The 144,179-nt window shown below is 44.7% G+C and overlaps 3 protein-coding genes, 1 long non-coding RNA gene and 1 pseudogene across 7 annotated transcripts; 2 read left to right on the forward strand and 3 right to left on the reverse strand.

Moving 5' to 3' along the window:
- The first annotated feature begins 28,951 nt into the window (after positions 1 to 28,951).
- On the forward strand, positions 28,952 to 67,426 carry LOC146394155 (uncharacterized). Of its 3 annotated transcripts, XR_014797542.1 has the most exons (4): positions 28,952 to 30,685; positions 30,828 to 30,887; positions 31,074 to 60,566; positions 60,724 to 62,453. It is a non-coding gene; the product is annotated as an uncharacterized LOC146394155 (long non-coding RNA). The 3 variants fall into 3 exon arrangements; XR_014797547.1 differs by lacking the exons at positions 28,952 to 30,685; positions 30,828 to 30,887 and adding an exon at positions 62,466 to 67,426 and having other exon boundaries at positions 59,615 to 60,566; positions 60,724 to 60,868; XR_014797544.1 differs by lacking the exons at positions 28,952 to 30,685; positions 30,828 to 30,887 and having other exon boundaries at positions 59,615 to 60,338; positions 60,441 to 60,566.
- A 6,529-nt stretch (positions 67,427 to 73,955) lies between these two features.
- Positions 73,956 to 77,113, reverse strand: foxr1 (forkhead box R1). Its single transcript, XM_084911662.1, has 7 exons — positions 76,899 to 77,113; positions 76,637 to 76,729; positions 75,771 to 76,000; positions 75,300 to 75,368; positions 74,656 to 74,783; positions 74,245 to 74,477; positions 73,956 to 74,046 (listed from the first exon to the last, which is right to left on the reverse strand). Exons 1-7 carry the CDS (start codon positions 77,053 to 77,055, stop codon positions 74,018 to 74,020), a joined length of 939 nt encoding a protein of 312 aa, XP_084767788.1. The 5' UTR covers positions 77,056 to 77,113; the 3' UTR covers positions 73,956 to 74,017.
- A 10,806-nt stretch (positions 77,114 to 87,919) lies between these two features.
- On the reverse strand, positions 87,920 to 95,553 carry atp6v0d1 (ATPase H+ transporting V0 subunit d1). Its single transcript, XM_084911949.1, has 8 exons — positions 95,345 to 95,553; positions 94,139 to 94,310; positions 93,722 to 93,900; positions 93,124 to 93,203; positions 91,673 to 91,750; positions 91,346 to 91,522; positions 91,091 to 91,168; positions 87,920 to 88,999 (listed from the first exon to the last, which is right to left on the reverse strand). Exons 1-8 carry the CDS (start codon positions 95,469 to 95,471, stop codon positions 88,838 to 88,840), a joined length of 1,053 nt encoding a protein of 350 aa, XP_084768075.1. The 5' UTR covers positions 95,472 to 95,553; the 3' UTR covers positions 87,920 to 88,837.
- A 5,777-nt stretch (positions 95,554 to 101,330) lies between these two features.
- Positions 101,331 to 111,104, reverse strand: LOC146394158 (NACHT, LRR and PYD domains-containing protein 3-like; annotated as a pseudogene). Its single transcript, XR_014799917.1, has 8 exons — positions 110,992 to 111,104; positions 110,796 to 110,909; positions 110,584 to 110,694; positions 107,807 to 107,837; positions 105,469 to 105,700; positions 103,452 to 105,223; positions 103,191 to 103,364; positions 101,331 to 101,541 (listed from the first exon to the last, which is right to left on the reverse strand). The product of XR_014799917.1 is annotated as an NACHT, LRR and PYD domains-containing protein 3-like (transcript).
- A 14,969-nt stretch (positions 111,105 to 126,073) lies between these two features.
- On the forward strand, positions 126,074 to 127,176 carry LOC146394159 (lithostathine-1-alpha-like; the record flags this gene model as incomplete). Its single annotated transcript, XM_084924193.1, has 2 exons — positions 126,074 to 126,293; positions 126,733 to 127,176. Coding segments are annotated over 2 exons (615 nt in total), but the record flags the coding sequence as incomplete, so codon positions are not given.
- Positions 127,177 to 144,179: the final 17,003 nt, after the last annotated feature.

The raw sequence follows: 144,179 nt of genomic DNA on the forward strand, positions 1-144,179 counted from the left end.
GGCTCCGAAAGCCTTGCCAGCCCTTGTGATCGGGTGGCACCGCCCACCAGGCGTGTGAAAGAAGGAAGAAAAAACCCAGACCGGGCCGCCTGGCCACCCTTTGTGCGGGTGTCCGCTCCCCAGGCTCCGAAAGCCTTGCCAGCCCTTGTGATCGGGTGGCACCGCCCACCAGGCGTGTGAAAGAAGGAAGAAAAGAAGAAAAAACCCGGACCGGGCCGCCTGGCCACCCTTTGTGCGGGTGTCCGCTCCCCAGGCTCCGAAAGCCTTGCCAGCCCTTGTGATCGGGTGGCACCGCCCACCAGGCGTGTGAAAGAAGGAAGAAAAGAAAAAAAAACCCGGACCGGGCCGCCTGGCCACCCTTTGTGCGGGTGTCCGCTCCCCAGGCTCCGAAAGCCTTGCCAGCCCTTGTGATCGGGTGGCACCGCCCACCAGGCGTGTGAAAGAAGGAAGAAAAAACCCAGACTGGGCCGCCTGGCCACCCTTTGTGCGGGTGTCCGCTCCCCAGGCTCCGAAAGCCTTGCCAGCCCTTGTGATCGGGTGGCACCGCCCACCAGGCATGTGAAAGAAGGAAGAAAAAACCCAGACCGGGCCGCCTGGCCACCCTTTGTGCGGGTGTCCGCTCCCCAGGCTCCGAAAGCCTTGCCAGCCCTTGTGATCGGGTGGCACCGCCCACCAGGCGTCTGAAAGAAGGAAGAAAAGAAGAAAAAACCCGGACCGGGCCGCCTGGCCACCCTTTGTGCGGGTGTCCGCTCCCCAGGCTCCGAAAGCCTTGCCAGCCCTTGTGATTGGGTGGCACCGCCCACCAGGCGTGTGAAAGAAGGAAGAAAAAACCCAGACCGGGCCGCCTGGCCACCCTTTGTGCGGGTGTCCGCTCCCCAGGCTCCGAAAGCCTTGCCAGCCCTTGTGATCGGGTGGCACCGCCCACCAGGCGTGTGAAAGAAGGAAGAAAAGAAGAAAAAACCCGGACCGGGCCGCCTGGCCACCCTTTGTGCGGGTGTCCGCTCCCCAGGCTCCGAAAGCCTTGCCAGCCCTTGTGATCGGGTGGCACCGCCCACCAGGCGTGTGAAAGAAGGAAGAAAAGAAGAAAAAACCCGGACCGGGCCGCCTGGCCACCCTTTGTGCGGGTGTCCGCTCCCCAGGCTCCGAAAGCCTTGCCAGCCCTTGTGATCGGGTGGCACCGCCCACCAGGCGTGTGAAAGAAGGAAGAAAAAACCCAGACCGGGCCGCCTAGCCACCCTTTGTGCGGGTGTCCGCTCCCCAGGCTCCGAAAGCCTTGCCAGCCCTTGTGATCGGGTGGCACCGCCCAACAGGCGTGTGAAAGAAGGAAGAAAAGAAGAAAAAACCCGGACCGGGCCGCCTGGCCACCCTTTGTGCGGGTGTCCGCTCCCCAGGCTCCGAAAGCCTTACCAGCCCTTGTGATCGGGTGGCACCGCCCACCAGGCATTTGAAAGAAAGAAGAAAAAACCCGGACCGGGCCGCCTGGCCACCCTTTGTGCGGGTGTCCGCTCCCCAGGCTCCGAAAGCCTTGCCAGCCCTTGTGATCGGGTGGCACCGCCCACCAGGCATGTGAAAGAAGGAAGAAAAAACCCAGACCGGGCCGCCTGGCCACCCTTTGTGCGGGTGTCCGCTCCCCAGGCTCTGAAAGCCTTGCCAGCCCTTGTGATCGGGTGGCACCGCCCACCAGGCGTCTGAAAGAAGGAAGAAAAGAAGAAAAAACCCGGACCGGGCCGCCTGGCCACCCTTTGTGCGGGTGTCCGCTCCCCAGGCTCCGAAAGCCTTGCCAGCCCTTGTGATCGGGTGGCACCGCCCACCAGGCGTGTGAAAGAAGGAAGAAAAAACCCAGACCGGGCCGCCTGGCCACCCTTTGTGCGGGTGTCCGCTCCCCAGGCTCCGAAAGCCTTGCCAGCCCTTGTGATCGGGTGGCACCGCCCACCAGGCGTGTGAAAGAAGGAAGAAAAGAAGAAAAAACCTGGACCGGGCCGCCTGGCCACCCTTTGTGCGGGTGTCCGCTCCCCAGGCTCCGAAAGCCTTGCCAGCCCTTGTGATCGGGTGGCACCGCCCACCAGGCGTGTGAAAGAAGGAAGAAAAGAAAAAAAAACCCGGACCGGGCCGCCTGGCCACCCTTTGTGCGGGTGTCCGCTCCCCAGGCTCCGAAAGCCTTGCCAGCCCTTGTGATCGGGTGGCACCGCCCACCAGGCGTGTGAAAGAAGGAAGAAAAAACCCAGACTGGGCCGCCTGGCCACCCTTTGTGCGGGTGTCCGCTCCCCAGGCTCCGAAAGCCTTGCCAGCCCTTGTGATCGGGTGGCACCGCCCACCAGGCATGTGAAAGAAGGAAGAAAAAACCCAGACCGGGCCGCCTGGCCACCCTTTGTGCGGGTGTCCGCTCCCCAGGCTCCGAAAGCCTTGCCAGCCCTTGTGATCGGGTGGCACCGCCCACCAGGCGTCTGAAAGAAGGAAGAAAAGAAGAAAAAACCCGGACCGGGCCGCCTGGCCACCCTTTGTGCGGGTGTCCGCTCCCCAGGCTCCGAAAGCCTTGCCAGCCCTTGTGATCGGGTGGCACCGCCCACCAGGCGTGTGAAAGAAGGAAGAAAAAACCCAGACCGGGCCGCCTGGCCACCCTTTGTGCGGGTGTCCGCTCCCCAGGCTCCGAAAGCCTTGCCAGCCCTTGTGATCGGGTGGCACCGCCCACCAGGCGTGTGAAAGAAGGAAGAAAAAACCCAGACCGGGCCGCCTGGCCACCCTTTGTGCGGGTGTCCGCTCCCCAGGCTCCGAAAGCCTTGCCAGCCCTTGTGATCGGGTGGCACCGCCCACCAGGCGTGTGAAAGAAGGAAGAAAAAACCCAGACCGGGCCGCCTGGCCACCCTTTGTGCGGGTGTCCGCTCCCCAGGCTCCGAAAGCCTTGCCAGCCCTTGTGATCGGGTGGCACCGCCCACCAGGCGTGTGAAAGAAGGAAGAAAAGAAGAAAAAACCCGGACCGGGCCGCCTGGCCACCCTTTGTGCGGGTGTCCGCTCCCCAGGCTCCGAAAGCCTTGCCAGCCCTTGTGATCGGGTGGCACCGCCCACCAGGCGTGTGAAAGAAGGAAGAAAAGAAAAAAAAACCCGGACCGGGCCGCCTGGCCACCCTTTGTGCGGGTGTCCGCTCCCCAGGCTCCGAAAGCCTTGCCAGCCCTTGTGATCGGGTGGCACCGCCCACCAGGCGTGTGAAAGAAGGAAGAAAAAACCCAGACTGGGCCGCCTGGCCACCCTTTGTGCGGGTGTCCGCTCCCCAGGCTCCGAAAGCCTTGCCAGCCCTTGTGATCGGGTGGCACCGCCCACCAGGCATGTGAAAGAAGGAAGAAAAAACCCAGACCGGGCCGCCTGGCCACCCTTTGTGCGGGTGTCCACTCCCCAGGCTCCGAAAGCCTTGCCAGCCCTTGTGATCGGGTGGCACCGCCCACCAGGCGTCTGAAAGAAGGAAGAAAAGAAGAAAAAACCCGGACCGGGCCGCCTGGCCACCCTTTGTGCGGGTGTCCGCTCCCCAGGCTCCGAAAGCCTTGCCAGCCCTTGTGATCGGGTGGCACCGCCCACCAGGCATGTGAAAGAAGGAAGAAAAAACCCAGACCGGGCCGCCTGGCCACCCTTTGTGCGGGTGTCCGCTCCCCAGGCTCCGAAAGCCTTGCCAGCCCTTGTGATCGGGTGGCACCGCCCACCAGGCGCGTGAAAGAAGGAAGAAAAGAAGAAAAAACCCGGACCGGGCCGCCTGGCCACCCTTTGTGCGGGTGTCCGCTCCCCAGGCTCCGAAAGCCTTGCCAGCCCTTGTGATCGGGTGGCACCGCCCACCAGGCGTGTGAAAGAAGGAAGAAAAAACCCAGACCGGGCCGCCTGGCCACCCTTTGTGCGGGTGTCCGCTCCCCAGGCTCCGAAAGCCTTGCCAGCCCTTGTGATCGGGTGGCACCGCCCACCAGGCGTGTGAAAGAAGGAAGAAAAAACCCAGACCGGGCCGCCTGGCCACCCTTTGTGCGGGTGTCCGCTCCCCAGGCTCCGAAAGCCTTGCCAGCCCTTGTGATCGGGTGGCACCGCCCACCAGGCGTGTGAAAGAAGGAAGAAAAAACCCAGACCGGGCCGCCTGGCCACCCTTTGTGCGGGTGTCCGCTCCCCAGGCTCCGAAAGCCTTGCCAGCCCTTGTGATCGGGTGGCACCGCCCACCAGGCGTCTGAAAGAAGGAAGAAAAGAAGAAAAAACCCGGACCGGGCCGCCTGGCCACCCTTTGTGCGGGTGTCCGCTCCCCAGGCTCCGAAAGCCTTGCCAGCCCTTGTGATCGGGTGGCACCGCCCACCAGGCGTGTGAAAGAAGGAAGAAAAAACCCAGACCGGGCCGCCTGGCCACCCTTTGTGCGGGTGTCCGCTCCCCAGGCTCCGAAAGCCTTGCCAGCCCTTGTGATCGGGTGGCACCGCCCACCAGGCGTGTGAAAGAAGGAAGAAAAGAAGAAAAAACCCGGACCGGGCCGCCTGGCCACCCTTTGTGCGGGTGTCCGCTCCCCAGGCTCCGAAAGCCTTGCCAGCCCTTGTGATCGGGTGGCACCGCCCACCAGGCGTGTGAAAGAAGGAAGAAAAGAAGAAAAAACCCGGACCGGGCCGCCTGGCCACCCTTTGTGCGGGTGTCCGCTCCCCAGGCTCCGAAAGCCTTGCCAGCCCTTGTGATCGGGTGGCACCGCCCACCAGGCGTGTGAAAGAAGGAAGAAAAAACCCAGACCGGGCCGCCTAGCCACCCTTTGTGCGGGTGTCCGCTCCCCAGGCTCCGAAAGCCTTGCCAGCCCTTGTGATCGGGTGGCACCGCCCAACAGGCGTGTGAAAGAAGGAAGAAAAGAAGAAAAAACCCGGACCGGGCCGCCTGGCCACCCTTTGTGCGGGTGTCCGCTCCCCAGGCTCCGAAAGCCTTACCAGCCCTTGTGATCGGGTGGCACCGCCCACCAGGCATTTGAAAGAAAGAAGAAAAAACCCGGACCGGGCCGCCTGGCCACCCTTTGTGCGGGTGTCCGCTCCCCAGGCTCCGAAAGCCTTGCCAGCCCTTGTGATCGGGTGGCACCGCCCACCAGGCGTGTGAAAGAAGGAAGAAAAGAAGAAAAAACCCGGACCGGGCCGCCTGGCCACCCTTTGTGCGGGTGTCCGCTCCCCAGGCTCCGAAAGCCTTGCCAGCCCTTGTGATCGGGTGGCACCGCCCACCAGGCGTGTGAAAGAAGGAAGAAAAGAAGAAAAAACCCGGACCGGGCCGCCTGGCCACCCTTTGTGCGGGTGTCCGCTCCCCAGGCTCCGAAAGCCTTGCCAGCCCTTGTGATCGGGTGGCACCGCCCACCAGGCGTGTGAAAGAAAGAAGAAAAAACCCGGACCGGGCCGCCTGGCCACCCTTTGTGCGGGTGTCCGCTCCCCAGGCTCCGAAAGCCTTGCCAGCCCTTGTGATCGGGTGGCACCGCCCACCAGGCGTGTGAAAGAAGGAAGAAAAAACCCAGACCGGGCCGCCTGGCCACCCTTTGTGCGGGTGTCCGCTCCCCAGGCTCCGAAAGCCTTGCCAGCCCTTGTGATCGGGTGGCACCGCCCACCAGGCGTGTGAAAGAAGGAAGAAAAGAAGAAAAAACCCGGACCGGGCCGCCTGGCCACCCTTTGTGCGGGTGTCCGCTCCCCAGGCTCCGAAAGCCTTGCCAGCCCTTGTGATCGGGTGGCACCGCCCACCAGGCGTGTGAAAGAAGGAAGAAAAGAAAAAAAACCCGGACCGGGCCGCCTGGCCACCCTTTGTGCGGGTGTCCGCTCCCCAGGCTCCGAAAGCCTTGCCAGCCCTTGTGATCGGGTGGCACCGCCCACCAGGCGTGTGAAAGAAGGAAGAAAAAACCCAGACTGGGCCGCCTGGCCACCCTTTGTGCGGGTGTCCGCTCCCCAGGCTCCGAAAGCCTTGCCAGCCCTTGTGATCGGGTGGCACCGCCCACCAGGCATGTGAAAGAAGGAAGAAAAAACCCAGACCGGGCCGCCTGGCCACCCTTTGTGCGGGTGTCCGCTCCCCAGGCTCCGAAAGCCTTGCCAGCCCTTGTGATCGGGTGGCACCGCCCACCAGGCGTCTGAAAGAAGGAAGAAAAGAAGAAAAAACCCGGACCGGGCCGCCTGGCCACCCTTTGTGCGGGTGTCCGCTCCCCAGGCTCCGAAAGCCTTGCCAGCCCTTGTGATCGGGTGGCACCGCCCACCAGGCGTGTGAAAGAAGGAAGAAAAAACCCAGACCGGGCCGCCTGGCCACCCTTTGTGCGGGTGTCCGCTCCCCAGGCTCCGAAAGCCTTGCCAGCCCTTGTGATCGGGTGGCACCGCCCACCAGGCGTGTGAAAGAAGGAAGAAAAAACCCAGACCGGGCCGCCTGGCCACCCTTTGTGCGGGTGTCCGCTCCCCAGGCTCCGAAAGCCTTGCCAGCCCTTGTGATCGGGTGGCACCGCCCACCAGGCGTGTGAAAGAAGGAAGAAAAAACCCAGACCGGGCCGCCTGGCCACCCTTTGTGCGGGTGTCCGCTCCCCAGGCTCCGAAAGCCTTGCCAGCCCTTGTGATCGGGTGGCACCGCCCACCAGGCGTGTGAAAGAAGGAAGAAAAGAAGAAAAAACCCGGACCGGGCCGCCTGGCCACCCTTTGTGCGGGTGTCCGCTCCCCAGGCTCCGAAAGCCTTGCCAGCCCTTGTGATCGGGTGGCACCGCCCACCAGGCGTGTGAAAGAAGGAAGAAAAGAAAAAAAAACCCGGACCGGGCCGCCTGGCCACCCTTTGTGCGGGTGTCCGCTCCCCAGGCTCCGAAAGCCTTGCCAGCCCTTGTGATCGGGTGGCACCGCCCACCAGGCGTGTGAAAGAAGGAAGAAAAAACCCAGACTGGGCCGCCTGGCCACCCTTTGTGCGGGTGTCCGCTCCCCAGGCTCCGAAAGCCTTGCCAGCCCTTGTGATCGGGTGGCACCGCCCACCAGGCATGTGAAAGAAGGAAGAAAAAACCCAGACCGGGCCGCCTGGCCACCCTTTGTGCGGGTGTCCACTCCCCAGGCTCCGAAAGCCTTGCCAGCCCTTGTGATCGGGTGGCACCGCCCACCAGGCGTCTGAAAGAAGGAAGAAAAGAAGAAAAAACCCGGACCGGGCCGCCTGGCCACCCTTTGTGCGGGTGTCCGCTCCCCAGGCTCCGAAAGCCTTGCCAGCCCTTGTGATCGGGTGGCACCGCCCACCAGGCATGTGAAAGAAGGAAGAAAAAACCCAGACCGGGCCGCCTGGCCACCCTTTGTGCGGGTGTCCGCTCCCCAGGCTCCGAAAGCCTTGCCAGCCCTTGTGATCGGGTGGCACCGCCCACCAGGCGCGTGAAAGAAGGAAGAAAAGAAGAAAAAACCCGGACCGGGCCGCCTGGCCACCCTTTGTGCGGGTGTCCGCTCCCCAGGCTCCGAAAGCCTTGCCAGCCCTTGTGATCGGGTGGCACCGCCCACCAGGCGTGTGAAAGAAGGAAGAAAAAACCCAGACCGGGCCGCCTGGCCACCCTTTGTGCGGGTGTCCGCTCCCCAGGCTCCGAAAGCCTTGCCAGCCCTTGTGATCGGGTGGCACCGCCCACCAGGCGTGTGAAAGAAGGAAGAAAAAACCCAGACCGGGCCGCCTGGCCACCCTTTGTGCGGGTGTCCGCTCCCCAGGCTCCGAAAGCCTTGCCAGCCCTTGTGATCGGGTGGCACCGCCCACCAGGCGTGTGAAAGAAGGAAGAAAAAACCCAGACCGGGCCGCCTGGCCACCCTTTGTGCGGGTGTCCGCTCCCCAGGCTCCGAAAGCCTTGCCAGCCCTTGTGATCGGGTGGCACCGCCCACCAGGCGTCTGAAAGAAGGAAGAAAAGAAGAAAAAACCCGGACCGGGCCGCCTGGCCACCCTTTGTGCGGGTGTCCGCTCCCCAGGCTCCGAAAGCCTTGCCAGCCCTTGTGATCGGGTGGCACCGCCCACCAGGCGTGTGAAAGAAGGAAGAAAAAACCCAGACCGGGCCGCCTGGCCACCCTTTGTGCGGGTGTCCGCTCCCCAGGCTCCGAAAGCCTTGCCAGCCCTTGTGATCGGGTGGCACCGCCCACCAGGCGTGTGAAAGAAGGAAGAAAAGAAGAAAAAACCCGGACCGGGCCGCCTGGCCACCCTTTGTGCGGGTGTCCGCTCCCCAGGCTCCGAAAGCCTTGCCAGCCCTTGTGATCGGGTGGCACCGCCCACCAGGCGTGTGAAAGAAGGAAGAAAAGAAGAAAAAACCCGGACCGGGCCGCCTGGCCACCCTTTGTGCGGGTGTCCGCTCCCCAGGCTCCGAAAGCCTTGCCAGCCCTTGTGATCGGGTGGCACCGCCCACCAGGCGTGTGAAAGAAGGAAGAAAAAACCCAGACCGGGCCGCCTAGCCACCCTTTGTGCGGGTGTCCGCTCCCCAGGCTCCGAAAGCCTTGCCAGCCCTTGTGATCGGGTGGCACCGCCCAACAGGCGTGTGAAAGAAGGAAGAAAAGAAGAAAAAACCCGGACCGGGCCGCCTGGCCACCCTTTGTGCGGGTGTCCGCTCCCCAGGCTCCGAAAGCCTTACCAGCCCTTGTGATCGGGTGGCACCGCCCACCAGGCATTTGAAAGAAAGAAGAAAAAACCCGGACCGGGCCGCCTGGCCACCCTTTGTGCGGGTGTCCGCTCCCCAGGCTCCGAAAGCCTTGCCAGCCCTTGTGATCGGGTGGCACCGCCCACCAGGCGTGTGAAAGAAGGAAGAAAAGAAGAAAAAACCCGGACCGGGCCGCCTGGCCACCCTTTGTGCGGGTGTCCGCTCCCCAGGCTCCGAAAGCCTTGCCAGCCCTTGTGATCGGGTGGCACCGCCCACCAGGCGTGTGAAAGAAGGAAGAAAAGAAGAAAAAACCCGGACCGGGCCGCCTGGCCACCCTTTGTGCGGGTGTCCGCTCCCCAGGCTCCGAAAGCCTTGCCAGCCCTTGTGATCGGGTGGCACCGCCCACCAGGCGTGTGAAAGAAAGAAGAAAAAACCCGGACCGGGCCGCCTGGCCACCCTTTGTGCGGGTGTCCGCTCCCCAGGCTCCGAAAGCCTTGCCAGCCCTTGTGATCGGGTGGCACCGCCCACCAGGCGTGTGAAAGAAGGAAGAAAAAACCCAGACCGGGCCGCCTGGCCACCCTTTGTGCGGGTGTCCGCTCCCCAGGCTCCGAAAGCCTTGCCAGCCCTTGTGATCGGGTGGCACCGCCCACCAGGCGTGTGAAAGAAAGAAGAAAAAACCCGGACCGGGCCGCCTGGCCACCCTTTGTGCGGGTGTCCGCTCCCCAGGCTCCGAAAGCCTTGCCAGCCCTTGTGATCGGGTGGCACCGCCCACCAGGCGTGTGAAAGAAAGAAGAAAAAACCCGGACCGGGCCGCCTGGCCACCCTTTGTGCGGGTGTCCGCTCCCCAGGCTCCGAAAGCCTTGCCAGCCCTTGTGATCGGGTGGCACCGCCCACCAGGCGTGTGAAAGAAGGAAGAAAAGAAGAAAAAACCCGGACCGGGCCGCCTGGCCACCCTTTGTGCGGGTGTCCGCTCCCCAGGCTCCGAAAGCCTTGCCAGCCCTTGTGATCGGGTGGCACCGCCCACCAGGCGTGTGAAAGAAGGAAGAAAAGAAGAAAAAACCCGGACCGGGCCGCCTGGCCACCCTTTGTGCGGGTGTCCGCTCCCCAGGCTCCGAAAGCCTTGCCAGCCCTTGTGATCGGGTGGCACCGCCCACCAGGCGTGTGAAACAAGGAAGAAAAAACCCAGACTGGGCCGCCTGGCCACCCTTTGTGCGGGTGTCCGCTCCCCAGGCTCCGAAAGCCTTGCCAGCCCTTGTGATCGGGTGGCACCGCCCACCAGGCATGTGAAAGAAGGAAGAAAAAACCCAGACCGGGCCGCCTGGCCACCCTTTGTGCGGGTGTCCGCTCCCCAGGCTCCGAAAGCCTTGCCAGCCCTTGTGATCGGGTGGCACCGCCCACCAGGCGTCTGAAAGAAGGAAGAAAAGAAGAAAAAACCCGGACCGGGCCGCCTGGCCACCCTTTGTGCGGGTGTCCGCTCCCCAGGCTCCGAAAGCCTTGCCAGCCCTTGTGATCGGGTGGCACCGCCCACCAGGCGTGTGAAAGAAGGAAGAAAAAACCCAGACCGGGCCGCCTGGCCACCCTTTGTGCGGGTGTCCGCTCCCCAGGCTCCGAAAGCCTTGCCAGCCCTTGTGATCGGGTGGCACCGCCCACCAGGCGTGTGAAAGAAGGAAGAAAAGAAGAAAAAACCCGGACCGGGCCGCCTGGCCACCCTTTGTGCGGGTGTCCGCTCCCCAGGCTCCGAAAGCCTTGCCAGCCCTTGTGATCGGATGGCACCGCCCACCAGGCGTGTGAAACAAGGAAGAAAAGAAGAAAAAACCCGGACCGGGCCGCCTGGCCACCCTTTGTGCGGGTGTCCGCTCCCCAGGCTCCGAAAGCCTTGCCAGCCCTTGTGATCGGGTGGCACCGCCCACCAGGCGTGTGAAAGAAAGAAGAAAAAACCCGGACCGGGCCGCCTGGCCACCCTTTGTGCGGGTGTCCGCTCCCCAGGCTCCGAAAGCCTTGCCAGCCCTTGTGATCGGGTGGCACCGCCCACCAGGCGTGTGAAAGAAGGAAGAAAAAACCCAGACCGGGCCGCCTGGCCACCCTTTGTGCGGGTGTCCGCTCCCCAGGCTCCGAAAGCCTTGCCAGCCCTTGTGATCGGGTGGCACCGCCCACCAGGCGTGTGAAAGAAAGAAGAAAAAACCCGGACCGGGCCGCCTGGCCACCCTTTGTGCGGGTGTCCGCTCCCCAGGCTCCGAAAGCCTTGCCAGCCCTTGTGATCGGGTGGCACCGCCCACCAGGCGTGTGAAAGAAAGAAGAAAAAACCCGGACCGGGCCGCCTGGCCACCCTTTGTGCGGGTGTCCGCTCCCCAGGCTCCGAAAGCCTTGCCAGCCCTTGTGATCGGGTGGCACCGCCCACCAGGCATGTGAAAGAAGGAAGAAAAAACCCAGACCGGGCCGCCTAGCCACCCTTTGTGCGGGTGTCCGCTCCCCAGGCTCCGAAAGCCTTGCCAGCCCTTGTGATCGGGTGGCACCGCCCACCAGGCGTGTGAAAGAAGGAAGAAAAGAAGAAAAAACCCGGACCGGGCCGCCTGGCCACCCTTTGTGCGGGTGTCCGCTCCCCAGGCTCCGAAAGCCTTGCCAGCCCTTGTGATCGGGTGGCACCGCCCACCAGGCGTGTGAAACAAGGAAGAAAAAACCCAGACTGGGCCGCCTGGCCACCCTTTGTGCGGGTGTCCGCTCCCCAGGCTCCGAAAGCCTTGCCAGCCCTTGTGATCGGGTGGCACCGCCCACCAGGCATGTGAAAGAAGGAAGAAAAAACCCAGACCGGGCCGCCTGGCCACCCTTTGTGCGGGTGTCCGCTCCCCAGGCTCCGAAAGCCTTGCCAGCCCTTGTGATCGGGTGGCACCGCCCACCAGGCGTCTGAAAGAAGGAAGAAAAGAAGAAAAAACCCGGACCGGGCCGCCTGGCCACCCTTTGTGCGGGTGTCAACTCCCCAGGCTCCGAAAGCCTTGCCAGCCCTTGTGATCGGGTGGCACCGCCCACCAGGCGTGTGAAAGAAGGAAGAAAAAACCCAGACCGGGCCGCCTGGCCACCCTTTGTGCGGGTGTCCGCTCCCCAGGCTCCGAAAGCCTTGCCAGCCCTGGTGATCGGGTGGCACCGCCCACCAGGCGTGTGAAACAAGGAAGAAAAGAAGAAAAAACCCGGACCGGGCCGCCTGGCCACCCTTTGTGCGGGTGTCCGCTCCCCAGGCTCCGAAAGCCTTGCCAGCCCTTGTGATCGGGTGGCACCGCCCACCAGGCGTGTGAAAGAAGGAAGAAAAGAAGAAAAAACCCGGACCGGGCCGCCTGGCCACCCTTTGTGCGGGTGTCCGCTCCCCAGGCTCCGAAAGCCTTGCCAGCCCTTGTGATCGGGTGGCACCGCCCACCAGGCGTGTGAAAGAAGGAAGAAAAAACCCAGACCGGGCCGCCTAGCCACCCTTTGTGCGGGTGTCCGCTCCCCAGGCTCCGAAAGCCTTGCCAGCCCTTGTGATCGGGTGGCACCGCCCAACAGGCGTGTGAAAGAAGGAAGAAAAGAAGAAAAAACCCGGACCGGGCCGCCTGGCCACCCTTTGTGCGGGTGTCCGCTCCCCAGGCTCCGAAAGCCTTGCCAGCCCTTGTGATCGGGTGGCACCGCCCACCAGGCGTGTGAAACAAGGAAGAAAAGAAGAAAAAACCCGGACCGGGCCGCCTGGCCACCCTTTGTGCGGGTGTCCGCTCCCCAGGCTCCGAAAGCCTTGCCAGCCCTTGTGATCGGGTGGCACCGCCCACCAGGCGTGTGAAAGAAAGAAGAAAAAACCCGGACCGGGCCGCCTGGCCACCCTTTGTGCGGGTGTCCGCTCCCCAGGCTCCGAAAGCCTTGCCAGCCCTTGTGATCGGGTGGCACCGCCCACCAGGCGTGTGAAAGAAGGAAGAAAAAACCCGGACCGGGCCGCCTGGCCACCCTTTGTGCGGGTGTCCGCTCCCCAGGCTCCGAAAGCCTTGCCAGCCCTTGTGATCGGGTGGCACCGCCCACCAGGCGTGTGAAAGAAGGAAGAAAAAACCCGGACCGTGCCGCCTGGCCACCCTTTGTGCGGGTGTCCGCTCCCCAGGCTCCGAAAGCCTTGCCAGCCCTTGTGATCGGGTGGCACCGCCCACCAGGCGCGTGAAAGAAGGAAGAAAAGAAGAAAAAACCCGGACCGGGCCGCCTGGCCACCCTTTGTGCGGGTGTCCGCTCCCCAGGCTCCGAAAGCCTTGCCAGCCCTTGTGATCGGGTGGCACCGCCCACCAGGCGTGTGAAAGAAGGAAGAAAAGAAGAAAAAACCCGGACCGGGCCGCCTGGCCACCCTTTGTGCGGGTGTCCGCTCCCCAGGCTCCGAAAGCCTTACCAGCCCTTGTGATCGGGTGGCACCGCCCACCAGGCATTTGAAAGAAAGAAGAATAAACACGGACCGGGCCGCCTGGCCACCCTTTGTGCGGGTGTCCGCTCCCCAGGCTCCGAAAGCCTTGCCAGCCCTTGTGATCGGGTGGCACCGCCCACCAGGCGTGTGAAAGAAGGAAGAAAAGAAGAAAAAACCCGGACCGGGCCGCCTGGCCACCCTTTGTGCGGGTGTCCGCTCCCCAGGCTCCGAAAGCCTTGCCAGCCCTTGTGATCGGGTGGCACCGCCCACCAGGCGTGTGAAACAAGGAAGAAAAGAAGAAAAAACCCGGACCGGGCCGCCTGGCCACCCTTTGTGCGGGTGTCCGCTCCCCAGGCTCCGAAAGCCTTGCCAGCCCTTGTGATCGGGTGGCACCGCCCACCAGGCGTGTGAAAGAAAGAAGAAAAAACCCGGACCGGGCCGCCTGGCCACCCTTTGTGCGGGTGTCCGCTCCCCAGGCTCCGAAAGCCTTGCCAGCCCTTGTGATCGGGTGGCACCGCCCACCAGGCGTGTGAAAGAAGGAAGAAAAAACCCAGACCGGGCCGCCTGGCCACCCTTTGTGCGGGTGTCCGCTCCCCAGGCTCCGAAAGCCTTGCCAGCCCTTGTGATCGGGTGGCACCGCCCACCAGGCGTCTGAAAGAAGGAAGAAAAGAAGAAAAAACCCGGACCGGGCCGCCTGGCCACCCTTTGTGCGGGTGTCCGCTCCCCAGGCTCCGAAAGCCTTGCCAGCCCTTGTGATCGGGTGGCACCGCCCACCAGGCGTGTGAAAGAAGGAAGAAAAAACCCAGACCGGGCCGCCTGGCCACCCTTTGTGCGGGTGTCCGCTCCCCAGGCTCCGAAAGCCTTGCCAGCCCTTGTGATCGGGTGGCACCGCCCACCAGGCGTGTGAAAGAAGGAAGAAAAGAAGAAAAAACCCGGACCGGGCCGCCTGGCCACCCTTTGTGCGGGTGTCCGCTCCCCAGGCTCCGAAAGCCTTGCCAGCCCTTGTGATCGGGTGGCACCGCCCACCAGGCGTGTGAAAGAAGGAAGAAAAGAAGAAAAAACCCGGACCGGGCCGCCTGGCCACCCTTTGTGCGGGTGTCCGCTCCCCAGGCTCCGAAAGCCTTGCCAGCCCTTGTGATCGGGTGGCACCGCCCACCAGGCGTGTGAAAGAAGGAAGAAAAAACCCAGACCGGGCCGCCTGGCCACCCTTTGTGCGGGTGTCCGCTCCCCAGGCTCCGAAAGCCTTGCCAGCCCTTGTGATCGGGTGGCACCGCCCAACAGGCGTGTGAAAGAAGGAAGAAAAGAAGAAAAAACCCGGACCGGGCCGCCTGGCCACCCTTTGTGCGGGTGTCCGCTCCCCAGGCTCCGAAAGCCTTACCAGCCCTTGTGATCGGGTGGCACCGCCCACCAGGCATTTGAAAGAAAGAAGAAAAAACCCGGACCGGGCCGCCTGGCCACCCTTTGTGCGGGTGTCCGCTCCCCAGGCTCCGAAAGCCTTGCCAGCCCTTGTGATCGGGTGGCACCGCCCACCAGGCGTGTGAAAGAAGGAAGAAAAGAAGAAAAAACCCGGACCGGGCCGCCTGGCCACCCTTTGTGCGGGTGTCCGCTCCCCAGGCTCCGAAAGCCTTGCCAGCCCTTGTGATCGGGTGGCACCGCCCACCAGGCGTGTGAAAGAAGGAAGAAAAGAAGAAAAAACCCGGACCGGGCCGCCTGGCCACCCTTTGTGCGGGTGTCCGCTCCCCAGGCTCCGAAAGCCTTGCCAGCCCTTGTGATCGGGTGGCACCGCCCACCAGGCGTGTGAAAGAAAGAAGAAAAAACCCGGACCGGGCCGCCTGGCCACCCTTTGTGCGGGTGTCCGCTCCCCAGGCTCCGAAAGCCTTGCCAGCCCTTGTGATCGGGTGGCACCGCCCACCAGGCGTGTGAAAGAAGGAAGAAAAAACCCAGACCGGGCCGCCTGGCCACCCTTTGTGCGGGTGTCCGCTCCCCAGGCTCCGAAAGCCTTGCCAGCCCTTGTGATCGGGTGGCACCGCCCACCAGGCGTGTGAAAGAAAGAAGAAAAAACCCGGACCGGGCCGCCTGGCCACCCTTTGTGCGGGTGTCCGCTCCCCAGGCTCCGAAAGCCTTGCCAGCCCTTGTGATCGGGTGGCACCGCCCACCAGGCGTGTGAAAGAAAGAAGAAAAAACCCGGACCGGGCCGCCTGGCCACCCTTTGTGCGGGTGTCCGCTCCCCAGGCTCCGAAAGCCTTGCCAGCCCTTGTGATCGGGTGGCACCGCCCACCAGGCGTGTGAAAGAAGGAAGAAAAGAAGAAAAAACCCGGACCGGGCCGCCTGGCCACCCTTTGTGCGGGTGTCCGCTCCCCAGGCTCCGAAAGCCTTGCCAGCCCTTGTGATCGGGTGGCACCGCCCACCAGGCGTGTGAAAGAAGGAAGAAAAGAAGAAAAAACCCGGACCGGGCCGCCTGGCCACCCTTTGTGCGGGTGTCCGCTCCCCAGGCTCCGAAAGCCTTGCCAGCCCTTGTGATCGGGTGGCACCGCCCACCAGGCGTGTGAAACAAGGAAGAAAAAACCCAGACTGGGCCGCCTGGCCACCCTTTGTGCGGGTGTCCGCTCCCCAGGCTCCGAAAGCCTTGCCAGCCCTTGTGATCGGGTGGCACCGCCCACCAGGCATGTGAAAGAAGGAAGAAAAAACCCAGACCGGGCCGCCTGGCCACCCTTTGTGCGGGTGTCCGCTCCCCAGGCTCCGAAAGCCTTGCCAGCCCTTGTGATCGGGTGGCACCGCCCACCAGGCGTCTGAAAGAAGGAAGAAAAGAAGAAAAAACCCGGACCGGGCCGCCTGGCCACCCTTTGTGCGGGTGTCCGCTCCCCAGGCTCCGAAAGCCTTGCCAGCCCTTGTGATCGGGTGGCACCGCCCACCAGGCGTGTGAAAGAAAGAAGAAAAAACCCGGACCGGGCCGCCTGGCCACCCTTTGTGCGGGTGTCCGCTCCCCAGGCTCCGAAAGCCTTGCCAGCCCTTGTGATCGGGTGGCACCGCCCACCAGGCGTGTGAAAGAAAGAAGAAAAAACCCGGACCGGGCCGCCTGGCCACCCTTTGTGCGGGTGTCCGCTCCCCAGGCTCCGAAAGCCTTGCCAGCCCTTGTGATCGGGTGGCACCGCCCACCAGGCATGTGAAAGAAGGAAGAAAAAACCCAGACCGGGCCGCCTAGCCACCCTTTGTGCGGGTGTCCGCTCCCCAGGCTCCGAAAGCCTTGCCAGCCCTTGTGATCGGGTGGCACCGCCCACCAGGCGTGTGAAAGAAGGAAGAAAAGAAGAAAAAACCCGGACCGGGCCGCCTGGCCACCCTTTGTGCGGGTGTCCGCTCCCCAGGCTCCGAAAGCCTTGCCAGCCCTTGTGATCGGGTGGCACCGCCCACCAGGCGTGTGAAACAAGGAAGAAAAAACCCAGACTGGGCCGCCTGGCCACCCTTTGTGCGGGTGTCCGCTCCCCAGGCTCCGAAAGCCTTGCCAGCCCTTGTGATCGGGTGGCACCGCCCACCAGGCATGTGAAAGAAGGAAGAAAAAACCCAGACCGGGCCGCCTGGCCACCCTTTGTGCGGGTGTCCGCTCCCCAGGCTCCGAAAGCCTTGCCAGCCCTTGTGATCGGGTGGCACCGCCCACCAGGCGTCTGAAAGAAGGAAGAAAAGAAGAAAAAACCCGGACCGGGCCGCCTGGCCACCCTTTGTGCGGGTGTCCGCTCCCCAGGCTCCGAAAGCCTTGCCAGCCCTTGTGATCGGGTGGCACCGCCCACCAGGCGTGTGAAAGAAGGAAGAAAAAACCCAGACCGGGCCGCCTGGCCACCCTTTGTGCGGGTGTCCGCTCCCCAGGCTCCGAAAGCCTTGCCAGCCCTGGTGATCGGGTGGCACCGCCCACCAGGCGTGTGAAACAAGGAAGAAAAGAAGAAAAAACCCGGACCGGGCCGCCTGGCCACCCTTTGTGCGGGTGTCCGCTCCCCAGGCTCCGAAAGCCTTGCCAGCCCTTGTGATCGGGTGGCACCGCCCACCAGGCGTGTGAAAGAAGGAAGAAAAGAAGAAAAAACCCGGACCGGGCCGCCTGGCCACCCTTTGTGCGGGTGTCCGCTCCCCAGGCTCCGAAAGCCTTGCCAGCCCTTGTGATCGGGTGGCACCGCCCACCAGGCGTGTGAAAGAAGGAAGAAAAAACCCAGACCGGGCCGCCTAGCCACCCTTTGTGCGGGTGTCCGCTCCCCAGGCTCCGAAAGCCTTGCCAGCCCTTGTGATCGGGTGGCACCGCCCAACAGGCGTGTGAAAGAAGGAAGAAAAGAAGAAAAAACCCGGACCGGGCCGCCTGGCCACCCTTTGTGCGGGTGTCCGCTCCCCAGGCTCCGAAAGCCTTGCCAGCCCTTGTGATCGGGTGGCACCGCCCACCAGGCGTGTGAAACAAGGAAGAAAAGAAGAAAAAACCCGGACCGGGCCGCCTGGCCACCCTTTGTGCGGGTGTCCGCTCCCCAGGCTCCGAAAGCCTTGCCAGCCCTTGTGATCGGGTGGCACCGCCCACCAGGCGTGTGAAAGAAAGAAGAAAAAACCCGGACCGGGCCGCCTGGCCACCCTTTGTGCGGGTGTCCGCTCCCCAGGCTCCGAAAGCCTTGCCAGCCCTTGTGATCGGGTGGCACCGCCCACCAGGCGTGTGAAAGAAGGAAGAAAAAACCCAGACCGGGCCGCCTGGCCACCCTTTGTGCGGGTGTCCGCTCCCCAGGCTCCGAAAGCCTTGCCAGCCCTTGTGATCGGGTGGCACCGCCCACCAGGCGTGTGAAAGAAGGAAGAAAAAACCCGGACCGGGCCGCCTGGCCACCCTTTGTGCGGGTGTCCGCTCCCCAGGCTCCGAAAGCCTTGCCAGCCCTTGTGATCGGGTGGCACCGCCCACCAGGCGCGTGAAAGAAGGAAGAAAAGAAGAAAAAACCCGGACCGGGCCGCCTGGCCACCCTTTGTGCGGGTGTCCGCTCCCCAGGCTCCGAAAGCCTTGCCAGCCCTTGTGATCGGGTGGCACCGCCCACCAGGCGTGTGAAAGAAGGAAGAAAAGAAGAAAAAACCCGGACCGGGCCGCCTGGCCACCCTTTGTGCGGGTGTCCGCTCCCCAGGCTCCGAAAGCCTTACCAGCCCTTGTGATCGGGTGGCACCGCCCACCAGGCATTTGAAAGAAAGAAGAATAAACACGGACCGGGCCGCCTGGCCACCCTTTGTGCGGGTGTCCGCTCCCCAGGCTCCGAAAGCCTTGCCAGCCCTTGTGATCGGGTGGCACCGCCCACCAGGCGTGTGAAAGAAGGAAGAAAAGAAGAAAAAACCCGGACCGGGCCGCCTGGCCACCCTTTGTGCGGGTGTCCGCTCCCCAGGCTCCGAAAGCCTTGCCAGCCCTTGTGATCGGGTGGCACCGCCCACCAGGCGTGTGAAACAAGGAAGAAAAGAAGAAAAAACCCGGACCGGGCCGCCTGGCCACCCTTTGTGCGGGTGTCCGCTCCCCAGGCTCCGAAAGCCTTGCCAGCCCTTGTGATCGGGTGGCACCGCCCACCAGGCGTGTGAAAGAAAGAAGAAAAAACCCGGACCGGGCCGCCTGGCCACCCTTTGTGCGGGTGTCCGCTCCCCAGGCTCCGAAAGCCTTGCCAGCCCTTGTGATCGGGTGGCACCGCCCACCAGGCGTGTGAAAGAAAGAAGAAAAAACCCGGACCGGGCCGCCTGGCCACCCTTTGTGCGGGTGTCCGCTCCCCAGGCTCCGAAAGCCTTGCCAGCCCTTGTGATCGGGTGGCACCGCCCACCAGGCGTGTGAAAGAAGGAAGAAAAAACCCAGACCGGGCCGCCTGGCCACCCTTTGTGCGGGTGTCCGCTCCCCAGGCTCCGAAAGCCTTGCCAGCCCTTGTGATCGGGTGGCACCGCCCACCAGGCGTGTGAAAGAAGGAAGAAAAGAAGAAAAAACCCGGACCGGGCCGCCTGGCCACCCTTTGTGCGGGTGTCCGCTCCCCAGGCTCCGAAAGCCTTGCCAGCCCTTGTGATCGGGTGGCACCGCCCACCAGGCGTGTGAAAGAAGGAAGAAAAAACCCAGACCGGGCCGCCTGGCCACCCTTTGTGCGGGTGTCCGCTCCCCAGGCTCCGAAAGCCTTGCCAGCCCTTGTGATCGGGTGGCACCGCCCACCAGGCGTGTGAAAGAAAGAAGAAAAAACCCGGACCGGGCCGCCTGGCCACCCTTTGTGCGGGTGTCCGCTCCCCAGGCTCCGAAAGCCTTGCCAGCCCTTGTGATCGGGTGGCACCGCCCACCAGGCGTGTGAAAGAAAGAAGAAAAAACCCGGACCAGGCCGCCTGGCCACCCTTTGTGCGGGTGTCCGCTCCCCAGGCTCCGAAAGCCTTGCCAGCCCTTGTGATCGGGTGGCACCGCCCACCAGGCGTGTGAAAGAAGGAAGAAAAAACCCAGACCGGGCCGCCTGGCCACCCTTTGTGCGGGTGTCCGCTCCCCAGGCTCCGAAAGCCTTGCCAGCCCTTGTGATCGGGTGGCACCGCCCAACAGGCGTGTGAAAGAAGGAAGAAAAGAAGAAAAAACCCGGACCGGGCCGCCTGGCCACCCTTTGTGCGGGTGTCCGCTCCCCAGGCTCCGAAAGCCTTACCAGCCCTTGTGATCGGGTGGCACCGCCCACCAGGCATTTGAAAGAAAGAAGAAAAAACCCGGACCGGGCCGCCTGGCCACCCTTTGTGCGGGTGTCCGCTCCCCAGGCTCCGAAAGCCTTGCCAGCCCTTGTGATCGGGTGACACCGCCCACCAGGCGTGTGAAACAAGGAAGAAAAGAAGAAAAAACCCGGACCGGGCCGCCTGGCCACCCTTTGTGCGGGTGTCCGCTCCCCAGGCTCCGAAAGCCTTGCCAGCCCTTGTGATCGGGTGGCACCGCCCACCAGGCGTGTGAAAGAAAGAAGAAAAAACCCGGACCGGGCCGCCTGGCCACCCTTTGTGCGGGTGTCCGCTCCCCAGGCTCCGAAAGCCTTGCCAGCCCTTGTGATCGGGTGGCACCGCCCACCAGGCGTGTGAAAGAAGGAAGAAAAAACCCAGACCGGGCCGCCTGGCCACCCTTTGTGCGGGTGTCCGCTCCCCAGGCTCCGAAAGCCTTGCCAGCCCTTGTGATCGGGTGGCACCGCCCACCAGGCGTGTGAAAGAAGGAAGAAAAAACCCAGACCGGGCCGCCTGGCCACCCTTTGTGCGGGTGTCCGCTCCCCAGGCTCCGAAAGCCTTGCCAGCCCTTGTGATCGGGTGGCACCGCCCACCAGGCGTGTGAAAGAAAGAAGAAAGAACCCGGACCGGGCCGCCTGGCCACCCTTTGTGCGGGTGTCCGCTCCCCAGGCTCCGAAAGCCTTGCCAGCCCTTGTGATCGGGTGGCACCGCCCACCAGGCGTGTGAAAGAAAGAAGAAAAAACCCGGACCGGGCCGCCTGGCCACCCTTTGTGCGGGTGTCCGCTCCCCAGGCTCCGAAAGCCTTGCCAGCCCTTGTGATCGGGTGGCACCGCCCACCAGGCATGTGAAAGAAGGAAGAAAAAACCCAGACCGGGCCGCCTAGCCACCCTTTGTGCGGGTGTCCGCTCCCCAGGCTCCGAAAGCCTTGCCAGCCCTTGTGATCGGGTGGCACCGCCCACCAGGCGTGTGAAAGAAGGAAGAAAAGAAGAAAAAACCCGGACCGGGCCGCCTGGCCACCCTTTGTGCGGGTGTCCGCTCCCCAGGCTCCGAAAGCCTTACCAGCCCTTGTGATCGGGTGGCACCGCCCACCAGGCATTTGAAAGAAAGAAGAAAAAACCCGGACCGGGCCGCCTGGCCACCCTTTGTGCGGGTGTCCGCTCCCCAGGCTCCGAAAGCCTTGCCAGCCCTTGTGATCGGGTGGCACCGCCCACCAGGCGTGTGAAAGAAGGAAGAAAAGAAGAAAAAACCCGGACCGGGCCGCCTGGCCACCCTTTGTGCGGGTGTCCGCTCCCCAGGCTCCGAAAGCCTTGCCAGCCCTTGTGATCGGGTGGCACCGCCCACCAGGCGCGTGAAAGAAGGAAGAAAAGAAGAAAAAACCCGGACCGGGCCGCCTGGCCACCCTTTGTGCGGGTGTCCGCTCCCCAGGCTCCGAAAGCCTTGCCAGCCCTTGTGATCGGGTGGCACCGCCCACCAGGCGTGTGAAAGAAGGAAGAAAAGAAGAAAAAACCCGGACCGGGCCGCCTGGCCACCCTTTGTGCGGGTGTCCGCTCCCCAGGCTCCGAAAGCCTTACCAGCCCTTGTGATCGGGTGGCACCGCCCACCAGGCATTTGAAAGAAAGAAGAATAAACACGGACCGGGCCGCCTGGCCACCCTTTGTGCGGGTGTCCGCTCCCCAGGCTCCGAAAGCCTTGCCAGCCCTTGTGATCGGGTGGCACCGCCCACCAGGCGTGTGAAAGAAGGAAGAAAAGAAGAAAAAACCCGGACCGGGCCGCCTGGCCACCCTTTGTGCGGGTGTCCGCTCCCCAGGCTCCGAAAGCCTTGCCAGCCCTTGTGATCGGGTGGCACCGCCCACCAGGCGTGTGAAAGAAGGAAGAAAAGAAGAAAAAACCCGTACCGGGCCGCCTGGCCACCCTTTGTGCGGGTGTCCGCTCCCCAGGCTCCGAAAGCCTTGCCAGCCCTTGTGATCGGGTGGCACCGCCCACCAGGCGTGTGAAAGAAAGAAGAAAAAACCCGGACCGGGCCGCCTGGCCACCCTTTGTGCGGGTGTCCGCTCCCCAGGCTCCGAAAGCCTTGCCAGCCCTTGTGATCGGGTGGCACCGCCCACCAGGCGTGTGAAAGAAGGAAGAAAAAACCCAGACCGGGCCGCCTGGCCACCCTTTGTGCGGGTGTCCGCTCCCCAGGCTCCGAAAGCCTTGCCAGCCCTTGTGATCGGGTGGCACCGCCCACCAGGCGTGTGAAAGAAGGAAGAAAAGAAGAAAAAACCCGGACCGGGCCGCCTGGCCACCCTTTGTGCGGGTGTCCGCTCCCCAGGCTCCGAAAGCCTTGCCAGCCCTTGTGATCGGGTGGCACCGCCCACCAGGCGTGTGAAACAAGGAAGAAAAGAAGAAAAAACCCGGACCGGGCCGCCTGGCCACCCTTTGTGCGGGTGTCCGCTCCCCAGGCTCCGAAAGCCTTGCCAGCCCTTGTGATCGGGTGGCACCGCCCACCAGGCGTGTGAAAGAAGGAAGAAAAAACCCAGACCGGGCCGCCTAGCCACCCTTTGTGCGGGTGTCCGCTCCCCAGGCTCCGAAAGCCTTGCCAGCCCTTGTGATCGGGTGGCACCGCCCACCAGGCGTGTGAAAGAAGGAAGAAAAGAAGAAAAAACCCGGACCGGGCCGCCTGGCCACCCTTTGTGCGGGTGTCCGCTCCCCAGGCTCCGAAAGCCTTACCAGCCCTTGTGATCGGGTGGCACCGCCCACCAGGCATTTGAAAGAAAGAAGAAAAAACCCGGACCGGGCCGCCTGGCCACCCTTTGTGCGGGTGTCCGCTCCCCAGGCTCCGAAAGCCTTGCCAGCCCTTGTGATCGGGTGGCACCGCCCACCAGGCGTGTGAAAGAAGGAAGAAAAGAAGAAAAAACCCGGACCGGGCCGCCTGGCCACCCTTTGTGCGGGTGTCCGCTCCCCAGGCTCCGAAAGCCTTGCCAGCCCTTGTGATCGGGTGGCACCGCCCACCAGGCGTGTGAAAGAAGGAAGAAAAAACCCAGACCGGGCCGCCTGGCCACCCTTTGTGCGGGTGTCCGCTCCCCAGGCTCCGAAAGCCTTGCCAGCCCTTGTGATCGGGTGGCACCGCCCACCAGGCGTGTGAAAGAAGGAAGAAAAAACCCAGACCGGGCCGCCTGGCCACCCTTTGTGCGGGTGTCCGCTCCCCAGGCTCCGAAAGCCTTGCCAGCCCTTGTGATCGGGTGGCACCGCCCACCAGGCGTGTGAAAGAAGGAAGAAAAGAAGAAAAAACCCGGACCGGGCCGCCTGGCCACCCTTTGTGCGGGTGTCCGCTCCCCAGGCTCCGAAAGCCTTGCCAGCCCTTGTGATCGGGTGGCACCGCCCACCAGGCGTGTGAAACAAGGAAGAAAAGAAGAAAAAACCCGGACCGGGCCGCCTGGCCACCCTTTGTGTGGGTGTCCGCTCCCCAGGCTCCGAAAGCCTTGCCAGCCCTTGTGATCGGGTGGCACCGCCCACCAGGCGTGTGAAAGAAAGAAGAAAAAACCCGGACCGGGCCGCCTGGCCACCCTTTGTGCGGGTGTCCGCTCCCCAGGCTCCGAAAGCCTTGCCAGCCCTTGTGATCGGGTGGCACCGCCCACCAGGCGTGTGAAAGAAAGAAGAAAAAACCCGGACCGGGCCGCCTGGCCACCCTTTGTGCGGGTGTCCGCTCCCCAGGCTCCGAAAGCCTTGCCAGCCCTTGTGATCGGGTGGCACCGCCCACCAGGCGTGTGAAAGAAGGAAGAAAAGAAGAAAAAACCCGGACCGGGCCGCCTGGCCACCCTTTGTGCGGGTGTCCGCTCCCCAGGCTCCGAAAGCCTTGCCAGCCCTTGTGATCGGGTGGCACCGCCCACCAGGCGTGTGAAACAAGGAAGAAAAGAAGAAAAAACCCGGACCGGGCAGCCTGGCCACCCTTTGTGCGGGTGTCCGCTCCCCAGGCTCCAAAAGCCTTGCCAGCCCTTGTGATCGGGTGGCACCGCCCACCAGGCGTGTGAAAGAAGGAAGAAAAGAAGAAAAAACCCGGACCGGGCCGCCGGGCCACCCTTTGTGCGGGTGTCCGCTCCCCAGGCTCCGAAAGCCTTGCCAGCCCTTGTGATCGGGTGGCACCGCCCACCAGGCGTGTGAAAGAAAGAAGAAAAAACCCGGACCGGGCCGCCTGGCCACCCTTTGTGCGGGTGTCCGCTCCCCAGGCTCCGAAAGCCTTGCCAGCCCTTGTGATCGGGTGGCACCGCCCACCAGGCGTGTGAAAGAAAGAAGAAAAAACCCGGACCGGGCCGCCTGGCCACCCTTTGTGCGGGTGTCCGCTCCCCAGGCTCCGAAAGCCTTGCCAGCCCTTGTGATCGGGTGGCACCGCCCACCAGGCGTGTGAAAGAAGGAAGAAAAGAAGAAAAAACCCGGACCGGGCCGCCTGGCCACCCTTTGTGCGGGTGTCCGCTCCCCAGGCTCCGAAAGCCTTGCCAGCCCTTGTGATCGGGTGGCACCGCCCACCAGGCGTGTGAAACAAGGAAGAAAAGAAGAAAAAACCCGGACCGGGCCGCCTGGCCACCCTTTGTGCGGGTGTCCGCTCCCCAGGCTCCGAAAGCCTTGCCAGCCCTCGTGATTGGGTGGCACCGCCCACCAGGCGTGTGAAAGAAAGAAGAAAAAACCCGGACCGGGCCGCCTGGCCACCCTTTGTGCGGGTGTCCGCTCCCCAGGCTCCGAAAGCCTTGCCAGCCCTTGTGATCGGGTGGCACCGCCCACCAGGCGTGTGAAAGAAGGAAGAAAAGAAGAAAAAACCCGTACCGGGCCGCCTGGCCACCCTTTGTGCGGGTGTCCGCTCCCCAGGCTCCGAAAACCTTGCCAGCCCTTGTGATCGGGTGGCACCGCCCACCAGGCGTGTGAAAGAAGGAAGAAAAGAAGAAAAAACCCGGACCGGGCCGCCTGGCCACCCTTTGTGCGGGTGTCCGCTTCCCAGGCTCCGAAAGCCTTGCCAGCCCTTGTGATCGGGTGGCACCGCCCACCAGGCGTGTGAAAGAAGGAAGAAAAAACCCGGACCGGGCCGCCTGGCCACCCTTTGTGCGGGTGTCCGCTCCCCAGGCTCTGAAAGCCTTGCCAGCCCTTGTGATCGGGTGGCACCGCCCACCAGGCGTGGAAAAGAATGGTAAAAATATGGTAAATGGCACTTTACTAGTCCCTAAGGACCCCAAAGTGCTTTACACATTCAGCCATCCACCCATTCACACACTGGTGATGACAAGCTACATTGTAGCCACAGACACCCTGGGGCGCACTGACAGAGGCGAGGTTGCCCAACAGTGGCGCCACCGGGCCCTCTGACCACCACCATTAGGCAACGGGTGAAGTGTCTTTCCCAAGGACACAACAACCGGGACTGTCCGAGCCAGGGTTCGAACCGGCAATCTTCCGATTACAAGGCGAACTCCCAACTCTTGAGCCACAATCACCACAAAAGAAAGCAGAAAAAACCTGGACCAGGCCTCCTGGCCACGCTTTATATTGGTGGACCTCCCCCAGGTCTCACTGCCTTCCCCTTGCTTCTCCGAGAAACCCTCTACAGAAGAGTGTAGAAAGACAAAACTTGTGAGTTCTGAATGTCCTGGTGAGTCTCCACCTGTTACAGGTGGGTGCAGCCTGCACTGTCTCGAGACAGACCAGACCAGCTGCACCACAGACACTTCAAACCTTATCTCAAGACAAACACTGAAAGAACAACATAAAAAAAGAAGAAAACAAACCCTAGAAACATGCTGGGTTACAGGAGACGGCAGCCGTGTAGAGGTTGAGTCTGTGTGAGTCTTTTTTCTGTTTATGAACAACAGAAAAAAGAAAGAAAACTTACCTTAGAAATCTGTAGGGTTGTTTTCTCTGAGACATGTTGGAATCTGTAAACAGTTACTCCGAAAAGGATCCAGATGTTTCAAAATACTTCTCTGGCGAATGTTTCAATTCTGCAAGCATAATTGCTGCAATTAATGGACTACAAGTCGTCACTTTTCACCCCTATTTATGGATTTAAGGATCAAAGGATCAAACTGGTGGTAAGATTCTAAATATATCTGATGTCATTATCCCGTAATGACATCACATATATAGGTTGTCACATTTATCAGTAAAGTTTCAATCTCTGCCCCCCCCCCCCAAAAAAATGTGCTTTTGCAATAACCAATGTTTTCTACAGTCATTTGTGCTAACAGATGGCAGCATTTTAAAGCTGGGTCTTACTCTGCCCAGGCTGCTCTACCATAGAAGAAGAAGAATGTTGACCTACAGTACCTTGAAAAACGTTCACACATTTTGTCACTTTACAACAACAAACGTAAATGGAATTTTTCTTAGATCTTCTGTGACAGACCAACACAAGTTACCACATAACTGTAAAGTGGTATGAAAATGATACATGTCAAAGGAGCTTGCAAAGAAAAGCATCTGGACTTCTTTAAGTTACTTGAAGACATTTCACCTCTCATCCGAGAAGCTTCTTCAGTTCTAAGGTCAAATGGTGGGGAGTCCCAGATTTAAACCTAGTGGGAGTATCCCCCCACAGAGGGACAAAAGGACCCCCTGATGATCCTCTAATCGCCTGAGCCAAGTCTGGGAAATCTGGGACTCCCCACCATTTGACCTTAGAACTGAAGAAGCTTCTCAGATGAGAGGTGAAATGTCTTCAAGTAACTTAAAGAAGTCCAGACGCTTTTCTTTGCAAGCTCCTTTGACTACGATGACCTGGATGACTGAGAACCTTCACAGACAAAATGATACATGGTTTTCAGAATATCAAGCAAATAAAATCTGAAAAGTGTCATGTTGATTAGCATTCAGTTCCCTGTACTCTGATACCCCTAAACAAAATCCAGTGATATCAATTGCCTTTAGAAGTCAACCAAATTAGACAAGTTTACCTGTGTGTAATTTAGTCTCATTATAAATACAACTGCTCTGTGACGGCCTCAGTAGTTTGTTAAAGAACATTAATGAACAAACAGCTTCATGAAAACAAAGGAACTCACCAGGCAGGTCAGTGATAAAGTTGTAGATAAGTTTAAAGCAGGGATAGGTTATAAAAAAATATCCTGAGCTTTGAACATCTCAAGGAGCACTGTTCAATCCATCATCCAAAAATAGAAAAGGTTTCCTACAACTGCAAACCTACCAAGATATGACCGTCCACCTAAACTGACAGACTGAGCAAGAAGAGCACTGGTCAGAGAAGCTTCTAAGAGGCACATGGTCACTCTGGAGGAGCTGCAGAATTCCACAGCTCAGGTGGGAGAATCTGTCCACAGGACAACTGTAAGTTGTGTACTCCACAAATCTGGCTTACATGGAAGAGTGGCAAGAAGAAAGCCAATGTTGACCGAAAGTCATAAAAATTTCCATCTGCAGTTTGCCAGGAACCATGTAGGGGACACAGCAAACATGTGGAAGAAGGTACTCTGATCAGACGAGACCAAAGTTAAACTTTTTGGCCTATATGAAAAGCAGATAGGCAGAAAAATAACACTGCTCATCACCCTGAACGTACCATCCCCACTGTGAAACATGGTGGTGGCAACATCATGCTGTGGGGATGTTTTCCTTCTACAGGGACAGAGAAACTGGTCAGAGATGATGGGAAGATGGATGGAGCTAAATAGATGGGAATTCTGGAAGAAAACCTGTTGGAGGCTGCAAAGGACTTGAGCTTGGGATGTAGATTTACCTTCCAGGAAGACAATGACCCTAAATATACAGTTAGAGCTTCAATGGAATGCTTTAGATCAAAGAATATCCATGTGTTAGAAGGGTCAGTCAAAGACCTAAATCCCATTGAGCATCTGTGGCAAGAGTTGAACATTGCTGTTCAGACACGCTTTCTGTCCAATCTGTCTGAGCTTGAGCTGTTTTACAATGAAGAATGGGCAAATATTTCAGTCTCTAGATGTGCAAAGCTGGTAGAGACATACTCCAAAAGACTTGCAGGTGTAACTGTAGCAAAAGGTGGCTCTATGAAGTGCAGGGGTTTGAATAGAAATGCATGCCACACTTTTCCAAATTTATTTGCTTAGAATTTTGACAACCATGTATTATTTTCATACCACTTCACAATTATGTGCTACTTTGTGTTAATCTATCATAGAAAAGGTCAATAAAAAACACATTTTGTTTGTGGTTGAAAGGTGACAAAATGTGTAAAAGTTCAAGAACTAGGAATAATTTTTCAAGGCACCTAACTTCAAATCACCACACAAGCACACATCAGTTCACATGCATGTACACATATGCAGTTAAAGCATATGTGTACATGCAACTTCAAAAGTTAAAGTAGAAAAAGACTGCAAACCTTAGGAACAATATGGAATGAGTGATAATGTCAGCACCATTCCATGATTTGGAAATATTTGTTTCACTTTAAATCTGTTTTTTTCTTCTTAATTGCAAAAACTGTAAAATTTGAATTATCTTTTGTGTCACTTCAGTGTTCTGTCACTTCAATGACTCCCTCTTGTATCTTTGCTACACATTGGATATAATTTTTCTTACCACGATGATGCATGATCTTTACTCTCAATGGCTTCTGAGGAAGTTGCCCCTCTGCTCCAAATTACTGTTTAACAGGCAATTTGTTCTTTACTCTAGTTTGTTCCTTGATTGTAAAATCTGGTATTTTTGCAAATTTGGCTCAGGGGGACCTGAAAGCCAGGAGACAATTTATTGTATTGGCCACAAACAATCTAATAGAGGCCCATTTCCCATAAATATTAATAAAGATTTCTATCAGAGTAAAAATATCGCTCTCTCTCTCTTAAGTATTTGCTCCTAACCACGTCCTAACCTAGCAGTCATATATAGCCTTTAATTAATCCTGCATTTTTTGTCAAAGATATTTGTCACCATGAAATTAATAGCTTAAAACGGCAACATATGAACAGATTCACTGAGTAATCAGAAAAGTTTAGCATGAATCTGGACATTAGATTTAAGCTTGAAGTTTTAACCTTATCAAATATCACTTGGTAGAAGCTCCTTACCGTTTGAAGAAATCTCTTCTCAATCTGCTGTCCTCTTTTGCTTGCATCTTTTTTTTTTCCATCTGAGACTGACGTTATTCCATGTTCATTATTTTTTCTCCGTGAAAAACACAGCAACTCATCTTATCCCGGGGTGCCAGGGCGTCGAGCTCCGGATCTCAGCAGAAAAGTGCCAATAAAAGTTGCAGGCTGATCCAGGTATCAGTTTGAAATAGGTTCTCCTCCGTGACGGTTGGAACACTGTTCTGCGTAACCATGGTTACAGGGGACGCTTTGGAGCTCTGCTGCTCAGCAGCAAAAGATTTCAGGTTAAACTCTAAAACCAAATAAAATCAATATACTGTATATGTGTATAGTGTACCGCGTAAGCGTTCGTTTTCTGGAAGAGGCTGCAAAACGGACAGTTAAAGTGTGACCGATGGCATCCATACTGAGGTGAGTTGTTGAGGATATGTCGAGCTGTCGATAAGCACGGCTGTTTTTGTGCTGTTATTTACTGTTATCCTGTTTTGGCTGGCGTTACTGAAGTTGTTTTCAACTGGATGTCACATTGTTGAACTCTGATGATTAATGAATAAACTCTCGATGTGACGATGGTAGAATGTAATTGTAACCCCTGTGTTAATTTAGTCGTTTGATACCGTTTAATATCCAGTCCATCTGTTTGGTGTTTTGTTTTTAACATGCCCTGGAATAATTTAAAGTTTTACAATGCCGGTGATTTACGACTCTTTCGCGACAGTCAGCTGGGGAGTAAACTCCTGCTAGGTAAGAATTTGTGTTTTATACACGTACATTGTTTCTTTCTATATGTTATCGTTTGGTTATGTTATGATGTGTGGTTAATGATGATTATTAGTGTGCTAATCGTGAATAAGCTAGTAAACTTGAAAATTAGCAGCCATGGGATTTCGGTGATCAAGTTGGAATATAAACCCATATGGCTTGCACTACCTTCAAGATGTAAGCTAAAGGGGTGTGTTTTAAAAAAGGTGCAAGAAAGACCTAACTCAGTGAGCGATGTGTGTTCATTGTACAGTAAGTTGTAATTTATGTTGTGCATTTGAACTAGCAGACTGCACTGTTGTTTAGGGGCTATGAGCACACATGGGCTGTGTCCCAATCCAGCGACCGCATGCTTCGGAGTACGCGCAGTTCGCGTACTACGTACGGCGCGTACTAGGAAGTACGAGAAGTGCGGAAATGAGAGGCTTGTGAAATGGGACGGTCTGGCCGTCGTCGCGCTGCTCAGGTTGCCTAGCAACCATGATACTAACCGCGAGAAACGTTTCATACAGCATTGTTTGACAGAAATGAAGGAGAAAAATGTTTTGTTGTTCATTCATTATTTTTTTTTTATGATATCACTTTGATTAGCTGAGGCTGAGACCACGGGACTGTAAAAACATAATTGTTGGGCTTCATTTCTGCACTGAACAGTCATTTCAAGATTAGTTAGTAAATAACAATTAGCTAATGTTGTTCATGAGACTTAAGTCATCTCACTTTGGTAATGTAAATATAATATGGCCAATATTATATTTATTGTCAGATTATTATGATATATTACAGCAGTGAGCTTGAACTCTGTGTCAAAAGATTCAAGTTGAAGTTATTTATATTTCCTATCACCTTAAATCTTCACTCAAAGAAAAGTATCTTTGACAGTGTATATATAGATCAGGGGTCGGCAACCCTAGGCGAAGGGTTAACTGATGGCACGACCATAGCTGGACTGGCCATTGGGCATACCGGGCATTTGCGCAGTGGGCCGATGATTTTTTATTTTTTTTGTAACGTTATAAACATTGAAAGGTGGTGGATTGGCCAGATTCTGGTCGGTGTGTAAAAATAACTCAGTTGTTTGTTGGTGGCTATGGTGGAGCTTCCACAGACTCAGTAACATTAGCAAGTGGTGGAGGCCAGCAGGTGGATGAGAGAAAGGGGAGGCAAGAGGAGAGATCCGAGGCGGCCGCCGGTCTGAGTGTCAGGTGAACTGAACTTCAGGTAAGAAGTTATGACTGTAATGTTCTTATTCCTCTATGAATAAAACATCAAGAATTGCTCCTGATGCTAGCTTCAGCTAGCTGTTTTATTGTTTTTCTGCAATCACTTTCTTCTTCTATTCTGTATATCTTATTGACTCCAGAGCGCCCCCTGTGGGTGGCTTCAACAATAGCAGCTATCATTACATCCCCTTTCCAAACAGGTTGGTGTTATAATAACCACAATTCCGAAGAGTACTGTTAGTCTGTAACCTCTGAACACTCTTGTCTAACATTCAACATGTTATAAATTGTGCAACAAACTACATTCAGTAGTGGTTTTTTTATAACCAAAAGTTGTAGCACAAGTCAAACAAAATAAATCCAAATGTATACCTTACATTTTCCAGAATGAACCAAATGAGTCCCATACAGCCCTCAAGCACATAAGAACTCTTCACCTTTGACAACTTGAACAGTCAATAACACATTATAACTCAGCAGGTCTCAAGTAAGTGTGAACAATTATTATTCTAAATTAATTATTATCATTTTTTTACTTGTGATTTATTTTTTTTAACAATTCTTTACCACAACAGTTCACACTTGTTCTATGAGCCTCTCTGTAGGTTTCTTAGGTCTGGTAGACCTTCTCAGTATCTCAGACATTGGGGAAGGTGAAGGAGGCTCACTGTGGTGCTCAACAGGGTTGCTCAACCTCGTTGTTCAGTTCCAGTCTCTGTGTCCTCATGTTTAACATCCTGTGTCTTTAACAGACTTCTCCGGTTTCTTCTTAACACTTGTCCATTCTCTGTCTGAACAGCAAACAATCTGGGCCCTACTTCTCTGAGAACTGTTGCTTTTTTGTCCCTGAAATCTGGACCTGCAATCCTCACAACATCTCTTTCCTGAAGCGGTTCCAGACGCCTTGCAGTTTTGTCATAGTTCCTTTTCTGTCTGTGCTTGAGTTTCATCCTTTTGTCAGTCAGCTTGTTGTCATGTGCATTGTCTTTTTCCTTAGAAATGTGTGGAAGTGTGGTGCGTAGCTTGCGATGCATGAGTAGCTCAGCAGGTGATGCCCCACACTCCAGAGATGAAGCTCTGTAGCTTAGCAGAGCCAGGTAAGGGTCAGTCTTACTGTCTCTTGCTTTTTTGAACAATCTCTTTACTATTTGGACTCCTTTTTCTGCCTGTCCATTCGATTGGGGATACAAGGGACCTGAGGTAATATGTTGAAATCCATATTGCTTTGCAAAGTCACTAAATTCTCTACAGTCATATTGTGGACCATTGTCACTGATGACACACTGTGGAATTCCATGTCTGGCAAAAAAGCCCTTCATGTGTGTGATGACTGACTGTGCTGATGTACTGGAAAGCTGTGCCACTTCTAGATAATTAGAGTAGTAGTCAATCACCAAAACATAGTCCTTGCCATCCAGATGAAATAAATCCGTGCCTACCTTTTGCTATGGTGCAGTGGGTAGATCTGCTGCCAGCATTGGCTCTTTTGTTTGTTTGTAGTGATGTTTGAGATATGTTTCACATTTCTGTATCATCTCTTCAATATCCCTGTTGATGCCTGGCCAGTAAACTGCTTCTCTCGCTCTCCTTTTACATTTCTCCACTCCAAGATGTCCTTCGTGGATACGCTGAAGCATGTCCTTCCGCATGGATTGAGGGATGACAATCCGGTTTTGTCTCAGCACCAGCCCATTAGCCATGCATAAATCTGCTCGCACAGAGTAGAACCCTGGACAGACTCCCTTTGACCACCCATTCTGTATATGGTGAGATACTTTCTGCAGCATTGGATCTTTTGTCGTCTCCTGTACAATTTGCTGCAACATGACATCTGATGCTGGGAGTGAAGCAGTTACCATGTTTACATGTGTTTCAGCCTCCTCGGCTGTAGTGCTGACTAACCTGTCACCACTTGGTGCTGGCACTCGGGATAATGCATCCGCGAGTACGATATATTTCCCAGGCGTGTAGATCAGCTCAAAATCATAGCGCTGCAACACCATCATCATGCGCTGAATTCTGGGTGACATGTCGTTGAGGTTCTTTTTTCTGATTGATATGAGAGGTTTGTGATCAGTCTCTGCTGTAAAGGTTGGTAATCCATATACATAGCTGTGAAATTTTCCACACCCAAACACTAAGCCCAAAGTCTCTTTTTCAATTTGAGCATAGCGTTGTTCAGTTTCTGTCATTGATCTGGACGCATATGCTACAGGCTGCCACTTGTCTTTGTTCCTTTGGAGCAGAAATGCTCCCAAGCCATCTTTTGAGGCATCTGTTGAAATTTTTGTTGGCTTTGATGGATCAAAGAATGTCAGGACCGGCTCTGTAGTTACAGTTTCCTTCAATTTTTTCCACTCTTTCTCATGCCGGGCCGTCCACTCGAACACTGTGTTGTGCTGTAGCAGCTCCCTTAGGCATGCTGTCTTGGAGGTAAGATTAGGAAGGAACTTACCCAGAAAGTTGATCATCCCCATTGCTCGCAAGACACCTTTTTTGTCAGTGGGTGCTGGCATATCCAATATGGCTTTTACCTTTGACTGATCAGGTTCCACCCCTTCACTTGTAACCTTATCTCCCAAGAAGGTCATCTCTGAAACACCAAAGAGGCACTTGTCTCTATTCAGTTTAAGTCAATTCTTGTTAACTCTCCACAAAAGTTTCTCCAGCCTTTTATCATGTTGTTGCCTTGTATTTCCCCAGACTACGACGTCATCTATGTAGACTCTGGTGCCTTCCAGCCCTTCTATCAGGGACTCCATTGCCCTGTGGAAGATCTCTGGTGCTGATTTAATTCCAAATGGGAGCCTCAAGAAACAGTAACGCCCAAATGGTGTGTTAAAGGTAGTGTACCTGCTGCTTTCTGAGTCTAGCCTCAGCTGCCAAAATCCATGTGATGCATCCAGTTTGCTAAAAACGTTAGCTCCTGCCATTTCACTCATTATTTCCTCTCTCTTAGGGATCTGATAATGCTCTCCTTTAATGTTTTCATTTAGATCTTTGGGATCAAGGCAGACTCTTAAGGCACCTGTATTCTTTTTCAGTTCACCCAGTCTGTGGGCTCTTCCACTCGTTCAATGACACCCATTTGAGTCATTCTTTCAAGCTCTTTTTTCAAACTTGTCCGTAACGGAGCAGGCACTCTCCTTGGGGCATGCACCACAGGCACTGCATCATCCTTGAGCTGGATTTTGTAGGTGTAAGGCAATGTTCCATGTCCTTTGAAGACTGAAGGAAATTTACTGATAATGTCTGAACTTCCTTCATGCCCTTGGTGTTCCAGTCTTTTGCCTTGTTTGGCTTCTTTCATGGCATCAGTATTAATCTGATAGATCCTCTTTACATCTGAGGACTAAAGAGTCCTCAGATGTTTTATCTCCTAAAAGTGACTCGTGTCCATCAGGCACAATGGCCTTTTGCTGTCACTTTAAGTCTGCATCCACCTTTTGTTTGTATTGGCTGGTTATTGTAGGCCTTCAGCGGCGTAACTTTCTCTGTAAATCTTCTAGGCTTCTCAGTCAGTGCCTTGAAATCCTTTCGTTGATCAAGTTAGCTTTGGCCCCTGTGTCAATTTTAAATGTTACCAATGTCCCATTGACTAACAGTGGAGCAGTCCATTTATCATCTGTGACTGAACTAACACTTTGGCCAGTGTTAATTCTTGAAGACTGTGCATTGACATCTTCTTCATTTGACACCATCTTAATGAAAAATGTTTCACTTAGATCATCACTGTCATCTGTGTCTTCCTGCACAGTGTGTACTTTTTGTCCCTTATTTTTGGAGAGACACATTTTTGCATAATGGTTTTGTCCTTTACATTTTGCACATTTTTTTCCATATGCGGGACATTGTTTTGGTCTGTGTTTCTCTCCACATCTCTTGCAAGTGAACATTTCATTGTCACACGTTTTGTTTTTGTTGTCGTTGTTTTTGAATTTACTCCATGGCTTTCTTTTAATCGACACTGCGTTCACTGCCTCATTTTCTTGTTGCACTGCTCCTTGAACAGGCTCTCTAAAAGTCAGTACATGTTGTCGTGCTAGCTCACTGGCTTGACTTATCTTTATAGCACTTTCCAGCGTTAGTTCTGTTTCTCTCAACAGTTTCTCTCGGAGCTTCTTCTCATTAGTTCCAAACACTATTTGATCTCGTATCATAGAGTCTCTGAGATCGACAAAATTACAGGACTGAGCTTTGATCTTGAGGTCTGTGAGAAAAGTATCAAATGACTCACCCTGATGCTGTAAGCGTGAGCGAAAGACGTATCTCTCGTATGTTTCATTTTTCTTTGACAGACAGTGCTTGTCAAATTTCTTCATGACTTCATCAAAGTTATCTTTGTCCTTGGGCTGAGCAAACACAAAAGTGTTGAAGACCTCTATTGCTTCTGTGCCGGCGATGGTGAGCAGCATGGCTATTTTTCTTTCATCTGCCCGTCGATCCACTCCGACAGCTGCAATATACAGTTTGAACTGCTGTTTGAAAGTCCTCCAACTAGCATCCATGTTCCCAGTCAGTTTCAATGGACTTGGCGGTTTTATTGCATCCATCTTGTTGCGTTGCTTCTTATTCTTGACCCGTCTCCTGGTACCATGTAATGTTCTTATTCCTCTATGAATAAAACATCAAGAATTGCTCCTGGTGCTAGCTTCAGCTAGCTGTTTTATTGGTCGTGTCCAAATTCATGGGCTGCATCCTCCTGAGGCCGCATTTGTAGACTGATTATGTCACAGCGACGCGCCGAAGGCTGTCCAAATTCGTAGACTCCGACAAATGCAGCCGACAAATGCGTCCTCCTTTTCCCCGAATTTGAAGGATGGGTCGGGTGTGTCCTTCGTGGCCTACCATATCCCAGAATTCATAGCGCGGCCCAGCCAAACTCCAGTTTCCAACAATGGCGGCCGCTACTAAGTTTTAAAATTACTCTTACTAATCTTTCTGGGTCACAAAATAAACTTTTAACATATTTTAAGGCGAGAAAGTAGCTGTGTAAACATCAAATATCTGCTCGGTTTATCAAGATATCGCATATTTGCAAAAGTGCTTTGACGTTTTCGGAGACGTCTGCTACCCACCAGCTCAATAGCTAGCCGGAAGCTCGATGGTCACTGATGCCGCCGAGAACGGCACAACTCCCGGCACATCATTTTCAGATCACCGCGGACTTTCGCTACTTGGGTTAAACGTAATATATAAGTCACTTAGACAACCTAAAATGTTATTGTTGGGCTTTTTTCAGTGTTTTGTTTGTTCGTGAGTAAATCGGTTTGGCTGAGATTAAAGAAAACTGATTAAACAGAAGTATGAGACGGTCGAGAATTTACGCCAGTGTCCTGTTATATTTTAGATAGCAAGGAGCAGACGGCTGAGTTTATTAAACTCCACGGAGACAGCGGTGACGCTAATCAGAAGGCTAGACCGTCCAATTTCCCCAGCCGTTTACTTCCGGCCTACCCGACCTTCTGAGGACCCGGCCCACGTAGACCGCGAAGGCCGGGTCCTCAGGAGGATGCAGCCCATGAATTTGGACACGACCATTGTTTTTCTGCAATCACTTTCTTCTTCTATTCTGTATATCTTATTGATTCCAGAGCGCCCCCTGTGGGTAGCTTCAACAATAGCAGCTATCATTACAATGACCTGCAGTCTTTCTGGGTCAGATATGAGCCAAGTTTAGGTGTAGTTTATTTTCATTGTGCTAACTTTTTACAGTCAGTTACAATAACTCGTACTGCGTACTAGCTAGCATGACGGAATTTCTATACAGCTGGGTGGGTGTTATGATGTTACTGATAGTGAACTTTATTTTATTCATAAGGTTAGTTAGTAGAGTTGCCAACTGTCCCGTAAAAAACGGAATCGTCTCGTATTCAGAGAAAATATTACGCAATTCGTATTGAGCTGAAAAGGAACACAAAGCTGGATTTATTCTGTCATTACGCTGTCAGCTGCCTCTTCTTCTCTCATTCTCTCCCACTCTCTCTCCTGTTGCTACTTCAATCATGAAACTGATCAATGATCAGCTGATTGGCTTATCTCTCTTGTTTGTTTATCGCCCACTTTGCACCAGAAAAAGGAAACCAGCGGAGGTCGCGCTAAACAACAGCAGCACGTTTAAGCTTGATCAGGTGTTGTTAGAATTTATTTAATATTAATTTCTAGTATCAGCTGATGTTCGCTGGATCCACAGCCGTAAAGCTGCTGGTCATGATGATGTGGTGAGAAGGAAACATGAAGATGACGGAAGGAGGGAGGTAAGTGACGGAAGTGACGGACAAGGTAAGCGACTCATGTTGTAACTGACGTCAGACGCCGGAGATTTTGGCGGAAAATTAAAGCGAATGGTAGTTTAGAATTGAACAAATTCCTTTAAGCTTCAGTATTGCCAAATACACTTATCAATTGTCTTATAACTAACAACATTTGTCTAAATCATCTCCAACACCCTGGAGAACAACGGGGAGAGTTTAGAGGCTCTCCAAGATTACATCGATCAGTGCTTTCAGGATCTCATAATGAAGAAGGCCCAGAGTGCATCTTCCCTGGCCAAATCTGAGACGCCGTCGGCGAAAAGATGTCGCCCGGCAGATTCCCCCGACACAACATCGCTGGCCGGCAAAGATATTGACATACTGGAGTCAATCGACAAACGATTGTCCAGTTTCGATGCAAGGTTGTCCTTGGTGGAGATTCTACACTGGGAATTTAAATCCTTGTGAGAATCCCTGGAGTTTAGCCAGCAGCAGGTGGAAATGCTCGCTGCTGAAAATGCCACGCTAAGGGAGTCGGTGAAATGTCTCACAGAAAATGTTACCCAGCTAAATAGAGAAAATGAAAAAAAATAAAAGAAACAGTTATTGATCTACAAGCTCGTGGCATGCAAGATAATCTTGTATTTTCTGGTATTCCAGAAGCCACTGGAGAAGACGCGGAGACTGCGGTGAAAAGCTTCATCAAAACCCACCTGAAGCTACCGGAGGACACAGTGAAGAACATCACCTTTGACAGAGTGCATTGCATCGGCTCCATGCGGGCTGCGACCGGGACACCACGTCCTGTTGTGGCCAAATTCGGCCACTTCAAACAAAAGGAACAGGTGAAAAGTCGCGGCAGGGAATTAAAAGGAACGGACTACAGCGTAAACGACCAGTTCCCAAAAGAGATCCTGGAACGACGCAGGGTCCTCTTCCCAATCCGACGCGGCTTCATCCAGGAGGGCTCCCGCGCTGTCATCGCTGTGGACTGGCTCTACGTGGATGGACAGCTTTACCGCGACCCCGGCATCACTCCGTGGCTGTATTAACTTCACACCAGATAAGAATCCGCTACACCCTTTCCCTATCCACTCACACTAACTTGCATTAACATCTGTTTAACTTACCAGTATCAAATCGAATCTTAAGTGTGATTTCATAGCAGAATTAACACCATCACTCTCCGTCAATGGTTTAATTGGAATGTTTCCGGATTTGTTTGGTGTTTTTTTCTTCTCGTTTTTTTCCCTTTTTTCCCCCCCTCTTGTTTTTATGCTGCTCACCCTTGTCCTTGGTTTCTTTCTTTTTTATTTTCTTTCACTGCTTCGATCACCTGCTTCCAGACCCATCCACAAACAACATCCTTTATTTCGACATTATACGCACAGCACGATCACGCACAATCATGCGCATATACATCAGTCAGACAGCGCACAAAGACATATAGGATACACACACTTAAGTCAAGCGTACTCATATTAGTAAATATGCACACACATAGTCAGACTCAGGGAGCATCTCGCCACACATTCTTTCTCTCTCTCCTTCTTTTTATTTACAAACAAGTGATGTATTATCTCCACCTGTCTAAGCGACACACACAGCTACACCCCTAGTTATACACACACATCTATGGGCGCACTAAGGTTTGTTACATGGAATGTAAGTGGCGCTGGCTCCTGAGAAAAGAGGTTAAAAATATTTAACCAACTCAAAAAACTACAGGCAGATGTTGTCGTTTTACAAGAGACCCACAGACCTCTTAGAGGTTCGAATGAACTTAAAACACTTGAGTTTCCTAATGTATTCTCAGCTTGTTATAATTCTAGACAAAAGGGAGTAGTAGTGTATTAATGATTTTTAATACATAAAAATATTAATTTCACAGTACTCGATACAGTTATAGATCCAAAGGGCAGATTCTTAATCATTAAACTATCTGTACTTGATAAAAAGCTATGTATTGTAAGTGTATATGGTCCAAATGTGGATGATCCCTCATTCTTTCACGTTTTTTCAATACAGCAGGAACTCAGCGTAATTGGGAGTCCACAAATATAATCAAACAGTATATGAGCGACTTTGGCCTTTGCGATGCATGGCGCTCCCTTCACCCAAACAGTAAGGAATATACTTTTTTCTCACATGTTCATCGCTCCAACTCTCGTCTGGATTATTTTTTGGTCAGCAGCTCACTGCTGAGTGGCATTTCAGACACTGAGATTCACCCTATAGCTGTCAGCGATCATGCTCCTGTATCTTTAACACTAATGCACAAGAATAATACTACGCCAAGTAAAAACTGGAGATTTAATATGGTAAATGGACTGATTCTTATATAGCGCTTTTCTACTCCCCCGGAGTACTCAAAGCGCTCTATACAACATGCCTCATTCACCCATTCATACAAGCACTTCTAAACACAAGTGCAAACTAAACTACATTCACACACATTCATACTCCGATGAACGCATCGGAGGGCAACTTGGGGTTAGTATCTTGCCCAAGGATATTTGGCATGTAGACTGGAGAAGCCAAGAATCGAACCACCAACCTTCCGATAGCGACCAGATAGCATTAAGGGGCAGAGAGGAGGATGTTACTCTCAATGTTGTTTCAGGAGAATGCTGCTAATAAAATTACACAGTTACACAGGGAATTTTATTATATTTACAAAATACCAGAGTTTTTTTCTTGGTCGTATCATTTTATTTTGTTGTATTTATCAGCAACACCTGAAAAGCCGGTCCGTGAAAATATTGTCTGACATTAAACCGGTCTGTGGCGCAAAAAAGGTTGGGGACCGCTGGGTTAGAGTTGCACATATTTTGAATGTAAAATTTAGAAGTACAATTTCCTATGGTTGCACTGAGAGGTCAAATGCTGTGAAACACTAGCAAGTTGACACACAACACACATAGTGGAAATGGAACAAAAACATTTCAGCATAACCACTGTTAAAATGCTGCAACCTAGTGGTAAAAGTTGCACTTAAAATTTGAAGCAGGTACATACGCAGGTCTAGTCAGTTTGTGGAGTCATTTTTACTTTATTAAAACACAAATAAATCTATGACCCCATAAACAAAAGTACAAATTAAAAATATTCTGACAAACCATACATAATATTTAATTTTTTTCTGTAAGGAGATAATCAAGGAAACAAACAAACAAACAAAAACAAACATCCTCTGTTTGCCTTTTGGAGTACAATGTAAGGCTTTGTGAAGCATCTGTGACCTTATAGTTTACAGCCATGTTCTCAAGGAATGGAAAGTTTTCCTTAGTGCCTATAATGTATCTAAAGTTATTGCAACCAAAGAAAAGCATCACAGAATAATACAGTAAAGCTTGGAAACCACTACTGAATCCCCTGAGGACGTGCCTTTCCTTTTCTAATACAGGCTCAGGGAAGCACACAGTGTGAAGGCAACATCAATTGCTTTAGAAAGCTTATTGAGGCATTTCTAGAAGTGTTTGCGTTACCCACTGATATGATAATAATAATGATAAGGACTGTTAAGAAGGAAGAATTGAGGACTCTTCAGTTCACAGAAACAAAGTGTTGCGTTCACCACTGTTTTACAGCTGGCATTTTGAAATATGACATGGAGAGAAATTCATGACATAAAGAACATGATATCATGCCACACTTAACAAACCTGCACCTAAAATGTATACATACAGCTGTGGTCCAACCCAGTATCATGGCAAAATGTGTAACAGAGATGCCGGTCCACTGTGTCCATTTCACGCCTCTCCAAAACACATGCCGTGATATCAGGTTGTGTGATCATAAGTTCATCTATGAATTTTCTCTAATCCACACGGGGTCAAAAGCAAAGACACCCATTAATATTTGGTTAAATGTCCCTTAGCAAGCTGCAGACAAGACAGGTAGTCATATAAAAATTTGGCATAATTCTGGACATTTGGCCACTCTTCCTGGCAGAATTTGTTTATTTAAGTTAACTTCCTCCAGATCCCAGGATCATGAGTTTAAACAATTACACAAGTACATAATTTCCTTAGTGATTAATAAAATTCTGATACACATAAGAAAAAGTTATTCAGATGTGTAATCACTTTAACAGATTCTAGGAGGCTAGGCCAGGAACAATCTGGGAAACACCGGGCCTCAAATCTTGCAATGACCTGGAAACTGATGGAACACCAGCATCGTTGTCCACAGTGAGGCTTGTTTTACATTGCCACGGATTGAGCGTGTGACAACTAAGAAAGTAGCCTTTGCCCCAAAATTGGCACCTTCAAGGTCAACTAAATTTTGCAGCTATCCACATAGATGAGCCAAATGCCTTTTGGGGAAGAGTTTTATGGTTGGATAAGAGAAAGATTGAGCTCTTGAGCTACAATGACAAGATGTATGTTTGGTGGAGCAAAAGTGAGGCTTTCAAACCTAAAAACATAATTCTAATTGTCAAGCATGGTGGTGGTAGCATCATGCTCTAGTGCTGTTTTTATGTCACTGGTACCAGTACATTGCACAAAGTGGAATAATGAAGGAGAAGGAGGACTACCTCCAAATTCACCACAGATAAGTCTGCCCCAGGGCAGCTGTGGCTACAACTGTAGCTTTCCTCCACCAGTGTGTGAATGTGAGAGTGAATGAATAGTGGAATTGTAAAGTGCTTTGAGGGTCTGGAAAAGCACTGTATAAATGCAATCCATTATTATTATTATAAACAGCTAGATAGTTTAAACTTGGATATAACTGGATGTTCTGACAGAACAGTTATCCCAAACACAAATCAAAATGGCTTTGGGATAAAGCAGACTAATGTTTCTTAAAGTTCCAGTGTCAATCCTAGTGAAAATTTGCAGACCATGTTCAAAAGATGGATTCGATTACATTTTGAGATTTGGGGACCACCCTGATGCTAATGATTTAAGTGATATCAAGAGTCCTAATTCCTATAGCAAATATTTTCTCTCTGCACAGTCTCTGGGCTCCATCCTGCCTGTGCTGTTCCTGGATAAGACTCCACAGTGCTGCACCATTGTGGGGCAGAGAGGCAGGTTAGAGTACAACATATCTGCGCCATTAACCCACAGCCATTCACCAGCCAGGAAACGCAGGCCTGTCCACACCTAGGGGAAGAAGCAACCAGAAAGTCAATTTTTCCATGGAAAAATTTCCTGCAGCTGAATAAGCATTTTCCCATAATATAGTTTCAAATAGTCAAAAATGGCAAAAGGCTGTTGACAGACCTCCTTCAGCTCCAAACAAGGTTAATTATAACCATGTGTAACATTCATACAAATAGCCAGAATTTGCTACTGTTCTGGGCTGTACATGTTGAGCATGGATTTTTCTTTCCCCAGTCAGAGCAGGAGTGACATGTTTAGCCGCATGTTGTCCTTGCCATCTGTCTGAGTGGTGTCCAAAAAACATTCCTGGCTTTGTGTTTCCAGCTTGGATCCTTTGGTCATTACTAACCCAGCTCAGTAAAGTACCGGATCATTCTCTGTTGCTGGTTCACTCTGCTCGCTCACTACCTGTCTACGACTTAACTACCTGCTGCTGGACTCATTTTCAGCCGCTTGAACACTCGCCTCCCTGCCCTCCTGCTTGCATCGCCTTCTCTGCTGTGAAAAAGGAAAGAAGAGATCGGACATCCCATTTTCCTCATTCCATAGCTCAGCAACGCACCTGATGAATCACCCCTCCCTCTTGCCCTGCTTCGTCCAACTACAAGTAACCAAATCTTTCCTTAAATGTTTTCACCCCTCGTCCCTTGGCTTCGTCCCTCTTGTTGCAGTGACTTTTTGAATAAAACTTTCGCTCATCCTGTGTCTGAGGGCAGTTCTGCAAAGAAACCATTAATCTTCCATATGGGTAAAAACAGTCTAGCAGATTTTGTGGTAGATTTTCCAACACTGGCCTTACGATTGCGCCACTGACCTCCTTCTGGGCACTCCACTTACCTCCAGTCGTTTACACAACATGTCAGGGCTGGAGATCAAAAGAATGGAGAAATACATCGGGGAATCATTGGTCGCAGGAATGATCTGCCCATCTTCCTCCCTTGTAGATGCTGGCTCATTTTTGTGGCCAGGAAAGACGAGACCCTCAGGCCCTGTATTGATTTTTGACGTTTTAATGAAATCACTATAAAGAATAACCATTCCTTGTCATTGATTAAGTCTGCTTTCAAGCCTCTCCAGGAAGAAACTTTCTTCACAGAACTGGATCTCGGAAACACCTACCATTTGGATTAACTAATGTCGTGTTTCAGGCTCTAGTGAATGGCGTATTATGAGACTTCCAGAATGCCTTTGCTTACCTCGATGATATTCTGATTTTCTCCAAGTCCAAGGAGGACCACTGGGTTCACGTCCGCAATGAACTGTAAACAGACTCTACATCACAGCATTGAGATGCAAGTTTCACACGCCATCAGTCACCTTTCTAGGGTACATCCTAGCACGAGTGCAGGTGCATGCAGTAACAGAATAACCCACACCCAACTCAGTGGTATGCTGCAGCTTTTCCTCAGTTTTGCCAACTTCTACAGCCGATTCATCTACAACTACAGTCAGGTAGCTGCACCAGTCATACGTCTCACCTCACCCAAGATTCCTTTCGTTAGGCCACCAGGGGCTGCTGCTTTTGATAAACTGCTGGAGCTGTTTACCTCAGCACCTGTTCTCCTGCATTCAGACACCAAGCTGCAGTTGGATGTGGCGATGGAATCGTCTGACTCTGGGGTGGGTCGGTCCTCTCACTGCAGTCTGTAGGGTCGGGGGTATGGGTGAGCTCAAACCCTGTGCAGGCAGGCAGCTGTCCCCCACTGAACGAAAGACGTGGTAGATGTGGGGGATTGCGAGCTGCTGACACTGGAGGAGCGATGTTATTGGCTGGCTGCAATATACTTAGGCTGCTTGGAGTTTCCCATGATCCACTGAGCGTTTCTCCATCTCTCACCCCTTTTCACTCCCCATGTGTTAATACACCACTCTACATTTAATTATGAGTTATTATTAATCCCTAGCTCTCTTCCACAGCATGTCTTTTGTCCTGTGCAGCCCATTCCTGAGCTTGGTTCTTCTGTAGGTTTCTTGCAGTTACAAGGGAGTTTTTCCTTCCCAATGTCGCCAAAGTGCTTGCTCATACGGGGTTGTCTGTTTGCTGGGGTTTCTCTGTATTATTGTACGGTCTTTACCATATTATTAAGCACCTTGAGGTGACTGTTTTTGTGATTTGGTGCTGTATAAAAAACTGATGTGAAGCCCATCCTAAATGATGTTCCTGTTTGTAGGATTTATGATACAGTGATGATGAGTGTGTACAGTGAATATAGTCTTAGGCACAGCTAAAGCCAAAACCATGAAAATAGTTTTGTTTAGGGAAAAACTAAAACTTCTCCCTGTTGTGTGATGTAAAGCATTTAGATAGCAATTAGATGTTGGCTGCATTCACTTTATCCGTGAAAGCAAGTCTCATGTAAACATTTCATGCATGAGTCTCTGAATTTGAACCCACCTCCTCAGTGTTGGCCTCCAACACCTGAGGGACGATGCAACACGGAACAGAGGGAGACTGACATAAATACACAGAAAGTAATGAGGCAAGCGGAAGCACACGGGGAACACAGCTGAGGACAATTACCCTTGACAGGATGGGGAGGACACAAAACTGAAAACGCTGACACCAAGACGTGGACCTTAAACATAACACAGGAAGAACACAGAGACAGCCTGGAGAGAGAGAGAGGGAGAGAGAGAGGGAACATGAAGGAATGCATGAAGGGATGAGGAGAACACGGAACAGAAGGAGTGGGAATATGGCACCAGAACTAACACCACAATGTAAGCACAGACACAGGGAGACAGAAAGCAGGGGAAATTCGAATAAACTAAACCGAACAATCCTAGGAACATAATGAAGTAACAAAATATAAAACCACAGGAAAACTAAGAACGCTGGGTCAAAATGACCCAGGACAATGACAGTAACATGCCCAGGCACCTGGTTTCTTGGATTACAGCCACTCTAATTTAAAGGTGATCCATAGGCCAGGGATGCATATGGCTGGATAGTTTAAGCCTGGCAGCTTCCCAGTTTAAGCAGGGCAGTAGAAATATGTAATAGGAGGTTGTGCTTTTGGCTCAGCTGCAGAGGAGGGGTAGTGCAGAGGTTTCAGACCCAGTGCCTAAAAAGACTGACAAGCTCAGCTGCCGGGCCATCATCTAATCTCTATCTAGTATTAAATTCAGTTCTTTGTATTCTTTTGGCGGCGAAAAAAAACACAAGCTCAAAGTGGTCTAACTCAAAAAATGATCTTTATTTTTACATTTCCGGAAAAGGAGACCGAGCCCACAGAGACGCCAGCTCAAGTCTGAAGCAGCAGCAGGCAGCCTGATTATTATATACTTCCTCTGCACGTCACACACACTTCAAGTTTCGATCAAACACTCTGCTTAGTTTCACATGATTAAAATTTGAGCACCTCATATGCTCTGCAAAAGCATGCAGTTTCCTGTCAGTACTTTTTGGCTCAGACTGTACTCAGAGCTGACCCTCTTTTATACATAAAACAATATAATCAGCAAATAAGCATTAAGAATATATATTTAAATCCCAACAGACCCCCTCTTTAACTAATTCTATTAGTTAACCCAATTAACTGACTCCCTTAATAACTACTGTAAACTAAAAACAGATATAATTAGATTTTCTGGTAAAAGGTCCTACATTACTTTTGTCCCTCTTTGGAAACGGCCTCTATAAAGTTAACCCGTTTCCTCTTTTAAAAATTTACTCCTGGTTTTTCACCCCGTCTAATGTTTAGCGCATATCCGGCCTTAACACTATTTTTGGGCAATTTACATAACATAAAAATCCTACCAACTATTACTAAAGTCCCTCTCATTACTCTTCATTACTTTTATGCTCTCATTATAACCCCTTCGTGGTATTCTGGTGGTCCTGAAATCTCCTGTAAAGGATAAACAAAACACCTCCCCCTGCTACGCCTCCATAACCTATTATGTTCATCAATTGTTCTCTTAATTATTCAAACTTGGTTCAACCTACCCTGTTCTAGGGTCTATCATTTATACATATATCCATCCATCCATCTTCATCCGCTTTATCCGGGGCCGGGTCGCGGGGGCAGCAGCCTAAGCAGAGAAGCCCAGACCTCCCTCTCCCCAGCCACCTCCTCCAGCTTATCCGGGGGAACACCAAGGCGTTCCCAGGCCAGCCGAGAGATATAATCTCTCCAGCGTGTCCTGGGTCTGCCCCGGGGCCTCCTCCCGGTAGGACATGCCCGGAACACCTCGCCCAGGACACGCCCAGGAGGCATCCTTGTCAGATGCCCGAACCACCTCAGCTGGCTCCTTTCGATGTGGAGGAGCAGCGGCTCTACTCTCAGCCATTCACGGATGGCCGAACTTCTCACCCTATCTCTAAGGGAGAGGCCAGCCACCCTTCGGAGGAAGCTCATTTCCACCACTTGTATCCGCGATCTCGTTCTTTCGGTCACTACCCACAGCTCGTGGCCATAGGTGAGGGTAGGGACGTAGATTGACCGGTAAATTGAAATCTTCAATTTTATTCATTTGGGTAAGCGACACTTTTAACAACCTTTGACACCCTCTTGAGAAACAGGTGTTTCCTGTTGTTCGCTCTCTCCTCTCTTATCTGATCATGAACATCCTGTACAAAAAACTGTTGCTATGCCAGTGCAAAAGTTTCCAAGCAAAATGTGTCTTAACTCTGACATACAAGTCAATCTTCCTGTTATCTGTCTCTGCAAGCATTTTTACATTGACCTTTTGCTACACTCTGTCACCTTTCACAATAGACCATCTCTTCATGAGCACTTTTTCAGTATGTGTAAGAAAATCATTATAACCGCTTATTCTACTAAAAGATCAAAGAGAAAACAAACATTTTCAATCAATTAAGTTTAAGCATAAAAGCATTTACTTTTGAGTAAGTTTTATCATAGCTAAATTATCAAACACCCAGAAAATCATAAAATGATCATAAAGCCCCTTATTTCAAATTATCTTATGTCTCAGAGTATCAAATACAATTTATTATATAGAGCAACCTGAAAATGCTTCACCACATCTTAGGAATTTAAAACAGGCCTGCAAACCTGTGTTAAGGAATAAAATCAGTTTAATTATCATGTTAAATCTTTTTGAACTCCTGGCTCCATTCAAAGCTGCCTAGAAACAAAACTTCATTTTTAATTTATCAGAGCTAACCAAAATGTGTTTTACTTTCCTTACTTTGCTCCTGTCTCCCTCCACTATCAGCTAGTCCTTACCGATCGTGCTCTTTTAATAATTTACTGTTTTAAAGGGAAAAACCTTGGTCACTTGGACAAGTGTTTTTGGTATTCTATAACTGCATTTTAATCCGAAAAGTCTAGCAATCCCCTATGTGACTCATAAATATTACTTTGGTTGTAACTATTTTTCTCTATAAAATTGAATTGACTTCTACGGTGGCCTGCTTTTGTTAATAGTAACATGAGTAACGTCCAACATTTTCTCCCCTTTAGCATTTGGCATTTTCCCAACTATATAATGTACTACCATAATAAAGACCCAGTCAATAAAACAGAATTTTCTTAAAGCAAACATCAGCAACCCAAAAAAGTCTGCAGCTCCAAACTCTCATGTGAACCTTTCAGTCTCCCCTCCGTTCTCTCTTCTCCTCCTGCTCATGCCAAAGCAAAACAAAGCAAAGCAAAGCATTCACCCTTCTCTCCCCTATGTGGTTAATTGTTTGTGAACATTTACTCATCCTAACCTTGGTCCCGTCTTTGTCTCAGTGTCCGGTCAGTCAAAGATTCAGTCCACATTGTCAATCCATCACAGTTCAGTCACACATTCACTCATTCACACAAGATATTTGCTGACAGTGGAGACTAATAATCAAATCCTCCACCCTCAGCAACATGAGCTCATTCATTTGTTTTATTTTGTTTTGTTTTTTGTTTTTAGAAAAAGAGTTCTTTATTATCTTAGAACCTGATCAGATCTCCACAGATGTCCTTCTCCTCAGCCAGTTGTAATCTGGAAAAGGTCACCTTAAATTTGTTTATAAGACAATATAATCAATAATAAACAATATAATTGTTAATAAAACAATATAATCAGCAAATAAGCATTAAGAATATATATTTAAATCCCAACACTAGTCTCTCCTATTTTACACAGTAGGGTGCCAGGACCAAAGCCAACCTGAATGCTACAGAACTGACCTGGACGGAGGATGTCTGAAAAGACAAAGGCCTGCTTTGTCAAAGCGCATATAGAACAAGCAAAATCGAGCACATTTTCTGTGTCTGGTTGTGTGTGGGACTCTTGGTGGTCATGTAGTGCTGCAAAAGCAGTTTCCAGTTGTTTATACTAATTTCTGACAAGAACAAAAAAAAGTGAAGCACACAAGTCTTCGTTAACATCACATCTAATTTCACATCAGCTATTATAGTTTGTCTTTCTTGCAAGGCCATCTCTGGTGTGTCAGTCAGAATTATCTTTCTGGAAAAGTATCAGTGCAGTAGGTTTATGAAAAATGAAAGCACAAAACACTACACCCTGTTTGAGAAATGCATTGAGTATTTTGGAGAGATTTTGAATTTATAGTTGTTTAAAAATGCATGAACACAATTTCAAAACAGTTCTTAAAAATGTTTTCAAGAACAATTTTACTTACTTGTCATCATTGTATTGGACAACACCACAGCTTTCATGATTATTTGGCTCGTTTGATGCCCACGGGAGTCCACCGAGCTGTACCCATTCGTCATCTTTTTTATGCAAACGGATCCATGCAATATATGTCTTAAAGTTCATTGTGTCTTCATCGGACTTTACATAGATGGTGTCCAAGTCAGTCTGGTCATAAAGTCTGTTAGGAGAAAAAAACGTTTGCAAAGTGAGCTCAGAATTAATGCTATCCATCCCATGAACTAATCTCAAATCTCGTGGTGATAGAGCTTTCTCTGTGGCAGGTCCCAGACTTTGAAATAGTCTTCCCCTAAATATTAGATCTGCACAAACACTTCATCAATTTAAATCACTACTAAAGACACATTTTTATGCCCTGGCTTTTAACACACTATGACCCAAGCATTTTGGTCTTATTTAATAGTCTTAGTTATTGTTTTAATTTTTTATTGTCCTATCATTGTTTTATATTGTTGTTATTGTTTTACATTCTTTCTTTTTAATGGCATTTTTATATTGTTAAGCACTTTGTGCAGCATCACCTGTCTGGAAATGTGCTATATAAATAAATTTGACCTTGACCTTTTCTCTTGCTTTAATACTTGAGATTTTGCTCATTCCTTACAAAGTACTCAGTTTCAAGGATATTTTCAGTCAGTGTTCAGCACAACCATACTTACAGCCGAACCTCCTAAATACTGATAGGAGTGCTCAGCACAGCCAAAATTACCACAAAGAAAAAAAAAAGTTTTATGATCACTAACACTGCTTCTCAGTGAAGGCTCTTGTTAAATATTTCAATTCTTTGATCTTTGGGCTGAAGGAAGAACAACACTCGGTGTATAAAAATGCTCAATCAACAATCTCTTTATTCCATACAATTCTCATTATTCCGTAGTAGGGCTGCTCAATTAATCGAATTTTAATCTCGATTACGATCTGTGCTTTCAACGATCATTAAAAATGACTGAGCCGATTATTAGCACCTCCCTCGTGCTTTACTCTCGCGCTGCTCCATGGGGCAAATCGAGCAAATCGATTCGAACACGCATCACAACAATTAAGAGGACCCGAGGGAAGCTCGGAAAGCTAAGCAGAAGTTATTTGGAGAGGAGAGTGACTGTCGTTGGTTGAAAAGAGAGGTAAAAAAAACCCTTCAGTTGTGTGGAAACATTATGGGTTCGCGGAGTCAGACGTGGATCAAGTAGACATAGTGTGTAAACTTTGCTACGGTGTCGTAGCTGCACCACAGAGCAACACTGCAAAGTTCACTAAACATAGATGTTTACATTTTTCATTTATTTCTTATATTGCAAACATTTGCACTGTTATCAGTATTTGCACACTATTTTATATTATTTTTTAAAGTCATTATTCAATACATTGTTATTGTTAAATGAATATCGTCAAATAATCGAGATCTCAATTTCAGTGAAAATAATCGTGATTATCATTTTTGCCATAATCGAGCAGCCCTATTCCCTACAACACTTTGAGCATTAACCATCCGGAGGGGAGATGTGGACAGGAGGGTGTCCGCCAGATCTCAAAGTGTTTGACCGTTTCTCATTCTTATAGCGTCAGCCCCCTTCCACAGTCATAAAAACTAAACATCCACATTCTTCCTCTCTCAGTGAGCCTAAGTTATGACCTTGGCTTCCTGTGCAGTATGTTCTTTCTTTTCTAATCAGACAAATAAGGCCATGATTCTCGGAAAACAGTGTTTCTTATAAATCAGCAGTATAACGCATCATAAAACAATGTCATTCATTCACAATAAATCAGCAGTCTCATGTAATACAAATCAGTCTAATAAATGTAATAGTTGTCACCTTCTTCTAAGTCAGGAGTATAATGCAAACTAAAATTACATAATAATTTCACAATCTTTAATTAGGGCTATAACGTGGCATAAGATAGTATAATAATGTCGCACTCTCTCAACCAGTTCTGCTGCTGGATACGGATTGGATAGTGGTTGGGGGGGGTTTACATTCTCTAACTTGTGCATTCATTTTTCATATTTATTGCTGTGATGTCTAAATTCTTTGTGCCTAAGATTTACCTGTTGTAGCTGGTTTTGTACCGTAAATGCGATGCCCTTGGTATTTTATGTAGAGACTGATCACTGGCCAAAGGTACGGTTTTAGATTATAATGCCTAAATGAGATTAAATTGTCTGGTCAATCTGATCAAGGCTCTTTGTCAGCAAATATATAAAAGCATATATCTGATGATATGTGACCTGATAAAGTTACCTATTTGTCTGAATCCTTTATTTCCACAACCACTTGCAAGATTTCTACACCACTGGATCAAATCTCAGTTTATCCAGTTGTACTAATATTAACTGAGAATTTTGATAGTGATTATGAAAATTAGCATGTTGGGGATGCTCTGGTGCATTGTTTTGCCTTTTTTGTGGGATGCTCAAGTGTTCACGAAGAAATACCCGCTGCTGCTCGACAAGCCACCAACATCAAACTGAGTGTTTCACTGCTTTAAATTTCATACACAAGAACACTGATTTGACTAGCAGAAATGTGTACGTGTGTGCCAGCCATCAGCTGTCATTCAATGCATATGCAGAAAGCATTTGACTGTTGCCAAATGAAAGAAAGATTTACATAAGGATACATTTCTTGCAAGAGAAAACAGGTGAATTGACTAGTTAAAAATAGTATTTGCGTCATCAGTTTTGGGACTGAGTTGATAATTATGATTCAACATTTCTCTGAAAATTGCAATGTGTTAAGAAGAAAAAACATGTACTAGTGAAATAAAAGAATTCAGAAAGAGCAGCTGCTCTGGGAAAATGATAAGCCAGTGGAAGCTGTCTTGAACTCATTGCAGCTGTTATAGGGCGGGCGGTGGGGTACACCCTGCACAAGTCGCCAGCCTGTCGCAGGGTCAACACAGAGAGACAGACCTATGGGCACTTTAGTGCTCTGTGCTTGTCCTGCTAGACCTCAGTGTAGTGTTTGATATTGTCGACCATACTATCCTACTAGAACGATTAGAACATGCTGTAGGTATTACAGGTACTGTGCTGCACTCACCTGGCTGCCCTCCTGTCACAGCACCCACGTAACACCCCACCTGTAAACAGCGCCATCACTCTGACCTCTTCTCCCCTCTCGTGCATAAAAAAACCTCCACCTGCAAAGTAAGACAAGATCTGTTTAAACTTGGTTCTCATCAGGACTCCACGGACCTCGCTCTTAACTCAGCTCTCCTCTCATTCTTGTTCTCCGTGGCTCCTTGCCTCTGAATTTCTCTATTCTAGTTGTCGTAGTGTTTCATGCTATTCATAGTCATTTGAGTACTCTTTATTTTATTAGTCTCTCTCAGTTTTCAGTAGCTTCACGGTTCACAGCTCACAGTCTGAACTGTTACTACTGGGCCGTGACATTTGGCTGATTTGGGGATGAGGATGTGGGGGATAAGATATGGAGAGAAGCCCCAGAGAGGCACGTAAGACTGCAGACCCCCACCCCCTCACCCCCGTGACATGTAGGATAGGCTAAAGCTTATGTAGGACCAGGAGTGACAAAAAGAATAAATATAAATATTCATCCATCCATTCGCTTCCGCTTATCCTTTTCGGGGGGCGCTGGAGCCTATCCCAGCTGTCATAGGACGAGAGGCGGGGTACACCCTGGACAGGTCGCCAGTCTGTCACAGGGTTAACACACAGACACAGACAACCATTCGCTCTCACATTTACTCCCACACTCACACCTATGGGCAATTTGGATTAATCAACTAACCTATCCCCACGAATATAAATATTAAATAATTAAATGTTTAATTTAAATTGGAAATGCCCATTGATTTATTATAGATTATATATTTTTTAAATGCATTATTTATTTATTTATTTCAAAATGTAATTAATTGACACATTTAATTCATTATTTAATGGCATATTTAATTCATTCATTTAGTCACACCTAGCTCTCCATAACAGCCCAGTGGCTCTTGATGGTTTTGTTTTTTAAGGAGGGGCAGAGTGCAAGTGCAGAAGCCCTCATAGCTATGTATAAAATGGCTCACCAGCACCTTTAGGATTTTATATGGTCTTTGCTTTTTATTTTGAGATAACCACTTTGAACTGGACAAGATGAGAATCAGTTCACATGATTAAAATTTGAGACTTTTTAAAGTTTTTCCAAGTATGTTTTAAATCTAAAAGCATATTGTGTCATGTGCCTGGAGGTGAACATGACAACCAACATGTTTGCTGTGGCCAGTTTTATATAAAAAATAAAATAAAGCTAACTTTCTTTGTCCTCAATTGTGAATCTTTTTTTGTCAGTCAGCTATATTGTCAGGTGGACGAGGTGTGCTGCATCACGTTAGCTATAAGAAAGCTGATACACTCACATGTTTGAAAGTCAAGTTTTCATGGTATGACTGTGTGGCTTGTATGATCTGGACCTAAATGCAGGGAGACTTGGAAGACTGTATATGAATACGTGAGGCACATTTAATGCTGAACGAATGCAAAAATATAAAAATCCCAAATCTAAGAATTTCTGGGGAAACGTTGAAGAAGGCGACATACAACCATGAGGAAGAACACAACAAATTATAACCTTTATGGAACCTTAACTTCCATAAAGGTAGCTCGCAAAGGAATCTGCCAATTAGATTTATTCTACGCATTTATTTTATTTTATCTTGAACCTTAATTTTAACAAGTATTTGGAATATCAATTTCATTGAACTAAAGTCTCTTATTTTAGTTTGTTGCGGGTTTACTATATCATTTCATGTGCTGTTTTCTAGTAAATAAGTCTGTTGAATGAGAAGGTTGTTTCATTGATGCATGAAACAATATTTTGTAGATGAAATGCTGAAAGGTCATCTGCTGCTAAGTGGAGGCACTGATTTTAATCTCAATACTATCCGGTCTTTAAGTCTGACGTCATTAGCTGCATCCAGGCCCAAGCTCTGCTGCAGGTCCCTAAGTCAAACGATCACTGCAGCATTACTGAGAGTTGAAAAACTGTCTAAATCCTTTCATCAGTAATAAAATGATCAGCGTTGCTGCTTTACCAGGTGTAACAATTAAGTTTAACAACCAGGCATCCATGAAAACAGAATTTATTAAATTTAACAGAGTTGGAAGTTAGCAGGAAGTTAGCAGGAAGTTAGCTCGCTAGCGGGCGATCGTGGCTGAAGAGTTGGGAGTTCGCCTTGTAATCGGAAGGTTGCCGGTTCGAGCCCTGGCTCGGACAGTCTCGGTCGTGTTCTTGGGCAAGACACTTCACCCATTGCCTACTTGTGGTGGTCAGAGGGCCCGGTGGCGCCAGTGTCCGGCAGCCTCGCCTCTGTCAGTGCGCCCCAGGGTGGCTGTGGCTACAATGTAGCTGCCATCACCAGTGTGTGAATGTGTGGGTGAATGGGTGGATGACTAAATGTGTAAAGTGCTTTGGGGTCCTTAGGGACTAGTAAAGCGCTATACAAATACAGGCCATTTACTTCAATCTAAATATAATATACCACGCTCTGACCGAGAGATTTCTGAAAAAAATTTAAACGTACAGCTCTGCTATCACTTCAAACCTAAATGAAGACAGAAAACTAAACAACAGTGACGTTTTGTAGGGTTACTGAAGTTGGGCTAGCTGGCAGCAATGCTTTTTGATACGGGCGACATGGGCGGTTGCTCAGGGCGGCATCGTGGTGGGGGCGGCATCACGGGCATCGGTTAAAAAAAAAAGAAAAAAAAATTGCTTGTACTCATGCTGCCCCGACGTCATGCCAGCACAGATTGGGAATGGCATAAGAAAAGATCGGTTTTCTGCCGCCCCGTCTGTTGGCATCTGTGACCCTCAACCTGCTGCCCCAGCATGCAACAGCATAGGATAGCACTGACCACAACAGAAATACAACAAGTAACATTAATTAGTAGGGATAGTGAAAACGTCTGTTTACCTTTGTTAGCCACTTGGCTATGATAGTAAACAGTAGACACTGATGTAGCTTACTGAATCTTTGGACTGTGTACAATATTAATTAGTCATTGTCAATTCTTGATTTGTCCTGTTTCATTGTATGACCAATTATGATGGCTGTTTGTAAGCCATTTGCATACTGTGTGTGTGTGTGTGTGTGTGGGGGGGGCAATCAGGCTAGGACCACCAGTGCTAGCTGGTATATAACTATTGTTAAGAAATAGAGAGATATTTTTAATGTGTATCTGCTCATTAGATTGTTTTATGTACTTTAATAATGAAGGCTTGTAGAGCAAGGCCACTTTTGACTCACAAACTAAGTGCTCAGCCAGACTGAAAAACAGGAAGTTTTAGTGCACAGGCATATTAATAGATAAGACACAGAAAAGAGGAACTTTGCCATATAAGCAATGTTTGAAACTGTGTGACGTGCAAAGTACAGAAATAACACCATATAAGACATATGTGGAGCTAAAAATGTTAGAGATCCTGCAACTGGCGTTTGGGCTGTGCAGGGGTCTCTCTCTTCCGGAAGATGATTGAATAAAAAGAAATATAGATGTTTTAACACACTATGAGTCGGTTTTCTCTGTTCTATCACGGGGACAAAAGAATCGGGGTTAATACTATGTACTACATGATTGCTGGCGACACAGTATTAAATTCCGTTCTTTTGAATTCTTTTGGCGACAGAGAAAGACTTCCGACTCAGAGTGGTCAAGTTCAAAAAAATCATCTTTATTGTACATTTCCGGAAATGGAGAACTGCAGACACAAAGACGTACCCCAGTTCTAAAAGCCTTGCAAGTCAAAAATACGTATATATAGTGCTGCTGTATGTCACACACGCAGTTTCGATCAAAACAGCTCCTTTTGGTCTGAGTGTGTGTGTGTTACTTAGTTCCGCTTTTTCTGTCTGGTTTCCTGTATTTTATTAATATGCCTCTGCATCTCTGCACTAAACTTCCTGTTTCTTAACTTCCCCTTACTAAAGCCTCTGTTGCTAGCATAACATTAGTACAGTGAAGCTGGAGGATGAACAAACTTTTTTTCCACTCGATAAACGCTAACATGAGGGTTCCCGATGGTTAGGGACAAATGCAATCGCATGGCAGGCAATGTTCCCTCTAAGCTGCGTGCGTGCGCAATTGCGCACTGGGGGCACCGTCTCTGCGCACAGAAAATCTGCGTTGCACACACACACAAAAAAATCTAACCTGAATTGAAAATAAAACTTTAACAATTCTGTTTTGCAGTGGCTGCTCCCATATCGGATTAGAACGATGCCACCTTATCCCACAGTCCAGCCAATAATGTGATTCACATTCGTATATACAACGTCATTGACGGGCTATGACAGCGTCCTTATGTGCCGACACCGGTGTTTTAGCTAGCAAAAAATAAAAAGAGCAAAATTACACAAGACTCCTTTAAAAAGGTGCAGAAATGTTACATGCATTATTTTATAAACACTTTCTCAGCTCACTCTGGATATTGGAGCACACAGATCATCTTGCAACTTATCCCCTCCACACAAAAAATGGCTGCCCTGCACATGCAGGTCTGTTTCAGAAACACATCATCTTGTTAAAATACTGACCATTTAGCACTGCAATACAATTACACCAGCAAGTTTTGTGCATATCTACAGATTTCTTACAAACAATATCAACAATATAAGGAGTTACTCAGACCAACAGGTTCTGGGAGAAGACCCAAACTGTCACCCTCAGATGAGAGAAATGTGGTTAGAAAGACCAGAACCACCAAGCCTCTAAGCTTGCTGTCACCTGGAAACTGCCATGTCATGATTGTCATGATTCAGCTGTGTGGCAGGCAGGATTGGACCCAAACGCAGGACTCATAGACGGGAGGTTAAACTTAAAGCGCAGCTTTATTGCTGGAAAAAAAACTCCTCATAGAAAACAGTCTAAACCAGGGGAGGGTAATTCCAGGCCCCGAGGGCCGGTGTCCTGCAGGTTTTAAATCTCACCTTGGGTCAACACACCTGAATCACATGATTAGTTCGTTACCAGGCCTCTGGAGAACTTCAGGACATGTTGAGGAGCTAATTTAGCCATTTAAATCTGCTGTGTTGGTTCAAGGACACATCTAAAACCTGCAGGGACACCGGCCCTTGAGGCCTGGAGTTGCCCACCTCTGGTCTAAACCAAAACCTCAAATGCAAAACTCGAAACAAAACTGGCCACAGGAACCTCGGAAGTAAGAAACTTACACTTGGAACCTAACACACAGCATGAAGAGGGACGGCGCGACAAAGGGCAAACAAAAGGCCTAAATATACAGAGGAGTAATGAGGGAATGGGAAACTGGAGGGAGACACAGCTGGGATTAATTAGACCAGGGGTGTCAAACTCCAGGCCTCGAGGGCCGGTGTCCTGCAGGTTTTAGATCTCACCCTGGGTCAACACACCTGAATCAAATGATTAGTTCATTCCCAGGCCTCTGGAGAACTTCAAGACATATTGAGGAGGTCATTTAGCCATTTAATCAGCTGTGATGGATCAAGGACACATCTAAAACCTGCAGGACACCGGCCTTCGAGGCCTGGAGTTTGACACCTGTGAATTAGACATAACAAAACAAAGGAAGCAAAACTAGAAACACTGACATGAGACTTTTAAAATAAAACTGGAAATATAACAGAGATGCGGACTTGACACTTACGGTGTGTTCACACCGAATGTGATAGACACGAGCGAAAACGCCCCAAACGCCCCTAATTTGACGCGTGCACATTCGCACCTCAACGCGTGTCCAACACAAATCAATCGTGCCTCAAAATTGCATATTTTGACGCGCGTGAACCGGAAATGTGGGAGGGATGTGGGAGGAAGTTGTGCCAGACGGTATCTTTGCTAGATGGCAGCTGTCGAGCTAGCGTTTGAAGAGAGAGTCTCCCTTCTCTATTTACCGTGGAGAGCAGAGCAGCGGCGTTAAGGACGTCCTCGCCGTACCTGGGTCCATCAGGTCGCTCCAGACGTGTGAGCAGTTTGGTGAGTTTCACCACTTGCTCCAGGAGCTGCGCCTGGATGACGGCCGCTTTCAGCGATATCACCGTCTTTCACTCGCCCAGTTTGAGGACCTGCTGTCCCGCATCGGTCCCAGAATCGCCCGCCTAGACACCAACTACAGGCGCTCAATCCCACCTGCAGAGCGCCTGTCCATCTGCCTGACGTTAGTAAAAGTGTTTAATACAGTAGTCCTTTATTGATACCTGTGCTAATATATGCTAAAGTATCGTTTATACACTGCTAACATGGATGTGGTATGCTATCAATGAATGCCGTCGGTGTTTACTGATAGCAAACTGTGGTATGGAGACGACTGTTCATAATATTTCTAGTGATACTTGAAAGGTCTCATCAAGTCCCGATTTAATTCAGTTTATGCTGTTATCAGTGTTTGCATTGATAGCATGGCTGTGGTGTCATATCAATGTATGCTCTCGGTGTTTGCTGATATCAGACTGTGGTACGAGGACCGCTGTGGGTTAATCTTTGTAGTGATACTCACTCCTTTTTTTTTTTTTTTTTTAGACCTGGTTTAATTCTGGGATAGTTGAATATTTGTATATAATCCCCGCAGCTGTCAGACTCTATAACAGGGGTCACCAGCCTTTCTTTAAACTGAGAGCTAGATAAAACTGTGAACAGTTTGGTTCATCTTTAGTTATATGGTTCTATCCAGCATATTCTATCTTGATAAGCTATGTCTTATCACAGGTTAATTTTTCAAAAATATTAACAATGATTTAAGCAAGGAAAGGGCAAAATGTCAACATACAACTCATTTCTATTAATGTCTTACTTCATTCCTACCTGATTGACATGTTTAGCAATTATGAGTGATTGGCTCACTGTAGTGGTAAAAGTTGCTACCAATCAAATTATGATATGGTAAAGTTAAAACAAAACACAACTGACTGTTTTATATTATATCTAATATATATTATGTAATTATCCTTATAATTACAAAATGTTTTATGTAAGATTTATGTTTTGTGATTTAAATCTGACATCACAAAAGTATTTTGGAATTTGAATAATGTATTTTGTAACTGCAGTACACATAATACTAATTTTGAACAATTTTGTCCAGGTTCCTTGTCACCGGGGACTCCTTCACGACCAAGCGTTCAGTTACAGAGTCGGTGTGTCCACGGTGAGCCACATCACCCCCCAGGTAGCGACGGCCATCTGGGACTGTCTAGTGGACGACTTCATGGCTGTGCCTTCACCTGGAGACTGGCGGTCCATCACAGAGGGATTCCAGGAGCGCTGGAACTTTCCCCTCTGCTGTGGAGCTCTGGATGGGAAGCACGTCCAGACAAAGGCACCCCATATATCATATAGGAGACACACACATTGATATACACTAAATATTTATTTCATTTCTTTTTTTGTGGTGCCCAAATTTATGCACCTGCTTGATTTTGTTTAAACAATTATTGCACACTTTTTGTAAATCCAGTAAACTTCTTTTCACTTCTCAAATATCACTGTGTGTGTCTCCTGTAAGATATATTTAACTGACATTTTTTATTGTAACAACCAACGATTTATACAGGAAAATAATGGCTATTAACAATGTTGCCCAAACTTTTGCATCCCACTGTATTAGTACATTTTGTCATTAGTATAATATGAAATAAATTCTACATGTGTCAAGTCGTGTGCCAACATTTGCTGTGTAGTAGAACTGAGACATTAGTCATTATAAAAATTTATTTGAAATAATATTAAAATTCTCAAACAGAAAAACATTAAACATAAATATATAAAATATAAGTATTTACAGAGAGACAGGAAAAGGGCCCAGCTGCTCTCCAGAGCAGGAACAAGGCTGAGGAGGAAATGCTCCGTTGGAGACTGGTGTGGCCTCTTCAGGGACACCAGGATGGCCAGCTCCACCGCCGATGGACCGTCCTGGGACCCGTCCCTCATCTGCCTCGGAGCTGTCCTCCTCTGTGGGCCTGTAAAACAGCACAAAACACAAAGAAATGAGAAGGCTGCTACTAGATTTTCATTTCAACATTGAAAAAACAAAAAAACAAAAAACAAAACAGGATATAATAAGATTGGTTGTAGATATTTAGTAAAGGTGATCACAAGGAAATCCCACCGAGTAAAAAGCTATCAGTGCTTGCTGTACATACCTGTGGGTGCAGCAGGAGGAGCTCAGGGACTGGGGAGCCAGGAGAAGCAACAGGGGATGCTCTGCTGCAGAATCAGTTGGTTCTATCAAGACAATATTAAATGTTAACAGGTTGAATAAATCATAGAGAAAGTATATACAGTGGTCCCTCATTTATTGCAGCAGGGGTTATCAGAATAACTAGCCCCTCGCCACACACTTTATACACTTTTTTCCCCACACACATGAACACAGTTCTCACAAGTTGATTCTCAAAGTGCAAACCTTTGTAGATTGCAAAACGTAAAAGTATTATTATGCCGCGTTTTGTCTTCATCTGCCTGCCACTTTCGTGCACCTTTTTCCCTCGCGGTGCAGGTGTCTATTTCCGAATGAAGGTCATAGTTATGGGTGTTTTTGTGCTTTTTTTTTTTCCTATAGGGCTTTGGAGCGTGATGTCACGGGGGTGGGCGTGGAAAGGATTTTGGCCCGATCCGCCATTTTGGGGGTCTAAACAAAGTGCAAGCGAAAAAGGGGCGAAGGCACACACAACAGCCATGGTTCGTATTTGCTGTGTGGTCGGCTGCAATGTTCGATCACACGACCGGCAAGAGAATAAGCTTGAAAAGGGTTTGTCTTTTCATTCTTTCCCAACCTGGAAGCAACATGAGGCAGCTCGTGTATCGATGTTACCAAACGAAGGCGTCTAGCCTGGATAGCAGCTGTGAGACGAGCTGGTTCTCTTCCATCTCCAAATATCTGTTGGTGCTCCAGACATTTTCATTCCGGTAAGTTCTAAATATGTTCATATCACTCTTTATAGCCTATTAGTTTTATTTTCGATGCGCTCTGAGGTCATAGCAAATTAGAACAAACATCCTACTGAGTGATTTAGCAGAGCTATCTTCTATTTCTAGAGTTGCTAATTATTTGGCATTATTGCAGCAAACCAGCCTATGAAATGGATGAAACATCATGACTGGGTTCCAGCGCTACACAAGGGACCTGCTTCAAACATACCACCATACCAATCAGATTACTTCTTCCAAGTCAGGGTGAAGAGGTGACCCTCCTGGATAAGATGGTGAAGGTTTGCTGCGTTTGGTGAACAGTGTGGTAATAAAACCAGGGAAAAATGAAACCCGCTCCTGTTAAATATTCTTAAGTCTTTTGATGTATAAATAGCGGTATTTTTTTTCCCAAAACATACAGTAAATAAAGTAATGTTAGTAGTGGGTGATATCATGTAAACACTGTCATGATTTTATGTAAACATTTTGTCATTTGTAAACTATAAATGACATGGATTCTACATTATAGAGCATCACATCCGTTACAAAGTGGTTTTAATAAAAAAAAAAAAAAAAAAGAGGCAAAAATTAGTTTGTTAGTTATGAGTGTTTTTGTGCTGTTTTTTCTATTGGACGTGATGGTTATCAAAACCAAACATAATAAATTTGGCAAGCGCAGGAGACACAGCACGGAGGAGATTTGTCAATCAGGCTGCAGAATGCAATGCTGTACTGCAATAAAAAAAAAAGCGAAAAAGCGAGGCAGCGACGGATGAACAGCGGGACCACTGTGTGCTGTTTATTAATAAACAATAAAATATATTCCTATATGACAACATGCATAAAAGCAGAACGCTATTTGTACATCAGTGGGAAAATAGCAGTGGCTTGCTAGCTTTTGTACGGCTTCCCCGGATCAGTGAAAACTTTCAAAAGAGAAATGGATGAACTTACCAGGTTGCCCGATCTCTTCACAAATCTTCCTCCAAGCTCGGTCCTTTATATTCCTGTCTCGGTACAGAAAGCAGCTGGTGTCGTACACCTCTGGGTTGTTTGCTACTGCATTGATTAGCCTTCCCTCCATTGAAGAATGAAGGGCTTTGGCTGGATCTGCCCCTTTAACCTAGGTCAGAGCCACGTCACCAGGCTCCTGATTGGTTGTAGCGGCGCGAATTGACGCTGGAGTTCAGATTTTTCCAACTCGAGCGGTAGACGCCAAACGCGCATATGCACAAAATGCAACACAAAAACTGACGCGCCTGGTTTTATTCGCGAGCCAAACGCGCCAGACACGGCACACTGACACGCGTTTCAGCGAGGCGAATCGGGACCGCAATCGCGCGTCATCGCGCTTTTTCCATTGACTTTACATGTAAACCTGACGCTCTGGCCGCCTCTATCGCGTTCGGTGTGAACACACAGACAGGGAGACATGACTGACTGGGGAGACAAAGGGAACATGAAGCACAGAGAGGGTACAGAAACAGAAACTCCAAGCTTCTTTAACAATAATCAAGAAGTATAAATCAAACACAGAACACATCCAAGACCATGACAGGGACACCAGAGCATCCACAATGATGCTGAGTGGCGCCAGCTGAGAGAGAAAAAAAAAATCTTGCTCTAAATCTGACACCTTCAAAGCCAACTGAAACTTGCAGCTGCCTACAGCTGGGTCCAAAAGCCTTCAGGACAAAGTTTTATGGTTGGACAAGAAAGAATCGGGTTGTTTTGTAATGCCCATGATGACTGAATGAAAACTCTGGACTACCAGTGTATGCATGCAAATATTCAAGTAGTTTTTCCTTTGTAAATTAATGATTTCTGTGACCACTCTAATGCTGTTGTTTTTAGTCGAGTGTCCTATAGCACATAAAATATTTTCTCTCTGCACAGTCTCACGGCTCCATCCAGCCTGTGCTGTTCCTGGATAAGACTCCACAGTGCTGCACCATTGTGGGGCAGAGAAGCAGCTCAACAAGCAGTACAACATATCTGTGCCACCCACAGCCATTCACCAGCCAGGAAACGCAGGCCTGTCCACACCTAGGGGAAGAAGCAGCTAGTGAAAATGTATGGACATATTCACTGTCAATTATTTCAGAGTCTGGCAACAGAATAATCTCCTGCAGCTGAAAAAGCATTTTACATATGTTATTAAAGAGTCACAAATGCCAGAAGGCTGTTGCCTTCAGCCGACTTTCTCCTTTCAGCTGCAAATAAGGTTAAATATAGTCATGCATACAAATAGCGTTCTGCATGGGCTTCACCGATTCTGATTGATTTGATTCTTCCGTGCTTAGATGTTGGCTGTATATTCTCACTTTAACCATGAAAGCAAGTCTCATGTAAACATTACATTCATGAGTCACTGAATTTGAATCCACCTCCTAAGTGTTGGCCTCCAACACCTTATTCATCACATAATCGTAGTCTTCAGGCTGTACGCTGACCAAGTCATAGTGGTTAGGTCTGTTGGTGGGTGAACGGAGGGCTCTGCAGTGTTCCTCCTCCCAGGTTTTGTTCTCCTTTATCAGGACTAGGTTGTCTCTAGGTTCCTAAATCTGACTACAGAGTTACATCCGTATCAGTTTTTGAGAGTAGGGCTTCACATGGTGTAAACTGGCCTTCATATGTTTATAGTGTTTTATTTCCACTTTAAGGTTGAGCATTATTCCTGTACACTTTCTTCTTATTCTGATGAAGTGAAATACAGTACTGGGTTCAATTTAGAGTAATTACCCACAGAATAACCAAATCACAACGTGTCATTTTGACTTAAGAGCTTCAGAAAGTAGGACTATCAGAATCAAAATACTTTATTAATCCTGAAGGAAATTATCGGTTACAGCAGGCAGCACGCTAATGGCGCATGCTCACTTACAAAGGAACCTTCTGACCAAACTTTACACAAACAACACATTGGGGAGACATGTCAGAGAGGTAGGAAATAGGAAAAAAAAACATTCAGACTGAGCTCCTAATGGGAGAACAGTTTGAGAACAGAAAAAACACCCTGGCACAAAAAGCACATGACTGTCAATACACCATAGAAACCCAAGACAGGCAACAGGGGTGGGTAAGGGTAGGAGAGAGCCGGTGTAGACAGCGCATGCAGTCCTGCAGCATGTCTGCGCTGGTCCAGTCAACCCGCCATCTGCCCCGGGAGGGAACAAGCATCGAAGGCATTTGGAAAGGGAGGGGGGATGAGTGTGTATGTGTATGCGTGTGTGTGTCCTGAGTTTAGCTGAGAGAGTATCCTTCACCCTGCCAGGCTAAGTAAACAGTGTTCCAGCCGACCCAGGTGGCCTTGCGTAGGGGGAGGAACAGTCTAAATACCGCCTGTTGTCAGGGTGAGAATTTGTTTTGTTCAGCTCCAGCCTTGAGACCACAGCTGGCGCCGAAATGGTATCCGCATGAAATGATGGTGGTTTTTCCTTTAGTGCAAACAATTCATGTGAATTTCAAAGCCGTTCTAGCAGTCTGACACTGGTCTCTCGATCTCTCATTGGAGAGCCGTGAGCTTCTCCAAGATGTTATCAATCCTGCGCTCAAAGAGCAATTTCTGAGAACTCACGACTGCCGTGAGCTTCTCCAAGATTTTATCCAATTTTCGCTCAGAGGTCTTCGTCTGAGTGCTCACAGCAGCCTCAAGCTTCTCCAAGATCTTATCAGTACTGCATTCAATGAGTCCATTTTGGGAAGTCCCGTCCCGTCCCATCGCTTCAATCCCAGCGGGCAGCCTTGTGGGTTTTTGATCAGCCAATTCCGCTTTCTTTAAAACACTCAGGACACTCAGGCTCACCCGAGCCCAGGCTTCTCGTTGAGAAGAGGGTGTCAATTGCATTCAGGGACCAGTTGATCAAATCCATAATTCCTCTTTTAGGTTTTAGAGAACAGACCGTGAGAGAGTGTTCCAGGGCAAGAGTAGAAAGTAGACAAGATTAGACAAGGACACAAGAAGCTAAGCAGGGAAGATAAGGGAAAGGGAGAGGAGAAAAGTGCGACCGGCTTCGTCAAGAGCCAAGAGATTTAAATAAATGAAAACCTACCCTCTACAGTAGCTCTGGGCCTCCTGCCAAGTGCAATGATTGAGGATGTACCAGTAATGCCTTGACACCACTGATCCCAGTCCAGACACAGTTGTGCTGGTGAGGAGGAGAATGAAGGTTCCAGACAAGATGCTCTTCACTGTCAGACAAATTCTGTTGTACAGAGAGCATTAAGCCACTTTGGCTGTGCTTCATATTCATATTCATCTAGAAGAGAATTATACCTCTAGTTAAGTAACAGTCATAGTGCATAGTTGGTGCACCTACCTGCTCTGATGCATCATGTTGCCTTTTTTGCAGAGTGGGATGCTCCAGTGTTTACAAAGAAATACCTGCTGCTGGCCAATGAGCCGCCAACATCAAACTAGCAGAAACGTGTACATATGCACTGACTGACAGCCAGTGTTGGGCAAGTTACTTTGGAAAAAGTAATTAATTATAGTTACTAGTTACTTCTTACTAACTGAGTTAGTAACTGAGTTACAATATTCTAACAGTAATTACTTCAAAAGTAACTGTTGTGTTACTTTAAAAAAAAAAAAAAAAAAAGTTTAACCCTCTGGGGTCCAGGGTATAATCGGCCATTTTTAACTACTTTTGATTTTCCCTCCACATTTTACCTTTAAAAACTATTTACTTTGCCTTGTTTGGTATCATCCTTTTCAGCACAACCTCATGTGTCTGAATTTACAGTTATGTTTTCATTTTGACATACTGTACTAACACAAATGATCTAAAATCAGACAAAAAAAATCTGAGTAGGAAAAGTTATATTTTTTACTATAACAACCACAAACATGTTTAATGAATAATATTTCATAACTTTAAATGCAAATATAAATTGTCAATTTTAAAATCCTATGCACAAGTTTTGTAAACAACAACGTTATTTGCATCCATTTACCTTTTACCCTTTTTTATAACCATTTCAAACTATTTACAGAACAATCAGCTGTTCTGCATTCAATAAGCCACACAAATTATTTGTGCCACTCCAAAAAAAATATTTCTGTCCACTATAAAGGAGAACATCACAGCCTGATACCTGCAGGTCTGACAGCAGCAGTTGTATCACTCCTGTTTCTACCTGGAGACAGCAGTCGCCTCATTGTTCTGACACACAACACAAAACTATCCACAACACTACACACTAACTACACAAGACAACACATTAACTACACACTACACACTACACAAACGTCACAATCTCTCACAGTCTTAGTTTTACTGGATCTCAGTGCAGCATTTGATACAGTTGACCACAACATATTACTCAAATGACTGGAGAACTGGGCAGGTCTTTCAGGAACTGTACTAAACTGGTTCAAAACATACTTAGAAAACAGGAAATACTTTGTGTCAATGGGTAACTTCACATCTGAGCAGGCAAGTATCACATGTGGAGTTCCCCAAGGTTCCATCTTGGGACCCCTTCTGTTTAACATTTACATGCTCCCACTGGCACAGATTATAAAGAACAACAAAATAAACTTTCACAGCTATGCAGATGACACACAAATATATATCACATTGTCACCAAGAGACCGAGGCCCTGTACAGGCTCTTGGTAAATGCATTGAGGAAATTAATGACTGGTTGTGCCACAATTTTCTCCAGCTAAACAAAAACAAAACTGAAGCAATAGTCTTTGGTGCCAAAGAAAAACAATTACAGGTCACCAGAGAACCTTAATCTATACACCTAAAAACCACAAACCAGGCGAGAAATTTGGGTGTAGTGATGGATGCAGACCTAAACTTAGAAAAACACATTAAGACAATAACAAAGTCAGCTTACTATCACCTCAAGAATATTTCAAGGATAAAAGATCTGATGTCTCAACAGGAACTGGAAAAACTAGTCCATGCATTCATCTTTAGTAGGCTTGACTACTGTAAAAGCATCTTTACAGGTATACCAAAAAAATAAATAAAAAAAAATCAGTCAGACAACTACAGCTCATTCAGAACTCTGCTGCTCGAGTCCTCACTAAGACCAAAAAAGTGGACCACATCAGTCCAGCTCTGAGGTCTTTACACTGGCTGCCTGTCCGTCAGAGGATAGACTTTAAAGTTCTGATGCTGGTCTATAAAGCGCTGAATGGTTTAGGACCAAAATACAGTGACCTCCTGACCCAGTATCAACCTTCCAGATCCCTCAGGTCATCTGGATCCGGTTTTTTATCAGTTCCCAGAGTCAGAACCAGACACGGAGAAGCTGCATTCAGCTTTTATGCTCCATGTATCTGGAACAAACTCCCAGAAAGCCTCAGATCAGCTGAAACACTCAGTTTATTTAAATCCAGGTTGAAGACTCACCTGTTCTCAGCTGCATTTGAATAAAACACCAAATCCACACTTTTAAGCTTAAATTTCAAAATTTACATTTTAACTACTGATTTTACCTACTGTTTTTTTTTTAAATCAATTTTAAATCATGCTTTTTATTTATTTATTTATTTTTAATGTCTCTGTAAAGCACTTTGAATCACCTTGTTGTTGAATTGTGCTATATAAATAAACTTGCCTTGCCTCAAAACTCTCTCTCTCTTTTTCTGCTCTCTCTCTTTCTCTCTCGCTGTCACTCCTAAAACTTCCCATGTTTTTATTTTTGGTCGTAAGCAGAGAGTGCTTGCTAGCGCTGTCCTTAGATACGGTGGCCCCTAGAGACAAAGCATGTACAAACTCCAAAACACTTACAAATTCCAAATAGCACGCACAAACTCCAAAACACGTACAAAATCCAAAACACATGCAAACTCCAAAACACGTACAAAATCCAAAACACATGCAAACTCCAAAACACGTACAAAATCCAAAACACATACAAAATACAAAACACGTGCAAAATCCAAAACACATACAAAATCCAAAACACATGCAAACTCCAAAACACGTACAAAATCCAAAACACATGCAAACTCCAAAACACGTACAAAATACAAAACACATGCAAACTCCAAAACACGTACAAACTCCAAAACACATGCAAACTCCAAATCACAACGGAAGTGCTCCAGGACGCTAGGGGCAGTGTTGAGCTCAATTTGCAAAATAAACGGCAAGTTTGTTGCAAACACATGGGCTGTATGGGACGGTCTAGTCTCTGTCGCGCTTCCCAGGTTGCCTAGCACCATTATCCTAACCGCTGGAAACGTGTCATACAACTTTGTTTGACAGAAATGAAGGAGAACATATTTTGTTCATCTGTTTGTTTGTTTCTACAAGAGCTTTGTGTGATTTGATAAGTATCTGAGGCTGAGACCACAGGACAGTAAAACATGATTGTTGGGATTCATTTCTGTACTGAACTGTCATTTAAGATTAGCTAGTAAATAACAATTAGCTAATGTTGTTCGTGAGACTAAAGTCATATCACTTTGGTAATGTAAATATAATATGGCCAATATTAGTTATTATATTAATCATTATTAGCTATTACAGCAGTGAACATGAACTCTGTGTCAAATACTGAGCCTCAGCACAGATTCAAGTTGCAGTTATTTACATGTCTTATCACCTTAAATCTTCACTCAAAGACAAGTATATAGGAATGACTGCCAAATCTATTTGCCACTGAAGCAGAAGGATGGCATCTGAATAAAACCTCTCTTGACATGCCTAGATGACATTAAAGCTTGGTTGGCTCTAAACTTTCTAAATTTGAATAAAAAGAAAATAGATTTCTTGGTGTTTGGACTCAGTGGCCCCTGTGAGTCCTCTTCTTTTGATTTGGAACCCCTGGAAGTTTATTTTAAACCTGTTGTCATTGCCCTTGGTTTTAAGTTGGACCAGTCCAGTTTTTATCATTTAAGGCAACTGGCAAGAGTGAAATCTTTTCTTTCTAGGCAGCACTTTGAAACCGTGATCCATGCTTTTATTTCTTCCCCTGTGGACTACTGTAACGCACTTTATGTGGGGGTCAGTCAGTTGTTACTCTGATGTCTGCAGCTGGTTCAAAATGTATATTGACAGTGCATATATAGGTATCATATATAAGAGACAAATGTTGTTCCTTCAGTATGTTGGCATTACTAAATTTGGCTCATTGCTTACATATATTTATAAAAAGGAAATGTACAAGCTGTGATAACTGTTTCTGATAAAAATGAAGAGTAGACTGATATATTGAATATTCCTTTATTGGGTGAGAAAATCAGACCATGTCATAACTGCTTTAAGTCATACAGAATAGATATCAGAGCCTTAAACAGACTGACTTCTGCTAAATGGGTCAGAATATATAAAGCATATAAACAATTACAGCAATATGATGCAACAAACACAGCAGTGCTACTAATCCAAAATACTCAAAGCTTCATAGAACTGAAACAAACATTTATTTTTAGCTCCATTCTGCTGCTGATACATACTTTAGGTTTCTGAATATTAAACTTGTTGCTGCCTTTCATAGTGTGTAACTTGAAGGCCCTGAGTACTTTCTCCCACACTGAAAACACTGGAATGATCAAATTATTTGAACATTACCTAATAAGACTGATTCAGGACAGACAATTAGTTATGTTAAACTTTTCTAGCAGTCCTTCACAAACAGTCTGTCTATTCTCTCCATCTGTCAGCTGCTGCTGGCTCTTCCTCCTCCTCCTCTTCCTCACACACTGCTGAGTTTGTCCTGGTGGATCATCAGGGGTGCAAAACCTCAGATGATGTGCAGCAGTGGGTCCCTCAGTCTGTCCTCACTCTGGACACTTGCAGTTGTCACACATGGAAATCAAATGTGTGATAAGCTGCAGGATTCAAACACAAGCGTAACTTATAAATACATGTTCATATTTTTATTACACAATCAGAGAGAAAGAAAAAGAGAGAGTGCAGGACAGACAGACAGGTGACAGTCTCAGGTGTATACACTGCTACAAAACAGCACAAGAGAAGGAGGATTTAGTGTCTGTGTTATTACGAGTGCTAAACAAGAAGAGTTCCCAGATGGTACAGTGGACACACGTGACTGCTGTGATTAAAGCATCTTTCTTTCAGCTTAACGAGTGAACCGTCAGCTCGTTCAGACACACGTTAAAGTCCGTTTGGCTTGACACCACCGAACAGAGGCAGCAATATAACATAGCTAACATTAACAGTGCAGTGAATCCTGCTTGTGTCGTGATATTCAGGACTGCAAACCGAGCAGCAGTCACTGACTTTCAGCTTGTGTTTTTGGATATATGACTGACTTTAATTATCCATAAAATCATCACATTCTCTGTAAGATTAAAGTCAACTATTGAACAGCGTATATTTTGAAGTAAAGGCTTTAAAACCAAGTTATTACAAACATCACTAATGTCACATAACTTTCCCGACATGTGGCCAACAGTAATGTTTTAATGTTCTTCATTATAAAAACATTTGCGCATAAGTGACATAATATTCAGTACTTACATCTGAAAGTTTATTCTTAGTCCGCTCCCGCCGTTTTTTTTTCCCGCAAAATTATCCACACCACCACCGCGCTATGAAGTCTGGGATATGTTGGGCCATGAAGGCTACACCGACCCATCCTTAAAATTCAGGGAAATTAAGGCTGCAGACCTCAAATCCGGTCATTGGTACTTCCTGGCTTGTGTAGTTACTAGGTAACAAAAGCTCAACACTGCCCCTAGCGTCCCGGAGCACTTCCATTGCGCTTTGGAGTTTGCACGCGCTTCGTCTCTAGGGGCCACCGTACTTAGACAGTGAACGTGACGAAACTATTGAGGAAAAACAACAAATATATCTATCTATCTATCCATCTATCTATCTATCCACCCACACAACACGCCTATATATTGTTTATCATGACTCTGGTTTTACGTGTCCTATCAGCACAATTTAAAAACTGGTATACATCACCGTGTTGCTTTGGCTTACCACGACTACTTTATTGTTCCTCAGTCAAACAGCAGCACTCATGCGATTGTTTTGCCCCCTTAGCTCCAGGTGTTGTGCTAGACAGTGATTGTGATTACCGTCCGCAGGAGCGCGCAGCTGCTTAAAGCTGTAGCGTCCAGATTACTTACAGCTACTTCCATGCAACGGATATAAGACACGGTAAACTGAACACAGCTTCAACCGTCTGTTTGTTGACAAATAGTAACGGACCGCATTTTGTTAGTAACTGTAACGGCGTTGTAACAATAGTAATTAGTTCGATTACTCATTACTGAAACAAAAGTAACGCCGTTAGTAACGCCATTATTCCCATCACTGCTGACAGCTGATGGTTGGCACATATGCAGAAAGCATTTGATTGTTGTCAAATGAAGGAAAGATTTACATGAGGACAAACGTCTTGCAAAAGAAAACAGACAAGTTTAATGTAGTCTTTGTATCATGAGCTGTGGGACTGAGTTGAAATCTGTTTAGCATCTTGAGAAAAAAAACAAAACCCAAACAATAAATAAATGTTCCAGTAAAATAAAACTACAGGAAGGCAAGACGAGCCAGTGGAATGCTCAATAATCCGCTGGGAAACAGGGTCCTGCTGTTCATGTGGGCATTGCTTCAACAAGTACCTGCACACTACTGAAATGCAGTCTTTGATCAAGGGTGATGCTCAGCTCAGAGCACGCGTGTGTGTAAAACATTTTTACAGGGTTCATACGCCTTTTTCAGGGTCAAATTCAAGCACTTTCAAGGTCCATTTTCAAGGTTTTCCAGCACCCCACCCGCCTTTATACTTTAAAGTGCTTGTGCTTACAACATCATGTACAGTCAGACAGGCATGGAGAACAGCACTGACTGGGAGAGGCTTTGAATAGGTCAACAAGACTTTAAGTAGATGCTTGTGCATTCTTAAAGTCTTTTTAATTTAATTTATCATCTGTGATAATAATAATAATAATAATAATAATAATAATTATTATTATTATGTACAAGTCCAATGTATTTTGTCCATCTCCCTTAAATAAACAGGCAGCCTTAAAGTATGAAATATTCATATACAAATACACAAATGTGTGTACTGTCTCAGTGTGAGCTTTAAGACATTTATAATGTTTAAGTAGTTTAATGTGTAGGTGCTGACCATAAACACATTTTGAATGAAAGCCAGGTCACACAGAAACAAGTGGCTATTCTTTGTGACCATATGGATCAGTCCCTCATATTACGATTGAGGGACCAAGGCACCAAGTTAATACTTAAAGCTGCAGCAATACACACAAATATAAATAGTACTTGGTGACAACTTTGCTTTTAGCCTCTAAGGTCCAGGGTATAATTGGCCGTTTTTGACTACTTTTGATTTGGCCTCTATATTTCACCTTTAAAAACTGTTTCTTGCCAATCTGTTTTCTTATTTTGATAAACTGTATCAGCACAATTTATCTAAATTCAGACAAAATTGAAAATACGAGTAGAAAGTCATATTTTTGACTAAAAACCACAAGCATGTTTAACGAATCATTTTCATAACTTGAAATGCAAATAGAAATTGTACATTTTAAAAAAATATGCACAAGTTTTGCAAACAAAGTAATATGGTACTATTTACCTAAAAATGCAGTCAAGGCTCAGACGTTTTTTCATATAAACCATTTAAAACTATTTACAGGAAAATCAGGTGTTCTGCATCAAAGGCGGCGGCACACAAATTTATGCAACTCAAAAAAAATAGTTTGTGCCCACTATAACACAGATGAGAACAGCACAGGGATAAACCTGCAGGTCTGACAGCAGGTGTGTCACTCAGCGTTTACACTGCAACCTGCCTTTGGTGGCTTTTTTGCAGCAACTGTGACATTCACTAGTAGAACTGACATACAAAACAAAGACAACACTACACACTAACTACACAAGACACACTAACTTGAGACTCCAAACACAGTAAACGTCACAAATCTCTCACGTATCAAAACTGTCTCTCTCTCTCTCTCTCACACACACACACACACACACACACACACACCCCCCTAAAACTTCACCTTCTTCCCCCCCCCAAAAAACAAAACAAAAGCCACATGTTGCCATATCATTTTTTGATTGGTCGACATGGTACATTTTTCCACCAATAGGAATTGAGTGTTTCTTTTTCCACTCACAAGCAAAGCGTGTTTGCTAGCGCCCTCCTTAGAAAACAGTTTTTACCGTTTCTTCCCGGTGTTCTGACAAACCATCCTACTTTGGCAAAACGTCCTACCGTAAGTAGTTTATGCACATTTCTGCTGTCACAGAGGAATTCCAGCACCAATTTAAGTAGGTATGACGGTTTGCCACTTAACTTTGCCCATCAGAGTATGCTTGTAGCTCATATGCATACAGGCAGAATGGTTTGCCACTTCATTTTGCCCATTGAAGTATGCATGTAGGTAACATTCACAAAGGTAGCATGGTTTGGCACTTAATTTTACCCGTCAGAGTATGTGTGTAGCTGTTATTAACAAAAGTAGGATGATTTGCCACAAAATTTTAGCAGTTTAAGTATGCTTGTAGGTGACATTCAAAGGTAGGTTGGTTTGGCAGTTAATTTTACCGGTCAGAGTATTTTTCTAGCTAATATTCACAAAGGTAGGACAATTTGCCACTGAATTTCGTGTTGTGCGCATGCGCAGAAACGGGTAGGACGATTTGCCAGGTAGGATGGATTCCCAGAACACCGGAGTAAACGCCACTGTTTTATTAAAAACAAAAAAAAAAAAAAAAAAAAAAAAAAAATCGGTTTTACGTGTCCTATCAACACAATTTAAAAACTGGTGTATAGTTTGAAGTCCACACGTTCGACCCAAGTTGAAATGGAGACTCTGGGTCCGTCGACCCCAGAGGGTTAATCAGAAAGCCTAAGTTGGCTAGTTATGTATTGGGCTAATGTTTAAAGCTTTCACTTGAGTAAATTAACTCATATCACTGCTAAGTAATGTTAGCTAAGTTCACAACATATGCCATAATAGCACTGCCATACTGCATCACACTCAGTGCATTTCAATCATTTCGCCAGCGAGTTTAATAGCAAAATAATCATAAAAAAAACAAAAAAAAAAACCGCATGTATAACGTACTGGAAAATTTACTAGGACTCACCTATCATGCGACTGTCTTTTTCCATCAAACACTCATTAAAACAGCAACCTACAGGTATGTTAGCGCACTCATCCCCGACTGTCCGAGGGAGGGGTGGGGTCACACGTTGAAACAGAGGCGCAAGGCAGCCCAGGTGGGGAAATTTTGCGACTCAATTTTTATATCTGATACGAAAACTATTCAGATAGTTATTTGTGGTGAATGAAATACAGTTACACTTTCAAGCACCGCATCTGAAATTCAAGCACTTTTCAAACCTTGAATTCGGTTTTTAAGAAGACAGATTAATACATTTGGACTAATGAACACTGCATCAGATGGATCTTTTACACCACTCTTTATTATGCTACTGTTTAATGCACATTTCCCCCTTTAACTGAAATCACATAGGAAATAAGCTCCGAATTATATCTGAAACAAAAAGAAAGCAGTTATTTGTTGCAAACCAACAGCACCTCAAACTGAATTCTACACTCAAAATGAGTTTTATTCCAAAGCCATTTCTTTACATACGTGGTACTAAACTGAATTCCTTGTCATCATCTTACCAGTTCTGACAGTAAACTGGAGCTATGAGCTTCCCTCACATTAAGATTGCTTTCCATTTACCTGGGTGGGACATGCTCTTCTCCAGCTGCTTTAAAGATTCTCCTGTCAGCATGTTGATCTCATCCTCAAGGCGCCGCTGGCCATCTAAAGTAAGGTGCCAAAAACATGACTTCCTCTTGCCATCTCTGCACAGCTGGTTGCAAGTTTTGCGAAAACTGCTGTTGAAGCACAAGTTGTGTCGGATAGTGTTCTTCCAGCCGTCTGGAGCAGTCTGAAAAAATGGGAAGTGCTCTCTGGGAACAGGCAGAGAGTCACATCAGATAGTGCAGCAGTTTTATCCAGTTCAAACATAACTTAAATGAAAAGGGACCCATCTGATGTTTTGAAAGACCTAATCATGCCTGATCAGGTGTTTCATTTAGCATGCAAGGTGAAGTAACCTTGTGGGCAATTAGGCAATCAAATCCTAACCTGGTAAAATTGTAAATCTGCTGGACTTTGAAGCTCCCTGTATGGCTGCTCTTGAGTGCCAAGGCAATGAGGATGCAGTAATTCACTGGTGGACGGGGCCAGCAGCCTGGTTTAAGAGGCTTATTGTCCTGAAACACACACACACACACACACACACACACCTAAATGATCTGCATCTCTGAAATGCATTCTGGGATATTGCATTTCGAGCTCACTGGAGACCAAAACAGCCAATCAGATTTTTTTTTGCATCCAAGTCTGTGATTGGCTTGTTTTGTGGCACAAATATAACGGTGTACAGAAAAAGTTGAACACGGACGGGCAGAAATGTTGAGAGCGCAAGCAACACATTGCGAGCAAGCGCAAATGCAAAAAAAATGAGCGAGAGGGGCTGCTGGTGTGTGTGTGTGTGGATAATAGCAAACACTGAAATGCATTTTTTGCACGCAGCAATGAATTTTGTATTAGCTTTTCTTCACTCAAAATTCCTCCTATAACAGAATCATAACTGTTTTTAAATGCAGTGAGAGCATAAAGATCACGACCAGCCCAAAAAAAAAAAAAAAAAAAAAGGGGGGGGCGAGTAATGAGCTGCCTGCATCCCACTGAAGGAAACTGGTTCAGGTCAAATACATTGTTCTCACCCTGGGCTTTATGGTCCTCGCCTTACGTCTGCTCTTGACGGGTTGAGAGGAGATGACATCATTCTTGACCTAATCATCAGTTATGGTCAGATTATTGACAGTTAACGTTAACAGATACAGGTTGTTTCAATCATTACAGGATTTTTAAATGCAATGTTCTAAACGTGTATTTAAATAAATGTAAAAGATGTGGAGACTGAAATCACTTTTTGATTAGTTACACCAAATAATGAAAGACTGGGCCTGTGACCCATGTTTATTGGTCAATGGTAATGTGTTTGGTCTTTAATGAATGCCTTGGGATAGCCCATGAACACAAATGTTTAATCCTACACTCACATGTCGAATCCAGAAAATAAATGAAGTGTTCATTGAGACTCTGCACAAACACCCAGCACTCTAAGTAAGGTTGCCGCTGCAAACAGAAAACGGCCATGCATAATAGAGTGGCTGTGAGCGGTTAGTGTGTACCGTGTACTCAGAAGAAACTGATTGCAGCAGCTCCCCCTGGAGAGGACCATCATGGCAGGAAAACACCTGGAGGTCTGCTGTCAGGGGACATTGGGTCTCCAGGAGCCCAGTTTGGCTTTCCTCAGCAGGTTCACACACAGGCCCCACATCAGCATTAATCTCGTTGTACTGGATCGGGCAGGCAATGCTGGGATTAACCAGCAGCCACAGGTTTGGTTTCACAAAAGTATCTGATGCACAGAAATATTCAGTTTGCTACAGTGATCACTTAAGAATAATTTCTCCAACACATGAAGCCAGAAGCATAAAAATCAGAGGCAAGAGTGTCATGTGGATGCTCGTTTTCCAGATAAGACATTAAAAACCACATTCTTTGTAACAGTTTCCCTCCTTTCACAGTACACACACAATAAATAAAATAGGAAAGCAGAGTGGTGGAGCAAAGTTTTGACAAGCAGGCATCTGTGTTTGTCCGTCACTGTGCACTGGCCCGATAAAGGAAGGATGTAAATGCATACTGGTAGGCTACCAAAGCTGAGCATGCAACACTCAAGCACACGCATACAGCACTGTAGTGGCAAACACAAAGCACAAATAATTTCAGTACGGTAACAGAACGGCATCCTTGTGTATTAGAAGAAATACATAGAAGAAACGTGCGTTAAGGTAGAAAATAAATAAAAGGATATCAATCAAATCACACACTTCAGTGTGTAAAGCAGCCCAACGTGTGTCCTAAACTGACCGTTTGCCATTTCATTCAAACACTACACAAACCACATTTTCAAAGGCAAACTAAGAAACACAGAGTGATTGTAAGGAGTCATTCAGTGCTGAGTTATGGGGTGGGACTCAATGCAGCTCACCTGATGTTTTATCGTACCAAATAAATTCATCTTTCCTTTTCGAGGTTCTTACAGAAGGCCTCTGGACCACATACTGATCACTCACTTTGTCATCTGTCAGAGACACACAAACACACTAACACACACACACACACACACAATGACAAAATACACACCGTCTGATCTTCAGATTTAATTCCTTCTGAAATAGCAAGTCAAAACTGCTCATCCATATGACATGAATAAAGAGCAAACACTACTGAAGAAAAAAAAAATCCATCACCATGATATAACTGGTCAGTGGTTGTAGCCAGTTTCAGCTCCTTGTCCATGTCCCAGTCAGTCAGACCAACAGAGCAATGCAGGTCAAAGAGTTGTGCTTTGGTTTTAAGCTGTAAGGTCATAGCTGAATGCATTTCAGTGGTTTGGTTCCTCTCCATGCAACAGAAGCTCTTAAATGTGGGGACCTGCAGACTGTCTATACAACAGCTGGAGCTAAACAGCCTAATTGGACACAATTAATCCTAACAGGATGCAGCCTGTGACGATTGGACACATTTAGGTCTACAGTAAGCAGAAATTTCAATTCAGGTGTAAAAAGTCAAAGTAAATAACACCTTCCAAAAACAAGATTCTCAATCTGAATCAATTAAACAGCATCACCTGTATTATACATATACATATACAATAACACACACATGTGTGTGTATGTATATATATATATATATATACATACACACACACATGTGTATGTGTATATATATATATATGTATATATATATATATATATATATATACACATACACACACACATATACATGAAAGAATAAAGTTACTTTGAAACCGAGCACACCATTGTTTTTCTTGTGACATTACCAATAAGTTTGATGTGTCACATGGCCCTCTTCCTATTGAAAAAACAAAAGTTGTATCCAAGATGGCCGACTTCTAAATGGCCACCATTGTCACCACCCATCTTGAGGAATTTGCCCCCTCACATATACTAATGTGCCACAAACAGGACTTTAATATCACCAACCATTCCCATTTTATTACGGTGTAGCCATATAAATGGCCCAGCTTGTATATATACACACCAGGAGTGGAAGTAATGAATTACAAATACTCACGTTACTGTAATTAAGTAGATTTTTTGGGTACTTGTAATTTTATGAGTAATTTTTCAAGTGTGTAATTTTACTCATACTTGAGTACAACTTACACCATGTAATCTACTTCGCTACTTATAAAATCAAAAGTCGCTACTGAGTACGCCCACAATTTGAATTAATATTCAAACCTTTCGTCTGCATTTTTGCAGCCAATAAGGCCGTGCAATCGCGACCGCGCCAATTTAAGACGTAAGCAAAGAATAAACTCCGCTGCAGCAGCAGGCACAGGTGTCTAGAGGTGCTAAATGGTGGAGTACAAACTACTTCATAGACGGAAGATTTGGAGACAAAGAAGCCAAAATGGAGACAGAGGACAACACTGTCAACCATGAAAACGACGTAGAAAAGACGGAGGACGCGTGCCCGTGGCCATACCTGGAGGAATTTTTCATGTACAGAGGGAGAAAAGGAGTCAGCGTCCAGATTAAGTGCAAACTTTGTTTGACCTCTACAGTCATTTCACCTTACAAGACTTCAGTGTCTAATCTAAAAAAACACATTGAGGTAAGAGGTTTTACAACTATACGTGTACAATATTGCCTTATTATTTTTCATGTGTGTTAAGGTTATTAGTTTGGCTAAGATATTGTCACCGCCATTGGTTAGCCTGATATTAAAATAAGACGGAGCTAGCTAATGTGCGCGTGTGTGTGCATGCATAATTGAGCTAAAAATTCGTAGGAATGTTTTAGCTTATTATTTGGATAACCACCGTCATTACAATAAATTAAATTTGTAGTCATTTAAAACTCACAGGCCTACAATCAGCTGCCCTATATTTAAAAAAACAAACAAACTTGAACACAGTGCTGAGCTGCATCTCAAATTAATCTTCCAGCTCTCAGCTGACATGTACCAGAGCCCGATTGATGGAGTTGATCAGTATCATTGGCCTGATATAGGTCTATCATAGTGACATGGCTCTTAATCAGTAGGGTTATATGTTTCCCAATATGATATATTTTTTTAAAGAACATAATGTGGATTGTTTTTATTTGTTAGCTGTATGGGCAGCATTTTTGTGTATGTGATCCCTTTTCTTAAATTAGATTTGCTATATACACATATTTTGCTCTCTTAGTATTCTGACTAATACTGAAAACTTTAGGGTGATACTGATAAAAAGGAGTTAAAAATTTAAATACTGATACATTGGTCGATACTCTTTTTACAGATAGTATACAGATTACAGAACTTAGAATGTATACAGAAATTCATGTTTTTTGCAATGATCGTTCAAAATTGGTTTACATTTGTAAATAAATACAGCAATATATCTGCAATATTTGACCAAATTCACCACTCTTTTATACTATGCTAAACAATCAAAGATTAGCTCAAGTCTAGTTGAATGATGTTTTAAAAATGTGTTTTCCTTTAGTGTTAATCACAGTGATGTTATGAAGTAATGTATGAACCTGACGTATGATAATATTTATCTCTAAAGGGGAAACATCCATCGAAGATTGAGCAGTACAATATCACTGTGGCATCAATATCTCGTCAGCGAAAGACCACAGCCACACCAAACAAGCTCTCAGCAAATACACAAGCCAAGTTACCAGACCTGATGTTGAGAGCTGCAAACAAACATGTTCCACAAGCAACTGTTGACAAGCTTGTCATCAATTTCATATGTGAGGGTCTACAGCCATTTGCAGTGGTAGAACAGCCATCTTTCAAAGAATTGGTTACCACATTACAACCTCAAGCCAAAGTCATCTCCAGACCCACTGTCCGTGCCAGAATCTGTGAAGCTGCTGATCACATGACTTTGGTTGCAGCATTGGATAAAGTCAAATTTGTTGCTACCACTACTGATTGTTGGTCAGCTCATCAGAAAAGTTACCTTGGAGTCACATGCCATTGGATAGAGGAAGAGTCCCTGGAAAGAAGATCTGCAGCACTAGCGTGCAAAAGATTGAGAGGGTCTCACACATTTGACATGCTTGCTGGTGCGCTTGATGATATCCATTGCCAATACAAGATTAGAGGCAAAGTTGTAAGAAGTACAACTGATAGTGGATCCAACTTTGTCAAGGCCTTCCACATGTTTGGGGCACAAAATGATGCAGATGAAGCTGAAGATGAAGCAGACCCAGAAACTCTTGACCTGACTGACCATATTGACTACCATGATGCAAGTGCAATTCTTGATGAAGACTCTGGTTTGGAGTATCAACTCCCGCCTCATCAGCGATGTGCATGTCACCTGCTAAACCTTGTGGCAACAACTGATGCTGCCCTAGCAGAGAGCATGAATGAAACCTACAAGAGGCTCTCCCGTGCAACCTTTGCAAAATGCCAGGCCATTTGGAACAAAACTGGCCGGTCTCATTTGGCCAATGAAGTGGTAGAGGACAAGTGTGAGCTACAGATCATTCGTCCCAATGCAACACGATGGAATTCAACCTACCTTGCCATTGAAAGGATAATACGCATCATTGATGAGAAGGGGGAAGATGCCATCAGGAGCATTTGTGAGGAGTTCAAGGTGAAAATGTGAGTAAAATTGAACACCTACCAATATGGTTGCAAATTTTGTGAATTTTCCTTAATGGATGGTTAAAAACGTGAGCAGACTCTTAATATTAAATCAGAAGATCCCTATTATAGTCATGGTGGGTTTTGTTGTTGTGTCTTACAGCTTGAGTCCTGCAGAAGTTGCATTCCTTAGGGAGTACTGTACCACCATGAAGCCACTGGTGAAAGCTGCAAACATCCTTCAGTCTGAGTCCACTTCCTTTATTGGATGGCTCCTGCCAGTAATCCAACAACTACTGTCCAAACTTAGCAGGCTGGAGACATCAAGCAAGACATGCGTGCCACTCATCAGAGCCCTGCAAAATGGCCTTCAAAAGCGTTTTGGAGCGATGATGGAGGATCCAGAGTTGGCTGCAGCTGCAGTCCTCTTACCTAAGTTCAAGACTTCCTGGACTGACAGAGCAGATGTAATAGAGGCTGGTAAGGATTCATGTGATCCCATTTTTGTGTATTTTTACATTTGAACACATGCTTAAGTGAGTATTTCACCTAATACATTGTAAGTTATTGATGGTCTGTCCTGAATACTAAACAATCCTTTTTGAGAATTTGCCGATTTTAAATTTGTGTTCAAGAATAATCACTGAAATTTAAATAACAAAATTGTGTTATCTACTTGCAATTACAGCCTTGACATACATCAAACAACATCTTGAAACGACAGAGCATGAGAGTGAGGATCAGCAAAGAGAGTCATCTGATGAAGATGAATTCTTCTCCAGAAGGCTGCAAAGTGCAGTTGAGCTTGATGGTTACCTTGCTCCTTCTCAGCCATCAAAAACCTCTCTCTTAAACTGAACACAGCTCTGCCTGCTTCTGCTACGTGTGAACGACTTTTTAGCTGTGCTGGTCTACTCTTCACAGCCAAACGAAGTCGGATTGCCTCTGTTAATTTAGAAAACCAGCTCTTGCTGAAACTGAACAAAAGGTTCAGAAAGTAAAGTGTGACAGAAATGCTAAGAGTTTAAGACACTTACCTACCTGTTGTTCAGTGTATGGAGAAAAGTTTAAACGGTTCTACGCATGTTCAGAAACATTTCTGTCATTGTTTTAACAAACAAAATTCCTTCTTTTATATCTACATTTATTTACAAAACAAGTTACCTTTCTATACCTTGTTCATCTGAGAAATGTGCTTTGAACATAAATATTTATACTGGTGAATCGAGTTGAATGCTTGCTATTGACGACAGAATAAAACATCGGTCTTTTAAAAAGTAATTAATACTCTGAGTAGTTTTTGAGAAGAGTACTTTGTACTTTTACTCAAGTATTTTTTTTAACACCAGTACTTTTACTTGTAATTGAGCACAATTTAACCAGTGTAACAGTACTTGAGTACAAATTTTGAGTACAAAATTTTTAATTTACTTTAAAACAACAACTTTTCTTCTGACGATGCTGTCTGTGTTGAGAGCTCAGTGGATCTGTGTTCGACTACTCCGCCTAGGCTGCACTGTCAAGTGCAGATCCACTGAGCGCAGCGCAAGCTAGCAAGACAGAAGCTAAGCTCGTTGCAACATGGCAAATTTAACCTCCCCCACCCTCATTCAGATCTGGCAATTGGACCTATTTTGGTCTTCATGTGACGTATGACCCTGAAGGTAAGTGCGTCATGGACTAAAGTAAAACAGTATGTCGGATGTGCCACGCAATGCTCAATTACATGGGTGGGAACTACTGCGTTAGCGCAGTTTGCTTGTTAACGTGTTGACACCGTCCGGCCCCACTGACGGGGCGATCCGCGGTAGCTCGTTAACGGAGATTTGCCGTGTTGTGGCGTTAACGTCATTTCAGATTAACACTGACAGCACTAGTGGGAACAAAATGAATATGACTGCACATTTACGCCGACATCATCCAAGACAAGTGGAAGCAGACAAAAACAACAAGCACGCATGCTACAAACTTTACCCGAGTCATTTAGACAGCCGTTAGCACATGATTCTCCTTATGGGGACCTGATATGTTTAATATGCTGCTGAGAATATACCCCAGAAGAAGCGTATAGTATAGCTTTTATTTTGGAAAGAGCCATTTCTCTGTAATAAACTCTCTTTTCCAAAGATGAGTGATTTCTCAATCAGATAGATTTATTATTTTATCCCTTTGTTGTTTCAGCAACATTAAATTTAAAAACTGTACGTTTGAGTTAAAATATATATTTATAATTTTAATAAATGACAAATTAAAAAAGCATGAACATTTTTTTGTATCGAAAAAATATCGAACCGTGACACCAAAGTATTGAACCGAACCGTGAATTTTGTGTATCGTTGCACCCCTAATATATATATATATATTAGGGGTGCAACGATACTCGTATCGATATTGAACCGTTCGATACAGTGCTTTCGGTTCGGTACGCATATGTATCGAACAATACAAAATTTTTAATTTATTTTATCAACTTTCCTTCTGACGATGCTGTCTGTGTTGAGCGCTCAGTGGATCTGCGCTCGACAGTGCAGCCTAGGCGGAGTAGTCGAACGCAGATTCACTGAGCGCAGGGCAAGCTAGCGAGACAAAGTTAAGCTCTCCTTCCAACATGGCAAATTGAACCTCCCCCACCCTCATTCAGATCTGGCGTTTGGAACTATTTTGGTTTTCATGTAATGTATGACCCTGAAGGTAATTACAATTACAATTACACCCACCAATTACATGGGTGGGAACTAGTGTGTTAGCACAGTTAGCTCGTGTTGGCCGTCCAGCCCCACGCACGGGGCGATCCGCGGTAGCTCGTTAACGGAGATTTGCCGTGTTGTGGCGTTAACGTCATTTCAACGAGATTAACGCTGACAGCACTAGTGGAAACACAACGAATATGACTGCACATTTACTCCGACAGCATCCTAGTGCAAAGACAAGTGGAAGCAGACAAAAACAACAAGCACGCATGCTACAAACTTTACCTGAGTCATTTAGACAGCTGTTAGCACATGATTCTCCTTATGGGGACCTGATATGTTTAATATGCTGCTGAGAATATAGCCCAGAAGAAGCATATAGTATAGCTTTTATTTTGGAAAGAGCCATTTCTCTGTAATAAACTCTCTTTTCCAAAGATGAGTGATTCCTCAATCAGATACAGGGCTCGCAAAATCGCTAGCCCGACGTCCCGGGGCTAGCGATTTTTCCAGTCAGGCTACCAAAATCTATCTCTGCCCTGCCCGTCGGGCTATCATAGGAAGGAAAAATATATGTCAATGCTTTTGCATTCTTTGGGAAATGTAGCTGGGTAATTATGTCATTGGCATCGGTGAGCCACTGTCAATATGTGACATAAGACGTTTGAATTTGCGCTTGTTTTTTGCTTTCACTTTGCAATCGCACGAACTGTGTATAGAGAGCGACAGTCCTGATTGGTGAGTGATGATAATTTGCGCACCAATTCCTCTGACATCATCTTATCAATCGTTAGCTTACTATGCAAACATGACAAGTGAAATCTCCCGCAGCAAGCTTAAACATGTGAGAGGTTGATCGCGCAGAGAATCGCTGAGCGTTATGTGAGTGCGTGTGTAAAAGCAGCAGGATATATATTTTAGTTCTGCTGAGCCAAATAAGACAGGTCAGGGTGAAGAAGTGACAGCCAAAGAAAAGCTTACCACAAAACGGAAAAGTTATGACAAATCAGACTATAAGGCAAAAAGAAAGTGCAGCTTTATGGTTTCATGGACAAAAGAATTTCTGTGGCTGCAATATGACGAGCTAAATAACCAGGGCTGCACATAAGTGGTCCGCAGGTGCGCATTCGCACCACTATTTGTCAAAATAAAAAACGCGCACAAGATAAGAAGTTGCAACGCGTGTTTGCGTACATAAGATTTTCTGGAGGAGGACAGACATTTATGAGGTGCCGTAAGGGACATTATTACTGAAACGCTCTCACACACACTACTGAAACGCTCTCACACACACTACTGAAACGCTCTCACACACACTACTGAAATTTTAGCTCTCACGCACACAACTGAAACGCTCTCACGCACACTACTGAAATGCTCTCACGCACACTACTGAAATGCTCTCACACACACTACTGAAATTTTAGCTCTCACACACACAACTGAAACGCTCTCACACACACTACTGAAATTTTAGCTCTCACACACACAACTGAAACGCTCTCACACACACTACTGAAACGCTCTCACACACACTACTGAAATTTTAGCTCTCACACACACAACTGAAACGCTCTCACACACACTACTGAAACGCTCTCACACACACTACTGAAATTTTAGCTCTCACACACACTACTGAAACGCTCTCACACACACTACTGAAAAACCAAGGCATTTCAGTTAAACAGGAAGGCGTTTCAGTTGAACAGGAAGGCGTTTCAGTTGAACAGGAAGGCATTTCAGTTAAACAGGAAGGCATTTCAGTTGAACAGGAAGTTAATTCTTGACAAGGAAACTGAAGGAAAAAGTGGTAGATTTCAAACAAACCACTACACAGATGTCTACTCAGCAACCTGCTAGTTAGGGGTGGGTTTTTATAATCGATTAAAATCGATTCTAGCTTGGATAACGTGAAATCGATTCATTAAAATCCTGAATTGATTTTTTTAATATAAATTTATTTTGCCCGAAATGCCAGAATCTCAGGTGAAACCTCACAAAATTTCAACAACCACCAAACAGCTAAGACAGTAAATGAGAGCAGGTACACGGATTCTGCACAAAGACGTAAACACACAGCGCGGACCTGCGGATCAGAATCAGTGAGATGTCGCCTTTCTCCCCCGACGGCACGGAAACGGTCGGGGCTGAAAGCCGACAGCTAGCTGATTCTGATCTGTCGAGGGTCCGGCTTTGTTTTCACGCCGTTTTTGTGCCGATTCTAAAGCTGTTAGTTTTATCTCTCTCCAAACAATATTGACCGAACCAGCAGCAAAAGAAGATCCAAACTGAGCTTCACATAAACATCGTCATGAATTCCCTCTGACGTTTACTGTTTTGCTTCCACCACAATAAAATCACACTTCATGTACAGCTCTCTCTCTCTCTTTCTCTCTTTCTCCGTACTTCAAGAACAGTTTCCCGTCTAAAAATCTGTTTTCTGCATTATTCGCTTGCTTGTTACGCACAAGTCTACCGTTGTTTACAGCGCTGTCGGCCGATGTTTTTTTTTTTTTTTCATTTTACATACTTCCGAAAAGAAAACCTAATTTCTGCCGTTCAATACTGAACAAATTTAAACTTTTTAAAATTATGCAAAATGCAAAACGCTTAGCCGTGTCTCTAATAAAACCGCTGGAACGTCAGAGGTAATGTTCATATGTTGATTAATGGTTTTGTTTCGTTTTTGATGTACTGCAGAATATTTTTTATAAAATCCCAGGCCAGGAAAAATCACCTTCATGTTTTTCTGTGTTTTATCTTCAGCTACTTTTACACAAAGGCATCTGCTGTGACGCTTATACCTTTGATAAAGTCTTGCGTGTGTCCGCTTCCTTTTTTTAGATACAAAAATATGTAAATGTACTGATCTGAATTATAATATTTCTGACTGTCAAAATTTCCCAGAATCAAATCGAATTGAATTGAATCGAATCGAATTCAATTGAATCGTGGAACAAATCGATTCTGGACCTTAGTGAGACAGCTACATTACTTAACAATATATTAGCCTCAGCATAAGTCAAAATTTAGAATAGCAGGAGACGGGCATTATCCTGGTTATTTTTTTGGCATATGTGCTTTTTGTCTTTTTTAGCAAAGAAAAAAATATCTTAAAATCATCAATAAAACCAGGGAGAGAAGGCTTAGCGTTCCTCCATTTAGCACAATGGATATGATATTTACTCAAAAGTATGATGATGTTAATAATGTCTGGGACACCCAATGCCAGATGATCCATATAAAAAAAATTATGATGTAATTCAAATACTGGCACATCATTAATATTTAGGGAAATCCAATTTTTTAAGTTGCACCAAATACATTGTGTGATAGGGCATAGGAAAAAAAAAGATGTTCTAGGGTTTCATTTTCATCAGTACAAAAAGAACACTGATCCACCTCAAAGCCAAATCTCTTTTTTTTTTTAGAAATTCTGCCACAGGATTAATTTTGTTTAAAGTGTGTTTCTTTAACTTTAGGTAGAATAGGCTATTTCATAAATTTTTAGTATGCTTTATCCAGTGTATATGAAATAACTAAATTAGAACCATGCAATGTAACCATTCTGTTGTAACTATGAAATATTTTGTCTTTGAAGAAACTACTAACAAATTTCTTATTGCATTTTTATCAAACAGCTGACATTGCCCTAGCAATAAATTTGGGAGCACTGATGAGAAATTATTGTATATCATAAAAATTTTAATCAAATGAAGCAGAGGCAGTGGGACCAGTTCACAAAAATTTGTTATATTCACTTTGAGAACAGTTTAGACAATATTTTTCTGAAAAGTCTGTGTAACTTAGAATGACACCATTATCATCCAACAAATCTGTTATGAATATAATCTTTTTGTTCAAACCAGTCACTCTCGAAAATTGATTTTTGATTAAGTGTTATTACCCTATTATTCCATAAGGTTGAATTATGGGGAGAGGTTGTGGGTAAATCTCATTTTCCCAAAAATGCAAAGTCTGTTTTGGAAAGTTTGATATCTTTATGGGGGATTTTATTTACCGCAAAATCACATTTCAAAATAAAGTCTAATCCTGTATACTATTTTATTAAACAAGGATCAGCCGTCCCCAACCCCCAGGTCCTGGACCAGTACCGGTCTGTGAGTCGTTTGGTACCGGGTCGCAAGAGTTGAGGCTTGAGTTTGAAATTTATGGTTTTCATGGTATTTATCGTTTTTTTATTTTTATATCGTTTACGTGGCGCAAAAAAGGTTGGGGACTGCTATACTAGCAGGTTGCTGAGTAGACATCCTTGTAGTGTTTTGAAATATACCACTTTTTCCATCAGTTTCCTTGTCAGGAAACAACTTCCTGTTCAGCGGAAATGCCTCTGGTTTCAGTGGAGTGTGTGAGAGCATTTCAGTTGTGTGTGTGAGAGCTAAAATTTCAGTAGTGTGTGTGAGAGCGTTTCAGTTGTGTGTGTGAGAGCTAAAATTTCAGTAGTGTGTGTGAGAGCGTTTCAGTTGTGTGTGTGAGAGCTAAAATTTCAGTAGTGTGCGTGAGAGCGTTTCAGTTGTGTGTGTGAGAGCTAAAATTTCAGTAGTGTGTGTGAGAGCTAAAATTTCAGTAGTGTGTGTGAGAGCTAAAATTTCAGTAGTGTGTGTGACATATATATATATATATATATATACACGTATATATGTATATATACGTATATATATATATATATACATATATACATATATGTATACGTATATATATATATATACGTATATATATATACGTATATATACGTATATATACGTATACATATATATACATACACACGTATATATATACATATACATGTATATATATATATATACGTATATATATATATATATACACATGTACGTATACATATACATGTACGTATACATGTATATATACATGAGGAAATTCCATAAATTCTATCCCGTGGGAAATTTAAAAACTCTAAATAATGTCACGGTTCCTCGAGGTCTACAGACCTGCATTAGTCTGTTTATTACTCTGTCACATTTACAATACACATTTCACAAATAACAGATGAAAACAGTAATAAATCCTTTACAGCAGGAGAAAACAAAAATCAGATAGTCATCATTAAATATCTATATATCTTTGTATACTTTAAACATGACGTCTGTCATCCATACGCCCTGGATACTGACTCATTCCACTTTATTCACAGAATCTTCATGCTGGAGCAGGAACACTGAGCACAGAAGTTCCTGTTCAGCCGTTTCATTTTCAATATTTTAGAATATACTTAGACAACAAACCAGGAGGGCCTCACACATTTCACTCATTGGTTTTGACAGAAAATCACACTGACCACCAAACATGCTGAGAAAACGTAGCACTACCAACAGAAATCCACATTAAAGACAACCTGGAGGGATGTTTTCATGTTTCAGCACTTGGAGCTGCACAGGCTAAGACAACGTACCGTGTCCTTAGTTTCTGGTCATATTGAATTGCAAATTCTTCCACTGCTGTTTTTTTTTTTTTTAACAGCTGCCGTATGCAACATAACACAAGGATTGGAAGCAAGTGTTTGAAAGTCAAATAAGTTTAAACAAAGATGTCGCTCTGACAAACCAGAATCATGTCATTCATATGTATTATACAAAACAAAAAAAAACAAAAAACAAAAAAAACAAAAACAAAACTACAGTACATCCTTCAGTTGTATTTTTGTGTGTTGGATCATTTAACTTGGTAAGCAAGAAAGGAATACACACAACAGCAACTGTTGAAAACCAATTTACACCTACGAGTGAAGAAAGTGGGACTTGAGCATCAAACCATCTGGGCCTTTATCACCAGGCTGTGACTGTGGGGAACAAAAAAAACCCAACTGAATGAAATGATGGTGGGAAGAAGACGGCTTAGAAGATGGGAATATAGTTGTCGATCTTGGCGCGGTGCCGCTGGGCGATGCACTCGGCGATCCAGACGATGTTCCTGCACTCTTGCTCCTTCAGCTTGACGTAGGCGTAGAAAACACTGAAGTGGAACTGGTTGAGGAAGGCCAGCTTATTCAGCTTCACCTACAAACACGAAGGAGGTGGGAAGACAAGGTTAGTACTGACGTCAAAGAATAAAAAATGAAAACAAAAGACGTGGTTAAGGTTGACATAAAGTGATCCAACCTCAATCTCTCTATTAGCTCAACCCAATCTTTTCTAAACTGGCAGTTCAGTTTCATTTATATTTCAGATACTCATCATTGCAGAGCTTGTCAGGTATTCCTTTACTCAAGATGCTGGACCAAGTTTTTTTTTGCACACATTGCAACTCAAGTGAAATGGTAAATGGACTGATTCTTCTACAGCACTACTCTGCCAAAGTACAACATTCACCCATTCACATGAGCACTGTCTAACTACTACTCACACACATTCACACTCTGATGGATGCATCGGAGAGCAACTTGTGGTTCATATCTTGCCCAAGGACATTTGGCATGCAGACTGGGGGGAGCCAGGGATCGAACCGTCAACCTTCCGATCAGTAGATGATCTACCTCCGGAGCTACAGCCGCCCCACATGTCAACGACTTTACATGACTTCCACAAAGGAAACTAAACACAAAATCCCAAACACCATAAATATCCATGTTGTCTAACAAAAGCAGAAATTAGTTAAAATCTAGTGTAAAAGGTTCTTAGTCTGAGTGACAATTATGCACATTTGTTGATTTTTCCTTTAAGCAAAGCCATCCTGTAACAACGCCATGATAATTATAAGAAAGGACATTATTTGAAGATGCTCAAAGTTGTAAATAACACAGTTGGGTTTTTTTTCCAATTGTGGCACTGATTGGCTGAGTGGCAGCCATCTTTTCTGCCTATAGAAGAAACTAGTCGACTAATCATCACTAGTCTTTATCAGACGTACCAGTCGTTTAATGGTTTTACATTGACGGCCAATGCCAGTAAATGTTATGCAGGCGTCTGCCACAAGATGGAGCTTCATTGTTGAGAAACAACATAACTCTGTTAATCTAGGCCCGATCGCTTGTTAAGACTATTACTGTTAGTTCTTTTAAAGGTGAAAGATCGTGGATACAAGCGGAAGAAAAGAGCTTTCTCCAAAGGATGGATGGGCTCTTCTTTAGCACAGGGTAGAGCCCAGCTGAGGCAGTCGCTTCTGGGTACGATGTTCCGACCAGGCACGTCCTACCGGGAGGCGGCACTGGGGTACACCCAGGACACGCTGGAGGGATCATCTCCCTGGGGTGGCCTGGGAACACCTCGATGTGTCCTCACTATGTTTTCACAATGCGCATCATTCATAATGCGCCACACTTTACCATTGTTAATTTGTCATATTTTAATAATAGATGAACATCTTTTGTAGTAACCATAAGTATCGTCTTGATGCATGCTTGATCATCCAGGTAAGTAAATCCCCAAAGGTCGATTCTGTTCATCTGGACGTTTTCAGTGGGAGAAATGCTACGTCCAGATGGACAGAAACAACCTTTGTATCATGTTTAATATCGGTTTATGTGTTTTTCCTCACTGTCCTTTGGAGTATAACACGTAATGCACAATGTGGGGTGCTGCACAGTTAAGCGGCATGATTCATAATAAAAGAATGTGAATAATGGTAACAAATGGCTTTATTTTGAGCATTTCTAGAGTTCTCAAAACCTGATATCGGAGTGTTCTAGTTGGACAGTCAGATTTTTTTCTCCCCTTTTACTTTCCTGGCTTGGAGAAATGATGGGCTTCAGACCTGGAGCTGTTCCAGCAATCATCATGTGAGGTGTTTGGATAATAATATGGACAACCTGTGTGAGGCGGTTAAGGCTCTCACACAGTCAAATAGTTGGATGTGTGTAGTGTTGCAGTGAGACGCAGCCACACTCACACCATGTCGTGACTGTACTGGCTTTACTGGGATGTAAGAAATTCTGCTGTATGAAATATTCTGAAGGCAAGACAAATTACTGAAAATGAATCTAATAACCACACATACAAACCTGCATTAATCCAGCAAAGTTAGTCAGCATGCTTGAAATAATAACAGCTTTGAACAATTAGTTCAAATGTAGAGGTCTGTGACTATTACACGACAGAGGTTAATACTGGGTGTAAAAAGGTCTTTGTGAGGGAGGGATGCATGTGCTTCACCTCATGCTCAAAGAAACGGTCCTCCAGGGTTTTATCTCCCGGGTTGCTACCGGCGCCCTCAAACAGCAGCTTGTACTCCTGAAGATGCAAGAACAAGTTTATGCTTTAACACAGACGTTAAACTGAAAGATTGAACCTCGATGGACAATGACAGACACCAAAGCACAAACTGGAAGATGAAAGTGAAAACAACTTGAAACATACGAGTTCAATGATGTTTCTATGGGGAATTCTGCAGGCCATTTCTGAACTTACAGGGTAAAAATCAGCTACAGCCTTGACCTGCTCATAGTCATCGGCACGGGCCAGCTGAGCAAGGCCTTCTGGGTAAAGCTTGCCACAGTGGGGAAAGAGTTTGGCACGGTCCTCTTTGGACAGCTCTGTGCCAAATGAGTTGATGGTGATGATGAAGGCTCTCCTGTCAGCTTCAAACTGCAGATACAGAGGCGAAGAAGAACAGTGATGAGTCAAGTTAAAGACGCTTCAGTGTCTTCGTGAGCAAACCTGCTCAGTGATAAAAGACCTCCCAGAGAACCAGAAGGAAGACTAGTGACACGTTCCTAAATCAGACTGAGGCCTCACCTCCAGAATAGGACACATGGTGTCAGCAGTCGTTCCTCCCAAGTTGGAGCAGAACTTGTAGAAAGCCTCCAGATAAGCCTGAGAGAACAAAATCTACTTAATGTATTTTACATGACAACTTTACATAAATACATAACAATTTCACGCCAGTTCTGAATTTAAACTATTTAACAACTAGTCTGAGCTTGGAAAGAATAGCGTCTGGACTTCTTTAAGTAGCTTGAAGATGTTTCACCTCTCATCCGAGAAGCTTCTTCAGTTCTAGGGTCAAATGGAGAGTCCCAGATTTAAGCTCTGTGGGGGTAACCCACCGAGAGGGACAATGGACCCCCTAATGATCCTCTACCTAATCACACGAGCCAAGGTGCGAAAACGGGTGTAGGTCACAATCAGCCAAGGTTTCGGGTGAGCTCATTGTGAAACCTAGCCCCACCCCATCATGTGATCATGTGAATTGTGACCGACACCCGTTTTCACACCTTGGCTCATGTGATTAGGTAGAGGATCATTAGGGGGTCCATTGTCCCTCTTGGTGGGTAACCCCCACAGAGTTTAAATCTGGGACTCTCCACTATTTGACCCTAGAACTGAAGAAGCTTCTCTGCTGAGAGGTGAAACGTCTTCAAGCTACTTAAAGAAGTCCAGACGCTTTTCTTTCCAAGCTCCTTAGACTACGATGACCTGCATGACTGAGAACCTTCACAGATATATAACAACTACTTTTAATGCTTCCATTAAATATTAAGAATATCTCCAACTCCCACGGGCACAAACTGGTTAACTTGTTCTTACTGATACGAAATCAACTGTCAGAAAATACCACGTGCTTTACCATATTCTGTGTTTCTCTGCCCATAATGATTTGGCCAGACTGGCAGACTAACGGGATGTTCACAGGACATTGGTAACTTGCAACTTAATACCTCCTGGTTATTCAAGTGAAAGCTAGAAGTCTGACAATTTCTCACAGAATCACAACTTCTCTGCCCTCAGCTTCCAGACCGACATCCAGAGGACTATTAAAACTGTTTATTCTGTGACAAACGCTGGAAAGATTAGGAGCTACAACAATATCTGCAGTTGTCTACTAGAACACAACTGCCAGAGAGTTATTTAAAGATCTATACAATGACACGTTGCTTTATCAGTATTAATGTTTAGGTTGGAACAATTGTGCTCGACTACTGTTGATCTTAATTATTTAATTTTTATTGGTTTTTCACTTGTTCTTCTTCTGTTGGAGTAATTATGGTCTTTGAATTTCTGTTTCTTTAACTGAGTTAACTTTTGAGTTTCAGCGTTTACTGTCACATTTTTGCCTTTTTTGCTGTCATTTTATTTATTCACTTGCTTATGTGGACAGATTATGCTTTTTGCAACACATTGTGATTTCACCTGGAATGACATGCACTGTATAAATAAAGCTTAGCTCAGTTATAAATAAACTCTACCTTGTAAAGGGTGTTACGAATGATTTCAATGTTCATTTCATCCAAGTCCTGCTCAGATATGCAGTCCTGGAAGAACGCAGCTATTGAAAAGAAAAAAAAAACAAAAAAACAAAACAGAAATCAATATTTAGTGTTTTCCTCAGCTTTGGCGCCATCTCCTGTTCAACATAAGACATCACAATTCAGGTTTTACACCCCTGCTGGTTGGTGCCCATTCAGAGTAGGTTTAAAACTATCTTAAGTATGATACACAGATGTCACTACAAATGTGTCGCATACAGACAAACATTATGTTACTGCTTTGAAAAGTGAAAGCTAAACGCTACACCGACTGAAGGCGTGTGAGTTACCTTGACCAAATGAGGGTGACAACTTTCAGCCAAACTATAAGCGACTCATGTCTTTTTTTTTTCTTTTTTAAACAGGAAACCAAAGAAAGAAAATTAATAAACTTTAAAAGGGCAGAGCCACCGTTGTGAAAACCAATTTGAGTTTTAGATTTAGGGGAGTGATAAAGTTTTTTTTGAGGGCCTGTTTTTATTGCATAAAACCCCTGAACATTATTATGATGATGGAAAAGTCATATACAGATATTCACCCAGTGGTGTGTCCACAAGGATGGCATTGTAGAGCTCGGCGGGGGTCTGCGCAATGTTGACCGCCTCCATCTGTTCAAAGCTGCCCAGCGGGTGACACTTGGGCACCAGCTCAGAGATGGCCCGCTGGTGCAGAGTGCCCGTGATCAGCAGGATGACGTTATCGATCATATAGCTGTAGCTAAAGCCCAAAGGAAGGAGGGGAGGGATCGTCACAAATGTTCTACACTGTTATACTTTATAGAACAGAAAAGTTACTTTACCGATTAAGGGCAAATACTTTACAGTACTTCAAAGTACTGCAGTGTCTACTGTTATTCACATGACAGTGCCAAATTTTAAATTAATGAATAATATGATATTCAGAAATTGTGCTAACAGACGTCCGTACTCAATTCAACTCGACAGGTTTAGCTTACGTGATGAAGTCCATGAAGCTGGCCAGCGGTTCATATGACTGGTTTCTCATGTGGCGAAACTCCACCACCATCTTCTCCTTTAGCTTGTCGTCAATAACGGACACGGTGAGAGGAGATGCCTCGTTTGCCAAGAAGCTGCCATAGTCTGTGCTTTGCAGGTGGAGCTTCAAGTCTGTAGGACAAACAGTTAGTCAGGACTCTATTATTCTAAGGATTTAATTTTGAAATTAGAACTGCTAAAAAGGTGTGGCTATAAATCTAGTTTTATATTAACATACAAAGAAACATAGTTTCTTTGTTTAGATGCTGGCTAATACAACAAAAATCAGTATGAAGGTTTCCCCATAATGTTACCTTACTTAGTTATTTAAGAATTGTTAAATGTAGACTTGCAGTGTTGTACGGCAGCTTTTATTTTCTATATAGAATTTTGCACTTCACTGACAAGATATTTTTTTGTCTTTTCAAACCAATTTCTCAACTGATTTGCGGTCCAACTTTCAGCTGCAGTGCCCCTGCATTTGTTGCTGTTCCTGTCTCTCAACCCAACTGCTAACTTGACTAGAAATTTGGCTACCTGGTCTTGGTTGTGTCCTAATCTGTCTCACGTTCATAAGTCTCTCTTGGAAAATAAATTTTAATCAAACACCTTGAAGGGAGTGTTGTAATTTGACGCTGAAATGTAACTGAACTGAATTCATCCCTGCCCGCTCCGTGCAGGTGAGCATAACACAAGAAGCGTCTGCTATAAGAAAATCTCAGTTATATTGATGTTAGCTAGTATTAGTTAGCAAGATATGAACCGAATGGTCACAGAAAAGGTAGAGAAAATGTTATTTGTTTGAAGCATCGATGTTAACAGGAACACTGTAAAATCTCTTCTGACTATAATTTCACTTCCCTTAAAACTGGGAAGTGAGCAATAAACAGCAATATAGCCGGCCCTTGCTTGAGTTAATTTAAGCTAGCTACGCAGGATACAGACATATGACAGCAAGCTTGACGAACACAATCTCAAATTATTTCACTTTAACGTGTGACAGTTATCGATGTTGAGCTTGGCGACTAGATTATAACAGAAATTGGAACGACTTATATCGACAGTAAAACAGACACTAACGTTTAACAGCTAACTAGCTTTAAGCGCTAGCTTGTGGAACTAGCTGGCGTCTAGCTATTAGCCGCTAGCTATCCATTTTAACTCACCTTCCAGCGTCTCACACTGGACGAGATTTAAATAATCCGCCTGCGACAGTATTCCAGCTTTAAAACCTCTCACCAGCCCCTCCAGGTAGCCGTTATCGACGTTAAAATAGAGCTCAGAGAAAGGCATCCTGTCCGACCGTCAGATCCGTCTCTGCCACAGGATTCACTTTCAGTCCGGCTGGTTAGCACTAGCATCAGCTGACTGAACCACGTGACAGTCATCTGATCAGTCACCTGCTCATGATTCCATTACTGTATTGACAAATGACTGTAGCTGTTTGTATTCACAGTTTGCTTTATTACCAGCTCTGTTTCCAAAGCACATGATATTTATATTAGTTTTTGCATTACAATCCACACAAATAGAGGAAAACAACATGAGACCAAGTCTGTCACAGTCAACAAGCTGTTGTTGTGGCACCCTGAGTATTTTGAGCATCAAGAACAAGGTCCCCCCCCCCATCATCCTTTTTTGCTATTGTTGTGACAATAGTTTGCATCATAGCACAGAGCGAAAAGCTCATTTGCTCCCACCTGATGTGACGTTAGGGCGATATTTAGTTTCGCCAGTAGGTGGCAGTGGTGGCTCAGATAAACGGGTGACTGGCAAAATAATCCCTCACAAAAGTAACGCAGGCCAGTTATTGTAATGACAGCTGTCAGTAACACAGAACTGTTTTGCTGTGTTTCAGCGCAATAAACCTCCATGTGCACCTGGATGAACCTTGTCTTCCTTCAGTGTGTTGCATTATTATTATTTTTTTATTATAAGCAGAATAAGATACACCAAAAATCCCGACCGTATCTCGCTTGTTTCCGGTTAAATGCGATAAAATAAATAAATCCTACAGCAGTGACCAAGGCAGGAAAAAAGTGAAGAGACAAAAATAGCACTGAAAACAGTAGCTATATAAAGAAGAATGTGAACCTAAGTACACCTAAGAATTTGATATAGCTACAATTTTATGAAATAGCGAATACCGAAAAAGTACGAAAATCATTATCATTCATTGTTCTCTGCTTAGCAGAACGGAAGAATTTAGTTTTGAAAAGGAAAAAGAACTCAAATAGATGAACTATAATTGAATTAAAAAAAAAACAAAAAAAACAAAACTCCTGCATACTGTAGTCAGCTTTGTCTCCATCTAGTGGAGACCTACCAGATCTAATGCTGTGATTTTTCTATTCACTCCCACTACAGGTTAGACTGGTTTTACAGGGACGTAGCAGAAAAAGCATAAAACAAGAACATCAAACACTCACAAACACTGCGAAAAGTTTGTCAGGCAAGAATGCTAAACTTCCAAACTACAATGATTCAATGATGAGATATTTGACTGTGATCAAAGTAAACTTTATTGTCATCTCTGCTATAAACAGTACAGTATATAGAGAGAGGAGACGACAAGGCTCCAGCTCCATTCAGTGCAAAAGACAAAAATTAAATATAAGAAGAGTAAGAAATAAATATACACTTGAAGACTAAGGTAAAAGGATTAATAACAATTTACAATTTAGTGTTTGACTGATTTAAAGTGACCTTGAAAAGTTTGATATCCTGTTTATGAAGATGACCACGTGCTTTTAGGTGAAAGGAATTTGCTAATAAATCAGTCCAAATTTCCCTCTGTGAGTGTGTACAGTGAATATTTGTGAGGAAAACATGGAGGGTGATTCTGCCTCTAAAGCTACAGGACCAGAATGACAGAGAGCTAATAGGCTGGCTGTTTGCCTGTTCTGAGTTTAGCTCTGGAATCAGCTTTACTTATTACATTATTTATTATTGTCTTTATTATTACTCATGTATACCCAGCAGTACTTGCATGAAGAAATAAACTGAAAAGAGCCACCTAAATTCAAGGCTGGAACTGTACTCAGATCAGACACCAGCGAGGGACGATAAGAAAGACAGATACAACAACATTGTCATCCCCTATGTAGCCGGTGCATCAGAGAAACTCAGGAGGGTTTTCTCCAAGCACGACATCCTAGATTATTTCAGACCCAGCAACACACTCAGACAAAAACTGGTTCACCCAAAAGACAAAAACTCCAAAACACAAACTTAACAATGTGGTGTGGTCTGGGCATTCTTTGCTACAGTGTAGCGAAGAATGCCCAGACCTCTACATCGGAGAGACCAAACAGCCACTTCACAAGCGCATGGCACAACATAGAAGAGCCACCTCCACAGGACAAGACTCAGCTGTCCATCTGCATCTAAAGGACAAAGGTCACTCTTTCGAGGACGCCAATGTTCACATTTTGGACAGAGAGGACAGATGGTTTGAAAGAGGAGTGAAAGAAGCCATTTATGTCCACTGTGAGCGACCATCTTTGAACAGAAGTGGTGGTTTACGACACCAGCTGTCTGCCATCTATAATCCAGTTTTGAGATCCTTCCCAGACGCCTTAACGCCCACTCACATCCTGGGCCATCTGACCTCAGGATCACCCTATCACATGATAGGGTGGGGCCAGGTTTCACAATGAGCTCACCCGAAACCCTGGCTGATTGTGACCCACACCCGTTTTCACACCGTGGTTCATGTTATTAGGTAGAGGATCACCAGGGGGTTCTTTGTCCCTCTTTGGGGGGATACTCCCACAGGGTTTAAATCTGGGACTCTCCACCATTTGACCTTAGAACTAAAGAAGCTTCTTGGATGAGAGGTGAAACGTCTTCAACCAACTTAAAGAAGTCCAGACATTTTTCTTTCCAATGTCACCAGTGTTTTTCCATGTTCTATGTAGCCCAGAGTTTTTGCTGCATTGTTAATAATGTCTAAAAAATGCTTCCTAGTTTGTCTTTGAACAGTCAGCGTCCATCCATAGCCTTAAAAATAACTGTCCCCTGTGAAGACACAAACTACACCTTTCTTGGCTGCTACCTCAAAGCACATTGTGCGCTGTCGAGGCTGCGTGCTGCACAACAACATTCAATATTTAGTATTTACTGTTATTTACTGTTATTTACTGTTAGCTAGATTAATGCGATGGTGCTGTGTTTATTATGTTGCTCTCTTTTTTTGCTTGTTTTTTCTTTTTCTTTTTCTTTTTTTTTTCTCTCAACTGGTGATCTGGAAGATTTTTTTTCTTTCTAAGTGCCCTTTCTCACTGTCCCACTTGCCCTTTGTTATTCTGTTTCTTCATCTTTCTTTCTCCCTTTCCTATCCCCCAGCCATGTCTCTCCCATCTGTAACAACTGAAAATAAAATTAAATAAATAATAACAACAAAGGTAGATCAAATGGATCAAATGACAAGGCCGTGATGATCCACTTGGCAAAGTAAATCCGTTGGGTATCTTTGTTGGCCTTCAGACAACAATTCTGACGGCTAAATAACCAAACGGGACAGGCAAAAAAAATAAAATAAAATAAAAAGTAAAAATAAATAAATGTCACCCATTCATATTGATCACACACACAAACATACACACACAAACATGTGTCGTTATTATTAGTATAACAGTCAACTATAACATGCAATATACATATTCAGAGAATAAAATATACTGAATCAGAAAAAACAAATACAAAGGAGCTGGTATTCCTTCTGTGGGAATTCCTTGCAAGGATTGTGACACAAGTTCACAGAAAACTGATGATGGAAACAAGAGTGGTACTTGTATGAGGAGTTTTTAAACATGACTGCTGATGATTTTATATGGTTAAATCTTTATAGTCAAGTGTCAACGGACAACTAAGAACATTGCTAATGCACTAATAGTACAGGGTGGACCATTTATATGGATACACCGTAATAACATGGGAATGGTTGGTGATATTAAAGTCCTGTTTGTGGCACATTAGTATATGTGAGGGGGCAAACTCCTCAAGATGGGTGGTGACCATGGTGGCCATTTAGAAGTCGGCCATCTTGGATACAACTTGTGTTTTTTCAATAGGAAGAGGGCCATGTGACACATCAAACTTATTGGTAATGTCACAAGAAAAACAATGGTGTGCTTGGTTTCAACGTAACTTTATTCTTTCATGAGTTATTTACAAGTTTCTCTTTGTTCACAGTCATTGACATGTTGAAGAGGTTAGCACGTGAGGAGCAGATTGAAATTGTGTTGATATCTGGTGAACGCAGTAACCGGGTCATTGCAGCAGATTTCAATGCAAGACACCCTACGAGACCACCCATCTCCCATGCTACAGTTAGCAAACTGCTTGCTAAGTTTCGTGAAACTGGTTCAGTGTTGGATTTGCCAAAATGTGGACGCAAGAAAACTGTCACCAATGAAGAAACATCAGTGGCTGTCCTAGCTTCATTCAGCAAGAGCCCACAGCGTAGCACTCGCCGCATGTCACTGGAGAGTGGCATTAGTCGAACATCTCTTCGGCGGATATTAGCTACTCACAAATGGCACCCTTACAAACTCCAGCTACTGCAGCATCTCAACGAGGATGACCCAGATCGGGGCACAGAATTTGCAGAATGGGCAAAACAAAAATTGGAACAGGACCCTCAGTTCACGCAGAAGATTTTGTTCAGTGATGAGGCAAACTTTTATCTAAATGGTGAAGTTAACCAACAAAACCACCGCTATTGGTCTGACACTAACCCACATTGGATGGATCCCTCCAAGACTGCTGGAACAACAAAAGTGATGGTTTGGTGTGGCATATGGGGAACAACGATAGTGGGTCCATTCTTCATCAATGGAAACCTCAAGGCCACTGGATATTTGAAATTGTTACATGATGATGTGTTTCCCTCTTTTTGCACTGAAGCTGGCACGTTCCCTCAGTTTTTCCAGCAAGATGGTGCACCACCACATTATGGGTGCCAGGTCCGAGCATTCGTAGATGAACAGTTTCCTGGAAAGTGGATTGGTCGTTGTAGGCCAGTTGAATGGCCCCCAAGGTCTCCCGATCTGACCCCCTTAGACTTTTATCTTTGGGGTCATCTGAAGGCAATTGTCTATAGTGTGAAGATACGAGATGTGCAGCACCTGAAACTACGGATACTGGATGCCTGTGCTGGCATTTCTCCTGCGGTGTTGCTCTCAGTGTGTGAAGAGTGGGAGAAGAGGGTTCCATTGACAATCCAACACACAATGGGCAGCACATTGAACACATTTTATAAGTGGTCAGAAACTTGTAAATAACTCATGAAAGAATAAAGTTACGCTGAAACCAAGCACACCATTGTTTTTCTTGTGACATTACCAATAAGTTTGATGTGTCACATGGCCCTCTTCCTATTGAAAAAACACAAGTTATATCCATATACTAATGTGCCACAAACAGGACTTTAATATCACCAACCATTCCCATGTTATTACGGTGTATCCATATAAATGGCCCACCCTGTACTTTGGCTTTTGTAGACATTAAACAAATAAGATATGACATATTAATGATTGAGTTTTAAGAGGTTATGGTTTATGTTACCCTCAGTTGGATCCAAACTACGGGTTCATCATTCTTCCAGTCTTTATGCTAAGCATAGCTAATTATTTCATCACATTTCAAAGAATATTTTATATCTAGCGCTGTCAGCGCTAATCTCGTTAAAATGACGTTAACACCATAACCACATTAACGCGGCAAATCTCGGTTAGCAAGTTGTCGCGGATCGCCCCGTGCGTGGGGCTGGACGGCTCTAATGCATTGTCTGTGAAGGTTCTCAGTCATCCAGGTCTAATGCATTAACGAGCTAAATGAGCTAACGCGTTGACGCCATGCAGCCCCACGCACGGGGCGATCCACGTTAACTCGTTAATGGAGATTTGCCGCGTTAATGCGGTTATGGTGTTAACGTCATTTTAACAACATTAACGCTGACAGCACTAATTATATCATATTATAATGTTGATAATTTGAATTGATTGTTTTCCAAGATCCTTTTAATAGTGGTTTGGCTTACATCTTAGGGGTGATGGGGCCATTCTGCATTTTCCACAGTGACCAGTCCTGTTGATGTGGTAGAGAAAGACAAGTGAACACAAACTCAGGCTCAGTAAACGAAGGCTATGACGTATGTGTACTGATTTTAAAAACATCATACTTGAGAGTTTCCAGTTTGCACTTTGGCTCCTGCTGTAAAGCAGACAGTAGTTGAAGTCCCAAGTCTCCTGGATGATTAAAGCTCATATCCAGCTCCCTCAGATTAGAGCGGTTGGAGTTCAGAGCTGAAGCCAGGACACAACAGCCTGTCTCTGTGATCAGACAGCCTGATAACCTGTAAACATACACAAAATGTTTTCTCTGCTAGATATAGCATGATATAGCATAAATGATTTGCCTGCCAGTTGTCCAAAAGCTATCTACCAGCTTTATGCAGATGATGCAGTTATATATGTACCAGCTAAGTCACCTGGTGAAGCAGCAGATACTTTAACGGCACATCTGAATGATGTCCAACAATGGCTGGAACATAATCATCTTGTATTGAATTTAAAAAAAAAACAGTTTCTATGTGTTTTTCTATTAGAAAACAAAGTTCACCTGATGATTTTAAAATCAAGTTAAGCAACGAAGAAATAAAGGAGGTTAAAGATTTTAAGTTTTTAGGAATAATTTTAGATTCACTCTTAAATTTGATACACATGTAAAGAAGATTTCAACGACGGTCAAGGTTAATCTGAATTGTTTTAAGTTAATTCGGCATTATATACCTACTTCAGCAGCTCAGTTATTCATGCATTCCATGATATTCTCTCATTTTTCATATTGTCTGACAGTTTGGACTCAAGCAGCACCATCTACAATTCAGCCTGTGGTATCCTTATATAACCAATCTTTAAAAATAATGGATAAAAAATCTATTCGGTGGCATCATTGTCACATTTTAAAGAAATATATAATCTACTTAGTTTTATGAGTTTTAATCATTTGTGTTTTCTTAAATTAGGTTTTAAATGTATAAATAGGATGGCCCCAGAGTGTCTTAATAGATACATCCAAAGACAAGATAATAATCGTATTACTAGGAGCATGGTGAACGGCAACTGCAAGATATCATATCGAGATCTTAATTTGGTCAGTCAGCATTTTCCATAAAGGCCTGCCATCTGTGGAACACACTTCCAACCGAAATCAAATTGATTACAGACATCAGATCCTTTACATTGAAGGTCAAAGTTTGATTAAAGGGAAATCAGAGCTGTAGTCATTTTAATTAATGATTTTTTATTTTTTAAATTTATTGTCTATTAATTGTAGTTGTATTTATGATGTATTTTGGTTTCATGAAAATGTATGTTTTATTGTAAAATGTATGTATTGTGATTGTAAGGGACAAATGTTGAAAATTAGCATAGCTATAAAGTTATGTGCGTTATATCAGTTTCATGTTTTGTACTTGGACTATGTTAAATTGCACTGTCCCTTTTAAATAAATAAAAATTAAAAAAAAAGATTAATCCTGCTCATATGTGTAAAACTAAAACATGTCGGTTATAGGGATGTTGTAACGGCCAAAGTCAATGGTTATGTTTTGTTTATTTGTTATGGTGGCACAGGTGTTTAGATTTTCCTGCATCTCAGGTGATTGCATGGGTGTGTGGTCGCATGTTATTTACCTGATGCCAGTGTTTGCAACAGGGTCGTTGGGTGAGTGGTTTGTGGGCAAACTTTTCTGTTGACCGTCATTTTAGCACGTCAGTTAATGCATGCGCTATTTGTTTTGATTAAAAGCGCAAAAGTATCTTGTTTTGTTCTTAAACTAAATACGCAAAATACGTGTACGACTCTGTATGGATTATTGGAGCTGCGTCACAGCAACACAACCAACTCAGCCGGCCGCGGCTTTATTTATGAATGGAAGTTGCAACAGATGTAAATGGTTATTTGTCTTTTGAAAAGTTAACTGAATCCCCCAGTACTAACCTGAGAATCTCTAGTCTACACAGTGGACTCTCGAGTCCAGCTGAGAGCAGGTTTACGCCTCCATCATGCAGGTCATTGTTGCTCAGGTCCAGCTCTCTCAGATTAGACATCTCTGAGTTTAAAACTGTGGACAGACCCAGACAGCTTTTCCAAGAAAGGTTACAGCTACTCAAGCTGAAAAAGAAAAGGTTTTAATGTGAGTGTTTCTTTGATTCCTTTCAAAGCCATGATCATATTTAGCACATTAAATCAAAAACCTACAGAGATTTTTGGGATGCTTTTACCACTGGGAGCAGGTGCAGAAGACTGTCATTTGAAGCAGAGAATTTCTTCAGGTCGAACATGTCCAGATCTTTTTGTGATGACAGTAAGATGAAGACTAGCGCTGACCACTGAGAAAAAGTGAGTTTGTTTTCAAAGAAGCTTCCTGATCTCAGAAGCTGTTGGATTTCCTCCACTAAAGAATTGTCATTGAGTTCATTTAGGCAATGAAACAGATTAATGCTTCTCTCTGGAGAAGGACGGTGTCTGATCTTCTGCTTGATGTACTGCACTAGCTTTTCTCTGACCTTTGGTTTACTTTTTGTCTTTTTCAGCAGGCCTTGTAGGAAAGTCTGATTAGTATCCAGTGAAAGACCCAGCAGGAAGCGAACAAACAAGTCTAGGTGCCCCTTTGGACTCTGTAAAGCCTGGTCCACTGCGTCCTGGTAGAGTTTCTTACATGCATGCTCATGTTTTACTGACAATCGACGTCTTCTCAGTAGATTGACACCAGTGTTGACAAATGTTAGAAGGACATGAAGTGCAGCCAGAAACTCTTGAATGCTCAGATGGACAAAGGAAAACGCCCTCTCCTGGCTCAACCCATGCTTCGTATTGAAGACCTCTATGAACAGTCCTGAGCAGAGTGATCCAGTTTTGATGTCAATGCCATACTCTTTTAGTTCTGTTTCAGAAAATATCAGGTTTTCTTTCTGCAGCTCCTCAAAAGCAAGGTTTCCCAAAGCCAGAAGGATCTTCTGTGTTCCACACTGAATCTGTCTCAGCCTTTCTATGATACTTTGCATTATCTTGCTTTATCCGAGTTAACAGGAAGTGGATGTACATCTCAGTCAGGGTTGCAGGAAGTTCTGTCTTCTCTTTGAACTGGAGCGCATCCTCGAGAACTGTAGAGGTGATCCAACAGAAGACTGGAATGTGGCACATGATGTGGAGGCGTCGTGATGTCCCAATGTGTGAGATCATTGCATTTGCCTGCTCTTCATCCCTGAATCTCCTCCTGAAGTACTTCTCCTTCTGTGAGTCCATGAAGCCTCTGACCTCTTTCACCATGTCAACACACTCATGAGGGATCAGAGTGGCTGCTGCAGGTCGTGTTGTTGTCCAGAGGTGAGCAGAGGGAAGCAGGTTCCCCCTGATAAGGTTGGTCAGCAGTACATCCAGTGAGGTGGACTCTGTAACATCAGTCACAATGCTGTTGTTGTGGAAGTCCAGAGGAAGTCGACACTCATCCAGACCATCCAGGATAAACACAACCTGAAACTATTCAAAGCTGCAGATTCCTGCTTCTTTGGAGTCAGTAAACATATAATGGATAAGTTCCACCAAGCTGCACTGTTTCATTTTCAGCAAATTGAGCTCTCGGAAAGTGAATGGGAACATAAACTGTATATTGTTGTTGGCTTTGTTTTTAGCCCAGTCCAAAATGTATTTTTGTGTCAAGACTGTTTTTCCAATTCCACCCGCTCCCTTTGTCACCACAGTTCTGACTGGTTCATGTCTTCCAGATAAAGGTTTAAAAATATTCCCAAAAAAGATGTCAGCTGAACCTCCAGGTTTCAAGGAGGCAGGTTGTATCTGTCTGTCCTCATGATGATCATCATCTCTGTTCTCACCCTCTAAGATGTGGAGCTCTGTGTAGATCTGATTCAGACGAGTGGGGTTCTCTGCTTGGGCACCCCCCTCAAACAAGCACTGAAACATTTTCCTCAGGTTACACTTTAATTTATGTTGGCAAATGGCAGCAGAAGTTTCTGAGGAAACATCAGGTGATATAGGTCCATTTACAGTGAATCAAATATGCTAAGTGCAATATGGTTTTTAAGAAACCTTTAAGAAACCTAATCCATTATTGAGATCTTCACATTATCCATTACTGAGGTTAACAGAGTTATTGTTTTCACAATAATTTTACATTATAATAACAATTTTACCTCTTTGGCAGTTTGACAGTTTCCACAGATGTAAAAAATGAAGAAAATATAGAAAAGCATCTCACTCCTCTGCAGAGAATCAGCCAGCTGATCCTGCTTCTTTCTTCTCAGGAAGCTCAGTGTGAGTCTCAGACATGTGTCACCATCGCTGATCTCATCTTTTTTATCAGCCGTTGATTCATAATCTTCTCTCATAATCTTCTTTTTTTGTGTGCCTTCTGGACATTTTTGACTCAGAAATTTCTTGAATTTTTGTAGCTCATTTTTCACAAAAGTAACAATTTCCTCCTCAAGCATCTACAAAATGCAGAGTAACATTTTTCATTTTAAAGAGTGTTTTTTAGAGGCAATCACAAAGTTGCAGTATACAGTGTATTTCTTGGGAACATCTCATGATCATGATGTGACCAACACCATTACAGGCTACTCAAAATACACACCCACTTCCTCTATACTTTCTAACTCATGACACGTGCAATGAGCATTTTCTATTTAATTTTATGCCAAGTTAACCCAATATCATGGTAAAACATGTAATAGACACGCTGGTCAACTCGAGCGAGGTGTGAATGAACCACAAAATTAGTTCGGGATACCTGGCTGCTGTCTTAATGTTGCATAATCCCACCAAATCCCAATTCTTCCATGAGCATAAGATCAATAGTCAAAGTCGTCTTGATGCATGCTCAATCATCCAGGAAAGTAAATCTCCAAAAGTTGATTCTGTTCATCTGGATGTAGCGTTTTGTGGGAGAAACATTTCGTCACTCATCCAAGTGACTTCTTCAGTCTCAGCTGATTGCAGGTTTCCCCAATCTTATAAACAGTACATTTGCATAATGACTGAAACCAGCCCACTGAAGGAAAGCTGGTGGAGGTGGCTGGCCTGGTGTTTCCAGGCCAGCCGAGAGATATAATCTCTCCAGCTTTTTCTGGGTCTGCCACTGGGCCTCCTCCTGGTGGGACATGTCTGGAACCCCTCAACCAGGAAGCATCCTTATCAGATGCCCGAACCACCTCAACTTGCTCCTTTCGATGTAGAGGAGCAGCGGCTCTACTCTGAGCCCCACCCAGATGGCTGAACTCCTCACCCTATCCTATCCTATCTCTAAGGGAGAGGCCAGCCACCCTTAGGAGGAAGCCCATTTGTATCCGTGATCTCGTTCTTTCAGTCACTACTTCCAGCTCGTGACCATAGGTGAGGGTAGGGATGTAGATCCACTGGTAAAGAGATTCGCTTTTACACTCAGCTCTCTCTTAACCACAATGGATTGGTACAGCGTCCACATCACTGCAGCCACAGCACCAATCCGTCTGTCGATCTCCCGCTCTCTTCTCCCATCACTCGTGAACAAGATCCCAAGATACTTAAACTCCTCCACTTGGGGCAGGAACTCGTCCCTGACCCGGAGTGGGCACTACACCCTTTTCCAGTGTAAGCTGGAGGCCATCACCTGATGAAGCCAACAGAACCACATCATCTGTGAAAAGCAGAGATGAGATTCTGAGACCACCCAAGTGAAAGCCTCCCACCACTTGGCTACGCCTAGAAATTCTGCCCATAAAAATTACGTACAGAATCGGTGACAAAGGGCAGCCCTGGCTGAGTCCATTACCCCCGGGAATGAGGCTATGCAGACCAAGCTCTTACAATGGTTGTATAAGGATCGAATGGCCCGTAGCAATGGGCCAGACACCCCACACTCCCCAACCACCTCCCACAGGACACCCCGAGGGACACGGATGAATGCCTTCTCCAAGTCCACAAAACACATGTAGACTGGTTGGGGAAACTCCCATGCACCTTCAAGTATCCTTGAGAGGATAAAGAGCTGGCCCAGTGTTACCAGGATGAAATTGTTCCTCCTGTATCCGAATTTTGGCTAAGGGACGGACTCTCCTTTCCAGCTCCCTGGCATAGACTTTTCCAGGGAGGCTGAGGAGTGTGATCCCTCTAAAGTTGGGACACACCCTCCGGTCCCCTTTCTTAAAAATGTGGACCACCACCCCGCTCTGCCATTCCAGGGGTACTGCCCCTGATCTCCATGCAACATTGTAGAGGCATGTCAACCAAGACAGCCCTACAACATCAAGAGCTTTCAGGAACACAGGGCGGACCTCATCCACCCCGGGGCTCTGCCACCAAGGAGTTGTTGAACTGCCTCAGTGACCTCACCCCCTGAGATAAGTGAGCTGCCCCCCTCGTCCCTAGACTCTGCTTCCTCCAAGGAGGACGTGCCAGTGGGATTAAGGAGGTCCTCAAAGTATTCCCTTCTCAGTCGAAGTCAGCAGTGCTCCACCCGCACTATACACAATACAGGTAGAGCACCGCTTTCCCCTCCTGAGTCGCCAAACGGTTTGCCAGAATCTCTTCTAGGCAGTCCGAAAGTCTTTTTCTATGACCTCTCCGAACTCCTCCCACATTCCACTTGGCCTGTAAGAAAACATCCCAAGCACATACGTAGACTGCAAAATCATTTCTAGAAATCCTACTTGGTTAAGGCACACCAGAATTTTTAAAACTATTTTGTATCAATCATGGACTACATTACTACATGTATGTGAAAAGTCCTCCTTGTAGTTACAAATCCATAGAGGATTATCTCTGTGAAATAAGTCAAAGTCCTTTAACTGTACAGAGTCTCAAAAAAGAATGAGTCAAGTTTAGCCAATGAGCAGCAACTATCAGGTAACAAGGGATTTTCCAGGTGATGCAACTCTGGAAAGTCCCATAGTAATGGCTTGTGCTGGCTTCCTAATGCTCCTTGTTGTATTAGGTTGTTTTGGGTCAGACTGTAAGGTTTGATCTATGAATTTTAAATGAACTGAAGATCAGAAAGTAAATGTCAATGCCTTACATCTTCTTCTTCCCTTTCTCTCTCCGTCCCCTCTCCCCATCTTGCCACCATGGGGAGCAGGGCTTTCAGCTGCTCTGCTCCTCGACTCTGTAATTCCCGACCTCCTAATTTAAGAAATATCTCTTCCTTTTCTCCAAGTCCCAACTCAAAACTCACTTGTTCAAAATAGCTTATCCCACATAACCTCTCCACTCTGCTATTTTAAATTTGTTTTATGTCTTATGCTTTTATGATTGTGTAAACTGCTTGCTTTTATGTTGCTTTTTTTTTTTATTCTACTGTGTACAGTGTCCTTGAGTGTTCTGAAAGGCGTTTTCAAATAAAATGTATTATTATTAAATGTCAAGTGTTTGCATGACACCATGTTATACCATGAAGACAGAGTCCAGGTGTGTTTGATGCTGACTGAAGCTCTCCTGATCTTTGTAGCGGACAGCTTTTAAAACTTCTTGCACACTAAGAGATTCAATTCATGTCCAAATTATGGTAGTCTTTTCCTGGATATACTAAGTATTTTTAAGTATAAAATAACTGCATAACATAACTGTGTTATAAACCACAGTTTAATAACTAAAGTAACCTAACTGTGTAACTCTTGAGTAGCCTGCACAATATTGTCCCATCACTAATTTCTATCCACAATTCACTCTTCTTGTCATATGAAGTGCAACTAGTGAGCGTGCTCCATCCGAGCTTGGTGGAGTCATTTTTTTTACATTTGGGCTGCACATGGGCAATCGTGGCTCAAGAGTTGGGAGGTCGCCTTGTAATCGGAAGGTTGCCGGTTCAAGCCCCGGCTCCGACAGTCTCGGCCGTTGTGTCCTTGGGCAAGACACTTCACCCTTGCCTACTGGTGGTGGTCAGAGGGCCCAGTGGCGCCAGTGTCCGGCAGCCTCGCCTCTCTCAGTGCGCTCCAGGGTGGCTGTGGCTACAATGTAGCTTGCCATCACCAGTGTGTGAATGTGTGCGTGGATGACTGGATGTGTAAAGCGCTTTGGGGTCCTTAGGGACTAGTAAAGCGCTATACAAATACAGGCCATTTAGCCATTTTTTTTTTTTAACATCACCAACTGGTTTTATCTCCTAAATAGCCTTGTTGTACTCGATCATGTGTTTTTGCCTTAAGCAGTGAAACAGGTTTATTGTTTTCACATTCAGCAGGTGCAGGTTTCTTGCATATTTTGAAAAGTGTTGCGCTTTGGAGGTTGTTGAAGTGGATCTCTTTTCAGGTCTAATTTGTTGTTGCTGACAGACACTGAGAAAAACCAAAGTCTGTCTACAAGCAACCCAGACATGGTTCGGTAAGTCTCAGCGTTGTGCACACTATGGAATGCATGGCACTGCTATATACTCTCAGTAAACAGTATGTTCATGTATGTTCATGAGAGGACCTGGATGACTAAGAACCTTCACAGACAAACTGTGTCACACAACCAACACTGACACTGATTTTTTTTGTTTTTAAATTTACTGCACAACTTTTTTCTATGAACGACTGGCTTTAACAGTTTGTCTTAATGGATGGATACAGTGACTGGAAAGGCATTCATCACACTTAATCCACTGTTTCACTCAAAGTAACACAAAGGCAAAACTTCTGTTATAAGTGTCACATTTTCTTTCTTTTAAGAATAGATACATAGTTCAAAGTCTCATCAACTTTGAACTTTCCTTCTCCTGACCTCAACTTGGGTAATTTAAACTAAAGTAGAAAAGCAAGAGGGATAAAATGTCTCTGTGACTTTATATTTTATATTCTATCTTTATCATATTTAATATCATGTAGAAAACTGATTACTGAGATAAAAAGCAAGCTGACATCATTATGACGTTATTTTTTTTAGAGAATTATTACAAAACTAAAACTTTTAAATACCAAACTTTAAATTGTCATTAAACACACACATATATCTAAAATGTGAAAATATCTCAGTCTTAGGTTAGTGAAGTCAGTGTTGTGCCTTGTAAGTGTTTTGTAACAAACGTTTTCATTTCTAAAAATAGCAGAAGACTGCCTTCGGTAAACAGTTGCCATGCAGGTTTAGTATGTTTCCTTGAAGTGACACAGTTCAAATGACAATTGCTTCTTAGAATTAAAAAAGTAGATTTGTTATGTTATATGTTGTTGTCCATTGCTTTCTTTCAGTTTAGTAATCTAGTATGGTCACTTTTCACGGACACGCAGCTGGGTAAGGAGGGTCACTCGGCTTCAACACATTACAAACATTCAACATTTCAGGCCATGAAATAAGTTTTGACAACTCTCAGTGCTCATCAGTAAAATCATATGATAATATGTTTAGGGCATGTTTTAATTCTCACATTTGTGGATCAGACTGGTCTCCAGCCTGGAATGCTATTGGTTCCATTCTAGACCTCCTTATGGTCACACAGATGGGGGCTGGTGATTCTGGTCTCTCCTGGTTCACTTGGCTTCAACACATGATAAACATTCAACATTCAGACAACAGGCTACGATTTACTAAATTCAACAAACTTATATGCAATCTTTGTAAAAGTCACAAAATTCTCACATTTGCGGATCAGACTGGTCTCCATTCTTGAATTCAGTTGGCTCCATTTTAGACTGATCACTCGTCATGGAAACAACACTGGGTATAGCTGAGTCTGACATCTCCTTCATGTGACTTAAACATGATACAAACAGGTGAAGTTAATTTTATAGCTTAGCTCTGAGCTTGAAAATAGCCAATAACAGGTAGATCTTACCTATTAGGTGATATCTCGCTGTGATTTTGGTCAAACTGTTCAGATTTAGAGGCAGAAACACCATCCACATTTTTCAAAGATGCAAAATGAGCCATCCTAGTGATTCCAGTGAGAGCGAGTGTCTGCTGCATTCTGTAAGTTCTTGCAAGCAACTCCCTCTCTGCCTGTACACTGTACTATGCTCACAGTCTGTTTGGCAGGTTGGAGGGTGGTAAAAAGCAAGCGAATAATGCAGGAAACTGAGATTTGAAATGGGAAACTGTTCTTGAAGTACACTGAGGGAGAGAGAGAGAGCTGTGCAGGAAAAGTGATTTCATCGTGGTGGAAGCAAAACCGAAAAAGTCAGGGAATTCATGATGATGTTTATGTGAAGTGAAATGTGAATCGTAGTTTGGATCATCTTTTGCTGCTGGTTCAGTCAATATTGGCTGGTGAGTGACGAAACCTGCAGCTTCAGAATCTGTGAGCTGTCGGCTTTCAGCCTCGACGGCGTGTCTGATTCGTGGGGTCCACGCTTTGTGTTTACGTCTTTGTGTGGAATCCGTTTGCTGTTTTAGCTGTTTGGTGATTGCTGAAATTGTTTTGTTGAGCTTTAACCTGAGATTCTGGCAGTTCTGGCAAAATACATTCATATTTTAAAATCAATTCAGGATTTTAATGAATCAATATTGCGTTATTTGAGCTGAAATTGATTTTAATCGGAAAACTGATTATCCAAACCCACCCCTACAGTACACCCGCTAGTATACAAAACTAACCTCCTAATAGTTAAACTAAACAAATGCTGAAGACAACAGCTGAACCCAAAGCTACTGATATTTGTATTATCAGCTCTTTCATAGTCATTTAGATTTTTCATAAAAACATACATTATATTTTGAAGGCAAATATTTTACTTTGTACTGAATTTAAAGTCTTAATTAGATTACTAACCAGCAGAATTTGGTTAATATGAAACATAGATCAGTCAATAAATCACAGCATGAATAGCCTACAGTGAATTAGCCTCCAGCTGCAACATTAAAGAGGTGTACACTTAAATGACTCAATGATTCTTTACAGTCTGAAGTATGGTTTAAAAGCTGTAATAAGGTTTGTAAGTAAAAGTTTATTTTTTACAAAATGTCCCTATAGTGCAGTCTTACTACTTTTAGAATATTTAGGAAACTTCTTCCACAAATGTAAAAGGTTGACAATCAGCATTTTATCAGACAGTTACACCATGTGACCTTTTTGAATGAGCAGTAGGATTCATAGGATTCATGTGAATAACAGTTGTTGCTAATAGCCATAGCTCTATGTAACTACTGAAACAATCTTTCATATCATTCTTTGTGAACTCAGTTCTACAGATTGTTAAATAAATACACAAACTTATCAAACTTAAATTTTGTTCCAAAAATATAAAACATTCTAGCAGTAACAGCAGATGCTGTGCTGGTCTAGGGCAGAAAGCTGGAGTAGTCCATCCACAACAGAAATAAATACTGTTAAAAACTTCAGTGCTGAGGGGTAAACTACAAAGGACGTTCAACATATCAAAACCTTACATTAGCTGGAAAACACCTAAAACCTTGTTTGTGAACTCTTTCTGCTTCTGGCCTTTCTGAGCTAGAGAAACTGGCTTCATGTAGAGACAGGCAAAGCGAGGCTTTGTGAAACAGTGAAACATTCAAAGCAGAAATTGCACCGAGGCTTCAAAACAATCTCAAACCCATCTCCACAGTGACATCTGCTGGCCAGTTTTTATCTGTCACTACATCTGGATAATGCTTTTGTGTGAAACGGTGATACACACAGGTCCTGCACAATTCCAAACAAAGCTACTTATTATACCAGACTTTCAATAACTGTGATCAACACGTTTCAGAGAAATCCTCCTACAAACAAGGAAAGAAAAATAATGAGACAGTTACAAAAGACATTAACATTTGTATTTGTCACGGACTGTTGTAGAACTCAGGCCCAGAGCAGAGTTCAATGCAAGGAACAACGTTTATTTACAAAGACACCAGGTGCAGATATATACAGTGGGGGAATAGCGGGGGTCCATGGTCCAAAGGGAAAGTCCGGGAAGGGAATCACATTCACACTTGCTCCTCTCTTCACAAAGGTTCACACGTCGGGTCGGTCACGGGTCTGGGGAAACTGTGCACAGGGAAAGGTGGGTTACGCTAACGCAGAAATTCACAGACCTAGAGATACACAAAGCTGACGTTCACTAACGTGTCTCGCACAATCATCCAGCGATGAGACTGTCTGTGTCCCGGCCTTAAGTGTCCAACCCATAATTGGAGCATGATGAGACACAGGTGTGTGTGCGCCGAGGGCAGGAGCCCGCAGGAGCCCGCAGTGAGCTCCGCCCCAGCGGGGAGGCGAGAGGAAAACGTACACAAAAATGCATGTGGCCTTGTGGGGCCAGCCGGGCAGACATGGGGACCATGACAGTGTTGCTCACAATAAATTAATTTATAAAGTAAAACATACAGAGGAAAGACTGTAATAACCACACCAATTTACAGTTTGGTTGACTTTTAAGTTGTCTGGGAATTCATGTCATCAGGTTTGTTCTACTTGGTGTCAAACAAAGCTAGAAGCAAGCATTATGCTAGGTTTGGGTTTTAATTAACTAAAAATATATATATATTTGAATGAAAAGACTACATGTGTTTTCCTACTTTATAAAAAGCCGACATTGATCACATTTTCATGGGGCAATTCAGACCGATTGTAACAGTCCATTAAACATATCTTGGAAATAAATAAAGTGGAAATTTAAAAAAGGAATGGAAAAAAGTCATTTGTCATGAAAATTATTTAGAAATAGATTGCCTTAATTAATGTGTTTTCTGGCTTTTCTTTTTACAGTATGAATATATTCTATACTATAGAATATATTATTATAGTCTATCTATTATATTATATATTATATTATACTACATTTATAGTGTTGAATGTAAAACTGCTACACGTTGACACAATTCTCAATCAGGGAGAAGCGGCCTTATGTGGGTGTTTGCTAACATGCCGTTCCAGCACTGATGATAGCGCAACAAAACATAAAAGACGGTTAAAGCTGTGAATAAAACATGTCTGGCAACAACTGTCGAGCAGGGAGATGTTTTCTCACGCAGGACAAGACCCCTGGTTGGATGACACAGAGGAAGGAGGAGAACAAATCAGGGAGTGCTGAGTCTAAACCAAATATTTCTGTTTTGAAGTGTCTAATAAATGCTTTGAATTAAGAAATGTTTTGCACTTCTCTGTGTGCAGACTGCCTGACATACATCCCTAATCTTAATAAAATTTGATAAAATTTAAAAAATTTCTATAAAGATTGTATTTCTTCTTACAATTAAAAAAAAAAGAACACTGTGTGGAGTGTAAGTAACAGATTATAGTGAGGATGAAGTCACTTAATGATGCAAATTACATTTTCTGTTGAAAGTAGAAAAAATTAGAGAAACTAGAGATGAAGGCTGAGCTGAAAAATCCTGGCGTTTTAATTTCTCCCTAAAGCAGAGCTGGATTTTATTGAGATATTTAAATGATTTTACAGCACAGTGTGCTGCTCTCTCTCTCTGCTGATAGGAGTTAATGACGCTCACCCACCAGTCTGTGTCTTTCACTTTGTCTCATAACCAGATGGCAAACAACAATTAAAACTATGTCAATGTTATACTTTCTTACACATAGCATGGCGAGGGTACAACACAACACAGAGCAAGGAAAACAAAGGGCTTAAATACACTGAGGGATAACAAGGGAATGAGACACAGGAGGCGAGCACAGCTGGGAGTAATCAAACATGAAGAGACCAATGGGAAGCAAAACTGAAAATATTAATGAAAAATATTCCATTATAGTTTCAGTTGTTAAACATTTCATCACCTCATCCATTGTTGCTGTCATACTGTCAATATACTGCCCCACCACTATTTTTACACGCTCTGTTCTCAGTGTTCATCTCATACCATCTAAATCAAAATGAGCATCTTTACTGTTCTTCATCCAGGTTCCTGAGATGGCTATAATCCTAAATGGGGTCTTAAACTGTTTTTAAAAAATCTTTAATATTGTAAAAATTGCATAAAGTCTTCTACTATTAATATGAATGAGTGACATGTGTTCTGTAATTGTACTTTCATTTAGCTGCTTTTCCTGGTAATCAATGCAGCTGTTCTTGATATGATTGAAGTTACTGTCTGGATAATATCACCCAGACTGTGTTGTTGTTGCTGTTCAGCAGGTACAAAGGTTTCCAATTGTGTTAATGCATCAAAATTTCTGTCTTCACTATTGAATGAGCAAGGATAATTAGACCGAATAACAAGTATGTTAGTGAATGTACACAAAAAACTTGCTGATTAATGGATATGTTAGTCCCTTTTTAGTTTTCTCCTTTGTTTAGGGAGAACATCTTTCTGCATCTCACTAGCACTGCAGATGTAGACTGTCTTTCTTTACTGGGGAGAGGGTAGCACGCCTAAATGCCAGTGCTACCAGCCATAAAACAATGATGACGTCTCACTGGCTCTCTAATGTCATAAAATGTGTCTGAAAGGTCATTCTTATAAGATGTATGTGGATGTATTGGCCTTTCTGAAAGTATAGACCTATTTTTATGATGTCTTTGCATCTAAATATATTCTATTAGGATTTGTTCCGGACTCTCCTAACAATTTCCATTGTTCCCAGGGTCCTATTAACATTGTTTTCGGAGGAGTTCCAGTTGAGCTTTGATGGAGTAGGACGCGAGTCTGGGAGCTCCCGCTGATTTCGATTAAATTGTTATTCATTCGCGCTTTTCGGCCATATTTCGAGTCCTGTTTTGGTTTGTGGATTGTGTTGTTGAGAAGTTTTACTCGGGCCTGCGTAAAATGGCAGCAAAAAATGTTAAAATCCGCAGTACTATTCAAACACAACTGAGGCCTAGTTTGCAAACCGCGACCACACCCTCGAGTGAGCCGTCGTCTCCTGCAAAGCCCCCCTCGTGCCAAGCTAATCCTGGTATTGAAGCTCTCAAGGTCGAGTTGCTGGCTACGCTGAGGAAAGATATCGGCGACATCTTTAAAAAGGAACTTCAGGACACTCTGGGTGATGCTTTGTCTACCATTAAGTTCGACCTGCAGGCTGTGAAGACGCAGCTGGCGATCGATAAAGCTGCCAATGACTCGACCATGTCCGAGCGAAAAGGTACGGTCAAGGAGATGGAGCACGCACTTACTGTCTGCTCTGATGATATAGCTGAGATGAAAAACACTATCAAGGGCCTCACAGCTCATGTAGCCAAGCTGGAAAATAAGTGTGAAGACTTGGAGTCCAGGTCGCGGCGCAACAATGTTAGGATAGTGGGAGTACCGGAGGGCCCTGACACGTGCACCACTGCTGCCGTAGCCTCCTTGCTAAAAGAAGCATTTGATCTGGGGAAGAAGCCGCTTTTGGATCATTCGCACAGGACCCTCCAACCCGCACCTAAGCCCAGCGACCGTCCACGAGCCATTGTATGCAGGTTTCATTACCACACTGACTGTGTTGACATTTTACGACGTGCTAGAGAATGCCGACAGATTAAAGTTGGAGACCATCTCAGTCTTCCCCGACTACACCGCCAGGGTGGCACGGGCTCGTGCTGCATTCAACACGGTCAGGCAGCAACTCCGTGGCATTGAAGGTGTTCAGTATGGCCTGCTTCATCCAGCGCGACTCCGCATCACATATAAGGGTGTCGAGAAGGACTTTGTTTCAGCAGAGGAGGCCAGTGATTATGTCAAAACTTTGATCTCTGGGTGAGTCTCGATAGCCCCTCAGTTTGATGCTGTAATGCTACTAAGGGTTCACGCTCTCGTTAGGTTTAACGCCACCTGTGCATTGTTTTCTTAGGCCGTTGTGCTAGTTATTGTACTGTTGGTGTGCTGGTTCCTTTTATTTTCATTGTTATATAATGAAACTGAATCATATAATATACTCTTGAACTTCGGACCAGTCCAGCACAATCTTCTCCAAGGTTGCTGCATTGATTTGCACAGGACTGGGTTTTTTTTGTTTTTGTTTTCTTTTTTTTTTTTTGGTTGTTTGGTTGACCTTTTTTAAAAAAAAAACAAACAAAAAAAACCCACACACGCTGTTATACAGTAGAGAAGTTGGCGAGAGGTTGTTTTTTTTTTCCTCTCTCGCTTTTATTTTTATTCGGACTCCAATTAGTCCAGTCACTTTGGTGAATCGTCTTTGCTACTTTGGGGTTCACTGCTGTCTCCTTTGTTCTGTTCTGTGGAGACTTGGGGTGTATTTGTGTTCGGGGGGGGGCTGTCCCATTTGTTGCTGGTACCCTAATGCAGAAAAAGGTTTTGTTGGTAAATGTATATGCTCCGAATTTTGATGATGCTGAATTCGCTAATAGATTGCTGAGTAACATCCCCTTTCTGAATACTCATTTGCTTATCCTTGGTGGAGATCTGAATTGTGTTTTTGATCCAATCTTGGATCGATCTAGTCCTCGTAATTTTACTCCATCATCTATATCTAAAACATTCTCAGATTTTATGAAACAGAATGATCTTGTTGATCCATGGAGATTTTGCAACCCTTCAATCAAAAAATTTTCGTTTTTCTCCCAGGTCCATCATTCTTATTCCAGGATTGATTATTTTTTCATCAACAGAACTCTTAATTCGTGTGTTAATTCTTCCGACTATTCTGGTATTGTAATATCTGACCATTCACCTCTGCTATTGGGTGTTCAACTTTCTACCTATAAACGTAGCCCTCCACTTTGGAGATTTAACTCTCTCCTTCTGGCGGATAAAGAATGTTGTGAATTTATTTCAAGCTCTATTGAGGAGTTCTTGTCCTTCAATCAAAGTGATTCTGTTTCATATTCTCTGCTATGGCAGACTCTTAAATGCTACCTGAGAGGTCAAATTATTTCTTACTCTGTTCGTGCTAATAAAAAGATTAATGCCAGGCTTAAGGAACTTATAGCTGCAATTAGTAAACTTGATCAAAGTTATACACTGAACCCTTCACCAGAATTACTGAAGCAGCGCCTTGATTTGCAAGCAGAATTTGATCTTATGTCAACCAAAGAGGCTGAGCACTTATTACTACGCAGTCGTGGCTCATATTATGAATACGGTGACAAGGCTAGTCGCTTGTTGGCACATCAGTTACGACGCCAGGCCTCCTCGTGTGTGATACCCAGTATTAAAAACTCTTATGACATTATCACTACAGAGCCCTTGGAAATTAATTCTACCTTTAAAACATTTCACTCTTCATTGTACAAGTCCGAATTTCCCACGGATAAAGCTAAAATTAATGAATCTCTTCATAATCTTTCAAACCCTGTTATTGGTACTAATATTGCCGGGCAATGGGACTCCCCATTATCTGTTGAAGAAGTATTAAAAGCTATTACAGCTATGCAGTCTAATAAAGCCCCAGGCCCGGATGGGTTTCCAATTGAATTTTATAAAACATTTATTGGTAAATTGGCTCCATTGCTTTTGTCTGTGTTTAATGAATCCTTGGAAATGGGCTCATCACCACCTACTTTCACACAAGCCACAATAGCGCTCCTTCTCAAAAATGACAAGGACCCAACCTCTTGTGGTTCCTACAGGCCATTATCTCTGCTTAATGCCGATGCAAAGGTATTGGCTAAAGTAATTGCATCTCGCCTAGAGGATGTGCTTCCTCGTATTATATCTGAAGAGCAGAATGGCTTTATAAAGGGACAGCAATTGTTTTTTAAGAGTGAACGAACAAGACAGAAGCAGGAAATGGCTGGCTGAACGACTGACTGAATGAATGAACGACTGACTGACTGAATGAATGAATGAATGAATGAATGAATGACGGAACTGAACATAGGACAACCTAACAGCGACAATGACACAACAGTGAACGAGTGGAAACAGAGGACTTAAATACACAGACTGATGAGGATGATAATGAGAGACCGGTGAGTACAGAGCTGAACATAATCTGGCTAACGACACAGGAGACGAGCTGACACAGGAAAAGCAGGAAGTGAGAACATTGATGTGGCAACATAAGCTAAACATGACAAAACTGAAAGCACTGGGTCAATGACCCAGGAACCCCGACACACGTCAACTTCAACAGTCCGATCTACCCTTTCGTCTCAGTCCATCTGGGTTTAAGTACTTAGGGATTAACGTGACTCGCTCTCTATCTGGCCTTAAATCAGCAAATTTGTCTCCTCTTATATCAAGGATTACATCTGATATTCAAAGATGGGGTAATCTCCCCCTTTCTTTAATCAGTAAGATTAATGTTGTTAAAATGAACATCTTACCAAAATTTTTATTTTTATTTCAGTCAATTCCCTTATTTTTGCCAAAACATTTTTTTGTTTCACTGGACAAGATTATTGGTTCTTTCATTTGGGGAGGGAAGCCACCTAGGGTTTCTAAAACTTTAGTGCAGTGATGCAGATTTAGTGGAGGACTTGCATTACCTAATTTTCTAGCTTACTACTGGGCCGCTCACATCCATAAACTTTGCTACTGGCTAAAATCTTCTGGTTCCTCGTGGTGTAAATTGGAGCGATCATCATGTAAGGGCTCTTCTTTACCAGCTTTGCTCTATTCCTCTTTACCCATAAAACTCTCTCTGTATACTGATAATCAGGTGGATATTAACACACTCAAAATCTGGTTTCAGTTTAGACGTCACTTTAATTTTGTAATGCCATCTTCCTCGGGTCCTCTAAGCGACAACCATTTGTTTCCCCCTTCACTTTTGGACTCGACATTCTCAGTGTGGTGTGACAAGAGTATAAAACAGTTCAAACATTTATATGTGGATGGTGTTTTGGATAGTTTACCCAATTTGTCTTCTCGTTATAATCTCCCTATTACCCATTTGTTTTGCTATTTTCAAATTCGAAATTTTGTTGCCAAGTGTTTCCCAAATTTCCCCTCTTTACCTCCAGAACAGCAGTGGGAAACTACGTTATCATTTATTCCTCATCACAGAGGAACCGTTTCGAAACTCTATGATACTATCCTGTCTTTTAGTAACCACTCTAATGTTAAGCTTAAGTGTACATGGGAAGGAGAACTAGGAATTCAAATACATGAGGAGTCTTGGGAACAGGCTATAGCAACGGTATGATCTTCCACCTCCTGTGCTCGTCTTGGACTTACTCAATTTAAGGTCATACACAGGGCGCATTTCTCTAAGTCTAGACTTTCTGAATTGTATCCAGAAGTGGAAAATAAATGTGATAAATGCCATGGCTCTCCTTGTCACCTTAGCCACATGTTTTTCTGTGTCCTGAGCTAGAAGGTTTCTGGACAGGGTATTTTGCTATTATGTCAACTGTTCTTGGGGTAACTCTTCATCCTTGTCCTCTGATTGCTGTATTCGGAATTCCTGATCGCTCACTTACACTTGATTCTACACAAAAGGATATTATAGCCTTCACATAGTGAGACGTCTAATATTGTTGCATTGGAAGTCTGTTAAGTATCTACTATTTCCCAGTGGCTTAAAGATGTCATGTTTTTAATATATGTTGAGAGGTTGCACAGCCAAATTTTTCCACAAGTGGCAACCCTTTATTTCTTATTTTACTAGGCTAGAGGTATTGCCTGTTTAAATGTACTTCTGTCACTGTTATATTCCTGTAATATGTTTGATGGTTGTGTTGATCTTTGTGGGACTGGGGGGGGGGGCTTCTTTGTTTTAGAGTGTGTTTTTGTTTAGTTGTTTTTTTTAACATATATATAAGTATATTTACTTAGGAAAATGAAGAAAGGTTTATTGTATTTCGGTAACTGCAAGTACTGTGTTGTTTTCTTTTTTCAATAAAAATATTTGCAAAAAACAAACAAAAACATTGTTTTCATCATACTTGCTCAAAAAACAAAAGTCCATATTTATGTACACTTCTGTTTCCCAAGCAGCAATTTTTGGCTAGTTCATTGTTCTTTTGATTAAGGAAAACACAAGAACCCAAAATGTGAGATAAAATAAAACTGATTCCACTTTGTTATCACATTAAAATGTACCAGATGTTGCCAAGGTCAGAATTAATGAGCAGATCAGATCAGCCCCATGTTATTAAATGTATAGTGAGTAACACTAATTCAATCTGAAAGATTAAATTAAGACAGAACAATTACAGTAAAATCAAATTTCAAGTATTAGCAATTCACATTCACAATTTTTCCAATAATTTTTACCAACAGCTATAATCATAAAGCAGCTTAAGTTAAGTTTTTTTTATCTGCTGGCTTGGTTCAGTGAGCAGCATCTGTGCAGGCTGCAGATGAGCTGTACCTCAGAGAGGGCTCCTCCCCTCACGCTGTGAGACGCTTGTCATGCAAATAGTAGTAGGCAAGAGGCACATGTTGATTTAGGCTCTGACTTTTACTGGCCTTTGATGTTGTTTTGTTTCCACTGGGCTTCAGTGGACAAATGAAACTGCACAATCGACATAGAAATTTCCTTTTTAAGTAAATTGGTTTGTCGCTCAGTGTTTGCTTTAACTCATTTGACTTTTAAACACTTGGGAGTCTTTATCCAATTGTGTTATTTGGCACACCCTACCAGGAACTGGCAGTTTACCAGACTAGGAAACACAGACCAACAAGCATTGGGCTTTATTTGGGTGGTCGTGTCTCAGGTCTGTGGATCAATCCCTGACTCCTTTGTTCTGTGTTATAACGGTTCTTTTGGCCAAGAAACTGAATCTCAAGTTACCCCTAATGCATCCATCATAGTGCAACTGTTGTGTGAATGTTAGGATGTATGACTGGGTGAGTGACACTTGCTGTAGAAAATGCTTCGAGTGCTTAACTGAGTAGGAAGGTATTACACAAGTCCTATTTCCCATTTTTCTGTTGAACCCCAGCTCACTGTATTTATCTTCACATACATGATACAGCCAGAATAAGTTAATATATAAAGAGATCTCAGATTATAATCTCACATAACCTCTGCCTGTTCAGTTCAAAGTGGTCAAACAATAAAATATTAATTTGTTAAGTGTTCAGGGTTCTCTCTCACCTATATTTCTTTTCTTTGTGCTAGATTTTGCCAGTATGTGTGGGTCATTGCAATGGTCTCTCTCAAAACTAAAAAAGAAATGTGTGACACCTTCCTGGTGTTGTGGTAAAATATTAAAACTACTGCATTTCAGTGCCTTAGTTCCTGCAGCTGTCATGGGAATGTTCAAAGGTCTATCCTCCCAAAGTCCCAAACTTTAATGAGAAACCAACAGTGGTCATGTAATGGCAAGCAGCAATGCCAACTAATCATGAGTATATAAATATAAATATTGTCTTTCAACTTCTGAATGTCATTCTGTCACAATCTCTTGAATTTTCTGAAATCTGGGGCTAAAGTTTGGACAGAGGCTAACCTTTGTAACTACATATAGATAGCGCTCTCATATGTGACTCTAGCTTCTGTCAAGAAACAGAATTGAACATTAAGCATTGACCAAATATGATGCATCTTTTTTTTTAGTACTTTTAAATATCAGTGTACTTGATTGTACACCAGCCTACACATCCTTTAAAGTTTTTTGTGTACACCAACCTCTCTGAAACATCTCTCCACCAACAGCTCTGCTGTGTGCGTGCTGGATGTCAGGTGCTAGTAGTTTGCCTGCTCAGTGTTTTTGCATACTGTTCTTATTGTGTGCTAATCCACCATGATGCACAAACAAAATGACAACTTCTTGGTCCTCTTAACTTTGCTCTACAGTGCTACCATTCTGCCGTTTTTATGTGCAGCTGTAATATGGAAAAAAAAAAAAAACCCAAAAAACCAAACAATGTGTCTGATATCATGACTCATTCAGACTAATAAATTTGCCTTTTCCATGTGTTTCATATTCCAAAGTATTTATAAAACCAAACCTGCCTAAAATCACTTTAGTCTCATTTTTTAACTTTGCCTTGCTTTATCTGTTTAAAAATTACTAACAGACATACGCTTTCTGATGTTTTATTGATATGTGACTCAGGGATGTGTCACTCAAGGTGGCAACAAACAGCACAAGTGGGAGCAGTTTAAGCTGCCTCTGGCCTCCAGGATCTCTCAGGCAAAATGCTTCTCCTTTCCTTAACGCTGTATGTAAATGTTCACTTCATTTGCCATCAGCCAAATTTCTTCTGGAGATGCCATGCCATGCAGTTGATAGTTTGAATCTGCCAGTTAAATAATTAGTCTGATCTATGAAACCCAAAGTAGTGAGACATCTAGCTGAATGCTGTCGACTCATCCAGCAGCCCGGGATGCATCAGAACAGGTAACACTTCTACCTCTGCTCAGAACATCCATTAAGTTGATCAGGAATGCTCTGCCTGTATCCATTAGTCCTTTATCTTTTTAATAATTTGATAACACGTTGATCAAAATGTATCTTTAATATTCTTTCTCATTTAAAAAAATGTTGCTTTCCTCTTACTATATAAAGCAACACATGATGGTTTAATATGATGCTTTCTCTGTGCATCAGAAATCTGGCGATGACAGTAATGAAGAGCAGATTTGTTGGACTCTTCTTCCTCTACCTCAGCAGCACTGTGTCTGGACTGGGATCAGTGGTGTCAAGAGGTTACTGGTACAGCAACATTTATTACACCTGGCAAGAGGCCCGAAGCCACTGCAGGATGTAGGGGTCCTTTGTTTCTTTGTTCTATACTATTAGTAATTACCATAATTTTATCATTATTAAAAATTATATTATATTATATTATCCATCCATCCATCCATTCGCTTCCGCTTATCCTTTTAAGGCGCTGAAGCCTATCCCAGCTGTCATAGGGAGAAAGGCGGGGTACACCCTGGACAGGTCGCCAGTCTGTCGCAGGGCTAACACACAAGGACAGACAACCATTCGTACTCGCATTCACTCCCGCATTCACACCTATGGGCAATTTGGATTAACCAATTAACCTATCCCCACTAACTGCATGTCTTTGGACGGTGGGAGGATATATTATATTATATTATATTATATTATATTATATTATATTATATTATATTATATTATATTATATTATATTATATTGTATTGGAAATTGTGCAGTTTAATGTCTCACTGCACTCTGAAATTAAACTGCATAGTACAAATAAGCAATTGGAGTTAAAAAAAAAATCAAATTATAGACCAAAGTGTATTCTAAACTTCTGACTCATCAGAGTAGCCTCCTTTGGCAGATATAACAGCTGAACACAGCCGTGGCATTCTTTCTACAATAGAAATCAAATATTCTCCCATGTCTGCTGCAGATGTTCCCATAAATGTGGACCTTGTAGGTTGCTTTGCTTTCACTCTTCTGTCCAGTTCATCCCAAACCAGCTCTGGAGACTGTGCTGGACACTCCATGTTTCCAAGCTCACCATCTTGTTTGTGTTTCCTGAGGTAATTCTGGCACAAAACTTATGTTTTGGGTCATCATCTTGCTGCAGGATGAACCCCTGACCAAGCAGAGGGTACTGCATGGAGCTGCAGAATACTGTGGTAGCTGTTTTGGTTCAGGGTGGCTCTCACTCTGTACAAGTCACCGACCCTGGATCCAGCAAACAGCCCCAGACCATCACACTCCCTCCTCTATGTTTGACATGCACACACTGTGGAACCATCCTTTCACCTACTCCACGGCGTACAAAGATCCTGTGTGATGCAAATGTTGATTCATCAGTCCATAATACCTTCTTCCAATCTGCAGTAGCCCAGTAGCCCTTTTGTATTCTTCTGAATGTACATTATTTTACAGTTTTGGGTAACCTTCCCTTTTTTTAACCTCTGGCAGTTCACCACTTAACTTTGTACCATTTCAAGCTATTTATTGGGCTTGAACGACTTGAATTGTTATAAATACCTGGAAAAATTGGGCTATTCTAAAACTGTAGTTTAGTGTATGGTGTATGTTCAGTATGTTCATATGTATGTTCGTATATACGGGGCGGCTGTAGCTCAGGTGGTAAAGCAGGTCACCTACTAAGCGGGAGTGTGGTGGTTCGATCCTACGCTGCTCCATTCTGCATACCAAATATCCTTGGGCCAGATATTAATCCAATGAATGTGTATGAATGTTAGTGAGACAGCACTAAAAACTTAGTGCTATAGAGTAGAAAAGTGCTATATAAGAACCAGTCCTTTTACCATATATGTGACTGAACAAAGCTCAGTTGTTTGTATTTTTTTTAAATCAAAGTGTAAATAAAACTCTTTATCCCAATAGCTGGAATGGAGACAGTGACCTGGCCACTGTCTACTGGCAGTCAGATATAGAACAACAGGACATGAGCATATATAACTCATGGATTGGTCTGCACAGAGAAACAGATGCGAATCAGACATTAGATGGCTGGACTTGGCCAAATGGAGAAAACCTCAGCTTTAATGCCTGGGCTTATGGCGAGCCAGACTGGGGTCAGCGATGCGGTTACGTAAATTACAACAGCAAAAGGTAAAGTGAGACTGTTCTGGAAACATTTTACTGATTTTTCTTTTAAACAAAAAACTCAAAATTTTTAACAGTCAGTTTTTCTGATAGTGCTGGCACACTTCAAATGTATCCATACTTACACAGCCATGGTGAAGTCTTTTTAGTTTTTGTCACCGAGATAATCAAAACTGAAATTTTATCTGTTATAACTTTAAACTCATAATAAATACTAACTTTGTTTAAAACTGATTTTCAGGGCTTTTAAAGCATATAAATGGGCAGTATTCACAGTCTGTCACACTGATATTTCTGGTGCATTCATCTGTTATCAGCAGGATTCTGTATGAACCTTTAGAGTGGATTATTGTTTCTCTGTTCCTTAATGATGCACACTGACTGTTGTGCACTTGGAGTCTTACTTAATTTGCTTGTGTTTAGACAATTTGCATATAGTTTTCTATGTGGCAAAGCACTGATCTCTCTCTGATACCATTGTCTTGACCAAACTCAGAATTCTAATATGCAGTGAGTCCACTAACTTTCCTGAAACTAAAGTCAAGCTGTGATTAACACAAGCAGCTGTAAAAGGGTTAGAATATTTTTTTTTATAGGACTCATTTATTCAATTGTAATTTTCATTGTTTGTTTTTTTTCTTGAAAGGCTTAGAAGTGGAGATTGTGAAAACTATTTCTTTTTCATCTGCGACAATTTGGAATTCATCCCTGAGTCAAAAATGTGGGATGAAGCCAAGGATTACTGTCAGGATAAAAATCGCAGCTTGGCAAAATTCACAGATATTGGCGACATAAATTCACATGTCAGGAAGGAGGACTTCCCAGTCTGGATTGGACTGTACAGAGATGGTAAAGACAAATCAGCATCATGTCACACTATTGTAAATGACTGTAACTGATTGGGACAAAATTCAGTGTCAAATTCAAAGTAAATATATTTCCTAGAATCCTAACAAGTCCGTTAAGTCACCACCAGCAACTTCATGTCTGCTAGTCAAGCCCTTAACTTTATAACAATAATACTCATTTGAACAGGAAGCTGGTAGGAATCCTTTTTAAAATGGTCTGCTGAAAATGTTATTCCCCCAAGCAACTGCTGTATGCCCTGAATCTTGGTCACTGTCATTCTTCATAATGAAAAACATTTCCAATATAGACTATGTTTTCCCATTTTTTCTTCAGTTTTTGCTGTTGAAGCAGTTCTTTGCATTTTTACTTTAGAGCTAGTGGTGAATTTGGTGATCCACACAGATTTTCATCTATTTTGCTGACAACTCCTGTTCTACAGGGGAGACATGGAGGTGGAGTGCAGGCACTTCAGGCTACATAAACTGGGCTTTGGGTGAACCAAAGAACAATAGCGACTGTGCCTCCGTCTTATCTGTCAGTAAACAGATGGCTGCCCAAAACTGTTTCCACCGCTTTCCATTCCTCTGCTACTGGAACAACTTGGTCATAATAAAGGAGAACAAGACCTGGGAGGAGGCTCTGGATCACTGCCGAGCTCTCCATTCACCGACCCACCAGCAGTTTCGTTATGACCTGACCAGCGTGCAGCCAGAAGACTACAACAAGATCATGGCTGTAGTCACCGAAGCCAGCACAGAGGAGGTGGGCTCAGATTCAGTGACTTCACATTTTGGACGTGAGATATGTTTGGAGTTTGTTCATGCTGTTTGTTAGAAGGCGCTATGCAGACAACAGCAGCCATCTTAAGCTCTGCTTCATTTTATTTTCTGAATAACTCTGAATATTCTATAGCACAAAAGAGACGGAGGATATATATATATTTTCTTTTACTCAGCAAAACTTCATGAAAGCTTTCAGCATTAATTGTAGAGAATGTATGTCTGTTAAGGTTCTCAGTCATCCAGGTCGTCGTAGTCTAAGGGTGCGTCCACACTAGCCCGGATAGATTTGAAAACAGCGTTTTTGTCTGAAAAAGCTCCGTGACCACACTAGCATTTTCAGTCGTTTTCACAGAGTTGAGCGTCCACATTGAAACGGCTGAAAACGCTTACGTTCCAATTCTACGCATGCGTTAAACGCAAGAAGATTCGACCTGCCTCATTTCTGTCTGCCTTTTATTTACTTTCCTGCTCTTTGAAACGTTGTGGCAAAATGTTGAGGAACAGCACCGAGTGGACTAACAATGAGGTGGAGTTGTTGCTGCGAGTAACACAAAAGTACAAAGTTGCAAAAGCGAGTGAGAGTTAAAGAATTTAAGAAAAGCTATCTGGAGCATGTACAGACTGATATTAATCTTTAATAGGCCAAACCTGAGCGCAAACAAAACAACTGCTGTATAATGCCCTCCGCTATCTTAGTTTAATTGGTCACATGACTGCATCACATGACTAAAATGTGTCATTGTTTTAGAAAGTCTGCGTTTTCCAGTGTCCACACTGTGACGGGACAGCTCCATTTTGAAATGTATGCGTTTTCGAGAGAGTTTTCAAAACGCTGCGTTTTTCCTTGGGGAAAATGCCGTCTCAGTGTGGATAGGAGGCCAAAACGGAGAGAAAATTATGCTTTTTCAAACTAAAGCGCATTAGTGTGGACGTAGCTTAAGGAGCTTGGAAAGAAAAGCGTCTGGACTTCTTTAAGTGGCTTGAAGACGTTTCACCTCTCATCTGAGAAGCTTCTTCAGTTCTCGGGTCAAATGGGCGGTGTGTCTGATTGTGACACACCATTTTCACACCTTGGCTCGCGGTTTTCTTTCCAAGCTCCTTAGACTGTAGAGAATGTATTTACTTCTGACACTCTGCTTTTATATGTATGGAATACAAAGTTATGTAAAACACATCTGCCATACAAAATTAAAAACACTAAAACATAATGCTCTTATGAAAACTTAAACTAGACACTGATATTTTACATTAATTTCATGGGCTTTGTGCTGAGGTGCAGTCTGATGTTCCTGAATCCTCCCTTAGTTACGTTGCAACAGGCCAAGGCTGCTAGAGGCTTCCCATGATGCACTGAGCGCTCTTGTCATTCTCTCTGTGTTTATACACTAATACTAATCCCACCAGGAACAACTGTTGCCGTTTTAAACCCCTATGACATTAAAACAATTAAATATAATGTGTGCAGGGGAAGTCTAACGGTGTGTTCACACCGAACGCGATAGACGCGAGCGAAAACGCCCCAAATGCCCCTAATTTGATGCGTGCACATTTGCACCTCAACGCGTGTCCAAGAAAAATCCATCGTGCCTCAAAATTGCATATTTTGACGCGCGTGAACCGGAAATGTGGGAGGGATGTGGGAGGAAGTTGTGCCAGACCGGTATCTTTGCTAGATGGCAGCTGTCGAGCTAGAGCTTGAAGAAAGAGTCTCCCTTCTCTATTTACCGTGGAGAGCAGAGCAGCGGCGTTAAGGACGTCCTCGCCGTACCTGGGTCCATCAGGTCGCTCCAGACGCGTGAGCAGTTTGGTGAGTTTCACCACTTGCTCCAAGAGCTGCGCCTGGATGACGTTCGATTTCAGCGATATCACCGTCTTTCCCTCGCCCAGTTTGAGGACCTGCTGTCCCGCGTTGGTCCAAGCATCGCCCGCCTAGACACCAACTACAGGCGCTCAATCCCACCTGCAGAGTGCCTGTCCGTCTGCCTGCGGTTAGTAAAAGTGGTTAATACGTTAGTCCTTTATTGATACCTGTGCTAATATATGCTAAACTATCGTTTATACACTGCTAACATGAATGTGCTATGCTAACAGTGAATGCCGTAGGTGTTTACTGAAAGAAAACTGTGGTACGGAGACGACTGTTTATAATATTTCTAGTGATACTCGAAAGGTCTCATCAAGTCCCGATTTAATTCGATTTATGCTGTTATCAGTGTTTGCATTGATAGCATGGCTGTGGTGTCATATCAATGTATGCTCTCGGTGTTTGCTGTTATCAAACTGGTACGAGGACCACTGTGGGTTAATCTTTGTTGTGATACTCACTCCTTTTTTTTATTTAGACCTGGTTTAATTCTGGTATAGTTGAATATTTGTATATAATCCCTGCAGCTATCAGTGCTTGCTGTACATACCTGTGGGTGCAGCAGGAGGAGCTGAGGGACTGGGGAGCCAGGAGAAGCAACAGGGGATGCTCTGCTGCAGAATCAGTTGGTTCTATCAAGACAATATTAAATGTTAACAGGTTGAATAAATCATAGAGAAAGTATATACAGTGGTCCCTCATTTATTGCAGCAGGGGTTATCAGAATAACTAGCCCCTCACCACACACTTTATACACTTTTTTTCCCCACACACATGAACATTACTCACAGTTCTCACAAGTTGATTCTCAAAGTGCAAACCTTTGTAGATTGCAAAACGTAAAATTATTATTATGCCGCATTTTGTCATCATCTGCCTGCCACTTTCGTGCGCCTTTTTCCCTCGCGGTGCAGGTGTCTATTTCCGAATGAAGGTCATAGTTATGAGTGTTTTTGTGCTGTTTTTTCTATTGGACGTGATGGTTATCAAAACTAAACATGATAAATTCGGCAAGCGCAGGAGACACGACACGGAGGAGATTTGTCAATCAGGCTGCAGAATGCAATGCTGTACTGTGCAAAAAAAAAAGAAAGAAAGAAAAAGAAAATCAGCGAAAAAGCGAAGCAGCGACGGATGAACAGCGGGACCACTGTGTGCTGTTTATTAATAAACAATAAAATATATTCCTATATCACAACATGCATAAAAGCAGAACGGTATTTGTACGTCAGTGGGAAAATAGCGGTGGCTTGCTAGCTTTTGTGCGGCTTCCCCGGGTCAGTGAAAACTTTCAAAAGAGAAATGAATGAACTTACCAGGTTGCCCGATCTCTTCACAAATCTTCCTCCAAGCTCGGTCCTTTATATTCCTGTCTGGGTACAGAAAGCAGCTGGTGTCGTACAGCTCCGGGTTGTTTGCTACAGCGTTGATTAGCCTTTCCTCCATTAAAGAATGAAGGGCTTTGGCTGGATCTGCCCCTTTGACCTAGGTCAGAGCCACATCACCAGGCTCCTGATTGGTTGTCGCGGCGCGATTTAACGCTGGAGTTCAGATTTTTCCAACTCGAGCGGTAGACGCGAAACGCGCGTATGCACAAAATGCAAAAACTCACGCGCGTGGTTTTTTTCGCGAGTCAAACGCGCCAGACGCGCTACACTGACGCGCTTTTCACGCGTTTTGGCGACGCAAATCTGCTTCCGAATTTTCGCGGACCCGCAATCGCGTGTCATCGCGCTTTTCCATTGACTTTACATGTAAACCTGACGCTCTGTTCGCGTAAAGGAGTAAAACGCACTTATTTTAAAGGGAAAGATTAGGGATTAAATGGGTTCACCATCTTTCCCATAAGGAGTATTTGGTTCTGTCTCTTTAAAAACTTTGTGTTTTGTTTTGTTTCATTGCAGTAAGTGGACTCTCATGTTATAACAAAACTCTCTTAATGCTTCCAGAGAGGTTCACTGACTGCTTCTTTCCCCTAGGTGTGGACAGGGCTGCGATTCCTGGCTGGTAAATGGCTGTGGGTGAACGGGGCAGATATGAAGTTCTCCAACCTGGCCCAGTGCCCCCCTACAGTGCAGCGCTGTGGAGTCTTAAGAAAGACCAGCACGCGCAGTATAGAGACCAGAGACTGTGCAGAGAGACGAAACTTTGTGTGTTATAGGAAGTAGGCCGCTTGACGTCACTGCTACAGTCTTTTAGCCTTCATCAACTATACCTCTCTAATTTCCTCTCTGTTTATGAATGGAGTTTTCATTAGAGGGTATTTTCATTAACACATCAGTTTAAATGGAGCTGGGCACCAATTTGTATTCCTTACAGTTGACGCATTGACTAAGCTAAAAATATTCTTTCTTTATATTCTTGCATTACATATTTGCTAAAAATACTATTTTTTTGGAAATATAAAATTACTCTTTAATCATTAACTCAACTGTTAAGAGTTAAATAAATAGAGCACATTTTCTATTTCCTCGATATTCTCATTTTATTTATTACTATTATATTTGATGTTGTTATTACTTTAGATTTCTTTGTGACATTATAATACTTTGTGCTAAGTTAGTGCAAGTAAAAAGAAATAAATGAACAAACTGGCTATAGCTTGTTTGAGTGCTGAATTACTTTCAGAGGTGTGTGAAGGATGTTGGATCTGGTTGTTTTTGCATTTTTTAGTTTGACAGCATATTTCTCATGTTGTTTGATGAAGCCAGCTGCTGTTCAACCATGAATGTTTCACACCGACTTGTGCTTATTGTAAATCAGTGTAACTTTACAGAATGGCTGCATGCAAGTGTCATCACTTCCCTGTTCAGAAAAAAAATTCTTGGTGTCATTATGTCAGCACAGGACTTTCTGTTCTCTCAGATATGAACACAATGCTGAAGATGGTATCTGTCTGTTCAACAGCAGACAAACATGATGTTACTGGTGAGGTCTAAACAAGTAACGCCCTCTGAATGGTACAGTTTTTCTTATAATGGGATTATAAGCAAGCACCAGTGTTGGGTAAGTTACTTTAAATTACTAACTTAGTTAAATTACTAGTTACTTCTATCAAAAGTAACTCAGTTACTTCAAGTTACTTGTTACTTTCAAAGTAACTAGTTACTAGGGAAAGTAACTTTGATTTTACTCAGAATTCTCTTCTTAATGTGTTGCTTCCGTAACTGGATACCCAGCAAGGATGCCAGTCTTCATGCTTGCTTACTTGCCACAAGTGCACTGTGCCACCTACCAATAGAAAGGAAAAAATAATGTGCATATTTCCACGAGAGAAATCCCACGCCTGGACCGTCGTTGACCGCCGCCATGATTCTAGCCTACATCACAGCGTCATGTGCGCTTTTTACATCCAACACGAAAACTGCAGTCGTGGTGCTTTGATTGTACTCAGAACTTATAGGAAAAATCATAAAGCCTTTGAATGAAAACAAACACTGTTGTGACAGTGATGTACACTGTTTTGATGGTATATATGCATCAATCTTTCAATTGTTTGTTGTAAGATTCAGATAATTATTTTTTAAAAGCTAGATATTTTAAATCAGAATAAGAAAGACAAGTATTTCTTTGTGCCCCCCTCTCTCTGTTAATGCCCTACCTGGCCCCCTGGCAAAACTTTGCTAGACCCACCCCTGCACAGTTACGAGCTGTCAGCTACTTAGAAAAGGATCCTGGTGTTATAAACAGTTCATAACTTCCCTTCAACTCATTCATGTCACCTAAAAGGTAAACCTGTTTCTCCATCACCTGTTCAGCTCTGATGATTCAGTAAGGACATCTCCTGGTTTTGTCTTCATGTTTCCCTCTCACCACATATCCAAACCGACATCATGACCAGCAGCTTTTACAGCTGTGGCTCCAGCAAACATCAGCTGATACTAGAAATTAATATTAAATAAATTCTAACAACAGCTGATCAAGCTTAAACGTGCTGCTGTTGTTTAGCGCGACATCCGCTGGTTTCCTCTTTCTGGCGCAAAGTGGGCGATAAAAAGCTGATCATTGATCAGTTTCATGATTGAAGTAGAAACAGGAGAGGGAGGGGGAGAGAATGAGAGAAGAAGAGGCAGCTGACAGCAAAGACAGAATAACTCCAGCTTTGTGCCTTTTTCATTCTAGCTGAAGTCCGGGACAAACTGTGTTCCTTTTCAGCTCAATACGAAACGCGTAATATTTTCTCTGAATACGAGACGATTCCGTTTTTTACGGGATGGTTGGAAACTCTACTAACTAACCTTATGAATAAAATAAAGTTCACTATCAGTAACATCATAGCACCCACCCAGCTGTATAGAAACTCCGTCATGCTAGCTAGTACGCAGTATGAAAAAGTCAGCACAGCGAAAATAAACTCCACCTAAACTTGGTTTATATCTGACCCAGATAGACTGCAGGTCATAACTTCTTACCTGAAGTTCAGTTCACCTCACACTCGGACCGACGGCCGCCTCGGCTCTCTGCTCCTCCTGCCTCCCCTTTCCCTCATCCACCTGCTGCCCTCCACCACTTGCTAATGTTACTGAATCTGTGGAAGCTCCGCGATAGCCACCACACGAAGTAACGAATAACGAGCCTATCTAAATCCCAGTAACGATTAACGCGTTCCTGATTTTGGCATAATAACTAGTTACCGTGCTCGTTACCACAATAAAAACGTAGTTACTGTAACATGTTACTTAATAACGCATTAGTCCCAACACTGGCAAGCACTTTTGTGAAACTGAAATTTTCCTTTGGTCCTTAGAAAGTCAATTATACACGCAGCCAAAATTTCACAGCACTCATTATGTATGTCCAATGGTTGGACCGGTCTCACTGCACTTCATGTTACTAGTGTTGTAAAGTTAGCTCTATAACTTTCAGGACAGTTTTTGTAGTTTTGCCTTTGTATATCACCATGGGGATTTTTAAACCAATCAAGATCTGCAAAAATGGACTTTATTTCGCTGTAATTCAAAGGGTTTAACAAAAATCTTTGAACCATTTAGGAATTAAACAGATTTTTATACATGGTCCTCTGTGTGTAAATGTAATTAGTTTAAGAAGTTTAAATATAAGGATTATTTTTAATAGTTGAAAAGCTTCTAAGGTCATTGACTGCCTGAAATCTAGAACCTAGAAACAAGAATGTTGCATTTTCTTGCTTGTAATACTGTGCCAAGCCTTTAATGCATCCACCTCCAATTACCCCAATTACTTACTAGAGTTTAGCCTTTCTGTTAACTTCTGCACCAAGAACATCTCCACCCCCATCAGGTCCAATCACCTGTTTGTTTCTGCGGTTGCTGCTCCAGGCTGAGGACCGTTTTTCTCATGCAGCAGTGCACAGTTTGTTTAGGATTCCCTTCATCGATTAAATGGAAAAAGCTTGGAGTTTTCTTCCTGTGTTGTTTTTCGGATTATTGTACTGGATTGGATTGGCAAATGATAAAACTGGATTCTCTGTAAAGGTTCTCAGTCATCCAGGTCGTTGCAGTCTAAGGAGCTTGGAAAGAAAAGCGTCTGGACTTCTTTAAGTTGCTTAAGACGACTTTAGACGTTTCATCCGAGAAGCTTCTTCAGTTCTAAGAGCAGCTGCTGGAGAGTCCCTGTGGGAGTGTCCCACCAAAAGGGACATGGACCCCCTAATGATCCTCCACCTAATCACACGAGCCAAGGTGATCACAGGTCACAATCAGCCAAGGTTTCAGGTGAACCCATTCTGGGACACAACCAATAAAACTGGATTATTTTCCTCTTTTTATTTTTTGACTGAATTGAACCAAACATGAGCCATGAACTACATTTAACTTAAAGAACTGAATTATTATTGTATGACCATTATTTTCTGTGCGTAAATACATTTGAGTTTTATGAAAGAGACTGTAGTTGTTGGGTTTGTTTCAGTTTTTTAGGGTGACAAGCACTGTAACATCTTTGCATCCTTTGTGAAGTTTTTTTGTATTTCAAGGGTAAAACATCATTCCATACCGATCTCATATCTCAGGAGAGAGATCTGACTGGCACCCCAAACCTTCATTACATAAACTGTCACACTAAGTCAATTAACACATCCCAGCGCACCCAGAGAGAATGGCCCAGAACACTGCAGAAACCAAGGGACAGCGAACAGAGTTTGTTGGTTCCTGCAGTATAGTAGTAGTCGTCAGTAATGTAAAAACACACTATGTTTCATTGAGATAGGGTGAGTGACTTGGCCATTGAAGAATATTCTTTATGGGTCTCACAATTAATCCCAGTAAAGTTCATCTTGGTTTCATCCATCCAAATACTTTTTTTCTACACCTGTGCAGAGTTATTTGATGTCGTCTAAAAGTCTCATCTAACTTTCTTGACCTTGTGTGCAACCAGTGGCTTGCAGCTTGATGTATTTACACCCCACATCCCACTCCTGAGGGGTTTTCTTGACTTGGTTAGATGTTTGTGAAAGTTTTTTTTTAACCAAGTAAAAATTCTTAAAAATTCTGAGTCCTCTGACTTTCATTGTGTCACATGGTCTGTCCTGCCTTTTATGTTGCTGAGCTCATAATTTCTTTCCTTTTAAGAAATATAAAAGATTGTCAATCTGGACACTTAAGTTTCTGATATCTCCTTGATAGGTTTATTCTCATCCTAGTAAAGTTCTCCTTCAACAGCTCTTTCAACCTCACATTGAGAGTTCTAGTGAACAGCTACAAAATCCAAGTTCGACACATGGAATCTACTCCAGATTTCTAATCTGCTTAATGGAATAATTGAACAGTTGACTGTTAAATGGAATAAGCATTTTATACTTTACTTTATAACATTGGGGTGAGAGAAGGAAGACGGGATAAAGACATGCTGTGGAAGAAAGACAGAGATTAATAACAAGTATGATTCAATGCAGAGAGGTCTATTAACACATAGTGAGTGAGAAAGGTGACTGGAAAGGAAAAACTCAATGCATCATGGGAATCCCCGGCAGCCTACGTCTATTGCAGCATAACTAAAGGAGGATTCAGGGTCACCTGGTCCAGCCCTAACTATATGCTTTAGCAAAAAGGAAAGTTTTAAGCCTAATCTTAAAAGTAGAGATAGTGTCTGTTTCCTGAATCCAAACTGGAAGCTGGTTCCACAGAAGAGGGGCCTGAAAACTGAAGGCTCTGCCTCCCATTCTACTTTTAAATATTCTAGGAACAACAAGTAGGCCTGCAGTGCGAGAGCGAAGTGCTCTAATAGGGTGATATGGTACTACAAGGTCATTAAGATAAGATGGGGCCTGATTATTTAAGACCTTGTATGTGAGGAGCAGGATTTTGAATTCTGGATTTAACAGGGAGCCAATGAAGGGAAGCCAATACAGGAGAAATCTACTCTCTCTTTCTAGTCCCTGTCAGGACTCTTGCTGCAGCATTTTGGATTAACTGAAGGCTTTTCAGGGAGTTTTTAGGACTTCCTGATAATAATGAATTACAGTAGTCCAGCCTGGAAGTAATAAATGCATGAACTAGTTTTTCAGCGTCACTCTGAGACAGGATATTTCTAACTTTAGAGATGTTGCACAAATAGAGAAAGCAATCTTACATATTTGTTTAATATGTGCGTTGAAGGACGTGTCCTGGTCAAAAATTGGTCAAACTCCAAGGTTCCTCACAGTGTTACTGGAGGCCAAGGTAATGCCATCCAGAGTAAGAATCTGGTTAGATACCATATTTCTAAGATTTTCAGGGCCGAGTACAATAACCTCAGTTTGATCTGAATTAATAAGCAGAAAGTTAGCGGCCATCCAGGTCTTTATGTCTTTAAGACATTCCTGCAGTTTAACTAATTGTTATCTGTGTGTTATCTGGCTTCATAGATAGATAGAGCTGGGTGTCATCTGCATAGCAGTGAAAATGTATACTTCTAATGATGCTGCCTGGGGGAAGCATGTATAATGTAAACAGAATTGGTCCTAGCACTGAACCCTGTGGAACTCCATAATTAACCTCAGTGTGTGAAGAGGACTCTCCATTTACATACACAAATTGGAGTATATTAGATGGACATGATACAAATCAGCACAGTAGCTGTAATACCTACACCAGTGGTTCGCAAACTTTTTTTTGCTATGCCCCCCTTTGTTTTACAAGAAAAATGTTTGCCCCCCCCCCGCATGCACGCACGCATGCACAAAATATTTTGCTCCATTGCGTTTTTTTTCACACCTCAAAGGTAGTAATAAAATACACTACTAACTCTTTTACGCTACTTCCACACCTACATGGGTATTTTTGAAAACGCAGCTGTTACTATGCGTTCGGGCCTTTCGTCCACACGTAAACGGCGTTTCGAATCACCGAAAACGGAGATTTTTTAAAACTCCTTTTTTGCGTTTACGTGTGGACGAGGAATACAGAGTTTGTCACGCAACGTCAAAGATATGTGCCTTTTTTCACGTCACGCTGTGACCCATGTTATTGTTTACATGAGATGAATTGCAAAATGGCAGATAGACACAAAATACTGATTTGTCCGTGATGTAGACAGGGGGAACAAATCGTGGCAGGATCAGCCTGATATTATTTGTATCCCACTGTAAGTTTACTGTACAAAGAGCTAACATCTCCAACATGTCAGGAGTAGTTAGTCATTACAAAAAGTGTTTGTGAACTAAAAATAAAAAATGTGGGATACTGTTTGTCCGTGATTTGTTGAGCCCAGCGCTGCTCCCGACGCAGGGGAAACTAATTCTGCAGGGGAGACCTACCTTGGCACTTGTGCAGGTGAAACCAAAGGGAAGATATGCTTCACCATATTTTCTAGTCTTTGGCTTAGAATGAAGTTGGTTTGGAAACATATTCAGCTATGCTTAATCTCCTGCTTTGCGTTTGTGTGGGAGCCCCGTGCTAGCAGTGTCCAAGCGTTGTTTTTTTTCCCTTTTCATACCGCGCCCCCCCCCCTGCAATGGCTCTGCACCCCCCCTAGGGGGCGGGCCCCACACTTTGGGAAGCTCTGACCTACAGCATGTTCTAATTGCTCTAATAGGATATTATGGTCAACAGTATCGAACGCTGCACTGAGGTCTAGCAGGACAAGCACAGAGATGAGTCCACTGTCAGAGGCCATAAGAAGATAATTTGTATCCTTCACTAAAGCTGTTTCTGTGCTGTGATGAGCTCTGAAACCTGACTGAAACTCTTCAAATAAGCCATTCCTCTGCAGATGATCTGTTAGCTGTTTGACAACTACTCTTTCAAGAATTTTTTATATGAAAGGAAGGTTGGAGATTGGCCTATAATTAGCTAAGACTGCTGGGTCTAGAGATGGCTTTTTAAGTAAAGGTTTAACTACAGCCAGCTTGAAGGCCTGTGATACATAGCTGATTATTTGAGATAGGTTGATCATATTTAAGATTGAAGCATTAATTAATGGCAGGACTTCTTTGAGCAGTTTATTTAGGAATGGGGTCTAAAAGGCACGTTGATGGTTTGGAGGAAGTAATTATTGAAGTTAACTCAGAAAGACCAAGATCATCTTAGTCATTTGATTTAGAATTTTCTGTGTTGATGTACAAATAAATAAGTCATAAATAAATCTGGTTTTTTTTTCTACATTTACCTTATAGCTGTTTTATATCATCATTTCCATTTCCAAAGAAAAGAAACAATGTGATAATCTAGCACGTGCTTTCTGTTTACAATCAGCTTTATTAAGGCTTTGGGGCACAAAACTCCAGTGTGATAAGGAAAAAAGTAAATTACTCATCTGCCTTTTATTGTTCCCAGCACAAACATACAGTAAATACACAACACTTCCTTGTTGCAAAGAGAAAAGGAGTTAAAGTTTTACTTTATATAGCTTTTCTGATAATGAGTTGTTTAATGTCTTGTATTAGTTTTGCTTCTCTGACTTTAGTCTCTGGGCAGTGGGAAGGCCTGTGTGGAGAGGGGGTTAAGGTGGAGAGGGGGTATGCTCAATGCAATCTGAAGTGCTGCAATGAAAGAAAGTCATCTGACCTCGCAAAGCATTTGTTTATCATAGGTTTCTTTCTTCCTTTGGTGATCCCCATCGGTTTCCCCTATTATGTCCTTGTGTAGTCCCGCTGTGGCCTGTTTTGCCCAGTCAGTCATGTCTCCATGTTTGTTTTCCTTGTGGTCTGAGTCCAGTTTGTACAGCTCAGTCCCTGTCTCAGTGTTTATGTTTCCTATTTATTTTGCTAGTCTTTGTCCCATGTCCGCTGTCTTTAGTTTTACTTCCTCTGTCTTGTCTCAGTTGGTTGTTGTCAGCTGTGTTCATCCTCTTGTTACCCTGCGTTGTGTTCGGTGTTCCTTCTTTGATTCATAGAGTAGTCAGCTCTTGGCTCCTGCTTTACCTCAGTTTGCTTATAGTAATGTTTTTGAATTGACTTCAGCATTAAAGCTATTCTCTAAGTTCATGTCTCGTCTCCAGAGTCCTGCATTTTGGTCCACACTGTGTATGTATGTAATGTACCTTATTACATGTTTTAGTTTGATTTATAACAGAAAACATTGTTTTGATTAGATATTATGCTGTGGCGGGGCGTGGCCTGTGGTGCTGTGCAGGGAAGGCGGGCGCACCTGCACGGCATCCGCAATCATGCCTGCCGACTTAAGTGTTGCACTGGGTCCTGTGATTGGGGTTGTTGTTAATATGTGTGGCTGGCAGCAGCAGAGCTCCAGCCCGTTGTGAGTGTACAGCAACCGTCTGTCCGAAGAGTGGTTAATAAAGATGCAGCAAAGCACAAAAATGTCTCCGGGTCTGCAGTGGTCATTCACATATGCTTTTTATTTTAGTTTTCATGTTTATCTTATAATTTTTATTTTGTGTGAGTTTCAGCTTTCATAGATGAAAAGCTGTCCTGCTACAAGGCCTCATCTTCGCTAACTTGAAATGAACCTCTCTGCTGAATGTACTCTGAAATTACCTGATAGATGATATGGTTTGCTGTGCTGTACAAACCATCCAAGTATTTACAAAAAGTACATGTAATTCTGTCTCTGCTTCAGTTTTTCAAAGTGAAACTTCTACTTATCTGTTAATTGTAGTAACAAACTAATTATCTGCCAGCAATATTAGCATTAGTAGATATAAATGCCCCTCTGTAACTATGCCAGCTGCTGGTGGCCTTCCTTCTCCTTCTCCTTAGAGGTATAACAATGGAAAATGCACCACACGAGGAAAGATAAGGAGAAAAAAATAACTCCCCCCAGACTGAGCTCCAACAGGGAGATCAGTTTGAGAACAGAAAAAAAACACCTCTGCACATAGCACATGAAAAAAAAAAACCTCTTAATACACCAAAGACACACATGACAAGCAACAGGGGTGGGTAAAGGGTGAGAGACAGCCGAATTAGACAGTACATCCGGGCCTGCGTGCGCTGGTCTCCTTGATCCCTGTCAGCATCGGAAGGGAATAAGCGTCGAAGGCGTTTGGAAAGGGAGGGGGGATGAGTGTGTGCATATCAGTGTATGTGTATGTGTGTGCGTGTCCAGAGTTCAGCTGAGACAGTGTCCTTCGCCCTGCTAGGCTAAGTAAACAGTCTTCCAGCCAGTTTATGAACTGTTTCTGAGAGACAAATAACACCAGGATCCTTTTCTAAGTAGCTGACAGCTGGTGACTGTGCAGGGGCGGGTCTAGCAAAGTTTTGCCAGGGGGCCAGGTAGGGCATTAATGGGGAAAGGGGGGCACAAGGAAATACTTTCTTTCTTATTCTCATTTAAAATGTCTAGTTTTTAATAAATAATTATCTGAATCTTTCAACCAAAGTTTGTATCTGATGTAAAATCTATAGAAATCATACATATACCAACAAGACTGTACATCACTGTCACAACAGTGTTTGTTTTCATTCAAAGGCTTTATGGCTTTTCCTATAATACCTGGTGGTCCGGTCTCTAGTCAAAATGCCTGGGCTAGTTTTTTGTCCCAGTCCAGCCCTGCGGTCAGGGTTAAATTTGGGGTTGACTTGTCGAATTTGCGTCTAAAACCGTGTATTTGGGTCTTGCAGAGTGAGACACGCGCTCTGTATGGTGTGTTGAGAGTGAGGGAGAAGGAAGTGTCTCCCAGAGCACAGTGAAGCAGACTGACAGAAGGAGGAGGAGCGGGCAGCCCAACGAAGAGAAATTAAAGAAATATGTGATGAGCAAGGGGTGACAGATAATATGTGCTGCCCGCTAGCCAAAGTACTGCTAGAAGCTGCACAAGTTTCTGAAGAAAAGGGAAAGAAATTGAGAAAGGAGATGGAAGGAGGGAATACATGGAGGAAAAGGGGAATTAGGAAACAATTTGAGGAGGAGGAGAGAAGAGCCAACCTAATGAGATGGGGAATTTGTTGCCAGGGGGTGGAGCATTGGATGAGGGAGCCAGTGGAGGAAAAAGGTAAGCAGGGTCTCCCGTCTCCACCGTCTCCCGGCCCTACCATTGTGTTCAGGAAATTCCCAACTTTCGTGGTTATGGACGGAAGTATGGAGAAAGAGGACGACACAGTGGTGAGGCTCAACTCGGGGACCATCAACTTTGACTCTTCGCCCGGACAAAGCCACAGTGGGAATGGCCACAGGAGGGGGCCCCAAGGAGGCCTCGCAGGGAGAGGTAAGTGAAGGGGATGAAGAACCAATTCTGTTTCAAGAACTACCCACTCCAGCTCTGACACAGAAGGCAGACAGAGGGCGCAGTCCAGCGCAGGAAAGGGAAGAGAGCCTGGATGTATTCAAGAGTTGGGTACAGAATTCGAAAGGGACAGGGGGTACCCCGGCTGTGCTCCTGGCCCCTAAGAAACTGGTAAAGAAAATAGAGGGAGATCCGGAGCGAGGGAGTCAGGAGAAATGTCTGGAGTTTACTCCAGCGATGGCGCGAAAAATGAGAGTAAAAGATAGAGAGTGGGATGATGATTCGTGGGGTGGTTGTGTAACAGCTGCAGTGAAAGAAGATGAGAATCATGAGAAACCTAAAAATCGACTGGATTTCAGCGAGACTGAAGAACCTGAAGAGTATGAAGCATTTTATAGGCAAGGACAGAGAGAACGATGTGAGGAGGAACAGCAAGGTTGTCGTATGCATCTGCGTAGCCAATCCAAAGAGACAAAGGTCCACTGGGACACCGAGAGTACAGATTCCACCTCCTGAAGATGTCTATTTTTAAAATGAGTCCCATTATCTGATCTAATTCTTTCGGGGAAACCATGCCAAGGAATGCAACGGTTCACCAAACACTTAATCACCGTCTTACTGTCTTCTCTCCTCGCCGGCCATGCTTCTGGCCACCCCGTCAGACTATCTACATAAACCAGCAGATATCTGAACCCCTTTGCGGACGCAGCTATGTCCGTGTAATCAATTACAATCTCCTGCCCGGGTCTTTGGAGCAGGGGAAACTTACCCATCTCCGGCTTCACTGTTGCCTTAGAGTTGTACTGTCCACAGATCAGGCAAGTCCTCACATGCTCCCGCACCATGTCCTTCAAATATGGGTGCCACCAATGACAGAGATTCCTCTCCATCTGTGCCACCCCCACATGTCCTAGGCCATGAGCCTCTCCGATCTACCTCTCTGCCAGACCCGCCGTTAGAACCGGTCTCCCATTGGGTCCTCTCCATATTTCCTCCACTTTTCTGGCCCCCCTTTCTCTCCATACTGATTTCTCTTCCAGCGGGGCCTTCTCCTGCTCTTTGATGATGTCCTTCTTCTCCAATCCAGGATTTTCCTCATACTCCATACCCATACTCACCATCTATTTCACTCCCGTGTATCCAGCCGCCTTCTTCGCCGCCTCATCAGCTACTCTGTTTCCTCTCACTACCCATGTGTCTGAATTATGGTGACCTTTGCATTTGATGATTGCCACCTCCAAAGGTCCTTTTAGAGTATTGGAGCACAGTATGAGAGGTGAAACTGTGAAATTTTTAGCCAAAACCTGGCCTGTTTGTCGTTCCAATTAAGTTAACCTATCAATTTGCCGCTGTACTCATCGAGGAGGTTGAGCCATGTCCATGGGCACCTGTATTAACACACTAAGACATTTATTTAATATCAGTTTCATCACTACTTATTAACACGTTCATTCTCTGATCCCTCTGTTTTCACTTTGAAACGTCTCTATTTCTCACTCGTTGCACACACAGCCACTCTCCTTCAAACTGCATGCAGACACTTTCACTTCCTGTCACAGACACACACACTCACCCAGTGCTTCTTACACACACACACGCACACACCTCATTGCCCTGCATTTCATCAGTTTCACAACTTTTCTCAACTTTTATTACTCAATCACCCTTATGATTCATCTGAGCTTCAAGATATCTCACAACACAGATCACATTTATCCACACTACAACAAAGCCGCAAGCGCCAAAGAAGGAATTTAACACCTCAGTTGACTTTTAACCATTTAACCTTTCATCCTTAGAAAACATTAGAAGCACCATGAGGGACTCGAACCGCCCATTTTGACCGATGCCCGAGCCTCGCTCTGCTGACCACTAAGTGCGAATCGAGAGGACTTTTAACCCCTCTAAGTGGACTACACACACTGGTTATTGTCCAACAACCCAAGGAGAAAATACTTTAACCCCTCTAAGTGGACTAACTCAATGATGCAGCCACTGGCTATTTTACCGGTCCCGAGTCGGTAAGGTTTTAGCCAACCTAGAAACCCCGGACGCCGCTGGTCCACCTAACACGTCTGCCAGTTCTAATTAATTTGTTCAGATGAATCTAGAACCATCACTGAAGACTCAAACCGCATCACAGAAGGGCTTGAATCACCAGTTTTTGATTGATGGCCGGGCCTAGCACTCTGACCACTGGGACTTGATACCCATAAAACTGTTCCCAATTACCTATCTCAGTTTCCTTTCTCTTGGCTGACGAAATAAACTTGACAATACACTCAACACATCAACTTTAAAGTTCACCCCAATATGTACAGCAATAAACATCACATATTTCTCCAGACTTTTACTTTTATTCTCACAAATTACACAATATCACCACGGGCATTCACCAGAAATTTACCAAACAGACTTTATAATTTAGTTTAGTTTTCCAATTCAGCACTACTGAGCCAATTTAACAGTGAAGATTGTTAACTGAGCGAACAGATAATTTGGAATTCATCCAATATGCACACTTTGATTTAACAGGTGGTGCTTACCTTCAATTTCTCTTGGACCGGTCCTCTGTTCGCCTCATTTCACAATCCCACCTTGGGCTGAATTGTGCTCTCAGCCGTAAAAGAATCCTGGGTTTTCGGCACCAAATATTGGACC

Source organism: Perissodus microlepis, chromosome 1 (assembly GCF_051167445.1).
Source record: "Perissodus microlepis isolate ML-2025 ecotype Zambia chromosome 1, ASM5116744v1, whole genome shotgun sequence".
Taxonomy (NCBI): Eukaryota; Metazoa; Chordata; class Actinopteri; order Cichliformes; family Cichlidae; genus Perissodus; species Perissodus microlepis.

Coding starts and splice junctions, on each gene's coding strand:
- foxr1 (XM_084911662.1), bottom strand. CDS start 77,055: ATGGAGAGGAACCAAACCACTGAAATGCATTCAGCTATGACCTTACAG. Junction 76,001..76,636: donor TTGGTACGATAAAACATCAG/GTGAGCTGCATT, acceptor TCTGTGCATCAG/ATACTTTTGTGAAACCAAAC. Junction 74,047..74,244: donor GAAGAGCATGTCCCACCCAG/GTAAATGGAAAG, acceptor TTTTTGTTTCAG/ATATAATTCGGAGCTTATTT.
- atp6v0d1 (XM_084911949.1), bottom strand. CDS start 95,471: ATGCCTTTCTCTGAGCTCTATTTTAACGTCGATAACGGCTACCTGGAG. Junction 94,311..95,344: donor CCAGTGTGAGACGCTGGAAG/GTGAGTTAAAAT, acceptor TTTGTCCTACAG/ACTTGAAGCTCCACCTGCAA. Junction 91,169..91,345: donor CTGTAGCTGATTTTTACCCT/GTAAGTTCAGAA, acceptor TTGCATCTTCAG/GAGTACAAGCTGCTGTTTGA.